We start from the raw sequence: 144179 nt of genomic DNA, 5'->3' as shown, positions 1-144179 counted from the left end.
GTATATCTAGAATGTGCATTGGTACAGTATATATACTGTTATATACATTGTATGTGTACAGGGAAGCGTCTATAGGAGGTGTATGTATAGGAGGTGTGTGGAGGGGATGTGTGTATATATGTACAATTACTAAAAAACCTAAGTTTTGGTAGACAGTGGTATATTGTTTTAGGTCATTTTAACCATTTATAAGAAAAGCCCTATAATCTAGAAATGTTTTGAAAGAATATTCAGAGGAGATATTTTTTATTAACCTCTCCAGGCTATTTCTAGAACTTATTTGAACTATTAGCTTTTGGTGTTTTTTTTTAAATTAAAGACATCAGTGTTGCTTTTGGAACTTTGCTAAAGTTCCTCCAAATACTATGTATAATAGAAAATTCAGCTAAGTGTTTTAACACATGCCCATGTCTATTTTTAATACCATTCTTACCAGTATTTCACTTAGCACCATATATTCTTCATGCAATTACTGTACTTTAGCACCATGGAGTCATACAAAATTCTTGCACTCATTTTCTCCTGACTGTCCCTCACCAAAACGGAATGCTCAGCACTAAAGGGAACACTGAACTGAATAGTAATTTTTACATCCACAGCATGGAGAAGGAGAAAATAAACATTTCTAGCAGCATGGGGGCCATCTTAGTGTCAGAGGGAGTGCTCTCCTATGTGAAACTAAACCTGCATCTGTCTTTGTGAGGCATTTAAAATTTTTACAAAAGGGTATACCTGAAAAGTTAGGCAGAAAGACTTTGTTTACCTGTATGCATTTTGAAGCCGTTACATCTCCTTTTTAAGCAGAGTTCTTTCTTCCTGAACCATCAGTCTTTGTCCAATATCACTGTTTTCTTTCTTTGACACTTATGCCTAGTGCTTTATTGTTGTTTGCAAGAGAAGCCTCTTAAACACACATTTTATCATCATCATAATCAAAACAAATTGTATACATTACCATAACTTAAATCCACTGCCTTTAATACTAATTCTTCATTCTTCCTTTATTTAGGATTTTGTTGGCGTTTTGCATGCTCAGGGTTTTTTTTTGCAAGGGTAATGATAAACATCCTGTGCCACCAGGGGAGGGGCTGCCTGAAGTTATTTGGCAATCCTGCGGATATGTGGCTCTAATTTAAAATCCATCCGAGAAAAATCCCTCTTTTTCACCCTTCAGTTTTATTTCTTTAAACAATACAGCAGAAATACAAGGATTTATAGTCAGCTTCAACATGATGGTTGGCTCTTGCTGCCGAATTAATGTTGGTAGCCTTTGAAGCATGTCAGTGACTGTGGCTATAACACGACCCTGAAGGTTTTCCACGGCAGAAAGAAAGGCATGCAGACTGAAAGTGTGGTGTTATTTTGAATTGACATTTTCACTTAGTTATTTTTAATGTCATAAATAAACAAATTTTTCAGTCATGATGAAATTTTCAGCACCAACTATACTGAAATCAAAGGTAATATCTTAGACTATTAATGCAAAGATCTGGGATCATATTTTACCAAGACTCAGGCTGTTTATGTCATTAGAAAAAATACAATTGCATAACAGAAGAAGGATAATTGCACATATAAATTTGCTTATAAATCTTAAAATCAGTCTTTGTTCGTTAATTATAACCGTTCCTCAGGCATAAAACTCCACTTGCTCCCTCATACTTAAATTACTTTACTGGCTGAGGTTTTTGGTATAGTGATGCAAAGTTTCCACGTAATAACTAAGATAAATAGAAATCCATTTTGTTTTGCTTTGGTAAATTGTCTTCTATTACTTTTTCATGAGGTTGTGTACATGCAAAAGGTATTTTTAATAGAATGACAAATGTAGGACCTCATCACGTGTACCATGATAACTGTTCTCCAACTTGTATCAGGCATTGAGGGTGATCAGAGCTTTACAGCTATGGGTGTATATAGAAAAAACAGTTGCTTTTTTTGTGAATTCTTATATCATTTGGAAGATACTTAACTGGCATCAGAGAGGAGAGCAGATATCCATTTATTCACAAACATTAAAAAATTTATTTTCTCCTCAACAACAAAAACCCAAACAAAACAAAAAAAAACCCAAAAACAAACAAACAAAAAGTGTTGGTTAGGTCCGTCCTATCCAAGCATACAAATAATTAGGATCTGAAAGGAAGGACACTGCAGACCAGTGAATTAATTCCTTTAGTGAGCTTAATGAGCTTTGAATTAGGTTCTGTGGTAATCAAAATGCAAATAGCACCACATATTTTGAGACATTCATTGTTTGAAAAAAAATTTGCAGTTGACTTTGTATTCAAAACTCCAGACTCCAATTTAGTCTGAAACTTGGTTGGGATAATTCAACAATTTTTCAGACCTATATGTTGTTTGTTCTAAAGGTGTGGGGTTTATATAAAATTTGCGTGTCTACATTAGCAAGTATTATGATGCAATAGATGAGCAGACTGAGGAGGTCAGAGCAAAAGCCTCTAGATCTACATCGTCACTAAAATGAAACCTAAATTGCACTAAAATGCAATGGGTACAACCATGACAGAATCCTAACTGGATCCCCTTTACAAACAATTGGAAAAGCTTATTTCAGAAGCCTTTACATCTTCCTTTTTTTTTTTTCATTTGGTAGAGCACTCTTCATAAATAAAAGGAACTAATTAAATTTTTATTATTTATTTTAATTTTATATTATTTACTAAGAAACTGAGAATTTTGAAGCTGGAACCAAATTTATTTTAAGATGAAAACTTCCAGTCTTGAGTCTTCTATGAAACTTATAACAAAAAGTATTGGTAATGAGAGAAGAAATGACCCCAGAACATATGTATGCATCAATTTGCTCCCAATCACCATTTACTTGGAACAGAGGCAACAGAAAAAGCAAACCAGGATTTTTTCAAGACTGAAAACCTGTATTACTCTCCATTTCTTCATACTTACTCTCACATTCGCATTTCTTCTTAAAATCTCTGATACTGACACTTTTATGTAGATATGATTTGCCTCCCCAATGACAATTTTTTCCTTATTTGCTTCAATCTGCTACAAATTGCCACCAATTACATCTCCCTTCCTGCTATACACACTAGTTTCCCTACATGTGCAAACTGCTCCTTTTATTAATATGTAAATTCAAACTCCTTATTTTCCTGTCAGCTTAGTATGACTGACTGGATTCTGTCCACAAGGTCTTTGGTACATTTCTCATCTTTGTCATTGCCTTAAGTGCAATTTAAACTCCCAAAGCCAACCCCTGACTTCCATTTTTTGGGGACCATAGCAGTTAGCTTTGGATGTAGGTCTTTGTTTGTCATGCAGTAGAGTTTAAGATGCTGTTTTACTGAACATTAGTTACAAAAGATGGCAAACTTTGGGATCATCACCTCCTCATATCCGTGTGAGACAGATTGGTACTGCAGTCTCTGGAAACAGAGCATGCTCTGTATTAATTACAGTAATTTCACAACTATAAGGCGCACCGGACTATAAGGCGCACACCCCCGGATTCGGCAAAATTCGCAACTTTGTAGATCAGATAAGGCGCACCGGTCTATAAGGCGCACTTTTTTTTTTGCAGTGAGGCCCCGCCCCCAGCTCACCCCGTGGGGTTGCTGGCCGAGGTCCCGCCTCAACCCGGCAGCCATTGGCCCCCGGGCCCGCCTGTACCCGGCAGGGGTGGTGCCGCGAGCCACCGAGCCACCCTGGACCCGGCAGCCATGGGCCCCCAGGACTGCTTCCACCTGGGAAGGGGGGTGCCGCGGCCCCCCTAGCCCGCATTCACACGGCAGCCATGGCTCCCCGGGACTGCCTGGACCCAGGAGCGGGGTTGCTGCCGGCCCCCTAGCCTGCCTTCATCCGGCAGCCATGGCTCCCCGGGACTGCCTGGAGCCAGGAGCGGGGTTGCTGCCGGCCCCCTAGCCTGCCTTCATCCGGCAGCCATGGCTCCCTGGGACTGCCTGGAGCCAGGAGCGGGGTTGCTGCCGGCCCCCTAGCCTGCCTTCATCCGGCAGCCATGGCTCCCTGGGACTGCCTGGAGCCAGGAGTGGGGTTGCTGCTGGCCCCCTAGCCTGCCTTCATCCGGCAGCCATGGCTCCCCGGGACTGCCTGGAGCCAGGAGCAGGGGTGCCGTGGCCCTCCTAGCCCACATTCACGCGGCAGCCATGGCTCCCCGGGACTGCCTGGAGCCAGGAGTGGGGTTGCTGCCGGCCCCCTAGCCTGCCTTCATCCGGCAGCCATGGGCTCCCGCGGCTGCCTGGAGGCAGGAGCGGGGTTGCCGTGGCCCTCCTAGCCCACATTCACACGGCAGCCATGGCTCCCCGGGACTGCCTGGACCCAGGAGCAGGGGTGCCGCGGGGCCCCCTAGCCCACCTTCATCTGGCAGCCGTGGGCTCCCGGGACTGCCTGGACCCGGGAAGGCGGGTGCTGCGGCCCCCCTAGCCCACATTCACCCGGCAGCCATGGGCTCCTGGGACTGCTTCCACCCGGGAAGGGGGGTGCCGCGGCCTCCCTAGCCCACATTCACCCGGCAGCCATGGGCTCCTGGGACTGCCTGGACCCGGGAAGGTGGGTGCCGCGGCCCCCCTAGCCCACATTCACCCGGCAGCCATGGGCTCCCGGGACTGCCTGGACCCGGGAAGGTGGGTGCCGCGGCCCCCCTTGCCCACATTCACCTGGCAGCCATGGGCTCCCGGGACTGCCTGGACCCGGGAAGGCGGGTGCCGCGGCCTCCCTAGCCCACATTCACCCGGCAGCCATGAGGCCCCAGGACTGCCTGGACCGGAGAGGGGCGGTGCCTCGGGCCCCCTGGCCCGCCTCCACCCGGCAGGGGCAGTGCCGCGGGCCTCCGGGCCCGCCCCCAGCCGGCTGCTGTGGCACTTCCGGCTCCCCCCACGGCTCTCAGCTCACACTTCCGGTTTGGCAAATTTCGCCGCTTTGTACATCAGATAAGGCGCACCGGACTATAAGGCGCACTTCCGGGTTCGAGGGAAAATTTTAGTCAAAAGGGTGCGCCTTATAGTCGTGAAATTACTGTATTTTAAAGTTACCATCCTTAAAGTCTTTAATGGTAGGGAAAGGACAGTCCTTTGTCTTCTTTTGAAGCCTTCACTTAAAAGCACTTTTTTCCCATGACAACCTTAGATAACAAGAGGAATGTGCCCTGTAAAGCCAAGTAGTTGCCCAAGCAGCTGCCACCACAGAGCAATAATGAGTTATTAAAATTCAGAACATCAGATGTGAGTGTCTCTAGTTACAGAATATCACAATCCTGGCTCATTGCCACCAGCCTGCGCTCAAGCTGTTTTCATTTTTGTTAACCAGTAAAAGAATAACAGGATGTTTGTTCCTTTTTGGTTGTTTTTTGTTTTGTTTTGTTTTGTTTTCCCCCAAGTGAGCAAGTCCTACCTGCAGGGCTGCATTGAGGTTAAGTGCATATGTACTGTTATTCTATAATTTGCAGAAAAGTGATCTGGTAATAAAAGATGGGAAAGAAGAAAAGACTGAGTAGTGCAGTGTTCACATGGATTAAAGGTTTACTTTGGCAAAGCTTGCAAGCACAACATGTACTTGCATTGCAGGTGTTTTCCCAAAGCATCTCAGCTGCCTAGACAAGATGTCATAGCAGCAACTCATGTGTGCTCTTTACTGCTGGAGCAGGGCAAACATTTTGCTTAACCACAAAACAACTCATAACAAAAAGAAAGAGAGATACAAAAAACCCATGATGCTGTAATCCCATTTGTTTTCAATTACATAAGCAATTATTGGGGCCAGGATTATTCAGATTTAGGCTGTCAGAGTTCATTCTGTTGCCACAGAAAACATAATACTAAATATAATAGTAAACATAATAATAAAAGCTCAAGTCCAAGGCAGAGGGAGATCCACAGTGTGCTCTGAGCTTTGAGCAAATAACTTTTCCCTTTCTGGATGACAGCAGAGCTCCTCCCTCTCTTCTCTTTCTTAGATCAGATCTGCATGCAGCATGACCTTCTGGGACTTCTTTTGGCCTGCTCTTGGACAGCATTCATATTGTTTGGGTCTGACTGACCACTGCAATAGCAATCATAAATAGAAAGATTAGCAAACAATGTGTAAAACTGAGTACAACATGGTAACTGTTACTGAGGTCTGTCATGCTCAAAATCCTTTAAAGCAAATTTGTGTGGAAATTTGCATTATTCTGGGAATACTATCTATAATCCCTAAAAGAATTATAAATGTACTGAGGTAGTGGAATGTAATAGAGTTGCTATATTTTAATTAAATTTAATTAATTACTTGTTTCTTGATCTGGAACCTGCAGAGTCAAACACGTGTCTCTGCTGTTGAATTGAGCTATTTGTAAATACCTGACACATGAATGATTTTTTTTTCTGAATCTATTCCAGGAATCACACCTATCAACAGTACATGCTTATGTGGGAAAGTTTTGTTTGATTAGTTGGTGAACTGGTTTAGTGATGCTGACACAGTTTATCAATTATTTGCAACTTGCAATCTAACGTAATCTAAAGCAGTTCTGCATGAGTAGTGAGATAACTATTTTAGAGATAGATAGATAGATAGATAGATAGATAGATAGATAGACAGATAGATAGATAGATAGATAGATAGATAGATAGATAGATAGATAGATAGATAGATAGATAGGTAGAGATTTTCACTGCTTAATATTTTAATTAATAAGAGTCTCCTGACAAGTGAGAGATGGTTTGGGGCATAACCTTTTATGAAACAATGTAGGAAGTCACAAAAATAGTTAATAACCAAGACTGAGAGACAGAATGCTTTTGTAGAAAGTTCAATGTCAACATTTTAAAGGATTTGGAATACTTTTATGTATTTTTATCATGTTGTGATCCACAAAGAATATACTAGGCAGTGGGAAATTAGTTACTATCACCGTCTTTACTCTTTAGGATGTGTTTAGCAAAGGTAACAAATGTATCCAAACCCTATAGAGAGCAACTTTAACACACAATCATAGCAGTTCATAGTATATGGTAGTTTATACTATGGGGTGGTGGGAAATTGCTGATATTTGATGAAGGATTTCATTTGCCCCATAGAATTCTAGTCTTGTAGAAATACAAACTCTGCCAGCAGCTGTGTGTTCCATCCTGTAAAAGGTCATGGAGACCTTCATCAGAGATGTACTCAGGGTTCTCAGCACAGGGGAGCTGAGATGAATCTAGTCAAGTAACACCTGCAGATCTTGATCAGGCTCTGTGCTTGCTGCAAAAAGTCTTTGAATGTTCCAGTCCTTTGTATTTATTGACTTAAAAATTTTTACAACTAATTAGTCCCTTAAGCTGCAATGGTATATGAAATGCTATCCCATGAAGTTGCCTACTGCATTCAGACAGTTAAGAGTCATTAGAGAAGATGATAGCAGTGCATGTGCTCATGTTATTAGAAACATCACGCCTTTAATGAATAATGTATGGCAGCCCTGTAGCAGTGTAAAATTTCATGTCATTACATGTTCAATGCATTACAAATAACACATCATTTATGTGTTAAGGGAAAAATAATTTTCAGCCCTTTAAATTCTGACTTGCAGTCTTAAAGAGGTCAAGTTTATATCTAAGAATAAATGAGACTGGAAATTCCTTCATTTACATATTGCAGCAATGTTTTGCATGTTTATGTGGAACTAGAACTCCGGTCTGTAACTCCTTTATTTAAGCAACAATTCAACAACACTATTCAAAGTGCTGCTTGTGCAAGATGAGTATGAAGAAAGGTGGATTCACAAGAAAGGGACTTGTAGGGCTGACTAGCTAGTGCAAATTTGTCTTGAAATTTGAGCATACAAAGGAAGGATGACACATAAGTACAGTTCACTTTTCAGTGACAAAAACCTCTATGCCAGGAAACTGTAATCAATTCTTCTGCAATATAATGGAGGGGCAGTAAACCATCCAGGAGGACAAGGCAGCTGTGGGAGCTCTTCTCATATGGAACAACTGAAGAGCTGCCAATGGAAAGACTATGAACAGTCATCAGCTTATCTGCTGCTGGGAAAATATCCTCTGTGCTTTGGCATCTTGCCCCCGAGGTTGCTGGACAAATGTGAGATGATTTATCATTAGAGTGAGGCTGTTGGCCAGATGGATAAGCCCCTACAAACCAAGCTCAGACTTTCTGATGTCTCCTACTTCTGCTTTCACGTGTCATAGAGCTATGTCTGGGACCTTGTCAAAGGATCCATTAATGGGAAATGGAACATGGAGATTGTAACTGGTACTTAGAGAGAAGCATGCAATGTCTAAATGCCCACTTTGACTCTGCACAGAATTGCAACACAGTACATGCAATATTTGCAAGGCCTTCTGTACTCTCGTGGACTTGATACCAAACAAATTGCTGTCTAATGTGCAAGAGTACTGGAGCCTTGAAGTATTGTTTTAAAACCTGGAAGTATTTTAGTGAAGTCTTGTATATTCTACTCAATACAAGGAACAAGAAAGTATTCTTATGGAGTGTCAATACAATATCATGCACATATATGTGTATAAGCATGCACATACATATGGAATTTGGGGAATTGCTTTAGGTTTCCCACTTATTTGTTCAGCTTAGCTTTCAAAGCAAGAAGGTGAAAATAAAATCAATCTTCCTCCCTTTTAAAGAAAGTACTTTGGAATCACACACATAAAGACACTCTTTATTTTTAAAGCTATATCCTGTTTGAAATGAGCATGAAAACCCCCTGTATTTTCTCTTTCCAGAAGGAAGAGTTGACACTGCTTGGTTTTCAGCCTATGATAAGGCTAGTATAAACCTGAGGCTTGAACTGCAATGCCACTAGTATGCTTTAATCTGCTGTGAAGCTATGCCATCCTGATGGATGGCTAGTAGTTTGGAATGAGACTTAATATACTATAACTTTCTCTAACATCAAGTGGCATCCCTCTTACATTATTGTATGGAAATACAACAGAAGTACATCAGTGGTTCTCACATCTGGTATCCTTCTACCTTGAGAGAAAGCAGGGACAGATTAGAGGAAGTACCATGTGGAGGAGGAGTGGTTCTCCCCTCCCTTGGAAAGAAAAGAGCTGGAGAGGGGACAGTCTTGCCCTTGAGGCCAGGGCTGACATCACTTCTGTGACAGCTCTGAGGTACTGTTTTCTTACAGATGGTCCTGCCTGTTCTGTCCACTGAAGGACAACGGGTTAAGACCAGGATTAAAGCCTCGTCTCTTCTGGGTGATTGCTAAACTGGGTGATTGCTAAACTGGGTGATTGCTAAACTGGATCGCTGCCACTCTCAGTGCAATTTAAGCAGTTTGGTGTTTGACATTCTGCTTCATCTTGAACTGCAAGTTTTCACAGTTTGTGTGCAATTAACTTATTTGAGAACAAGAATTTGCAAGTGAAATTAATTTTAATAGAAGGCACATTTGCAATGGGCATTGAGATTTCTGTGCATCCAGGCTCTGAGGCTGTTCCATCAGTATGAGTGATAAATGCTTTCTAATGGTAACACAAATTCAGGGGTCTGTGGGCATATTTCTTCTGGTATTCAAAATGGAGAGAAGTGTCCTTCTCTGTAATGGAAAACAAATAATGTGCCAACCCAATACTTAAAGTAATACAACCAAGGGGGAATGTCAGGCTTTTATACACAAAGCACTCAATCTGTAATTGCATGAGAAAACAAGGCACGTATCTCCACTTGGGTTTTTAGGATAAAAACCTCACTTTTTTGGGACCTTATCTTGGCACACCTAGGTGCTATTATTTTGACTGTTTTATAAAGAATTTTGGACCAAGACTGAAGTAAAATTTGAGCAAAATATTAAATTGGTTGGTATCCTTAATCAGTTTGATATTATAAGAAGACAACACATCTCCCACCAGGCATATGAACTTTTCTAAATGCCACAGAATTGTGCAACAGAATGAAAAAAACTCTAGAGATTGAAGTCTGAAGGAGATGAAAAAATTAAATATTTCCATCTGATTGTCCCATGAAAAAAAGTGAAATTTCATTGTTCGCACTACCAGTCACAGTATTTTTCTAAACTTTTAAAAATTGAGATAGTTATTTTAAATTTAGATCCAAAAATTTAGATTTGACCACTAATATTAAAATGCAGGTGCAGAGATCAGGCCTTCAAGCATTTAGCATCACTTCTGCACCAGACCACCACAACTGACATTTCTTAAAATTGTCAAGGTAGAGAAGTTTAGCTTCTATTCTGTGTGTTTGAAATATAATCAGAGATATTTGTTAGATTTTGGAATTTTTTTTACATTAATATTAAACCAAAGACTATCCATAATATTACCAGTGCTAAAGAGGAACAGTAGAGAGGATAGATTGCACATTCTGTCTTCTAATATCACTAAGCACTAAGAATAGCAAAGTGTACAGGCTCGGTGAAAATAAGTCAAATTTTTCTTGCATTTACCATAAAAAACTCTTAGAGGATGATGAAATCATGAAGAATAAAGAATATCCTTGGAAACTTGGAAACTGTAGACCTAGTAAGTTGTAGCTCATTACAGTTATTGTGAAGTTTTTGCCCTTACAGCAACCACAGACTTATTCAACACCCATCATATTTAACATGAACTGAAGTGTCTATTGCCTAATTTAACCCAAGATATCTTACCACAAATAAAACCATCCACAGGCCAGACAATGCTGGGACTCTGTGGGGTGTTAGAACTGCTGTAGGTCTCACTGCAAGACTAGACTTTACGTGGACAGACCTTTCCTTGGAGCATTTGAAGCAAATGCAGCTGCTACTGTAAAGGAGCAGAGAGAAAATAAAATATGGGAAATCAGATAAATTTTGGCACTTGTGAGTATGTATGATTTAGAGCTTCATATCACAAGCACTCAAGGAAAGTACAAGCTGTATTTTAGTATTGACTGCACTGAATTAATCAGAAAGCTCAATGTACTGAGAGTGGAGCACAGAGCAAGGGGAACAATGGTTCCTTGGTATCCCTTCTGCCTTCTCTAGTAACTTGGGTTACTTCTTGGTACGTCATTTCCAAGGGCATACCTCTGCATCCTAGCATTGGTGAACTTTAATGCTCAGTATATGAAGGCAATTTTCTAGAGATGACCAATTCTCTCATCCGTGACTGTTACTGCAACATTTTAAAAGTATGATCTAATATTTTCTGAAGCAGAGCTTTTGTTCATTTTACTTTGGTGGTAGTATCTTACAAGTTTGTAGAATAAACAAAAACTTCCTTATTTCTGGAAACTATTTTCAAGTTTGGAGGTAGGCCAAGAGAGGAAGGAATTCCATTTTCTGTGACATCCAAAGATATCTAGAAGTCTGTGTTTATATGAATATCTGTGGTCTCTATAAATGCAATTCTTTTCTATCAAAAAACTGGTAACTCCAGAATGGTCCTTGGTAAGACCCAGGGAGGGTTTAACAGTAAAAGAGATTCTCTGGAAAAGAGAATTTTTCTAACAGTGCAGGCCTTGTGTTTATCCAGTGCTGCATCGAGTGCAAAGAAATCTCCTTCTGTGTCTGTGTAGCTGGTGGGACAAGCTGTGTGCTAGTGGGGTCACAGGGAAACTGCCTTCCTCTTGTGCTAAAGGAAAATATTATCATTGAAACAAAGGAAAATAAAGGATTCTGTTGTTTCAGACTACCTTCACAGGCTCAGAGGAGGAAGATTTCATGGCTTGCCAAGAGGGATAAACCTTCACCTGAATGGGGAAATTGCATGGATCTCTCTAGCAAGGCAGAAGTTGCTGGAGGGTGGGTGGCTGCAGCAGAGAAAGAACTATGTTTCTGCATGCCACACAGTAGTACTGTGGGGTTTATCACTTGAAATAATCTGTACTGCAAGCTTTTGTCTTGATATTTCAAAAAGTGTTCACACTAATGTAACCATAGTGAACTAATCCAATTTATATTATCTTGGGCTGTGACTGAATCTGACCTCAGTGTGTTTTGCTTCCAAGTATGAAAGGCATAGGAATGACTTAAGTATACACAAGAGTTCTTGTGAATTAAATTTAAAATCAAAGAATCTGCTTCTACATAGTAACTTACATGCCTTGTTTTTTCAGGCATATGAATCATTTCTCATGTGTCATATAGTGAAAAATGTGGCTTGTAATTCTTGAAGCAAGATGTTTGTAATTATAAATACAAATTATATAATTGGGTTTTTTAATAAAGCTATTGTGAGCTATCAGAATATTTTCCATTTAGGAATGGCAACTGGATTACGTTTTACATTAGATATATATATATATATATGTGTGTGTGTGTGTATGTTTGTGTCCATGCATGTGTACATGTACATATATACAAAAGTACATAGCATTTTCAGACATCAAGACGCAGGTAGCTCTTTCTGAATCTCAAGAGCAGAATGTGTATCCTGAAAAGCAGATTTGAGAAGACAATGATTGGTACCTAGGCTTTATAAGGCTGGAAAACTGCACCAGCAGTACAATAGGTTAGAAAATAAATATCCATAAGGAACAAGTTCTCTAAACAATGGCAGCCGCTCTGTAGCCTTCTTAGTGACAGATAGGATAGCATGGATTTTCCACATACCACCCTGAAGATCAAATGATGATGGCTAATGAAACTAATCCTGTTTTCCCGGGAAAGTCTATGCCAGGACCATTCAATGCTACTGATACTCATGTCAGGAGAATCATGAAATAGAAAATAGCTATCTGAGAGCTTATGAAGTCTCACATGCTGCAGAAAGGCTTCTTTGGAGGCTGTCATGGCCCACTGGTATGGGGCATGATGTTCATTCTACGTCCTTCTCAGGCTGAACAAAGACTATGTGTCAAAGAACTCTTATGTTTTTATAATATAGTTGCCTTAGATTCAGCAGCCACTATCTAGGCACATAAGGTAAACAAGCCCTTAAATTTTAACACTTCTCAAAAGCAGTAGCTAATGTGCCCTTAGTTTTTACTGCATATTTTAATAAGCTGTCAATTCCCACAGCACAGTAATAGAAGATGTTGGCTAAGAAGCCACACAACACCACTTCTCAGAGGTTCTGGCATAAGCCACAACATTGCTTTTCAAAGGTACTGGAACAAATCACAACAACACTTCCAAAAACTCCCCATTCTAGCAACAAATTTCAGTATGGAGTCTGGTGTAGAATGTGATATCTGTTCTTTCTGCAGGCAAAGTAAGGAAGAACAGAAATAAGGACAGAAGAGAGAGATAGAGAACAAAGAATATCACCAGTCCTTAGATGCTGCCTTGGTTCTGCCATATAGATGGTCCAGAGCTGGGGTAAACAGTAAGAATGAAAGAGAAAGGAAAGAATAAGGGCACAAGTGTACTGTGTGAGTACTGAGGACTGTGATCCATTTCCTTTTGCATTTAACTTGGTCCATATCTGTTTTGGTTTAGTTTAGGTTTGTTAATTTTAATATATTTAATTTTTGTTGTGAGATAGGGTTAGGAGCAAAAAAAAACCCTTTTTCTAATGTTTTCTTACTTTACTAATACAATTCATAAAACAAACTAGTTTTTCTAATTAGTTTTCCAAGCTGTCAAACACTAAATCAACTTCCAATTAGTCTTATCAATTCACAAAAGAAGTTTTCATTAAAATAAACTTCTGAATATACCCTCCCCCAAGTTATCTTCAATACAAAACAAACACAATACCTCTTATGCAAACTAGATTTATCCTGCTGTTTTGTTTGCATGTGCGCAGACAGCCCCTTTGAGCCTTTCTCTAGGAAGTGAGGAGAGCGACAGGTGGGCTGAGCGTGAGTCCCAAGGTGGAGCAGGAAGTTGTATCAAAACAGGTCTGCCCCACTGCCTAGGGATCCTCCCTTCCAACCACACCTGTCCTGTCATAACAGAATGTTTGGAACAAAACATTCTTTTGGTGGTCCTTCACAGAGGCTGAAAGCGTGATAGGACATGATGAGCAAAAAAGGTTTAGTTAGGGTTTAGAACTCTTGAGCATGTTGAAAGATACCAGAAATCTCACAGGAAAGACATCTGCTGTGTCTCATTATCTTGAGCCACTCAAGAAACCCCAGGGGAGCTTCAGAGATTTGGCAAAAAGGGTTGATAAAATGCAGCAAGACACATTAGGATTGAAATGCAGGGCTTGGCTCTGGAGATAGGGAAAGGAATCACATAGAAAATACGTATCTTCAGATACACATCACTTCTCTCTCTGTCTAATGATTCGAATGGTCACTATCCTGGAAGTGGAACAGGATGTCAGCATAATGTTAGTTGCCTTTCCCTTTTTCTTGTGGGTGAAACATGAAGTTGTAAGTGGTTTGATTACTCTATTAGCAACAACTATTACAATCCACCAAAATGAGCTTCAATGTGAGCTACTGATTCCAGTAGTATGGGAGTTACAGGAGGATCCTAAAATGGTAGGCACCAAAAGGATTTAAATTCTCTTTCCAAGGGCAGAAACTCAGCTTGTATGCAGTATGTCCCTCTGAATAAATTACTATAAAATATGTTAAGATCAAGCCCTAATGCTGAAGTAATTTGATATCCTTTTCAACCATATTTTTGATAAAATTCTGTGTGTATTTTGGTAATCAAACTTTGTCTCCACACTGTTTAAGTGGGCCCAAGGAGAAATCAAAGCACACAAAATCTCAGGCTAAAGCAAATCCAGGGTAATAGTTCTGTTGCTAAAAAGTCAATCAGTTATCATTCTCTCCAAAATGGGAACAATATACAGGTGAGATGAAATTAGAGTTTAGATTTGCATTATCATTCATATTTTATTTTAAAAGTAATTTTTAAAGAATTTTTAAATCTGATTGTTTTGGGTAGTACGTTTAAACCTGTCTGTGCAGAATTGCCTGAAACAAATTACCATCTTACATTCCATATGTTCAGGTTTAATTAAATTATTTCAACAGCCATTAATCCCTTTGCAAGAAATCAAAAGAAAGCTAAGAAATGGAAAATATTTCTTCTTCTAGCACCGAGAAATAGCTTGACAAATTACCTTCAATTCCAAATTTAAAATACTAACAAAAGCATAAAACCATAAAAAGAAATATGATTTTGTTATACTTTCAGTAGATAACTTTTAACAAATTTGTGTTTGGTTCCTGTCGGTTTGTAGTAAGAAGTGAATTGGTATTATAGTCACAGCTTGACTGATCAAACAAGAAGGACTGGAAAAGTTCTTTGGCAAAGATCCATCTACAGAGGAACTTGGCCTGCTTACAGAAAAAACATACTACAGATATATAAATTACACAGGTTGGGATAGTGTTGGCCAAATCCATACTGGAGTCATGTGGGAAAGAAAGTCTAGGCACCATGTCAACTAAAATAATGCAAACTAGAAATTAGCTAAAAACACATTTGTACAAGTGTGCATAGAGAAGTTTCTAACCAGCCACATTAACTAGGTTGTTCAAATGGAACAATCAAAAAATTTAGCCATTTGGATTTATTGGTAAAGCTAACATACAATTTTAGTTATAATCACATAGGGTTTTTTAAAATAACCAATTAATTAAACCTACCAGAGAGGCAAAATCAGTCCACAATTTATTACAGAAAGTAACTTGCAGCCAAGGGTTAAATGTTGCAGTCTACATTTTCATTGCTGCAAACAAACTTATTTAAAAGAGAATCCAAATTCCTAATTATTAGCACACAAGACCAAATTAAAACAGAGTAATTTATTTGATAATTTTAACCAAGGACAGGTTTTTTTCCTGAGGAGAAAAAGTCAGAGTAGAAAAGGAACAATGCAGGATTGTTCAGTCATTCTTGGGAAAGATAAGGAGCTCTATCTAGAGCTACTATCATTTGTGGAAGGCAGGAGAAACTGAGGAACTAATATTGAGATGGGTTTTACGTACTACATAATAACATATAATAATATATTACATATAAATTCATAATACATTATCACTATGTTTCTGAGATTTGGATTTAACTTCCCTAATTGTATCCAATTTGGTGATAGTGGTGATTGTGGTGATTCTGGATATAGTCTGGCCACTGCAGATAATCAGGCCATGAGTGCTTTTTGGACCTATGTGCTCATCCCAAAGCAGAGTGCATATTTCAAGACATCTAAAGATAATGCCAAGGAAAAAAAATGCTCAGGTGATGACATGGACAAGAGAGTCAGTACTACTAAATCTTCTCAAAACTCCTGCAGGTCTTTCTATGGTCTGTGTTTGCCCAGAAAAATACTTACCTGGATAGTCAGAAGCTGGCTTGTGTTTGAATATTGCGAAAGAACTTTTTAAGGACAGTAAGGCTGAAACAACTTGGTCAGCCTCCAGTGTGCAACCACTGTAGGTGGGGGCTGTACCAACTTTAGCTGAATTACAAGATAGTTGTTTAGGAAGATTACAACTTTTCCAGGTCCCATCTGTTTGCTTTATTCTAGGTCAAAATTTCTTCCCCTGCCCTCAGCATGCAGGCACAAGAGTACATGTGAGACACTCAGACCTTTCTTCATGGTTTCACCTCTTGCCATCAGAGGTGATGCTGCTCACTGGTGCATCTTCTTTTCTCCAAGCCTCCCTTGTCACCTCCTTCTTTCCCAGGCAGCACTTTCTGTGTGTACCTCGTGTGCCCTTCCCAGCTAAGCCCTGCAAGTTACCCCTGCAAGCCCTTTCTGCTCTGGGACCTGGCACCCAGCAAGGGATGCAGAGCCAAGTGCTCAGCTGCAACATCTTCTCAATATGTAAAACATCTTCTATGGTATCTTTATCATTATATGACATCACAGTCCTTACACCTTTTGAAAGCATTCCCCCAGTGCTGGCAAGATGTCACTGTACACACTGAGTCTGCGACTCTGGATGTGGCTTGGATTTAGGTGGATGCAGATTATGACCAGCTCTGGACTCCACTCCAATTGCACTGCAAATACAAAATTTCTCATGGGTATCCATCCACCTTATCAATGACTGAGAGAGAGATGGTGACTCCTGATTCATGATCAGAATCTGAATTTTACCGTGAGCTACATATGCTTATATACCATTTTTAGGAAGGCTAGTAATTTTTTACTACATTCATTGGGTTAAACATCACACAGACAAACTTTACATTTCTACTTAGTTATATCTTCTTTCCTGTCACCAGTCTTGCTCCAATCTTCTTGTAATCTTCAAAGCTCTGTTTGCTCTTGCCAAGGCATCTTGCTTATCAATACATATCACATATCTGCATATATGAATTAAATCTACAGTACTATCAGCTACCATACACCTTTCAAAAACAACATGCTATCTGAAAAATTACTTCTTTTACTGTAATATAGTGGAGCAGGTGTTTATTTCTGAACCATTTTCCAGCTAAACTGCCCTCCACAACTAGAAATTTAACAGTTTACTTGTCTACATGACATTTTAATTGAGAGGTTTTACTAACCACCATAATGGATGCATCAAATTCTGACCTAAATTTTGGAAAAGAACTACAGTAACACCTGTTTTGAGTGGACAATGAATATACAAGGGGAAAAAAAGAGGGAATGTATGGATATGTATGTATAAGGCATGGCATTGTCTTTCAGAAGGCAGCAGAGAAACAGATACTTCCAGCGAACCAAGAGAACAGAGATAAACACCAGACACCTGCAGTTGGAAAAAAAAAACTATTACTTGTTTGTAGAATTATTGCAGAAAGTCTGCCCAAAAATGGTGATGCTGCCTACTTTGTACCATTGAACAGGATGAGCTGTGTTATTGTAACCAATGTATGAAATAGGCACTGTGTTGAAGAATATATAAAAGAGAATGTGCAGCCATAATAAAAGGCCATTTTACCTGTTGCTAAGTGTTGTTTTGTGTCCATCCCAATAGTGACAATGTGGTATAGATACTTCAGTTGTCATAATGTATGCTGAGACTAAGAAGGTTTTAGTGAAAAGTCAGACAAGAAACAAAGTATACTTAAAAAATACAGATGGTGCTTTACTAGGGAATTACCTAAAGAAGTGTGAATCTTTAGTGTTTAGTGTAGCATCCTTAAATGAAATATTTCTTCAACTGGAAATAAAACATTTGTGTGAAGGTGCTTTCAGTTGAAGACTGAAGTCAGTTGAGGTCTGAGAACCTAACTCACACAGTATTTTGAAGGGTTCAGTGCAAGAAATCTTAGATTTGGTTTTTCAAGTGCATGAATTTTCAAGATTAAGTCCAGGTCATTAAGTCAAACAGTTGCAAAATAAAAAAGCGCACAACTGGTAGATATCATTTTCCTGTTGGTTTTCTAGCCAGCTGTAACTCAACTCCCCTTCCAGTCTCCTCCTGCATGTGCCAGTCAGTGTGGCATTATCCAACCCAGCAGTATCACAGTATTTAGCAATTTTAACCACTGCCATTCATCCCCTGTTCGGCACTAGTTTTTCCATGTGCCCTGGTATCAAATGTTCCCCTGATGAGCAGCCACCATGAGTCATCCAGAGTTGTTGAATTGTGCTGGTTAGTTCCTGGGCTTTTCTCTTCTCATCAAAAGGAGCTCAACAAGAATGTGGGCCTTGCCATCCATCAGCCTTTTTGCTCACAGGAAGCAACACCATGTTATGAGGGTCAACCAGAGCACATAATTTCTTTCACAATTTACTCAAACTTAATTTCTGAGTTGTATCAGTCCTTGGCCTGTGGTGATTTGCTGGGAGGATATTCAAGAACATTTTTCTTTGATGGCTCATTTCCCTCCCGTTTATGTCTCTTTGCTGTATGTATGTGCACATATATAGTCATTTAGCTTAAATCGTTCTCATATGTTCCTATGAGCTCATACTGTATTTATAGAAAGTAACTATATTGCTTCTCTGGCTTTATTTTAATAGCCTTAATGCAGTGTCTTCCAATCAGTGTCATAAGACAGATATTTCTGGTTTTGTTTAGTTTATTTTTTAATTTGAAATCATCTGGCTCTAACAGGAAATTTCTGCTAACACACTGCAAAGTACAGTCCAATCAATACAATCACACTAATGTTTATTTATTTCTGTCCAAAATATCTTGGTTGAAATAGAATGGGCTCCATTCAGATTCTTCCACAACTGTAATAGAGTGGTTTAGTAATCCTAAACCAATGTGATCAAATAACATCCAAAGATTTTTCTCTTCTTCTGCCTTTAGTTTTCTGAGTTCCAACTCCACGACAAAAATTCTTGCTCTCAGTTCCAGAGCACATGTTTTTGCCATAATTTTATCCTGATTCTATTTGCAAATTATAAATTCTTCTTTATCCTCCTTATATTAATTGTCTTCTTGTTTTAGGGCACATCATATTTAGTTCATATCCTCTAGCTCTTTGTAGCAAAATCACTAATGAAAATGCTAAATTATGTTAGTTTCAGGAACAGCTCTGTAAAAACTCAGTAAGTTATCTAGTTGAAGATGGGTATTTGTATTTTCTTACAATACAAGCACTTGTGGACCTGATGTTGCATCTTAGCAACACTTAACAGTAATTTCATGATTATAAGCCACACCTGATTGTAAGCCACACGTCCGGGTGTTGGTAACATTTCGTTCTCTGTACATGTATAAGTCGCTTCGTTCGCAGCAAAGTAACCAATTTGTGACAATCACATGATTGCAGGTTTTACTGGCAGGTGCTCAATTCGCGAGCTCCACTCGGCACCGCGGCTCGCACTTTCAGGTTGGGAAATTTCAGAACTTTGTTCATATATTGGCTGCTCCTGAGTGCAAGCCACACTTCCGGGTTGGGACCAAAATTTTAGTCAAAATGGTGCGGCTTATAATCATGATATTACTGTATTTCTGGAAGGAGAGGTATTTATCTTGGATTATATAATGCTTGCTGAATACTTTACAGGTAAGATTTTTCCCCTAAAATCATTAATAAATATTTTCTTATGATAACAAGCAATAAAATTGCAATGAACAGGGGTTTGAGCAATTTGAGACTGCATGACTACATTGGAGTCATAAAGCAAGATTGACATAATTTACAAAAGTCATTTACAAAAATATTATTTGTAGTGGAAATCTGTCATCCTTGTAAGTTAGTTTAGGTCCTGCATTTTTTTCAGCTCTGTTTAATGCATACAAGGAGTTTATCATGATCATTAAAAATTCACTCTTTTGATAATTTCATTGGGTTTGAATTTCAGGACTTAGGTCAGCTGAAATTTCTAACTTATCTTAAAAGGTAAGGAGGAGAAATCAATGAGAATTTAATCTGCTTTCTGGACAGTGAAAGTGTGTTCTCTTCCACCTTTTCATACAGAACAAAAATGCACAGTAAAAAGAAAACAGTTTTAATGTCTTCCTTCACACAGTTTTAAGTTGGTCACCTAACTTATTATGTGTCACAGAAACAGATTTTGCCAAAACTGAACTGCATCATCTAACAAGAGAGGGGGAGTGGATGATGCACATCAATGATTTATTTTGTCTTTATAGAAAATTAATAAAACACAAGAAAATAAGGGGTTCTTTAGTTGACATAAGAAAATCATCATTGTACTTTAGAGTATTAAAGACATATGTCAGTCTAGCTAAGTGAGTCAATAAAGACCTAACTAAAAACTGAATTATTATGCCTACCTTTGAAGAAAACAGTAATATGTGAGCTACATATTTTGTCTGTTTCTGAAAGATGAGCTCTTCTTAGCAATCTTTTTTGTTCCAATTCACTATTTAAAGTTTGGCTGTTATTTTGTTTTCTGGGAAGTTACTATAACATTTGCATGAACTGTGTCATGTAAATTCAAAGATCTTGTCATGTGAAAGAAGAAGTTTTCTCCCATCCTTTGTGTTTGATTAATCTGTAGGTGCCTTGGATCAGCTGAGACCCGTGTGCACAACCAAGTCTGTTAGAGTCCAGTTACAGGGACCCTTCACAAAAAAGTTTCATGGATTGGAGGGCAGTTCAGAGTCACATGGAAACAGAAAGACCACGTCCCAAGTCTCCACATCATTAAGTGGTTTGTTGGTGCCTCAGGGAAGATTCTGGGATACAACAGCATCAGAGATACCCCTCCCAAGTCTCCACAGTCGAGTATATTATCTACTGCTGGCTACTGGTAGGCCCCTTGAAGGACTCACACCTAACAATTTAATGAACACTATTAATATAATCGAAAATTGTTATTAAGGTTAAGGTTTAAAGATTGAAGGTGATCTGTAGTAGATTGAAGTATCTGGCTGAAAAAATCTATTTAAAGCAATATACTAACAAGTTCTAATCACTTAAAAACCCAGCTTGAGCTAAGCAATCTGCACACAGACTACAGTTCTTACCCCATAGACATTCCTATATTGGAGAAGATATGTTCAGCCTGTCGACTGATGCCAGAAGCATCAATGGAGTCTCCCCTACCTTCTCCCCATTTTAAACTTACTTTTCTATTAATTTTTATGTTTAGGTGGAACTTGAGTGACCAGTCATACATCATGTTCATTGGGGTTGGTCGTACCTTGCAGGTGGGTAACATCTGTTTTGCATATGATGTGACCTTTAGGAATGCTGGTTGATGGTTCAACAGCAAGAAATCTTTTTCCTCCCTTATTTGACAGGTGCTTTGTGGCTTCTCAGGTACAAGGTATCACCCTGTACCCCCTTTTGCAAGAATTTCAGCAGAGAATTTCAACCTAGGTGTTTTCACTTCACGCCACCCTCCATTTAGGCCCTCTCAGCATGTACTATGTGTGGGAAGTCAGGCATGCTGATCACAGTGCATTCTGGGAGTAGCAACAGAAATTTCTCCTTAGAATTTTAAATAGAACTATGTCTGTAACATTCCACCCTGCTCTATCTTCCATTTTCATCCCTCCTTATCGTGTATGCTGACTGTAATTTTTGTAAATTTTTTTTCCTTTAATTTTACCCCTGTACATTGCTTTGAACCATCACTATAATATTTTCGTGATTGTCAAATAGTCATTACTGGCACCAAAAGATACATTTGTAAACCACAACATCTTTGTATTGCATTTTTTTAAACTTGTTAGATATTAGGAGGAAAATTTTTACTGTGAGGATGGCAACCCAATGAAACAAGCTGCCCAGAGAAGCTGTGGCTGACACATCCCAGGAAGTGCTCAAGGCCAAGCTGGACAGGGATCTGGTCTAGTGGAAGGTGTCCGTGCCTATGGCAGGGCAGCTGGAACTAGGTGATCTTTATGGTCCCTTCCAAACCAAACCATTCTGTGATTCTAAGATTTGTAGTGTTCCAAAACGTTATTAGAAAGCATTAGTCAAAGAATGAAATACAGTGTAGCAGTCTTATTGTAGAGATGTAAAAATAATTGATAGTTGAGTGAATTGATCTGGTTGCTCTACTCCTTAGTTTAAGGTGACACGTTATTTTTTTTATATGTTTTAAGATAACAGACTCTTCTTTTTGCTTTTAGCCTCCACTGGTTGCATGAAGAAAATTAACAAAGGAAAAATTAGCTCAATCACAAACTGGAAACATCAGAAACTCATAAGCAGATTTTTCCAGGTGTTCTATGGAATATCACAGAAGACCTAAACAAGGTATAAGAATGTCCCATTAATTCTGAGAACTGACAAAAACCAGTTTACCTTTGAAGGGTGACCTATTAGTAAACTTAGACAGTTTCTTGCTATGACTGAGGATTTAATAAAATCTTATTTCCTGTGAAATTCTTCATAAGACATTTTGAGGTGTCATTCTTTGACAGCTGTATCCTGTAAAAGCAGGCATGCAGTCAGGTAATGGAAAGGATTACACGCATCAGCCACCACAGCAGCCAAGGACTATCCTCAGGGATCCAAAATTCCCTTCTGAAGGTCCCTGAGAAGCTAGGTTTCAAGACTCCCGGAAATTATATTTTCCTCAAAGTCTAACTTGAGTTAAATCAAACTAAATTCAACTCTTTTTTAGCAAAGTGGCTCTTCCAGATGCTCAGTTGAGTAGTTATTCTTAAACCCGTTGCTAATGACCAAAGTGTGTTTGTAGTGTCTGGACCTCACCTGGGAAAAAATGGACATAGCATTGGGAAACTGCTCCTCTGGGGAGCCACAAATCCTTGTCTTGGGTTCAGTGAAAACACAATGAGGCTGAGCCACTCCAATGAAGCATTTCAGGTTCAATTTTTTTTAGATATTTTTGTCTGATTCTGTTCCTGTGTTCACATTTGTGTTTGAATTCTGAATCTAGTGTAGCACAATGCTATTCTTTATTTGAATTACAGTTACATCATAGAATGGCTTGGATTGGAAAGAGTTTTTATATGTTGTAGCGTATGAAAACGAGACTTAAAAGCTGATAGCAAAATTAATCTATTTATTGCAGAGTTAAGACAGTACTTACACACTTAGTCTGAGAATCTTTGTTCAGTCCTTTGCACGCAACCCGGATGCAGCCTGTAATAAATCCATAGGCCTGACAATTTGTTAGTTTCCTCAAGGTTTTCAGGCTTTGAAGAAACAGGATGCCTTCCCTGTTCTCAGATAGTCTGTAATCTGCTTTCTTTCATGCTTCCCAGGAATTTTCTGCAGTGCCAGGCTTTGTTGTTGTCTTTCATCTCCCCCTTTTGTTTTTAAAGGAGTCATAGATAAAGCTAAGGTAACCATGACTTGTTTTTGAGTGTTTTTAGCAGCTTTTATTATGTTAAAAAGGACAAGACAGAAGATTAAAAAGAACATCATTGCCAGACAACTCAGTCAAATGAAAACCCAAACTCGTAAATTCATCCCAGGAAACCAGTTTTTCCGATTTAGCCAAGAAAGATAATTTTTCAGATCTGCCAACACCTTTTGTTCTCACAGAGTTTGTAAAGTTCTGAGTTGATATTTTAATTGAGTGTAAAGTGACTATATTCTGTTGCAAGTATTTATCAAAGGCCCCTTGGAGGTCTTTTTTAACTGTCTTCCAATTCTATTCCGTGTCATTCCAAGGAAAAGGAGTGACACATGAGGAATTATGGATATGTTCCCAATCACAGCCCAGGGAGAGATGAGTTCTTTGGGCCTCAGCTCTCTTGTCTACCTATTTAAGAGCACTTTCCAAGGCATCTAATCTGGACATTATTTCTTTATCAATGTTTTCTTGTGTTTGTAATATTTTTGTGATATTAGTTAAATCTTGTCCCATGGTATGGGTAGTTTGAATTGAATTAGTTAAGGCAGTGACAGACACAGAGGCTGCGGTTAATATTATTATCGCAGAAACAATAGCAAAGATTAACCAACCCAAAAATTTGTGAACTAATTTCTTAGTCATTTGGATTTCTTCTTGGACTATTCAAGCCAATTGCAATAGACCATCCTGTTCTTCCCATGCTTAAGTAAGGTTTAGAGATACCCAAATTTCAGATTTTCTTTTAAACGGAAAAACAGAACAGTTACGCATATCTCCACTGGTTATACATGATTTTGAAACAAAAGAATCAGCAAAAAAAAAAAAATACAAACCATTTTTATATTTTATTAAGAAATCATCAGCTAAAGCAAAAACATACAGGTGTGAAGTAAGTCATTAGCAATTGTTCCTTTTGCAGTGTTCAAGTAGGAATTTTAGCATTCTTATCTAATTTTACTTGGTATATCCTATTGCCAAAAGCCGGTAACAACATTTTCCACAACAGCTTGTGCACATGGGACTGATTATTACCTAAATAATATTGAATTAATGATCCAGCCATTTCACCATCATGCCAATCAATACTGTAATTTGTCTTTTGAGATGGGAGAATTGTTACATTGGTCCCACTTTCTTTAATGATACCATGTGGTCCCCAATCAATTACCCTCCCATACTGTAAGAATTGTTGTTGTGGCCACTGTCCTATACATCATGTCCATTCCAAATGCCATATTTTGGAGATGGGTGTAAAATGACATTTCACGAATGAGGTAGAGTGGCATCCACAGACTTGTCGAAGGTAGACAGAATGGTTGGTCAATTCTCTTGTATTATCTGAGTGTGCATATATTAAATGCAATTGCATAGAAAAGTTAGCATAAGGTAAAAGTACTTTTTTGATCCTTTTTTGAAGAAGTACCTGTTTGATTCCACGTTAAGCATCCTGGTGGTAAATCAGTAACCAAAGCAGTGTTAATACTATACGTATCTACAATATCCTGATCCAGGGGAGGAGGCCAAGTTCCTCCTACCCATTCTGTTCCATTATTGCTGAGAGGAGGCTCTGGGTCCCACCAGGTCAGAGGCCAAAACAGCAGAGGTTGAATGATGTGGGCCCAGGAGATTCCCTCTTCTGTGATTTGATGTCAGTACAGCAGAAGAAAGATGGCAAGGGTGATTGTTGTTGTTCTTGTTGGGTTTGATATATTCTGCTGGAAGCCAATATGGTCCTGTAGGTAAAGAAACACAGCCATAGCCTCTTCAAGCTAACTGTGGAACTAGAACTTTCCCCGACCACTGTGTACATCCTTGTGGCATCAGGTGAACTCCTTTTCCTCCAACGGTCTTACCCAAAAGCCTTTTATGTGCAGTTAAATAATTTTCTAATTGAGAGATTAAAAATATTTAAAACATGCTCTTAAGGGAGCATGCCTATTGGATTTCCCCTCTTTTGTTTTTGTAGCATGTTTTTCAATGTGAAATATGCCCTTTTAACTATTGCTTTCCCTGTTGGGGAATGGGCAATACCTGTGACATATTTGATACCCTAAGTGTGGAAGAATTCTTGTGTTTTATGAGCTGTATATGCGGGTCCATTTTCTGGTTTTATCTGTTGAGGGACACCCATCATGCTGAAGGTTGAATCTATTTATTGCAGAGTTAAGACAGTACTTATACACTTAGTCTGAGAATCTTTGTTCAGTCCTTTGCACGCAACCCGATTGCAGGCTATAATAAATCCATCAACCTGACAATTTGTTAGTTTCCTCAAGGTTTTCTGGGTTTGGAGAAGCAGGATCCCTTTCCTTCTCCTCAGATAGTATGTAATCTACTTTCTCTCGTGCTTCCCAGGAATTTTGTGCAGTGTTTGCTGTTTCCTTTCAATAGGTCAGCTAGGCATGAGCAAGGACATCTTCAACTAGATCAGAGCCTCATCCAACTTGGCCTTGACATCCAGAAGAATCAACTATGTCCATAAGCTAAGACAACACTAGGGACAGTGTTTGTCCCAGAAACTAAACTCCATAAGGTGAGATTGTTGTAACATATGAAAAAGATTTATTTCATCTCATATATACCTCTTATACCTTGATATTTATAACCTAAATGTTTACATGAAGATGCAAGATCCAAGAACATAACACAAGCTGTGCTTGTTCAAAGACTTGTTCTATATCATGTTAAGAAGTACCCATCAGCTCTCAAAATAACACAGAAAATTACATGTCACACAAAATAAAGTGACTTATACATAGGTAGAGATAAAATCAAGGGTAGAGCCAGAAAAACATTGTCAGGAAAAGCAGAGAGATTCTTAACTTGTACTGTGTCTTGTCCTTGCCCTGAGGAGGCAGAACAGGCTTTCAAATTTTTCTATCCACAAACCTCTGCAAGGTCAAGTGAGGGACATAACCCCTCAGTAAATTAGAAGTTTGTATCAATATCAAAGGAGATAAAACCAATAATTTGTCCTATTTTGATTGTCTGGGAAAAAGTATAGTCTTTCAACACCAAAACCAGTAAGTATCGGTGGCAGTGTGAAAACATGCAAAACTATGGGACTGCAAGTTTTTTATTCCTGTAATAGAGAAGACAACTGTCTGTTTCAAAGTGGCGGGGGGAAGGAATTGATGCACATGGATGTAATCTGGGGAAATATTTCTCAGTAATCCAATCTAGAGCTAATTTTAAAACACCACCACCAAAAAACCCCTCACCACCAAGAAAAAAGGTTGTTGGTGGGTCATCATAGGATGCAGCAGTAAACATTTCCTTTCCTGTAGGGTCTCTGCTGAAGCATTGAGAGACACTGTAGGTGCTAAATCATGATCTTGTTTCAAAGAAGAATGAGGCTTAGCAGAACAATCTTTGTGCATATGGTGTTCAGTGAACTCAGCAGCAAAGATGATATGGGTAGAAGAGATAATACCATAACTTTCCAATTATTTTTTGCTTGTAGGATCCCAAGTGTCTCCCTGAGCAACAGGTATTTAGGCAGGCCTACACTCTAAGCTGAGCACACACATAAAGGTTAATGTGACACATGAAGAGACAAGACCCACCAGCAGAGAGACAGAGGGTTACTCTTGATGAATCTGAGTGAATCTCAGGTTTATTCGGGAGCATCAGTAAATATATCTTTACTCCCAAAAGCTTTTTTTGGTTATAGCTTACAGATGTGACCACAGTCCTACAATAAATCTGTCTTCTTGACATTTTCCATTGTTCTCTCCAAAGCCATAGTAAAAGACTGTGAAGAATGTGCACAAGGACTGTGCATCTATGTTGATGTAGAAGTAGAAACTCGTTTAGTTCTGTCTCAGGTAAAAGCTGTGTCAGCGAAACCTGTGCTGGTGCTGCTGGCGCTGCTGCCATCATTCTCTGGTTTTTTCCTTACACTAACACCTGTTAACCCCACAGATTAGGCTGCATTGAGTTCTTGATTTCATTTCACCACCTCCGCTTTTATCTTCTTTGCTATTAGCTCACTGCAGCAGTGAATGCAAAGATGAAAATGACAATGCACCTTCAGTCATTAATTGTATATAGTGATAAGTCTAAAAATTGGATAAAATTCTGGGGTTGTGAACTTCCTCATCCCTCAGATGAGATTGCACAAAAACGTATTACACTGCTAACATATTAATTACACAATTATGTATTAACCTGCTAACTTTGTAATATACTGTAATATACTGTAGAAAATTCAGCAATTAAAAAGGATTTTCTTATTTAGCAAAAGAAATTGGTATGTCTGTGCAATGAATGAAACAAAAAAGAGCAATATTGTTGCTCTTTATTTCATAATATAAAGAAGTTTGTGCTTATTTAAAGCACTTGCTTGGATATAAACCCTCAGAAAACTGACAGATCCATAGACAAAGAGATTATTTACAGGCAAAAATTCTATTTCATTCCGATTGGTAAACACAAATATAAAATAATTTTCCAGGTCCATTCAATACTGCCTCTTTAAATTTTAAAGAGCTTCTCATGTCAGACTTTCAAACGGAAGGAAATAGGCTGGATCAGCAAGTTTGCTGTACAGGCATTCTGTAACTATATATGGATTTAGAAAGAAACTTAAGCCATATGAAGCTTGAATAGTAATATTTCACAGCTAGGAATTAGCAAGAACTAATTGAGCTTCTTTCTATGAAATGACAGAACCAGAAACTAAGGAATTATTTGAGAGGAAACTGAATGTGAACCAGGTGCCCCAGTTGCCCCTTGTCCAGGTGCATGGGACTTGTCCTGCTCCCAAAATCCCAGCATTCTTAGCCCTACTAAAAAGAGCCCTAATTGGGAACAGCGCTTATTTTTCTGATCAGTTCTTCCCAGCACTGAAAATACATTTAAAAGTAACACTGAAAAAAAATCTGTTGGTTTCTACAAATGCTGAGGACTGTTTAGACATATAATTATTGTGGTCTTTAACTTACGGAAATTTGGCCTTTCTTCCTGGAATGGATTTGGCTAACGGTGCGTTCTTTCTGCCTTTTGTTCTTAAGAAGCAAATGTTTGTTTTTTTTATTATTGCCGAGTGAAATGGCAAGTACTATTAATATCGTAGTGCTGACGAGGAAAGCCTTTCCCAGTTTGCTGTTCTTTTTTTCTCTTTCTGTGGAAATTCCTGTTCTTTCCATAAACAGATGCAGACAGACTAAACATTTCCTGCAAAATACGGCAGTGAGCACAAAGTACCACTAGCAGGGTTATCTTGTTGATCAAAAGACGTATTTTATTGCATGTCTGCAAAATTTCACCAATATGAGTCGTTTTGTGTGAGGATGTTTGTCTGAAGCAAATTTTAAGTTGTGCTGCATAAATATGAAGTAGAAGGTTTTTTTTTACTCCCATCTCCCCAGTTACACCACGTAATGCCATTCTTTGCCCTGAGACTCACAGCTACTCTGTTGTAAATATGAGTTGCTGTGATGTTGCCCTGCCCTGCCCTGCCCTGCCCTGCCCTGCCCTGCCCTGCCCAGAGAGCAAAAGCCTTGTAGGAGATGAGGATGCTCTTTGGTGACCTGAACAAGGTGAAGGAACCTGCACACACCAAAATTGCTAGAATTTGTTAAGCCTAAGAAAAATAAGAGTTTGGGGATTTATATATTTGAAGGTTCTCTGAGCCTTCTGGATATTTGGCAGACTCACATTATCCTCAGCATTGCAAACACTGCATACCAAATCTTGGCGCAAAACTGAGTTTATGTCCCTGAAACAGCTGACCTTTGAAGCAAAAATGCTTTGCAATCCCTGACTAGTGGAAGCGGCCACCATAAAGCCAGAGACAGGGTGGGAAAACTAAGCATGAGCATTGCTCACTGTTTTGAGAAGAATTATATGACCTCAATCTGATACTTTTTGTTCATCTGCTTTGTGCTGAATGTTTACAGAAGCTCTGTCCTTCGTAGTTAATGATTTAAACACAAGATCATGTTGCTTAGAGATGTGTTTTCCCTGATAAGTATGGCAAATAGTCTAGTCATTATTCCTTCAGTTTATCCCCGCTTCCTATCCCAGAAGCACTGGAACTGTGAAACTGCTAGTATCTACCAGAGTTGGTCAAATATACGTATGACAATAACTGCAAGGAAAAAATGAAAGGAAATAGTAGTGCTGCCATAACCTTGTGTGTCTACAGGGAATTTCATTATGCAGCTAGAGATCTACAGCTTTATTTGCTGGTGTCATGATCCTGCTTGATAGAGGGTATGGTGTTCCTTATAAATCCTTGTCATGTTGAATGAACACACCAGTCCACGTAGAATTGTTTCAACTCTGGCAACTAGCCCACTACTTAGTCTCAAAAGCCTTGGCTCACAAGCCCTTAATTTTTACAATACATTTCAACAAGATCCCAATTCCTGCAAACAAACTTCTTATAGAATAACGGGTATAATATGATAGCCACACTTTTCCAACACAAAGCAAGATGGGAGAAAAATAAATGCAGAAGAGTGAGAAAGAGAAGAAAGAAAATCACCATGTCTTAGATCCTGTGTTGTTACTGCTGCATGGGTGGTCGAGATCTGGGGTAGTGAGACAAATAGAAAGAGAGGAAAAAAAGAAGGGGATTGATCTACTTCCTTTTATAGCTAACCTGGTGCATGCTTCTCATGTAAACTAGATTTTTCATGCCATTTGGCCCACAACAGCCATTTCAAGCTCTCCAGGAACTGAGTTGGGGTGGGGGGGAGTTGATGCAGGTGCAATGAGCATAAGTCTTAAGGCAGAAAAAAAGTTGGATCAGCATAGTGCTGCCCTTACTCTGGCGGACTTCTTGTCCAATCACAACTTTCCAGTCACAAATGTCAGTCAGAATGTTTGAGAAAAAATATTTTTACATGCTTATGCCTGTTCCTCCACATCTGGTCACATGAGCCTGAAGCTGTGGTACAGTAATTCAAAACATTGATTGGATGTAAGAAACATAAGAAAGAATTAATTGAGGAAATATAATAGTTTAAAGTTTAAACAAGATAAAGTAAGTAGTAGTTTCCTGAAAGAAAAACCCAAAGCAAACAAGCAAAACAAAATAATCAAACCCTAATGTACTGGAAAAAAATCCAAGAAAGTCCCTTCCACACATCATGCCATGGATGCTATGTGGAGTGAGTCATGCTGATCACACAGCAAGCTTGAATTGGAAAACCCAATTGCCCATGATCTTGGAATTCATGACAAACTGGTCTGAAGGTGAAAATTTAGGACTGTTGTCATCATCATCAGAAGAAAGAGATGACGTGTTGGGGAGGCCCCACCACATAATCAGCGACCAGAAAATGAATAGTGATGCACTTACTTCACTGGTGGTTCCTGACATATTGTAGGAATAGATAGAAAATGGAAAACTTCTATATGGAGACCTATGCAGTCAGTGACAGAAGCTTTTGAAGGACAAGGTGCATGAAGTCGGGTTGCAGATCTGAAAGCTGTACAGTTGGTTTTGGATATTGCTGAACAAGAGAAATATCCAGCACTTTACCTCTGCACTTACTCGTGGATGGTAGAAAATGTTCTTTGGGGTGTCTCCCACAGGAAACAGTCATCCACAAACTTCTCCAGTGTGAGTCCATCCCACAGGCAACAGTTCTCCACATACTGCTGTGATGTGGGTTACTATTCCATGGGGTGCAGTCCTTCAAGAACAGCCTACTCCAGTGCAGGTACCCCAAGGGGTCACAAGTCCTACCAGGAAGCCTGCTCCATTGTGGTAACCTCTCTCCACTGGTCTGCAGGTGCCTGCCAGGAGCCTGCTCCAGCACAGGTTTCCCAAAGGTTCAAAGCCCTCCTTTTGGCCTCCACCTGCTCTAGCATGGGCTTCTCCATCTCTTTGCCCTCCATTAGGCTGTGGGGGCACAGCAGCTCCACCATCATCTGCACCACAAGCCACAGGGGAACCTCAGGTCTGGCACCTGGAGCACCTTCTCCCCCTCCTTCCCCACTGACCTTGATGTCTGCATAGTTGTTCCTGTCATATATTCTCCATTCTTCTCTGGCTGCAGTTATATCCACAAAATAACTTTTTTAAAATTCTCTTAAATGCGAGAGAAATACTTCTTTTTACTTTATTCTTCTTAAATGTGTTATTACTGAGGTGTTATTACCATTTCTGATTGTCCCAGTCTTGGTCAGCAGCATGTCTGTCTTGGAGCTGACCAGCATTGACTCTGTTGGGCATGGAGGAAACTTTCAGCAGCTTCTGACAGAAGCCACCCCTGTAGCACCCCTGCTACCAAAGCCTGGTCATGCAAACTCAATACAGTGGGTAATGCAGAGGAATGCAGAAAAGCAATATGTACTCCAAGGAGATTTGATTTTTGGTTGACATCAATAATGTATGATACTGTTTGCTGAATGACACTGCCACTGTATGCCATAACTACCATGGACAATGAGTATGGACACCAATCATGAGCTTCTGATGCAGTTTGCAATCAGTTGATGCCACACCAGCGCTCCTGCCCTGGAAGGCATCTCAGATGGATAGAAACCACAGTGACAGATTAAATGAACTCAGCTGACATTTTGAAGGGATAACCATTGACTATAGAAGTGATACCCATACTAGTGCACATATCTATATAGATACACTCACGTATATCAACATATAAATATATAAATACATAAATACATACATATATTTATATTAAATGTATAAATATATACATATATAAATATATACATATATACATATATTTAGGTGGAAGACACAGGATCTGGGCATGACATAGATGGTATCTGGTTCCTCCAGAAAGCAGACTCAAGCAGCCCCTCCCCCAGCTGGTTCAGGAAAAGACTTCCTCGTAGAAAAGTGGAAAAAGCTGTTTATTTAACAGGCAAAGAACTACCAGCACCAAAAATGAACAATACTAAACAACCAAACCTCTTGCCACTCTGAAGACATGACAAATTCAGAAGAGTCCCTTTTGTGGGTTGCAGTCCCACTCACTCAGGCTGTTCTCAGTCCCTCTGGGGCTAGGAAATGCCAGACCAGGCCCTGGTGGGCCACAGGTGTGAGTTCCTGGGGCTCTTCTGGTTTTCAGTCCAGAGCAGGTTCAAACAGTTTCAAGGAAAAAAAAGAGTCCAGGGAACTTCTCTACCTCAGCTAGTCAAAAACTAACTACAAGCAAAGGAGAGCTCTCTCCTGCTGTCCACTGCAGACAACACAGTCAGTGAGAAGGATGCAGGCAAGCAAGTGCAGTCTCCGATAACAAACTCTCTGCTTTCTCTCTCCCCCTTCACAATCAGAACCTGTCTTAAAGCTGCAGAACTTAACATCCAGTATAAATGGAACAGGAGGTTTGGGATACAAGCATCATAGAGTCACCCTAGGACACACTGGGATGTTTTTGTTATTGCTGAGCAGTCAAGCTTTTTATCCCTCCCACCTTACCAGCAAGGAGGCTGGGGGCCACAAGAAGTTGTGAGGGGACGCAGCTGGTAAAGCTGGCCCCAACTGATGTGACAGATATTCCAGACCACTTAGTGTCATGCTCAGCACATAAAGCTGAAGCAAAAAGAATAAAGGGGGTCAGAGAGGACATATTTGGAGTGATAGTGTTTGTCTCCGCAAGACACTGTTACAGGAGATAAAACCTTACATTCCTGGAAAAGACTGAACACCTGCTTGCCCATGGGAAGTGGGAATTGAATTCCCTATTTTGCCTTGATTGTACATAGCTTTTGCTTTACCTATTAAACTGTTTTTACCTCAACCCAATAGTTTTCTCACTTTTTGTTTTCTGACTCTCACTCCATCTCACTGGAGGGGAAAGAGTGAAAAAAAGTTGTGTAGGGCTTAGCTACTGATTGGGGTTAAGCCATATCAATAGTTTAAGAACTAATATTATAATACTGATTTAAACTTGACAGACCTTGCCATAGACCTCTCATGGAGTGAGTAGTCATAGTACCACTGGTTTAGTTTTGTTCACATTTTTTTAAATGGACTTTTCCCTCAGCACTTCTGGTAATAACTAAGATTAAAATGGCTAAGATTATTCAAAGTCAATGAAACAAGTGCTAAAATTTTCATCACCAGGAACAAAACTGCTCCTCTCTGTTCTGTGTACTTTTAAAGGCTCCCTAGCTCCCACTCTGCTGAAACACATCTCCTGCAGAGTAAATCAGAACGGTTTGAAACCATCTCCATGTTCCTTGTACTGCTTAAGAGCAGGACGTGGCTGTGAAGAGTTTTGCTGGCCTCTGAAAAAATTCGAGGATTCAGTCAGCATGGTCCAACCTGTTGCCTTGACCACAGACAAACCTGAACCACTGCTTTTCTCCCAGAGGAGACAAGGAGCAGCTGCCTAAGTTGCAAATGCAAACAGGGCTGCTGAAGGCTTCCTCCTGTTCCACACCATGAAAGTAATGGCTTCAGACTGTCATGGGAGTACCTGGGCATTACTGCCAGTCCCAAGTGGCAAGTAGCCAGCTTCCAGGTTGGCACAAAGGCACAGGAGTCAGTGGGTAGGGAAAGAAGTTTGTGGTTAGAACATAAAACTCTAGTGAAATACAGGCCTGGGTCAGCTACCTACTGAGCTACAAAGTACTAAGGTTGTTGGCCTCCTAACTGGCACTGTAAGCCTGGAACTATACGCATATACATACACAGGCACAGACAGTCAGACACACAAGTATATGTAGAGATATATATATATATATATATATATATATACATACTCATACATACTCATACATATACATGTATGTAGATATAGACATACATAGAGATAGAGATAGAGATAGAGATAGAGATAGAGATAGAGATAGAGATAGAGATAGAGATAGAGATAGAGATAGAGATAGATATATTAGGGGAATGTTACCTTTAAAATAAGTATAAGTTAATGGTTTAAATATTTCATAGTGATGTCATGGTAGGAAGTTAAGTCCTATTTTCCTTCAGGTTTAAACTTAATGGAAAAGGTAAACAATATTTCTTCTGTACAGCTACGACTATCCCTCTAAGTGATGTGCTGCAGAGAGCAGCTGTATCCCTGCATGTGCTGTACATCCAGTGTACACCACCATGTAGCTGTGGTGCAGAAATCACAGTTTGCCTGTGGTTATGAGAAATTATGTTGCCATGATCCATTCCTAAATACGACCCACAAAAGTCAAAGTGTATACCTAAATAAGCCTCCTAAATAATGCTTGCAAAATCCAGTAAGGTAAAACATATCTTCTATGCAAGCATGGGAGTCTGAACTTACATCCAAGTGTGCCTTGGGATCCAGCAAAGCTTTCAGGAAGGAACTGATACTTTATTTTTCATGTTTGAGTGGTTCAAGTAGCAGCAACAGTGGATACCGGGTTTTTAGTTACTGACATTACTGAAAGGCAATATTTTGATTATGTTAAATAGTTGCCAGCCTCAGATGTCCAAGAATTTGAACTGTTGATCTTTTACATGGATTTTTTTTCCTGATGAAAAATATTTAGTTAACACTATCCATTACACAAATTTCAAAAATTCACTTTCCTGACACTTTCTCATTGATCTTTACTAATTTGCAACCACATCTGTCCATACTTGTCTTTATTACCTTTACAGTTATTGTGAGAAAATACTGTTTTCACTTCTTTCTAGCTTGTACTTGTTTCTATTTTTTATATTTGTTATATATATATATATATATATATTTGTTTCTGATACAGTCAGTTTCTAGTATTACATGTTTTTTAAACAGGTAAGACAGAAATTCTACAATTATTTTGTTGCTTACCCTTAAAGTGACTGGTATAGTTTCAGAAATATACAACAATTAGTGGGAAAAGGGCCTGAGATGCCTCAAAGGGACATGTGGTCAATTCATTTTCCCAACCTCCCCTCAGGAGATCATCCATGATGTTTGAAACTTGCTGGCTTACCTCACTAGTGGAGATGTCTGTACAGAAAACATCCACTTCCTGCCTTGTCTTCTGAAGACAGCATATGCTTTGCCTTGTGAATGTAACTAGCCCTGGTGAGTTTGGTAGAACAAAAACACAGTTAAATATAGACAGGGATGTTTTCTTCAGCTTTAATTTGTCTAAAAGCACAGATGGAAATGGACTCAAGCTGCACTAGAGCAGGGTTAGATTGGATACAGAAAATTTTTTCACCAAAAGGTTTGTCAACCACTGGAACAGGCTGCCCAGGGAACTGGGAGTCACCCACCATCCCTGGGGCTATTTGAAAAGCCATGTCAATGGCACTATATTGCCTGTTGAGATTTTCTCTCCCACTCTCTTTTTTTAAGATGCAGATGTCTTGATGGTTTCCATTGCCTTGGCTGATATACAGATGATGAGTGCTGAAGAACTCCTGTTTTGGGTTTGTTAGAGTGCCACAGAAACGTGCTGGCTGCTGCCAAAAGTTCTGATGGTTAAGGCTACATGCTTTCAAATTCCTTACCAGCTCTGACATATACCAGCTTTCTCCAAAGAGTGATCTTCAAGATCCTGAGTTGCTCCTAATCAAATCATACCACTAATTCTTTGAGAATGTTTGGTAATCAACATCATTAATAAATGCCATCACTTTTTCACACCTCATCAGAATCAAACCTCTGCTGAGAACTTGCATCAGAAGGATTCTTTGCTATGATGATTTTTTTCATGCAACAACTTTGTCCCAAGGCTATCCATTAAATACCAATAATTAGCTGGTGGTCAGAGAAAACAGTTACAAAGCACTATGCACTCTGTAATTTGATTTAAGAACTTCATTTTCTAAATAATCTACAATTAACAAAATGAACAATTTAGGAATTACAACTCATATCTGGAAATACCTAATGTTTCTGGAAAATAATGTTAACAGAAAATAATGTTTCCTGTATTATTCATTGTGCTAATTCACAGATTACTCACGGGGTCCCCAACGAAAAGAAAAGGAAAAGAGAAAAGGCTACTGTTTGCAAGTAATTTGCAAGGAAGCCAAGTGCAAGCAAGTTACAGTATAGAGCAAAGTATTTCCAAGATCCATGTTTGACATTGCCCCATCAAAAGCATGAGTGATGTACTCATTACTTTTAACAAGAGCTAGAGAGTGGTAGTTTGGAAAATGCAGTCCTTGGTATCTCCTTTCTGAGAGTATTAGTTAATAAAGTAATTAGTTTCTCCATTAATGCTGAACCATCATCAGACTCCTTATCCTTTTATTGTCACTGCAGCAGAAGCAATGGCAGCAAATGTCTAGATGCCATTCTCAGAGCCATGCTCACATTCTTGTCAGTGAATTAGGAGTAAAAAAGGATCAGCTCCTGCTATTCTCTCTGTGTCTGGCCACTACTGATTCCACCTGCAGATTTCATACTGGAAATATAGTTACACAGGGTGTTCCTTGGGAGAAAAGTAGGAGGGAAGGTGAGGCAACCCCGTAGTTGTAGACAGGCTCCCTTTGTTCTCGAGGCAGATTGAAGTTGTTCAGCCTGGAAAAGAGAAGGCTCTAGGACCTTAGAGCCCCTTCCACTGCCTAAAGGGGGCAACAAGAAAGATGGGGCCCTTACTTTTTAGCAAGTTCTGTTGTAATAGGACAAAAGATACTGGCTTTAAACTAAAAGAGGGTATGTTTAGAAGATATAAAGAAGAAATATTTGACAAGAGCAGTGAAAGACTGGCACAAGTTGCCCAGAGAGGTGGTGGATGCCTCATCCCCGAAAATACTAAAACCCAGTTTGGATGGAGCTCCATATAGTTGAAGATGTCCCTGCTCATTGCAGGGAGGTTGGATTAAAATGACCTTTACTACTGTGTGATAGACAGCACATGTTGCAGCCATTTAACCCACAGAGGTATACGCCGGGCTACTCTTGTGGAGAGGATAGGCTGTCCTGTCCTGCCTTCCAGATGCTACTTCTTTTTGAATATATCCTCTATAACTTCAAACAATTGTTACAGCATTGCTTTGGTTTTGCTGAACCTTTTTAGGGTTTTGAACAGAGAACTGTTTAAATGCCTCCAAAGTTGCTTGATATGAAATAAGCTTTTATTCTGTTACTAGAGAGAATCTGCTTTTCTGTGTGCTTCTGTGGGTTTGGGCATTGAGATCCTTTTGCATATTGACACTCAGGTATCACCTATCTAATCTTGAGGGAAACCCTTACAAATTTGCCAAGGTACTACAGCACTGCTGCCTCAGACTTTCCAGCACCCAGAAAAGACACTGCCTAGGGAAAGCTTGCACAGCTGGCACAGTCTCTGGGAGCATAAACCACAGTGGGACTAAAGAACCTAAACAAACTGATATGTTAGACCAAACATGATGTTCAGAGGCTGTGAGTGACACCAAATGGGATTTTCTCATCCAAGGCCACCAAGATGGAAGAGCTGTAGTATTTCCTAAAACTAAACTAAGTCCTAAGCCTAAACTAGCCCCCGAACTTTAAAGTCAATCAGAGGTCTTTGCTTCTTGACCATAAATGTGGAAGCAGGTAGGTCATGTTCCTGCAGTTTTGAAAAGCACCCCATACACTGTGGTTCCAAGTCAGGGCAAACAACCGTGTTGGGGTTCCTGGTCAAACTGCAGAGGTAAATTTCACCAGCATCCATTGCATCCTCTGTAGAAGGATCTGCAGACCCACAAGGAAGTAACCTTGAATGCCAAATCCTAAGCCATGCCATTCCAAATAAAACTCATAAATTGTACTGGGAGACACAAATTCCATATTGACATTCTGCACCAGCCTCAAGCATGGGAGAATAACACACTATTCAGGCTGCTGAATGAGTGCTCTGTGTGGACTGAGTCATTAAAAATCTGTGGAATAGTCAACCATGGCTGCACAAAAATAAATATACAGCTGACTGTAAGTAATTCCTTCAACTAGTTTTTCAAGCAGAATTTTATAAAAATGTTTGTTAAAGGGAATGTTGCTTTTTTGTTGGGGGTTTTTTGTGGCATTTTTTTGATTTTTTTTTTCAACACAGAGATTTTGGTATATTTGAATTGAAACCATATGTCTGGGTTTATGCTGCTCACATACAATGTCTGACTAGTTTTACGTTCAATACACTGTTAAACTAAATAAAAAACTGACTGAATGTGTTAGGATACAAAAAGGATATTTTTCAACTCCTAAAAAATAGGTCTGTCAATACAAGTGAATTTTAGTATAGAAGCATGGGGATATTTATTCTTTTAATGCTACAATTGGAAAGGTATGGCTGAGAGGAGATTAAACTAGGTAAATCCTAGTATTCTTCTTACATTTTCCATCTCATCTTACTTTTATCTGCACAGAGGATACTATTACATATATTTTGGTGTGGAGACATATTTAATAAAATTACAAGCAGTTGGTTAGCTTAAATAGGTAGGTTCTCCATTAAATTCACGAGCAAATACTTTAAAAGATTTGTGAGAAGAGGAAATTTGATGACTATACACACAGTATAAATGTGTCAGGCTCTAGCTTTTATTCAGGAATTCATGACTGATCTTAATATATAAGATTGCATGTATAAATAAGAAAATACCGTTCTTATAAAGGTGGTAAAACTGCAAATTCTTTAGTGTGTTTCAATTGTTGGGCAATTAGCCTAAAGAACAGACCTGGTGAAATCCAGCTTTCAGAAAATTTATGTTCTCAAGACCCTGCCTCAAATGAATACATTAGATCACAGGTCCTGAAAAACTGTAAAAATGGATTAATTTTGTTGGAGATGACATCAGCATTTCCTCACCAGACTGTTCTAGATTTCTTCCAAGGTTTTTATTTAAATTCTTTGCTACCCCTGCCTGAGAAGGACATGTCAGATTGTAAGCTTTCTCTATTTTGTGAGACAGAGAGAGAAGGAAAAAGAAACATTGGGGGTTTTAAATCTTATTTTATTCCTAACAGGTTAGATGGAAGGAGAGAGCATTTTTTATGAATAATTAGTGAACTATGTTTCTGTAACAACTGCAAAGTATGTGTTTCGACATGCAGCCTTTTCATGCTTACCGAGAACATTAAAAATAACAGAGAAAGGACTGAAAATCAAATCAACAGTTTAAAAGAATAATATACTGTCTCTGTAACAAACCATATTTAGAGTAATTGGAAAACTTCTTCATGTGCTGGCCAGCAAACATGTTTTTTAAGTGTTTTCATTTCCACTGAGGAAGTGTTATTATTTCCACTTCAGGAATCTTGCTGAAGAGATGCTAGCAATATTTCTTTTAGGATTCAAGGTTTTTCATCAACAGGCAGAAACTGCACTACTAAGTTACTAGTACATATTTATCCTGCTTCAACTCTCTTTTAACCTTTTCCCCTCTTAGGAAGCATCCAGAAGCATCACTTCACTTTATAAAAGTAGACTGAGCATAGCCTGTTTTCTACTTTAAGGAAATTATAATTCCATAAAGTAAACCAGCACCCACTACAAAGATGGACTGTGGTAAAATCTTTTTCCATACTTTTTTGCCAAGCCCAAGGTCATTTTGGTGTTGGCTAAAGCTGAAGGGGGTTCAATATTAATTGCAAACTCTTCTGAGACAAACAGTCTGACAGACCTTTTCCATTAGTTGTATTCACATTCAGCCTTATACCCAATCTTTCTATAGCTCATGTGTTTTTTGAATTTGGTTTTCTGTACTGCTTATCTAAGACAGACTCAGAGGATTCTGTGCCCAGACACAGATGTGGTTTCAGCCTGAAGTTTGTGAAGGAGTAAAGGATTATCAGAATCAGTTAGCTTAAATAAGCTAACAATAAAGTTGTTTTCTTTACAAATTTACATTTGAGATATCTGTTGGTCAGCTGTTCCAATTTTGAATTACATATGTCTTTTAGAAAAATTCAAAATTTCAGTGAAACCCCAGACATGCTTCTGGTCCTGGAATATTCAGTATGGTTTGTCCTTCAGCATACTGATCCTGAATTTCTGCTGTATTGCAAAGTTATACCGAATGAATACCAAATGCATTTTAAAAGTTTCATTTCCCATACCTTTCTTTTCACTCTACAGAATTTTTGTTATGTTCTTATGGCAATTTTCCCACAAAAAACCCTGGCATTATTCTTTCATGGACTATTGTATGCCCCAACCCCCTCCCCAACTTGATGCCATTTGAGCACTTAGCACTGCACACTATAATTAGAAATTACATACACATACTTACTAGTCTCATTTTTAAACAAGACTTTGTTTACACAAATCTTTATGTAAAGCCATAGTACAGTTTGTAGCAGGAAAACAGAAGCCAGTAGTCAGAAAACATTTATACTCTAAAGCCTGTGGGGCCTTTAGGACCATATAACATATTTCTATTCTCCAAATAAATGGCCATTTACATCTGAAATATTCTGATGTTGCAAATTTTACCATGATCTACAACAGAAATAGAAACTACATGTGAGCCAAAAACCGAAGATGAAGCATAGTTTGCAGAAGAAGATGTAAACAATTGTCACCTGAAATCCAGTGTTGAGTTGTGCATTTGCCATCAGTTTATAGGCAATTTCTGGGCTGGAGGCTGATTTTGGTGCTGCATAAGCAGGTTATGCAAAGTAAATTCTACAGTTCTTTGTATTACTTTAAACTAATGTTGTTCAGTGGAAAAACAGTGGCTTTTTTTTTTTTTTTTGACACAGCAGAGTCTATATCATGCCAAGTATTTATAAGACAACAGAACCAGTATACTGTTTTATTTTTGCTTCCTGTACTTTTTCTTCATTTATACAGAAGGAACTTTCAAATGCTTGAGCAGGCATGGAGGATAAAACACTGAAATCAACCAGTCTTTTGACAATGCCAGGATTTAAATGAGGGCCTTCATGGGAGCATGCCAAAAGCAAGATCTGTTTCTTGGATGCATCCCAAAAGCTCCCCAGATATCTGATGTCAAGCAACTATTCCTGTGGACTCCCAGCAGAAAATGCAACATTCAGCAGAAAAATGGCTTGTTCTCTTCCCTGGTTCTCTGCACACCCAGTTTCTGGTATTCCTGAGAAATTACCTTCTGTTTTCCTTCAGTTTTATTGCCCTCTGAACTTGCCAGAAATTACTTTACGAAGTTCTACACTGACTGGTTTTTATGTTGTTACTTCAGCCTTTGCTGTAGTGCTCCTGCTGCTTAACTGTGATGAAAATTTCAGACCCTTCAACTCAAGTCTTGATAGATAAAGGTAATTGTTACTTTCAGTGCATGTCTTTCAGGAAAAAATAACCTGATTTTCATTTGTATGCACATGGTTTCATGGACAGTTTAAGGGTATTCATATTAGATTACGGAATTGCAGTCTTAAGACTCTTGTCTTTTAGATGTAATTTTGGAATGAATAATGGCTACTCATTCACAGTCTTGTTCTGTCAGTGTGAGCCTTCATCTTTTCTACCGTTTGATGCTTTTCAGTTAAAACTTAGAATTCTGTTGCTTTGTAATCCTGATCCATAATAGCTATTGCCTTGTATCAGGTTGTTGTGTATCATCCATCAAATTCCAGTTTTTACCAAACTTACGCCCACTGAATCACTAAGGCTGCAGATCCTGAATTGTGAACTTTCATCAAAAGTAGACATTCCAAGCCAGCTTTCCATTGGGGTAAGACTATTTGGATATAAAATTTAAATTAAGCCTGGATAATGAGTGCCCGGATAATGTAATTTAAAGCAGCAGTGGCAGACAGCAGCTGCAGCAGGGAACAGTATACACCTTAGTCTCTAAATGTACAAAGAGACAATATTTACTAAGTTAGGGGGAGTTTTTTACCTTGTGTGGCACTGGTGAAATCATAACCATGCTCACAAAGCTATAGCTGGGTGATTTACAGTGAAGTACTTCCATGAGGAGACTTCAAAAGTGGAGTCCACTACAACCCAAGTACCAGCCAAATCAGCTGACTGCCAGAAATACCAGTTTGTGTCATTGGCAAAAAACAGGAATCCAAACAAAATATTAGGTGAAACAAGAGCATCCTGGGAATATAATTGTCTCGTTAAGCCCCTGTTGGCTAACATAGACCAAGGAGAAATTATTTAACTGTCAGTTATTTAACTGTCTCAGTTAAATAAGCTTTAAACATTTTATAGAAAGCTGAAGCACAGTAGCTTAGCCCAATCCAACCTATTTATATGAGTGTTTTGTGAACTTAATTACAAATTTATTATGTTTCCAAATTAGTGGAGTGCCTCTGTTGCAATAGTTTGTCTGGCCTGGCTTCACAACAGGAAGTTGCCTGGAAAGAGAAGCTGCTTAGACGCTGCAAATATTTCTCATCTTGAGGTGTCTGTGTTTGTGATCTCAAATGACTCCAGAACTTGCAGAGACTACTTTAAATCAATTCAGTAAGTGAAGGTTTCAGTTATTACTCTTGCTATCTCTGGTTAGTTTTTGTTGGTTGTCTGACTGGTTGGCTTATTTTTGTTTTTTGTCTCTTGGTGTTAGTATTATAACCATCTGCACTTACGTAAAGTACTTCAGTAGGCTCTGAAGTCAATACCCAGGCGCACTGATATCACAGGGTTATCATGAATTATTAAAGGCCACATGGAAGGGATGGCTTGCACTCAGTAGCTATGTGTCTTACATTAAAGGGCCTGGTTATGTTGTTAAGTCCAGCACTAAGCTCTCAGGTACCTACCAGACACATGGGAATAGCTGCCTCCCTAAATCCTCTCAAGAAACAATCAGCAAAGAAGGGAGCAGCTTTGTGGAGCTCAGTGCACTTGAAATTGAGATAAGCAGCTAGTTTCTACAGCAGTTATTTGCTTCGCATGTGCCCAGAGATATGATAATTTGTGATTACAGAATGAAGCTGATGTGAGGGAAGGGGCTCCAGACTGCATTTGAATGACAGGTGTCTAAAATGATGACAGTATAAGAAATTGTAGACCCAAAGGCCCCCGAGGCCCATAAATCTTTAATCTACAATGCCAGAATAAGTGAAAAAAGCAGAGGTACATCTCAAGTGTCCGGCTTATTTTCCCAACTAAATTAACTGTAAGTACCATAGTTATTTACAACATGCAGAAAGTGTCAAGATGATAGTTAAAGTATTGACTTACTTTATAAAAACAATATAAATACTGTTGTATGCAAATGTCCCACAAACAGCAGCAGGAGTTTTAACTCTGGATGACTGCAGGATTTGGTATAATCTTTGCTAGGTGGTGATTTTTCCATGAAAGAGGAAAAATTATGTGAAAGGAGTTGGTAACTCTATAGACCCTTTCTTTTTGTGATCTCACCTTCATTTAACAACTCAAAAATGGTAAAGACAGATTTCTAAAAGTTACATGCACAGTTCAACTGTGCCACAACTCTGCTACTAGAGTCACCCTAAATATTGTTTCATTAAAAAGAAATGCTTCTTACGAAGTCAGCCCTGTAGGATGCACTGTAATGGGATTTTCCTTGAACACATCAGACATTTTGTTTAGAACAAATTCTGTGTTTCATTTTCCCATCTTACGCTATCAAGGTTTATTGTTTTACACTTTATGTTTGATCCTTTTTTTTCCCATCAAAGGGTTTTTTTTTTGTTTTTTTTTTTTTTTTTAATCAATGACAAGCTATGTGGCCTCAGCAACTTTGAGAAGTCCCTCTGTCCCAGGCCCTGCTTTTGAGCTGCGTTACACAGCAGGCTGCTAGCAAAACAGCAATTTCTAACGGGAAGAAGAGCAGAGCTGAGTAACTGCAGGTTTAGGGGATTTTCTTTCTGACAGCCCGGCGGGGGCGATGCGGGGGCGGTGCTCCGAGGCCCTGTGGCCGGTGCCCGGAGCGGGGCGCGGCCCGGCCCGGCCCGGCCCTGCCCGGCATGGCGCGGCGCGGGGGCCGCTTCCCTCTCGGGGCTGACGGCTTTTAAGGGCGGCGTGGCGCAGCCAGCTCCAGAGCGCCGCCAGCTCTGCGGCCGTGCTGCTGGAGTCGGCCCGGATTCCTCGCATTGGAGCCCAGGACGGCAGCTGCGGCATCGGGGAGACCCATGCGGCACGGGCGGCCCTAGGCTGCCCGTGGGCCGCACCATGCCGGTCCCTCTACGCTTGGTGTGCCTGTTCGGGCTCTGCAGCCTCTGCCGCGGGTACTTCGAGGGGCCGCTGTACCCTGAAATGTCCAACGGGAGCCTGCACCACTACTTCGTCCCCGATGGGGACTACGAGGAGAATGACGACCCCGAGCGGTGCCAGCTGCTGTTCCGGGTGAGCGAGCAGCGGCGGTGCGGCGCGGCGGCGGCAGGCGGCGGGCTCAGCCTGCGAGAGGAGCTGACGGTGCTGGGGAGGCAGGTGGAGGACGCGGGCCGGGTGCTGGAAGGCATCGGCAGGAGCATCTCCTACGACCTGGATGGGGAGGAGAGCTACGGTGCCTACCTGCGTCGAGAGTCCGCCCAGATCAGCGACGCGTACTCCAGCTCGGACCGCTCGCTGAGCGAGCTGGAGGGCAAATTTCGTCAGGGGCAGGAGCAGGGCGGCCGGGAGGAGTCCCGCCTAGGCGACAGCTTCCTGGGGCTGCTGCTTCACGCCCGCACCCTGCTCCGCGAGACCCGCCACGTCTCCAGCGGGCTGCGCGACAAGTACGACCTGCTCGCCCTCACGGTCCGCAGCCACGGCGCCCGCCTCAGCCGCCTCAAGAATGATTATCTCCGCGCCTGAGGGGACTCCCCTGCCCGGCCCAGCTGAACCGGGACCCTCGCCGCCTTCACGAGACACCCAGCCCTACCGCCGGTCTCCCGGAAGGCACAGCCCTCACTCTCCGTGGAAGGAGCACCTCCTTGGACAAACCCTAGATTAAGTTGGAAAAATACCTCCGAGATCATCAAGTCCTACCTTTGACTGAATACCACCACGCCTACTAAACGATATTGAGAAGTGCCACATTAACTCATTTTTAAACACTTCCAGGGATAGTAACTCAAACAAAATACATTCTTCTTAATGGAAAAACCTTATTTATTTTACCTTCTAAACAAATAGCACAATTCTATAAATCAGGAGGTTCGAGGTATGTTTAAGTTAATATCCCATATTCAAAAATCTACCCTCTGTTATATCATTCATCTTTGGTTGCAAAATGAAGCAAGTTTTCTCATCTCTGATTCCCCGTTTGTTTTTGTATCACCCGTTCTGTTGTGGTTCACCTGCCATAAGTGTAGTTGAAGCTCCTTCCAGACACCTATGTAGCAAATACTTAAATTGCTTTTGTTGTTAGTCCTTCAGGGTGAAACTTCTGGCTCTCTATTAACTTCCTTTCTAATGATATGTATTACATGCTCGTTAAACGTTGTTCTACTACATAAAGCTGTGATTTTCATTTGTGTTTGGAAAGATGGGAACTATTCTGGCAGGATTTGTGCTTCCAGGCTTGCTTATCTGTGACTCTAAGCTATCAAACCCTAAAAAGCAGCCAAAAAGGTTTATGTCAGATCCTGAGCATGCTAGTGGAGATTTTTATAGAAAAATAGAATGAACCCTAGTGGTGACTGGAGTTTCGGATCTCAGATTTGTGAGCCAGGAGCCTGTTTCTAAAGTAGACAAAAAGGTTTTGTCTGTGCAAGCGCATTGACTTTCCTTGTTGGTGGCTTTGTACTTTTGCTAGCTAAATTATTCTTTTGCTAGCTAAGTTGTTAATAAAACTTTGTGGTCCTAGACAATAGCAAAAGTGGCTGATGGGAAGGAGAGTGGGGTTTATTTGGGTTTTTAGACTTATTGCTATTTAACTGGCAATTTGGGCTTTAGGTTACCGATACTGCAGGCATACCTGTTTGAATGAAGAGTTTATAGGTTGTTGTAATAAATATTTGAAAACAATGTTAAAGTACATTTTTGTTATTAGTTTCCAAGACACCCTTGATTTTAAAACATTCAGTTGAAATGTGTCCTTTCAGCAAAAATGTGAAAGTTTGTAGCCCCTGCCAAGTGAAAAAACTTGCTTTTAGTAAAAACAAATAAAATTTACAGATTCATGAGGTAAGCAAGTTTCATTAAAAGCATAACACAAAAGGGCTTGTAGGGCAGACTTCTTTGAGTTTTTAAGCCTTTTTAAGCACTCATGGAAGTGAAACTGATGTACTTTTGAGGTCTGTTCTTGTTAACCCTGCTCCCATTTAGTTATATTTCAGTCTGCAAACCATTCAGTGGATAAGTTACTCAGCAGTGGATCAACATAAGTCTGCTTGGACTAGGGTGCTGAAGGCACCAGGAAAGTCTCATGAAGGTAGATGCTTACAGAACCAGACAGCTCATTTTGCTGAAGGCAATGAAGTGTAGCCAAACTAGCAAGATACTTTAGATGTCACTTTGCATTTTTAAGTCCTCAATATCTTTGCTAAGAAAAAAAAGGAAACATTTTATTGATTGACTCTGGTGGAACCACTCAGTGTTACTTTTCTGTTCTTGAGTTAGAAAATATACGTCAAGTTCTAGCTCTTAAAAATTAATTTATTTGTGGCACTTTCCTTGCCTCTAGGGACAGATGGCACAACACAAGAGTGAACTGAGTCACTGAATCTTGTGTGCTCACTATCTTAGCAAAACATAATAGCAATTCTGGGCTGGACCAAGCTCCAGAAGTGCCTGGGACCAGTCTCCCCTGAAGATATCATGCAGTTCCATTTGTGTCCAGAGGCTTCTTAAAGAAAGCTTCAGTCTCTGTTTACCCACTTTGAGTCATTTGCTATAATATGAATTGTAAACATTAGTAAATAAACAAAAATGGCATGACCATGCTATTTTTTTAGGTATATCAGAACAGTATTCAAATCCTAATAGAAAAATAGTAGTAGTAGTAGTAGTAATGTAAAACACAGCTTCCTGAACATACTTTAAGCAGCGTGATGATTCTATTTGCAGTAGCAAATGTTTGGTCAAGCTGAAACTATTCCAATGTATACAGCATACCAAAAGAGTAAGTGTTTGCAGAATATTTACTTTTCAAAGCAGGAGATGTGTGGGTATTTACAGAATACCTCATTCCACTCAATGCCCTGTAAATTGTCATCTAGTGAAACAAGACTGTGATACTTTACAATCCACAGCAATGTATCATATGATAAATATGAATTCTTGATGCTTTATGTTTCAGTAAAATATAAAACTATTTTTATATTTGAAATATGACATCATTCTTATTTTGTTTAAGTAGCATTAATTTTGGAAGGCTTTAAATGGTCCTTTCATGGAGAAAATGAAGATATCTCAGTCTGGTTTATGTGTAAGTGCACACATTTAATAAAAATGGTCAATCTTATGTGGATTTGATGAAACCAATGCAAAAATATTTTAGGACATTTAAATCTACTGGAGTTTGATTTACATAATTTTGGCTAACCTAATCAAATGCTTATGTTAAATGAATAATTTTTGAGTCAGAGCTGATACATTAAATGGTTTTTATAGAGCTGCCTGCAAGAACTGAGTGCTTAGTGGTATTTAGCAGTTTAAAGTTCTAAATTCAATTTTTTTCCTTTAAAAACTGTGAAAACTATATTGCAATACTCTTTGCAATCTTATAAATGTCCTGCTTTTGCTTTTTATCTGATAAAACTTATATGTTTGGAAAGTATGAAGATGCCCTGGATCTGGATCTTCATACAGCCTATTTTAAATAGTAAAAGCCCTTTTATCATTGAAAATTTCTAATTATTTTTAAGCAGAGAGCTTTAAGGAGATTATTGTAGCAGCAATCATCCCATTATGTCCTTCTGTTATGTTAAAATATTGCATTGGTACTAGATTATTTTTTCTTTTTCAGAATGCAGAAGTTTGTGCTAAAATTGAGTGGATAGTGATTTTTTTTTGTTGTTGTTTTCTGATGATTTTCAAAACGTATTATTTCTGAATTTATTAAAGAGCTGATGGTACTGAAGAGCAAAAGACTATTTTGTGAAAAAAAGAAAACATGCTGCAGCTGGAACAGTCACAGAGAGCTTACTTAAGTTTTCTCATCAAGAGGAACAGATTGCCCAGAGAAGGTGTGGATGCTTCATCTTTGAAAGTTTTCAAGGCCAGGCTAGATGGAGCTCTGAGCAACCTGGTCTAGTGGAGGGTATCTCTACCCATGGCAGGTGAATTGGAATGATATTATCTTTATGGTTCCTTCCAATTCAAAGCATTCCATGACTAGAGTCAAAGCAAGGCACTAAGGGACTCATCTCCACTTTTCTCCAGGTAGCTCACTTTTGAAGGCAGTGCTCTGATGTGGTCATTCTCACATCCACTGATACACAGAACAGAAGAAGCTGAGAGCATGCACAAAGCTATTAACAGAAGCTTGAGATAGAAAAGTGTACTTTCCTTGTGCCAAGTTAATGGCTGAGAATTCAGAGGGGAGTGTGCAAACCGGATTTCAAAACTGCAGTTTCCGGTTCCAAATGTTGACTTACCCAGGACCATCCTCACAGAGAAGTCAAGTGAATCTTTCAAAACTTTGGTGAACCTTTAAAAAACTCTCTGTGTGCCAAGCTGGGGTGTATGAATTGACTGAAGCTGAATTGTTGCTCCTATAGGTTGTCATGTACTCAGATGCAGTTTGGCAAGACATAAACCTCATAAGCAAAAAATATACCTGGTTTAGTCACTAGAAACAACCTTGTGAGCTACAGAGCTCTGGTTGTAATCTTGTCTAGGAAATGTGTATTTTGTGGTGAAATTCTATTGGATGTGTCTATTACTGTAGGTGTAGCTGTTTATTTAGTTGGTCTTCATGTTGCTTTACCAGTTTCTTGCTCGTGCTTCTTGAATATCAACTTTGTGATGATTAAAGAAGTTTTCAACTTACACTGAAGTGTTGTGAGTGAAGTGCATTTCAGACACTATTCCTGAAGTAAGCCTGTGGATTCAAAGTCTGTAATTTTTCTTTTAAAACTTATTTTTACTTGCAGTTCATTGGGGAATTTGTTTTTTATTACCTAAAATTTTTTCTGGTGAGCCATTAGCACAAAATCGTTCAATTTGTGCATCTGGATTTCATTCCTATAATATGTGATACTGGCAAAAAAACCTGACTGTGCTACATGCTTCTTTAAAAAGCTGTTATGAATCTATGTGTTCATATGAACATATGTGTAAAAAAAGACTAAAACTACCTGTTTTATTTTCTTCATTGAATTGTCATCCTGCCTACAAAATCAATTTATAACTCAAAAAGGCAGAATTTAATGACTACTTCTGTAATAAGGAAAACATATGGTCTGCATAACCATTATATTTTTAATGATGTGGCTTGGACAGAGACATTCATGTCTATGTAGAGTCATTCCTCCTTGAAAACTACCTTATCTTGGGAGGGTACTGCTGGCAGTCTCCAACATACCATTAACATTCTTTCATAAGAAAATACAATGCCAAGAGTATCGTATTTTCTCAGATGACAACCTTCCTTAGAGTGTGTATACTCCTTGTAAGAACTTAGAAACCATCTGTATAGCAGTCCTTGTTTATGTCTAAACTTTCCTTTTTTGGGCAGGGAGGAGGAGGAACATTATTAGAGAAGGTTGATTCATTATCCAGTGAAGTGGATAATGTGAATATTGTGAAAGTACAATGACCAAAAAAGCTATGTACTTGCATTTTCCATACATTCTCCACTCTGCAAATTTTTCCCTGTGACAGGAGTTACCAACATAGAGTAGTTTTAGTGTTATAACAGAGATTTACTGTTATTAATACTAATAGTTTGGTGTTATATATTTGGTATGTAGTGTAAATACTATTATTTATACTAAAAATTTGGACACACTCCAAACTGCAAGATGGTTTTATCTGTCTACTTGTTATCTCTTCTCAAAAATAATATGACTATGATTTTCAGTTTAGTGTTGGGTTTTAATCCAGAGAAATTATTCAGTGGACTTTTAGTTTCTCAGCTGAATTTATCTAAGACTATGTTACGCCTTTTTTGGGGTAAGGATAAAGAATAATTTCCTTTACACTTTCTGTGTGAACAGCTTCTTGGTTAATGAAGAGCCATCAATTTTTCTTAGTAGCAGGCTTTGTCCTTTTTAATTAATGATTTTTTTTTCTAATTTAATGTAGTCCCTCTGAGATTTGTGTTAAAGTAATGCACTTTTTACTCAGGATTTGAACAGAGGTACAACAAAATGAAAGCTAATTCATAACAATCTGCATATAAATTAGGATGCTATCAGATTTGGGACTTTAAATGACATCTCATGTGCTCTCTAATTTCAGAACAGTAACCCTAGAAAAAAGAGTGAATGAACAAGAGGTAAACTTCACTTAATTTTTTTTGCCCTTATATGAGTGCAGAGGAATTACAGTAATTTCACGATTACAAGCTGCACTGAGTATAAGCCACATCTCCGGGTGTTGGCAAACATTTCGTTCTTTGTCCATACACAAGCCGCACCCAATTATAAGCTGCTCTGTTGTTCACAGCGAGGACCCGTGTGCAACAAAGTTGCCAAATAGTAACAGAATCGCGGGATGGCAGAGTTTACTGGCTCAGCTCCGGCCATGAGGACTCGGGGCTGCCGACAGGGCCAGGTGGCCCAGCTCGGTGCTGCCGCTCGGCGGGGCCGCTCGAGGCCAGCCACTGCTGGGCTCGCTCGCCCTGGCCTGGCGCTGCGCCGTGGTGGCAGGGGGGCATGGAGCCTGCCAGCACCCGCGGCAATGGTGGGAGGTGGGGGTGGAGCCCGCTGGCACCCACGGCGGTGGCAGGTGGGGACAGGAGTCCCCTGCCTCCCCCCGAGCCGCGGGGCCAGCAGGAGGGAGTCCCTGCCTCCCCCCGAGACGCGGGGCCAGCAGGAGGGAGCTCCCCTGCCTCCCTCCCTCCCCATGCTGGCTGCACGGAGCCCGCCTCCACCTGTAGTGCAACAGAGTAACCAATTTCTAACATTCGCGCAATGCCGGGTTTTACTGGCAGGTTACTTGACTTGGCACCTCGGTTTGTACTTCCAGGGTTGGAAATGTCAGAAAATTATTCACATATCACTGTAATCTGACCAAGTACATCGGGAATGAACTGAAGTTTACTGTGTGCTCATTTACCCTACAAACTAATTTTCAGCCAGGTCCAATTTTCATTTCTAACGCTTTAATTCTTTGTCAAATAGGTTTTTCAAAAAGTCAGGCATCCTCTTGTGCTGCTTATATATTGATTTGTAGCACCTATCCAAATCACTTTTCCATTGTGTCTAATTCTGCAACCACATGCAGGCTGCATGGTATTTATTCACTGACTTTAACAGTAATTCCTCTACATTTCTAAGCTACCTTTCGGTCTGCCCCATTCCCATGCACATATACTTCAGGTCTTCTCTAAGCTGCTGCTTTTATCTCCCTTAGCATGTGTGCAGAGCTCCAGCTCACAGAACCAGGAAAATATTGTTTATTGTTGGTTATGTCTGACTCCACTGGCAATACTGGTCTAGGTTGTAGTCTTTTACTGTCATATCAGGGTAGCAAGCAGAGTTTACTTCCGAAGATGTTTGCTCTTTATATGTTACCCTGTGACTTAAAATTTTGCAATGCCTGTTACCTAATTGCTGCCAAACTGGTATTTATGTGGCAATAACCTTCTGCAAAGTCATACGGAGACCTGTGGCATAACCCCCCACGGTACATCCCTGTATAAATGATGGTGTGAGAGTAAAGCCCAAAGAGAATTAGTGAACTGATCTTGCAGTGCAGGAGTAAGCAAAATGTTGAGACAGTAAAAAGAGACATAAATATGTTGTAGGTCAAGATTTTCATTATATATTCTGGTACGTCTCTTTTAAAATTCTTTCTTTTACAGAAACACAACAAATACAAGCAGAACATTAATGATTTAGATTTTGCTGTTATGTCATCTTAAAGGCAGTTAGGTTTTACTTCCACTTGGATAGGATCTTTTTCCACTTGTTTATTGTAGAACACTCTTTGTAAAAATAGAGATCCAGCCTTGCAAACACTTTGGAGCACTCCTATTACCCAATGAGACTTCTTACACCCTCATACTTATAATACTTCAGTATGTTCCCTTTTTGACTGGGGCAAAAAGAAATCTCGTTATATCTCGTAAAACTTTAGGAAGAAAAGTCCAAACTAAATTACTTTTGATTCTTTTTTCCAGCTTGACCAGAATTTATATGTATGCTTTATATATATATGTATATATATACATATATATTTATATATATGTAGCTTATGTTAATAACAGATTTCACTCATTAAAAGCCTATAATTATATTATTTAGACACTTGAACCAAATTGGTTCATTTTTTCTCCGTTTAATAAAAACAAAACAAATTATAAATGCATATAATATAAAATATTTTCTTTCACCCACTATGTACTTAAAAGAAAAAAAAGAAGAAATAGTAATTAAGAAACATAGTGTTAAGGTACTACGTTGCAAAGTCATCAACATAAGTCAGGAAGGTGAAATGTGGATTCTCAAGCAATAATCTACATTCAGCATAGGCAAAATATTCATCCTACTCTTTTCTAGGGATTACCACTTGGAGACTAATGACTGAGTCAAAGAATAAGGTAGGTACTTCATATAAAATACCTGCAGGAAAATAATTCTCTTTATTGTCTTTAGATAAAGACAACAAAGAGTTACAAAACCTCTGGAATAAATAAATAAAACCATTTATAAACAATATTTATGAAAGGAACCTAATTATCTGCCAGACATCCAGTCTATCAAACATTTAAAATAATCTAGAATATTCAAGCTCCTGTTTCAAATAATGTATTTAAATGGGGAGGCAGGAGGTACATAGTACAGTAATTTCACAACTATAAGGCACACCCTTTTGACTAAAATTTTACCCCAAACCCAGAAGTGCGCCTTATAGTCTGGTGCGCCTTATATGATCTACAAAGTTGCGACATCTGCCACCCTGGAAGTGAGAGCCACGAGGAGGGGCGGTGCCGCGGGAGCGCCGAGTAGCGATGGGGGGGCAGCTGCGGGCAGCCCCAGGCACAGGGAGCAGCCGGGCAGGAAGGCAGAGGGCGGCCCCAGGCACTGGGAGCAGTGCGGGCAGGAAGGCAGGGGGTGGCAGCAGGCGGCCCCGGGCACTGGAAGCAGCACGGGCAGGGAGGCGTTACTACTTCGTTACTTTGTTGTACGCGGCAGCCTGAGCCGAGGGGCCACAGCCAATAGGGGCTGGTGGGGCTGCGGCCAGCAGGGCCGCAACCATAAGGGCCTGACGGGGCCGCAGTGCTGGGGGCAGCGGGGCCGCAGGGCTGTGGCCAGCGGGGCCACAGCTGATAGGGACCGGCGGGACCACAGCCCGATAGGGGCCAGCGGGGCCACAGCTGATAGGGGCCGGCGGGGCCCCACTGCTGGGGGCAGCAGCACCACAGCTGATAGGGGCAGGCGCGGCCAGCGGGGCTGCGGCCAGCACGGGCCAGCGGGACCGCAGTACTGGGGGCAGCGGGGCCACACCTGATAGGGGCAGGCGGGGCCGCGGTGCACCAAGCCGAGCGAGGGACAGGCGGCAGGGCGGCTGGGCTGCCAAGCCGAGCAAGGGACAGGAGGCAGGACAGTGGCGCCGCCGAGCTGAGTGAGGGGCGGGCGGCAGGACTGCTCCGCGGAACCGCGAGGGGGAACAGCGTGGTGCCACAATGGAGCCGTGAGGCGGAATGGCACGGCAGGAGAACCGATCCGAGCGAGGAACGGGCAGCATGGCAGCGGCGCTGCCGAGCCGAGCAAGAGACAGGTGGCATGGCAGGAGCGCCGAGCCGAGTGAAGGATGGGCAGCATAGCGGCAGTGCCAGTCCAGTGAGGGACAGGCGACATGGGAGGAGCGCCGAGCGGAGCGAGGGAATGGCACCGTGGCAGCACAGAGCCGCAAGGGGGAGGTGGCCCCGCGGCTGCACTGAGCCGCGCCAGCCGGCACTGGGGGCGGGCGGGAATGCTGGGGCCCACTGCACAGGGAGGGCGCCTGGGGCTGCCTTTGAAAACCTATGCCGATCTGTGAAAATTGTTTCCAAATTGAGCCCCTGCCAGTAAACTCCATGATCGCGGGTTTCCATTACTAATTCGTTACTTTGCTGCACGCGGCACGGATCTTTGCGGCATAAAAAAAGGTGCGCCTTATAGACGGGTGTACCTTATCTGATCTACAAAGTTGCGAAATGTACCAGCTCCCGGGCAGTGCGCCTTATAGTCCGGTGCGCGTTATGGTTGTGAAATTACTGTAATTCTTACAAAGAATTATTTAACAAAACAGAAGAAAGTCATGAAAACCAAAAATGTATGTATTCCACAGAGAAAACCAAAGAAAGAAACAAGGCAAGAATATGAAAGCAAGCTGAAAAAATGGCTTTGGGGCCTAATTTGGAAGCAATTAATTACTACCACTCTTTCTCTTAAAAGGTAATGCAACCAACTCCATACATTACTAGAACTGTCTTGGCATGTGAGGGTTGTTTTTTATTGAAGATGTTAAATTATAATTACCAACACAAATACTTCCTTTCCTATTAGTTGCAATCTTTTAACTGCCAAGATATTTCTGAAGAGTCATTGAATATTTTCACTTTTTCCATGCATTTGTTCCCATCCAACTAGCCAACTTTCCATCTCTGAATGTTTTACTGTCTTTGAAAAATGCTAATTAGGCAAAATGTATGTTAAGGTTTTCCTTTTATTGGTTACACTGAAGCACCACAACTTTTCTGGATGCTTTGCAGACCACAATATGGCCACTGAGTGTCTCATGGAGCAGGTGCCCCTTGTACAGCTGAGAAAAGCTTTCCATGTGGAGACAAATAAAGGTTTTCCTTTTTCGTTCCCTCTTCTTTCATGAAAGTTGTGCCACCAGTTCATGCATACTGAAGAGGGTGGGGATTGTACTCCAATAAAAGCTAAAAATGTGAAGACGAACATGGGCCACCCCAGCTGAAAACGAAGTAGGTGCAATGTTCTGCCATTGCCCTCAACTACAGAAGTCATATTTCTCTCTGTTAGAATCTCCCTCCCTTCAACCACAAGAAACACACTGATCAAATAAATGTCATTAATATTTTTGCGTATATATCAGGCATGAAACAATGAGGGTATATTAGTGTTGTTTTAAAATTTGTTCCCAAGAAGCTCACTTGCCTGAAGCTTACTGCTCAGAAGACTTGTTTTTTAGCAGTAAAATCATCTCATGGAGTCATAGAATCAATTAGATTGGAAAAGACCTCTACCATCACTGAGTCAACTGTTAACCCAACACTGCTCAGTCATCCCCTAAGCTGTGTCCCTAAGCCAGATCTATATATGGTTTTTAAATATTGCCAGAGCTGGTGATTCCACTACTTCTCTTAGCATCCTTAGTCAATACTTGACTACATTTTTGGTGAAAAAAGGTTTTCATAATATCCAATCTAAACCTCCCCTAGCAGAATTTGAAGCCATTTTCTCTTGTCCTATTGCTTATAATATGGGAAACGAGACTGACCCTCAGCTAACTACAATCTCTTTCAGGTACTTTTAGAGAGTGAGACCGTCCCTCCCAGGTCTCCTGTTCTCCAGGCTGAGCCCCCTCCAGCTCCCTCCCTGATTGTCATCAGAGTTGTTCTTCAGACCCTCCACTAGCTCCATTCCCTTCTCTGGACATGCTTGAGCACCTCAATGTCTTTCATGTTATGAGAGACCCCAAACTAAACACAGGATTGGTGGTGTGGCCTCACCAGTGCAAAGTCTGGGGGGATGATCACTGCCCTGCTCCTGCTGGTCTAATACAAATCTGTCCCATTAATCTGGAGGGTGCAGAAAATAAGTGACTCCATCTGAATAAACAGGGATTTTTGTGCCACAGCACAGGCTCTATTTGACCATAGGCCTATTCAATCTTGTTGATAAAAGGCCATTTCTCTTTGGTGATGTTTACTGTAGATTACATCTGGTATTTAAAACCCCCAGTTGTTTTTTCCTTTCCACACACTACCACCACCACTACTCTCTTTCCGTCCGAGGAGCCTGAAGTTTTTGGGAAAGGTTTGTTACACACGAGAGAAGAAGCCACAGGAAATGAGCAGTTTTCTACCCTTCATTCCCAAATCCAGGCCTAATGCCTTCTAAAATCCATCTGTAACTGCAAAGTCAGCATGGCGATAATGAGGATAACAAAGACTTATTCTCCCGTGTGTTTCTCAGGTAATAAATGATGCATAAAAGATCCCCCTTAACTCAAAAAAGGGACAAATTCCCAGGGGAGCAGGCCTGGGCTGGCACAGCATGTACGAGGCATATTGACTGCTTTACTGGTGAAGTAGCAGCATCAGACAAGTGTTTTCCTGCAGACACTGTCACGCTGGAATACAAGGTGATGTAATCTAACCTTGCAGCCAAAGGCACTAGACGTGCTGTATTTAGGCAAGGGTAATGCCAGGGGTGGTTTCAACCAGAAAACAGCAAACTTTCTAACACAATTTGAAGCATTAGAAAGCAGGCATTCTTTATTCTCAGTGTGCTGTACACACTCAGAGGGTATCTCCCTAATCATCTATGTCATGAAACTATACAAGTTATTTATTCCATCATGATCATATACATTCATTACAATGTACTTCCTAGCTAATACACAAACACCACTTTTCCTAGAACTAATTTGCATGCATCCACCTCTTCCTGGGAGTCCTTTTGTGGTCCTACAGGGTCGTCTAAGGGGTCTCGGGTGGTCATACACACTGAGTGACCCCAGTGTTGCAGATGACTTTACCTTGAACTTGTCTTGTTGCTTCTTGTTACATGGCTTTTCCACAAAAGCTACTGTGTTCCTTATTATCTGCTTATCTACTGATTCCAGTTATGTTTAGCATCCTTTGTGTCTACTTTTACATTATTGTATCTATTTTGCTAGTTAGTCTTTAAGTTCTATTTAGCAACTTCAAAGGCAACTGAAAATATTGTCTGTCTGAAAACTGTCTATTGTCTGTCATGCTGTCAAGTCCCCCATTTTCTTGAGACATGTCTCTTTTAGGCAAGTCTCAATGCTTCATTTTCCAGCACAAAATGCTACAGCTACAACATTGAATCATAATTCAAGCAGGTACACACATTGCAATGATTACAATTACTGCCATAAATACATTTTGTAGCACTCTCCAATTTGGTAGCCATAAAGCAAGCCAATCCCACCAAGAAGTGGGACTCTTCGTGGTACTCTTTATTCTGCTCTTCAGCTGCTCTTCCTGTTGAGGTGATTCCTGACTGTTGGACTTCAAACCCATCATTTGATGTAAGTGCAACACTCCTGTCCTATAATGACACATATTCCTTCTTGGCTAGCAAGCAGATAATCTAACCATGCAGTTCTGTAGAGCCACCATTTGTATTTGTTGTAGCTCATAAGGATGTGCTATTTAATACTTAAATAGTATCATTTGCCACTTCTAATAATCTATTTAACTTGTTTATATAAACTCACAGGACAAGGCACATGGGGCATAGCGTGAACCATAATTTTTTGCTTTCTGAAATCAAGGGAGTGTATTGCAGATCATCCTGCATTCCCTGGATGGAAAATGTTCTCTTGGCCCTAACTCTTTCTGTGGATTTTGCTGAAGTACCCTAAGAGGAACAGGAACAGGGAACAGGAACCAAACCATCCTGTAAGAGGCATCCATTTATAGGCATTGTTTTTGCATACCCAATAGGTCCTGATACCATCTGATTTCCTATTTTGCACTATCATGCTACTGATGGAGTTAGAGCTTCTATATCTGATTCTTTTGTGTCCTCACTGCCATTAGACCAGGGACAGAGAGACTAGATGTTGTCTTGCATGGTGCCACTGAGAAAGAGAGGACTATGTGCCTGACAATCACCGGGCACACAGGTCCCTCTGGGAAGCTCGAGCACTGTAGTACAAGTAGTGACAAATTTAGTTGTGAAATGCTTTATTGAAATAGACCAGTGAAGACATGTTGGGTGGCCTCTGCAGAACTCAATCCACTTACCACTCCACTCATGCAAATCAGAAAAAATCCTCCTGAAAGGAGAAGCTTCTGGTCTGATGCTGTGTGTATGGGACACAAACTAGGCTTGCGGATCTATTCAGTTTGTGTATCTAAGTAAAAAACATATAGAAGGCATTTTGTAGCAAATATTTTTAGTCACTCTGAACTGAGTTTTCATTTTAACAGTGATGCTATGATATGAATAACTCAAGGAAAATAGCAAACAGCCTTTTTGTTGTTACAGGATTTCTCTTGGCAGGTGAGTAAACAAAAGTAATGCTTTACAGTAAAGACAGAAACAGAAGTCTAATGCAAATACTACAGTGTATTTAAATGGTAAATGCTTAACTTTACCACAAGGGAAATCTTTTTGCTATAGTAATTTTTATGCTTCCTCTTGCATAACCATCAAACTGAATAATACTGAAACTTGAGTGTCCAATTCTCTCCTAATTAACAGCAGTGGTAGGCAGTTGCAAAATTCATTCACTTCAATAAGTAGACATAAATGAAAGACCTGAATATGTTTGGAGCCATGAACCAGATAGATTCACATATTTTAAAAGCCACCTATATTGCAAAGCCACATATATTGCAAAGCATCCAGAAGAATTACTTCTTCTCCTGAAGTTGTCGAATGGTCCTGTTGCAGCCTGTGAAGGAGATCTTTCTCTCTCTGTGGGATGCAGTGGCTCTTTCAGATTCTGGCTCTTAGGACTGAAAATATTTCAATAGAGTAGCGTATGACTAACCATAGGTTTGTCTGATGACACCAAAAACTACAGTCTTGCGGAACAGCAACATCGCTGACAGCAGTCCAGGCTTTTTCTGTGTTGCAGTAAAGTCTACGGCTGGTACCCTTTGTGGTTCTCCCAGCAGTTTAGTGTTTAGTGAATTGTACATAGCTAAATGTGTCAGTAAATAAAGGCGTCAGTGAATCATAAAATTAATGCCATGAAAAGTAGTCTTGCTGAAGTGTAACATGGCATAACATCCATGTTGTTACTGAGTCACTGAGACTCTTTCTCTACTCAGTGGAGAGGAAAAAGAATTCAGTTTGTCTCCTCCTAAAGTAGGTTTCTCAAAAGGCTGGCTGAACTGTAATCCAAATATGCCTGTTATTTAGGAGCGTTGAGGCTGGTCTATCTGATGTTTGGGTGTATGTCAGGATGGTACATGTCTGAAGTTAGATGAGTTGAACACAGCTGTAAAAGCCTCTTTCATCCAAGCAAAGGTGAAGATTTCCTTTGGCTTACAGCCTTTCTCACAGTAACTTAAGTTACATGTATCTCACCTCAGCAGCTCACACATGTTTTATTATATGGTTTATTTTTTTGAATCTGGAAGATGCCTGTGAGGATTGTTTGAGTTTGTTTATTTTAGGTTAACGTTTTGTTCCAAAGTGTTTATGAAACCTGCTGTCACAGATTTAGAAGATATTCTGCTTGTGTTGCATTCCACTGCAGGGAACTGCAAGGCGTTCTTTTAAAACAGATGATCTAGCATTAAATTAATTCAAATGATAACACATTCTATCTGAGAACTACTAATTGTTAATGAAAAAAAAGTTTCCCTTCAAAAGAGGGCTAGAAAAGGAGGAAGGAAAATGGAAAAGGATAGGTAGGGGGAGAGAGAGGGGAGACAGAGAGAAAAAGAGGGCGTTACCGCTAGAGGGTCACCGAGTGCTGTCATAGCAGCAGAGGGTGTGTGTGCATGACTGTGTTGGCTTTGTACTGGGGTAATTTAGGAAGAGAGTACACACACATATTTACAGAGGCTTTTTTTAATGAGAACTTTTTCTGTGAGGTGATGGGACTAAATGGACTGACTGAAGTGTGTCTAGATGTAATTGTTAAGAAATGTGAGAAGTGGAAGAGAAAAGAAAGTGGTCTGAAAGTTATTCTGAATTTCTTTTTCTCTGTGTTATTAATAAAGTTTTTCTTTTTATCCTTTTAAGTTTTAAACCTACCTTGTTTATGCTCCTAATCCAATCTCATAACAAAAATTAGGTATATTAAAATTAGCAAACCTAAACTGAACTAAAACAACAACTTGTCAGGGAGCCTGCATGGCTCTTGGGGAAGCTCCACAGGCACAGCTCCCGCAGGGACGGGTGGCCGGACACGAGGTGAGTGGGGATGGGCAGGAGGTGCAGGACCCCAGACAGGATGGCAGCAATGGGCTGGATCAGAGTGATGTCTGAAAGATAGTCAGGAAATAAATCCCCACAGTCCAATATCTATAGAGCAGGTATTTGTTTATTGCACTGCTGGTGGTGAGGGGGATTTCTTTGCCTAACTCACCCACCTTTGTCAAGTGCTGTGGTGTATTTATACAATAAGTATTGCTTAGTGTTACTGTGTCAATAAGACATCATCATATATGTGCAGCAACTAATTTACGTAGTAAAATGGTCATTAGTTCTTTTTGCGGGTCATTGGGGATTTTGATAGAGGCTTCCAAGATCATCTTTGCATCTGAACTTTTCAACTTTGTCTTTGGAGCATGCATAGGTACGGTGTTCCTTGGTCTGTCTGGTCCTAACCAGCCTAAATTCTTTGTTTTGTGGCTAATTAGCTTTACATTTGCCAATTTCTCATTAATACTATACTTATCTATCACTAAAGCTATCTATCTTTATCACCAGGCGAGTTTTTTTCTTGTTTTTTCTATTCAGCATTAAGCAGCTAGTGAACCATATACTAGCCATTACATTGTATAGAAAGTTATTTATATCAGGTTATATAGGTATAAAAAGCTATGATTCATGTTATACTGATATCAGTTATACAGATATGTCAGGTTATATAGATATCTTATAACTCAAGTTATAGAAGCACCTTGTAACTTTGACCTAAGTTATATAGGTATCAGGAGGCAGCCAGAGGGTTGGATGCAGGTGGCTCAGGCAGGAACACAGGGATGAAGTGGGCAGGGCATCTGTCATGGACACAGGGAGGCAGGACGGGTGGTTGATGGGATGGGTAGGGCAGAACTCAGGATACACACAAGGCCGAGAGGTCAGCCAGTGTCCAACGAGAGCAAAGGAACATATGTGAGGATAAGCTAGGGCCAGCAAGGGCAGAAGAGCCAAAAGGCAGACTGGGGCCAGGGCAAGAAACAAAAAACAGGCTAGGGGCAGGGCTAGAAGCAGACCTCACGTGTCTAGAGCCAAAGCTAAAAACACAAGACTCAAAGGCCCCCACACTCAAAAAGCCTCAACTCAAAAAAGCCCCAAGAAGCCAAGATTCAAAAAGCCAAAGTGAAAAAACCCCCAGAGCTTCTGACGCGGTTACTTTTATGCCCCCTGGCTCCTTCCAAAGTCCACCTGCTGGCAGGACTATTAGCCAAGTCAACATTCCGCTGCGGTCCATTGGTGGAGACCTTTTGCTATCTCTTTGGAGAGCCTCTCTGGAGGGTACAGTGCCCTTGGTGTTCTCCTGCTGACTGCCTGTCCCATGTGAGACATGAAATGGTTGCCAGGTGAAGTCTCACCAAAAACAAGGCTTTCTCCCATCTTACCTGAGTTGCCTCCTGCAAGTGGCACGTCTCTGACAATCAGCATTGAGACAAATCAAATTGAAATTGGCTGTTCACAGCTTGATGCATTTTTTTGTGACCAAGTTACCTATTACCAGATGAACAAATACCAGTTAAGTGACATTTGTGATAGAAAGAATATATACTCACCTCAGTGCCATAAAAAGATGTGATTTTCTATTACCACTAGTGTATTTGTAGTCTCTTAGAAGCAAGTTTAGATTTCTTAATTGAATGGTAAAATAGGAGAGGTCTAGAAACCCTTTAAATCTGGCAAGCTTCAGATAGGGCTTCAGATTTAGTGATTAATCTTTCATTTGAGACATTCAAAAAATAAAGTATTAATATATTTTCCAGTCTCTTGTTTTGACATTTTGAAGAAAAGTATTTATAGAATATTCATATACAAAATCCAGGTAGTTATAACCACCATGCTTAAGTTAAACACTAAGCATATGGATAATACTAAAATTATTAGGCAATCCACTTACATAAGTGGACTACTGCATAGATGAATGTAATGAATGTATGAAATACATTGTGGAGAAACTTTGACATTAAATACTTACAGGTTGTCTTGGACTACAATACAGGATGTGATCAAAAGTATCTATTCTATCACCATCTGATGAGACCAGGTGGGGCAGTGATCCTTATCTCCATGGAGATATTCTGTTAAGGGGCCATCCATTGAAACCAGGTGGGGCATTGTTCTTTATCCTTTCACAACCCATCCTTCCTCCAGGGAGGTATCTTCTACTAATGGCCCATTGAGTCCCACTGCATGACTGGTAAAGTTACTTCATCCCATTGGGAGATGCTCCAGCCAGGGGGAAGAGCCAAGTCTTTCTTACCAAGATAAAAACTGAGATTTTGGGACACTAAGGCAGCCCTTTTTCCATCTGGACTCCAGAGGAAAACCGGACTTCTCCACATCATCACTGGACCTCTGGAGGGAAACTGCGCCTTGTACAGGACCACTGCTTCAATTGAACCACATCTATCACTGCAAGGGGACTGCAACCACCATTTAATGGGACTGCTACCAACACCCTGCCTGACGGAGTGTCAGGTTGTATTCTGACTTTGTCAGTGTTTGGGATTTGTGCTTTGTAGTACTGTATTTCTATTTTAATTTTCTTAGTAATTCCTAATTCCCATATCTTTGCCTGAGAGCCCCTTGATTTCAAAATTCAAATAATTTGGAGGGAGAGGGTTTACATTCTCCATTCTAAAGACAGGCTTCTGCCTTTCTCAGCAGACACCTGTTCTCCAAACTAGGACAGGGGTTTAATATGTATATCCAGACCTTTGGATTTCTCCTGCTTCCCCCATTTAGTAAGCTGGAGGAGCTTCCTGGCCTTAAAATTCTAAAGCAAACTCTGGTTCTCATGGTCTTGTCCTAAGCAGATACCTACAGGAGTACCTACTATATTTAATACACAGAGAAAAGCATCCCTGTCCCCAAAGAAACTGGGTGGTAGGTTCTGGGAAGAGTGCTTTGTTCTAGAATTCCTTACACATTGAAAGATAAGTGGAATAATTTGATCCAACCATTTCTGATCGCCAGATGCCGCAATGCGACTCATTAACATCATTTAAACTGTTAACCTTGAACAGGGAATTATCCTGAAACAAGCAGAGATGTAGCAAAAGTTTGTAGTGTGTTGAAATGATTTTTTTTTTAAACCCTAAAGCATAACACAGCTTTTCAGCCATACATAATAAAATTTTGTCTAAGAAAACTTAGGAGAACACTGCAGCCAGCCTTGCAATATAAATATTTTTACAGTTGAAAGGACAATTGCAGTATGGTAGAAATGTGCGCGCGCACACACACACACACACACACACACACACACACACACACACATATATTTATTTTTATACACATTCATATAAAATAAAATATATTAAATCTGAATATAAACACAGTTTTGGATAAAAGATGTTTTAGTCTGTATTGTATGCACTAAACTGGCTGTACTGCATTGCAAGTGAGGATTAGTAAATGACTGGGTTCCAATGGACTACTTAAACACAAGAAAGAAAAGGAAAACAGTATTCTACTTTGCTATATTCAATCAAATGAAATAAAAACAAATGGAGACCCGAGGGTCCTGCAACCTACTTCTAAAATGCAGCAAAGGAAATAAAAACAAATGGGGACCAAGGATCCTATTGCAAAGGAAAAATATTGAAAAACCATCTGATAACTCCAGTAGGCCTTTGTGAGTCAAAATAGTGAAGCCCGGGACATTTTTTTAGGTAGTTGAAAAATATTTGACATTGATAGAGTCTATTAAAATACATAGGTAATGACTTGTTGATTCAGGGAGCCTTTGCTGAATTTTTCTGAATAAGAAAAACATTAGACCAGAACTTTTCTAATTCTAAGATATGGATACACTGTCTTTCTGCAGTACAGTATGCAACTGGCTTTAAATAAAAGGGTGTATCTATAGAAAGTGGTCTGGCTGTGAAAGGAGAGAGGAATTCCCACAGAACTCTGTTGCTGTTGCTAAAGTCATGTCTACAAAGCTTTTCTTTGCAGGGAGGTGTGTTCTGTTTTCTATTGCATAGTATCCACAGCAGGGATTTTGGTGTATGTACTTTCATGCTTTCGGTTTTGAATATGGGTAGTAGTAGCTCCGGCTTTTGGTTTGTGGAATTTATTTTGAGGTGTCTTTTTGTGAGAGACTGAAATGTTATGGCTAAGGGCTTAAACAGTGTTATGAAGGATTTATTGCCCTTTATGACAAAACTGTGTAATGAAATTGTGACCACCAAAGCCCACCCCTTCCTGAATATGCCTCCTGATTGGAACTTTGGACTGTGAGTTAAGCCACCTATGGGAGCATGAGATACAATAATAGTGACACTATTGTCCAGTTACCTCAGGTCTAGGGAGAAGTTAACAAGGCTGAGGAAGAGGAACACATCCACAGGAAAGCTAGACCCAGCATCTGTCCTGAAAGTCCTCTCTGGCTGTGTTCAGGGTGGGGGAGGTCACAGCCCATAGACTCATTTGCTGAGGCCAGGTTTGCACACACTTACTCCAACCAAGGGGAGAGGAGGTTTTAGGGCTGTTGCATAATCTCTGCTCAAAAGAAATATCAACAAAAGACAGCCAAGATGATAGATCAAATTGAAGGGATTTTTTAATAGATGTGTCTCAGTACACCCTCTGTAAGGAACATATAATGAATATTCCTGAAGTCCGGGTAGTTGAAGGGAAGGGAGAATCAGGAAAACTAATCCACAAACACCAGAGGTTTATGTCCAAAAAGGAGACAGAGGAGTCCTTTTTACTTTATTCGAATAAAGGGAGAGGCCATGGGGCCTCAGATTCCCCTGGGATCTCTCAAATTTTTGAAGGAAGCAACCTCCTTTTTCTCCTATTTTCGCAGCCTCATTTCCCTCTCTCTTTCCCCATGGGCTGAGGTACTTGACAGATACAGACTTCTGATACCTGAGATTCCCCTTTAATGTATAACCCTTCCTTTTAATTTTTAATTTTTATAGAATTCACGGTTTTCCCTCATTGCTTCATTCATCTTTCAATATCCAATTTTATTTATCAGTAAACCTACATTTTGTTTGTAAAGGCAAACATCTTTTTCCATTCATCAATCAGTGGAATCCATCCCACTGTTCCTCTTATCTCTCAGTGCTAGTCTTATCTACCAGCAGATCCACAGCTTGTTTGCAGAGACAAATCTGACATTCCTCTCGGGAGAATCATTGTGACGCTGTCCTTTTGCTGTATTCATTTACTTCAGTGATAAGCTGCTCTTGGTGATGTTTTAGGAAATCCCTCTGACGTGCCTCTGACGTTTTCGATACAGAGCGCAGAAGGCAGAGGGCGGTGGATCACTCTGCTGAGGACTGGAGTGCCTGGAAGCCGAAGGAGCACTCAGCCTTGTAGCCGACCAGCAGCTCAGCATGAGCCCGGGGATACAGAAGGTTGAAGCTTTGGATGAGGGCCATTTGGTCTGCGTGCAGTGGGAGGATGGAAGTGAGAGCAACTACCCCTGTGTCTGGCTGAGGGACAATTGCCAGTGTCCCCTCTGCTTCCTGCCCTCCGCTGGAGCACGCAGGCTGCTCTTCGAGGACCTGGATGTGAACATCGTGGTGAAGCAGGTTGCTCTGGCAGATAGCAAAAAGGTATTTGCAGCAAATCGTCATCCACCTTCTCGTTGAAACTTGTCTGACAATGCTTATTAATCTAAAATCGAGACAATTCCACGTTATACTCTAATTGCAGTTTGTTTATTTGAAAACCTTGCCAGGTATTTTGCAAAAGCTTTTAGGAAGAATCACAGTTTGGGAAACTCAGATCTTTGCATCTTCATATGAAACTTTATAGTATGTTATGCAGAGGCTGCATAAACCCAAAACCCAAGCTTCAGCTTTTGTAATATAATTATGCTTTTAGAAATTCTACCGTATGTTTCATCACTAGTTGTTGAAAATACAGACATCTCTTGCACATTTAATTACACTTACACTTTTTACTCTCTTTATTCTTTAAGCAAATGGCTGAAAAAAGAAAATCTGAAAAACAAATGGCAAAGTGATGATGACCTTAATCCATAACAAAAATCAGCTTATTAGCAAATTTTCAATGTAAAATAACCTCCATCTTAGAGTGAGCACTCAGACCAAAGTTGAATCTAATAATCAGAATTGGACTAATCTCTGTATCCCTGTCTACTTATCCACATTAACATTTCTTCCTGAAAGATGGAAGGTTATTGAGCAAGAGAGGATAGGAGCTGCCCTCATTATGAATTTCAATCTTTCCTGATATATAAAAAGCCCAGTATATTATGTAGATTTTTTTATGTTTTATTAAAAGCAGTATGTAGCTCCTTGGGCAAGCTCATTTCATTTTATACATAAGGATGTTTTAAACATTGAATATGCAGCAGTCAATCCTAGGTCAGATGGGTCAGCCTTGCTGCAGGGACAGTTTGCAGAGCCTGTCTCATGTGTGAGTGTCTCAGCCACAGGGTGGGGGGTCTCTGGTGAGGAATTCTGGACTCCCGACTTGATTGCAGACAAAATTGATGCAATGTAAATTCATTATTTGATTAGGCATATTAGGAGTTGTCTGCTTCCACTTAGAAGCTGATGAAAGAGGGCTCTAGTACTAAAATTATACTGGTAGTGTTTTACTGTCATGTGAAAGAGCAGGATCATGTGAACTGGGAATTGATACTTACTTATCCGCCTTAAAAACTCAGTTGAAGGTCTGTGCTGGACTGAGCTCTCAGTTATGACAAGCAAAGCCATATGCTTTCTTTCCGTGTTTTTCCAGGAATTGAAAAACCCAACACTTTTTAAAAATTTATTTGATAGAGGGAAGACTTCAAAAATAGGAGACAGATTTCTCTCCTAGCACAAGGTCCTTGTCTGTCTCATTCGTTTTCTTTTCTCACGACCTGTCAGTGTTTTGGAAGATATTTTCACTCTTCTGAGTTGGGGTGAAGTGCTCTCCCCAGTGATATGTGTCAGTTTTTATAATTCCCTTCTTTATATTAAGCGCAGCTCCCACGGTGGAAATAGTCCACACAAGCCAACAAATTAGGTCATGGGATAAAATGAAAATGAGCATTTATAAAAAGTGTCAGAATTTGAATGGTGTTCAGGTTGGATTTTCATTTCTTGTTTACTATCATGCTTCAGGGAAAGTTTAACTCTGATATTCTTCATCTAAGTATTACAATTTCTGCCATTTCTAAGGGGTTTTGTTGTTTTAGATGATATTTTTCAAATATTTTTTGCTAAACTCATCTTTCCCTTTGTGTTGAAAGGTCTCTATTATATGGCCTGATGAACACACAAGTGAATATGAAGCAGAGTGGTTGAAAAAACGATGCTTCTCTGAAGAAGCCAGAGCTGTAATGCGAGCAGATTTGTTTTTACCAGGTAGGAATTGAATCTATGTCTGCTATGCTTGTGTCAAATGCAAGGGGTTTAACACTCCTGGTGTTAACAGTCCTGGTCTGAAGTGTCTGTGTGAGGACCAGGTGTACCCAGCTGAAGCAGTGGCAACAACCCTTGGTGTCCGGTGCCAGGCTGTGCATGCATGACAGGGACCCATGGTTATCTTTTCCCTCTTCTACCTTCTACACCTGAGAGAAGTGCAACCAATTGGGCTGAATTTACTTTCCTGAAAGCCTTTTCTTTCCAGAAAATGTTAGTAGGTCTCACAAATGAGCCATGGACATGAAAGTGTGAGAGTGTTGTTAAAAGTATTGGAATTTTTCTAAATTTTTATAAAAAGAAAGGTTATTTGAAATTACAAGGGAGTTACAACTGAAATATTTTTTCCTCTTCTCATGGCCTTCTTGTTAAAAAGTAACTGTGTAGCATAGCAGTGTGTAGTGTTGAAGTTCAGGTTGTGTTTGCTTTGCTTCCCCTGCACATTTGAGTGGTAGACTGTCTTTTGATCACAAAGTATTTTGTACAACTGTCTTTGTAACATTTACCGTGTACAAATCACTTACCCTTTTAAGTGAATAATTATAAGCCCACTAGGTTTGGCATGATGTATATTGTCGTTACTTGGACAGCCTTTCAGACTGAGCATGAAAGTGTGAAAGCTTGCAAGATGCCTGCAATTGCTCTTGACAGTGTTCCTATGAGATCTGCTGTTGCAGAAAGCTGTGCATCTGTATTCAGTGTTAAGACAGTATCTGTTAAAATAGGACATTACTGTATTTAAACTTTAATGATGAGAAATATTTCCATTCATTTCAGTGGATACTATAATAGGCTCTTCATAGTTCAGAATACAACTATTTTCCCCTGGTAATATAAAAAATTATATCCACTTTAATTTTGGAAAAAGTAAATGCTTTTGTTTACAATTTTGAAGGGTTTGGCATGCTTCCAGAGTGAATATGGTAAAGGTACATACCTGTTCAGGGAAACTAGACTTGATTTTTCAGAAGATAAGAACTTTTATTTGTGAAAATGAATATGCTACGAAAGCTAGCAGGATGTTTTGTAGCCTTTGAAAGGATCAATGTAAATTGAATATTGCTTTAGTTAATACCCAGACAAAATAATCTAGATCTCAAGTTGTGTTCCTTGGCAAAGGTATTAATTACAGAGATTTCAAGAATTCAGATGTTGTGCTACTTTTTTCACCTATTATGAAGTCTTACCTGGTTGTGATTTGCCTTCAGATGCATGCATTTGCACAGTGATTGCTCTTGGCATCTAAATCCAGTGCATGTTTTGGAAGCCAATTCTCTGCTCTGCCGTTGCTCTTCTCCATTGGAGCCATCTATATGAAAATATTCACCAAGGATCTGTTTCATTCTTTGGGCAATGCTTTTTCAAATTCTGTTTCACATGGTCTGTCTGAAGAAATTAAGTGTATAAACATTACACCAATTAATTGACTTTTTTAGTGGTGTCATGCAGCTCTTCCTCATATTCGCAGACAAGCCCTGGCTCATTATGATTGACGCCTTCTTGCAGTTTTCCTAGGTTTCAGTTGCAAAAAAAAGGCTGCAACCTGTGAGTTTGCTTGCTGGCTGTTTAAGATCTGTTTTTCATTGTGTTTTGTGGTAAGTTTAGATACACTTCCTTGTGGTGAGTGGAGATACACACTGAAAATTACATACCCTTATGTAGCTAATAGTATCCCAGCAGTGTAAAGTTACAGACAATAATATGAAATGCCAGCCGTGCATGTTGATTCAACAGAGAGAAATGCAAGCTCACTGGACTGCTGTAGTTAAAGGTTAACCTTCACTGCTGACCTTATCACAGCTGGGGCTAACTTTTTTTCTTTTGCAAGTGATTATTTACTTTTAGTGCCGCTTTTTTAAAAGATGTTTTTCCATCATAGTTTCTGATTCAAAAACCACAGATGTCAAACAGAAGAGTAGATCAGATTTTCTGTGTATGATGAAGTGACTATAAATAACTCTATGGCAGTATGTCAGGATTTCCCATTTAAAACACTGCCAGATCCTATCCATATAATACACAAAATCAAAATCTGCTGTTTCTGTATATAAAGGCTAATTTCAGCCCAGCTTACAAGATGCTCCCAAAAGAACAACAAAAGAGCCATATTCTACTTCTACAACGGTGGTGTCTCAAAGATACTCTCTTTTTTCTTTCTGTTTGCTTGGGTTCTACCCAGCAGATGTCACAGGAATTATTTACCACGTTTCTAATTCAGATCCTGGGTGTAGTAGACACTTGTGAGAGACACTAAGAAAGCCAGTATCCCATATTAATTGAATTTGCTGAGGCTCGTTTTCCAACATGCTGGGATACCACCAACAGGATGGGACTTGGGGGTTTGGGGAAGTGGGGGTGGAAATTAGATAACATCTAATATGATATTTTCCTGGTGGATGAAAGACAAGGTTCTGCAGAACTAGTCTGTAATGGTACTTAATATTTTTAACCTTAGGTTAGGTTAAGATTTTAACAGTAGTTTAAAGGTTTCAGATTATGATAGTTCTTTAAAATGTGATAATATGATGCTGGATGTATATATCCAGCTCTACAAATGTTTGAATCAGGAAGTTAACTGCATCAATGGTGTTTTCAGATTCTCTGCTAGGTCCTGAGAGATGATAATTTTGGGAGGATGAAGTTAAAAGTAGTTGTTTACTTTAAAAGTTTGGTAATTTGAATTTATCCTGCAGTAATAACTAATAAGAGTGTCATGACATGAGTTAGGCTGCCATATACATAACTCACAATTCACTTGACTTTCAACAAACATTAAAATAAATGCTGTAGACAAAATCATTTTAGATGAAGTAGTTTACTCTAGTGATGTCCAGACTTTCTTATATTACTCCAGAAGATTTTGATCAGCATTTTCCCAACTTGTGTAGTAAATGCTGGGTAATTCCTAGTACTGTGCATGCACACCATCTGCAGGTACTGAGCAAAAGGCATTTTCTCATTTTATGCAAACTCTGATGTAGTTAGAACTAATCTGGTAAGAAATTAGATTTTTGTTTTCTCTTTCTTCCCCCCCGCCCCCAAATTATTATTCTGAAATTATTGAAAGAGGCATTAATTCTTTCAAAATGTTTCATTCTACCCATTTTGAAAAGCACATAGATCTGGGGTTTTAGTAACATAAATTATCAATAAACACACAAAATAATTTTGCCAGACTTGCTTTTATCCTGTATGGGTTGTTCAGTTATATTTACAGAGGGCCCTGGACAGGTTGGATAGATGGGCTGAATCCAACAATATGAAGTTTAACAAAACAAATTGCTGGGTCCTGCACTTTGGCCACAACAACAGAGTAACTGGACATCAGCCAGGCAGAAAGGGACCTGAGGATACTGATTGGCAGCAGACTGAACATGAGCCAGCAGTGTACCCTGGTGACCAAGAAGGCCAATGGCATCCTGGCCTGGATCAGGAATGGTGTGGCCAGCAGGACCAGGGAGGTCATTCTTCCCCTGTACTCAGCACTGGTTAGGCCTTATCTTGAGTTCTGTGTACAACTCTGGGCCCCTCAGTTTAGGAAGGACTTTGAGATGCTGGAGGATGTCAAGAGGAGGGCAACGAGGCTGGTGAAGGATCTAGAACACAAGCCCTATGAAGAGCAGCTCAGTTGTTTAGCCTGGAGAAAAGGAAGATCAGGAATGACCGTATCACTCTCTACAACTCCCTGAAAGGAGCTTGTAGCCAGCCAAGTGCCAGTCTCTTCTCCCAAACAACCAGCAATAGAACAATAGGACACAGACTAAAGGTCCGCCAGGAAGGTTCAGGTTGGACGTCAGGAAGAATTTCTTCACAGAAAGGGTGATTGGGCACTGGAATGGGCTGCCCAGGGAGGTGGTGGAGTCACCATGCCTGGGGTGTTTAAGAAAGGCTGGAGGTGGCACTCAGTGCCATGGTCTAATTGACAAGGTGGTGTTAGGTCATAGATTGGACTTGATGACCACAAAGATCTTTCCCAGCCTAGCTGATTCTGTGATTTGAAAACATAAAGATTTTTAATTTGGCAACTGCAACTGTGCTGTGCAAGTGAGACCTAAGGCTGTCCAGACACTTAGAACTCATTCCTATTTTTCTTATCCCTTCAGCTTTCAGAGCAATATTTCTATGATAGTACAATGGAAATTTTATTTGCTGCCTTAGCAGTGGGAAGAAATTGTTCTATGATGACATAGTAAAACAATGAAAAGGTTGAGTGGGATCAGTTACCACCAGGAAATATTTCCAAAGAGTACCGGCCCCTTTGTGTTGTAATCCACTGTCCAAGATGCATTAAGAACGGTACATCCCTTGACTCCTGTGACCCCTGTAATACCTATGGTCTGACCCTATCCCCTATTAGCAGAATGCCAAACTCCCCCCGCCTCTTCCTGACCCTAGAAAAGACCCCTGTCCTTGGGAATCTTCCTTTTTTGCCTCCTGGACACGATGAAAAAATAAACCACAGAACCCCCAGAGAAAAAAGTTTTTGTATCTTTTGTATCTTTTACCCTAGTTCATGCTGATGTCTCAGGCTTTCCCTTCTAATGAACTAGCAGGGTGCGGGGTGAGCATCAGACATTTAGCACCTGTGCAGTTCTGATTTACTAAAATATAAGTATTGGTCTAGTACCGATACTCAACACTGACGGACAAAAAACTCTCTAACAATTTAAAGTTAGAAAGGGTATGTTTATTCAGCGCTGGGCAGCAGCGTGGGGTAGCCCCCTAATACGCACTGCGAAATTACAGATGGTCACAGAGTCTATTTATTGACAAAAGGTTTAAATAAATACATATTCATAATACCAGCCCCTCCCATCCCCTGCTTCCTATGGTAATTAGCTTGAATGGCTATTAAGCATGCGTGGTTGGCTTCTTGAATTAAGTCTGGGGTCGTTTTTGTGGGGAGGGGTCCTAAAAGGAGGAAGTAAGGCGAGTCTTCCTCGCCTTAAACTTTCGACCTTTTTCTATTAATGACAATACGAATGATTTCTGGGGATATTCCAGTTTTTCAAAGAATGAGTTTCTGGTTGCGGTTGTTCATGCTTCTTCAGGTCTGCTTACCAGTTTCATCTTTTCCCATTGTAAGCACACCTGAGCAAACATGAGATGACAGACGATCAATCAATTATTTAAGTTTAACTAAAATCTTAATTTTTCTAAGATTAGTGTTTCAGTTCAGTATACCTCCTTGATAGACTTTTCAGGCTGAAGAGATTTTGTGAATAAAAATGGGTAGAAAGTTCCTGTTGTTTGGTATATGTAAGAATAACATCCCATGGGAGGCAAACAGTTTTCTCAGGCTTTCAGACTGTCTTTTTAAAAAATACTTTTAAATGGAAGAATGTTACTATCTTTATACTACAAGATTTTTTTCCATTCTCTGAGTTGTGCTTTCCTGCCTCTTTTCAAAATAATTATGGTCCTGGTAATCTGTCAAACTGTAAATATCAGACAACATATTTGTTGTCCAATCTAGTTCCAAGGTATAAATGCTGCTTCTTTTAGTGCAGACCTATGACTTGTCTCTCACCTATTACTGTTGTGCTCACCTGGCTGTGATGGTCTCTGGGACCAGTCAGGAGAATTCCTTCACTGTTTTTTGTATAAATATGAATTGTTTAAAAGCACTTCATGTGTATGTAGACATAGATGTTAGATATTAGACCCCAGAACTACTGCATCTACTAGAAGAATCAAAATTGGCTCTAGTATATTTAAATTTAAAGCTCTAAGAGCTCTCTGAAAATAAAAACCCTAAATTATTAATATGTAAAGCATAAAGATTGAAAAGTCTGCAGGAAATTCTGTGCTAAAATTAATCATTTTCTTTGGGATATTTAGTATTAAATGGTGTGGTCACATTCATAATACCACTATATGCAAGGTTTCAACTTCTAGTGTGTTTACCACAGTGTTGCTGCAGAGTACATTTGCAAATGTCGAGGGGGAAAGGTTACTCCTGCAGTAGCTCAAAGACTAAGCTCTTGACTGCATCAACATGTCACTGAAGGGATGGAAACTTGGAGCCTTTCTTCTCTGAAATGTTAGGTAGGATTTATATGCATTCGTGGACCAACTTGCACCTTTAAAAAGACAGACAGACCTAAATTGTTAAGGATGCTGGATGCACTTGTTTCTGGAAGGGAATTTATATGAGAAAAGGGAAACTTTGAGGAAAAGAGTTTATGGCCTTGCAAGGCAGGATTGAACCATATTTACTCTGTAGCTTTCTTTGTTTTGTTGGAGTTTGGAGATTATTTTTGTTTGTTTGTTGGTGTTTTTAAAATGCAGAATGGTGAAACATAATGTCCTAGTTTGGAGGACAGGTGTCTGCTGAAAAAGGCAGGAACTTCTCTTTGAAATGGAGAATGTAAACCCCCTCCCTCCAAATTATTATAATTTTGAAATCAAACGGCTCTCAGGCAAAGATATGGTAATTAGGAATAACAGTTCTTTACTAGGGAAATTAAAATAGAAATACAGTACTACAAAGAAACAAACCCCTAATCCTGACAGAGTACAACCTGACACCCAGTCAGGCAGGGTGTTGGTAGCAGTCCCATTAAATGATGACTGCATCCTCTTGCAGTGACAGATGTGATTCAGTTGAAGCAGGGGTCTTGTAGAAGGTGCAGTTTCCTTCCGGAGGTCCAGTGGTGATGTGGAGGAATCCCATTTCCCTCTGGAGTCCAGGGGAGAAAGGGGCTACCTTAGTGTCCCAAAACCTCTGTTTTATCCTGGTAAGAAATGTTGGGCTCTTCCCCCTGGTTGGAGCAACTTCCAATGGGATGCAGTAATTTTATCAGTCCCACAGTGGGACTCAATGGCCATTAGCAGAAAATGACTCGCTGAAGGAAGGATGGGTTGTGAAAAGATAAAGAACAATGCCCTGCCTGGTTTCAATTGATGGCTCAATAGCAGAATATCTCCCATGGAGATAAGGATCACTGCCCCCACCCTCAACAGATGGTGATAGAATAGATACCTTTTATCACATCCTGTATTGTAGCCCAAGACACATTAAAAAAAAACCACCTCTTCAGTTTCAGTAGCTGTTTTGGGAGTATCAGTGTAGACTTCAGTGTCCTTGACACTTTCCAATTTCCACATTGTACAGTACCATTCAGTCAGCAGACAATGCTGTAGTATTATTCCCTAACACATTTCAGAGTCTGGCAAAGACTAAATTTCCAGAAAAATTATTTATCTTCAAGTTAAGTGATATGAGACACATTTTGAATTTAGCTTTTGTGTCCCTTTGGCTCCATAGCTTTTTGGATGTGAGGCCAGATGACAGTCACCAGTGCTGAAGGTCTGGCTGGGTGGAGGATGAAATTGGTTTTTGTTCCACAGATCAGCTGTAAGGGTTAACAGGTTTGTTATGCCAAAATCCAAGACAGTCCCAGACTGGTATGCTGCAAAACAACACATGCTCATCTTTTATAGTCGACCCGTGCTTCAAAGAAGCAGTAGTATGACTGACAAGCTGTTGAATTTTGTAACATGTTAACAAAATAAAATAAGTACAGACCTTGAGAAAAGTTATAATTTCACCTTGTTAAAATCCTTTTTGATACCACTCCATGGTCAGTTGCTTACTACTCCACTGTATTTAACTTATACATATTTTCACACACTTGAAAGATGGTGAAAAAAATAAAATATGTTTTCCCTTTTCTCTATTGTAAGTTAAGAAATTAAAATAGCCTTAAGTATGTTGTGTGAACTGCCGAGAATATCCTTTGAAAAACAGGGTAGGTAAATAACCATGTGAAAACTAACAGAACATTTTAAGTTTCTTTTTTTGCATCCTGACTTGCTAATAAATATTTTCCTAATCTTTCTTAAACAAGAAGTAGAATTTCAAGGAATACACCAATCGATTTTCCTTCACTTTGGAAAGTAAATACATGTACCTGGAATTGAACTGCAGCTGCTGGAGTCCCAGGCTTCCAAGAGTACATGGACTCTAGTGTCCTCTTGTTCAAATTCCCAATGCCTATTGTTCTTGCTAGAAGTTTCACCTGATATGGGATGACCCTTCTGCAGTAGGGCATGGCGTGTGGTTTAGGTTTTCAGATGGCTTTGGCTTCTGTTACAAACGGCTTTACAGAAACTATGTGACCTCCTGGTCCTATTCCTTGAAGGAGATGGTGACTTTGGTAGCTGTGACTGCTCCCCCTGATCCAAGTGAGGGCTTGGGGTGCCTCTGTAAAGTTCCAAGTGGGGGACCATTTGGCCTGAGAGATAACAGTCACATCTACTCTGGTATCTACAATACTAGTGAGTGTTATCTCTTGTCCCTGTAATGACAGGATGCATTTGCAAGTGGGACGTTTCTTAGAAATTGTTTGTACCCGTAATATTTGTGAGGTCCCCATAGAACTAGATCCTCCCACCCCCTCTTCGTGTTCTCCTGCAGTAAGTGTTGGATCATTTGAAAAGGGAATCAAATGTGCAATATGGGCTCCCTGAGAGACAGTATAGGGTGGAAAAGGAGTCCAAGCTATAATTTTAATTTCCCCAACAAAGTCTGAGTCTATAATTTCTGGAATAACCAAAAGCCTGAAAAGGACATTGCAGATCTCCCTATTAGTAGAGCACTTTTTCCAGGCTCCAGTGGTCCAAAAATTCCTGTAGGCAGCAAATGAATAAAAGAATCAAGTAAAGTTACTGTGTCTGAGGTTACCAGGTCCAGTCCAGTGCTGCCTGTACTTGCTGGGCAAAGACTTGTGGAACCCTTAGTTGGACATCTGCGAGGGCAGTATCTGCAAAGATGGCATGTGCGAAGGTATCATCTGTGGTGACGGCTGAGGCATTTGTGTCTGAGCACAGCTCTGGCCTGCACTGCGATTCCAGTTTCCCTGGATCGGGCAGCCTTCAGAATCCTACCTAGAGCGACAGTGCTTGGCGAAACGGCAACCTTTACAGCACTGTGCACACAAAGCAGAAGGTTTAGGTTTATCTCCTTTTGGAACTAAGTAGTCTTTTTTAAGGTGGCCAGGTTTGCTACAGTTAAAACAAACTCCCAGAATCCCAGAGGGAGTTTTGATGGCTGCAAAGGCCACAGCCATGGCTTCATATTAGTGTTCTATTGTCCCAATGCAGTTACACGCGTCAATCATTTCAATCGAGGTCAGATTTTGGTTTGTTAAGGACTTAAGTAGAATCTGTGTTTGTATTCTCAATAGCAAGTTTTAAAAGCAAAATTTCTCAAATGTGTGGGTTATCAATTTGACTCTCGAGCACTTGCTTAACTGCATATGTGGCTCTCTTGCTACTTGAGTGATGGATGTGAAAGCCTTTTGTAATTTCTGTGCATCAGGAATGCCAGCCGAGCTGCTTCTCAGGCCCCCTCAAGAGCCTCTCTTGGGCAGTCTCGGGCTTGGGCAGCAGGATTTATACATGACCCCATTCCCATAAGTTGTCTAGCTGTAAGGTTTGTTAGGTTTTGATTAGGATGACCCCTGAAAGATATAAGCACATTCTGCAGTCATTTTCCCACTCCTTTTCCCTTAAGGCGTATTGGGTAGGAGTTAACAATAGCTGAGCCAACCATCTTAAAACATGCAGTGTCATTATATGGGCAGCAAAAACAGAATCTAGCAAGCTTGCAAAGTACGGAGAGCCAATTCCATGCTCCGTGACTGTTCACCAGAACTCTTTGATCACTGAAAAGGACAATGACTCCCATCGGGCCGTTGTTCACTTTTGTGTTCCTGAGTGTATTACAGGAGCCATAATTCTTCCAGCAATGTCCAATTCCCCCTCCCTTAGTGGCTGTTGTTTTAAGCAAACCCAGTGGTCCTGTGGGTTGAGGGATAAAAGTTTGGCTCTTTGTCAGGGTCGATAAACCAGGGTCAAGGGGGTCCTCTTGCTTGTCTTCCTCACTGTCCTCTGGGGAGTAGCCAGCTGCAAATACCTCTACAGATTGCAGCAGACCTCTTTCCCTTTCATTCATGAGGGGGGCCCCTGGGCTGCAGCAAGGGGTAGGCTGTTTCTTTAGATTTTAAAGTGTGTTGAGGCTTTGCTGTGGAGGGAGGAGAGGTAATCCACTTTATCTTTAGCATGGGATTTTTTTTGGTCTATCGGGATTGAAAAAATGACCCGCCAAGAAGGAAGTATTTCTGCAGCTGCTTTGCTGGGAATCCCTTCATTGCCAAATCCCACAGTTTAACTCCCATCTTGTCCCACAGACCTATTGTAAAGACTGTGTCTCCCAGTAACTTAACAGTAACTTAACAGATGCCCATTTTAAAAAGATTTTTAAGTTATGGGAAGGCAAAGATTTGCCATGCTGCTGGAGCAGCTTAGTCATAAGTCCAAATACATCTCTTTCATGGTCAGACATCCCCTGACCTATATCGTCCCTCAGAGCACTCATCTTAATCCTGAAGGGCTAGTAAAACAGTGCACAACATAAAGGTGCCTGTATTATATCTAACAAAGAAATAAGATAGATTAAGAGTCAATGTAACTTACCACTGAATTGTCAATGGCGTACACAGAGTCCTTTCACTCAACCCTCAAGAGAATAACCACAAAGCAGGCATCCCAAACTTTGGGAAGAAGACCCCATACATTTCCAGGGAATATGCAGAAGACTTCTACATTGTGAATGTATGATGTAGCTTTTATAGTTTGTAAATTAGGGTGTCTGTCAGTCAGAAATTCCAACTATCTTTCCATATCTGCTTCCACAGCAAGATGTTTATTGTCACCTGGGAATGGTAATCCCATGGTGCCAAAATAACTCATTAACTCAAAACAAGCTGTCCTGATGGAGTTACTTCACCAGTTCGCAAATTTATGTGAGAGTTGTTGCGCCAGCTGACAAGCTCTTAAGGGCAGGGGACATGCCCTGCTGCACTCCAACAGGTCAATGTCCTCCATGTGTTGGAGACCCCAGAGCTGGATGCAGTACTCCAGGTGGGGTCTCTGCAGAGCAGAGAGGCAGAAAATGAATGATCATGAAAAGTGTTTCTTGGGTGTATATAGTAGGACCCACAACTGCTCTGTGGGTTAGAAAGGGTTAATGAATGAGGTTTGGTTTGAAAAGTATTCTCTGACCAAGGCGGTTGGCATGGAGACCAAGAAGAGAAGAGGGAGAAAAGAAGATAACCAGGGAAGAAACCCTGCAGCTAGGGAAAGTATTTTTAGAAAGGTCCTGGGAAAAATAGAGGTGGATAATTTTCCACCAATGATTGTTATGTTGATTTCTTGTAACCAGTGAAGAACGTGTAAACTGTGTAGAGAGCATGCTTTTGTAATAAATGGATTTGGCCTTCTGAAATGTAGTGTGTCTATGTGTATGTTGCGCTCACCTTTACAGTGACAGGCACAGGCAAGGGAAACTGAAACAGCTGGCCTTGGGTTTTGAGAAGCTTCTTCACAGAGCTCGGCATGGACTGGCATGGTCCCAAGCCATGAATTTGACCTCAAGTAACCCCCACAGGCTAATTAGTGGAGCTCAGGTAACCCCAACACAGTCCTGACCAACGAGTTTGACCTCAAGTGACCCCATAGGCTAAGTGGTTGACTTCAGAAGACCCCACCATTGTCCAAACTCTCAATTGACCTCAAATAACCCTGCAGGCTAATTGGTTGAACCCAGGTAGCACCATCATGGTCCCAAGTGATGAGTTTGAAGTCAAGTAACCCTGTGGGTTGACCTATGAGGGATGTCTCAGGGTGCTCCATGATCTTTCACCCTTGACAAGAAACTTTCAAAGCAATCACATTTTCAAATTTTCACTCTTGAGGCTTACCAGTACAGACAGAAAAATTAATACATACATTTCTGATGCACTGTTAACAAAAAATATTGCTTTCAAACTGTCCTTTTATTCAACTTCTGCCCTAAAATTTCAATATTGCAGTGTCTTGATGAATTTCTTCATGAGTTTGCTTGTCATCTGTGCAAACTCAGGGACCCCATTCGAGATGACTTTCAGGATTGAGGAATATTCACAAATACATAGAAACCACAAATACATAGAAATCCCACTAACTTCTTGCTTTGACTGTGTCCTGAGTTTTGATGCTAAAACAGCTAAGAATTTGTTTCTCTATTTCTTCCCTTTCAGAACGCCAGTACTGGGGCTCAGACCTTCAACTTCCCAAAATACCTTTTGAAGAAATCATGTCCAATGATGAAAGTGCGTACAAATGGTTGTGCATGCTAAAGAAAGTAGGAATTGTTCTACTGACAGGAGCTGCTACAAGGCAGGGAGAATTGATTAGACTTGGCCATCGGATTGGGTTCCTACGTCTCACATTTTATGGGTGAGTTTGTTCTATAATATCTTTGTTTTGCCAGTGTTGTAATCACCTCTAATGTTCTTCATCAAAGCTTGCTGTATCTATTTTGTGGATTAATACATTAAAACAAGGTGTATGATCTTTTATCTATATATTAGAAAAATTGGCATCAAGTTTATATACTGTACAAAAGAGTTGCTTTGCTGTCACAGGTAGGGATGTAAAGAAGAGCAGCAATAATATTAACTGATGAGAGAAGGAAAAGTGCCAGAAAGCAAGTGTTTTCGAATACAGGTAACAGTGAGATAGACTTGCTCATCTATACCGTGAAACAAAACCAAAAATCCCTAATCCATCCTGTTCTGAACAGAGGAAGTTATCTGTTCTGAAACTTTTACTTAGTTTGATTTTGAGTAATGGATATAGGTAAGACTTAAGATGATGGTATCGTGGCCCACATCATCAAGAAGATGGGTTGACTACCCATTTCCCTGCTTTCAACAGTGTATACTCTGGAAAGCTATAGCCAATCTCAACAAGTGGAGTTCAGCTTGAAGGAGCACAAGCAGGCACTTGTATCCTTTTCAAATGATGCCAAGAACTGGCAAACTGAAACTCTACCTCTGCAAGTGCCTACAAAATGAGCAGACAAATGATGATAGCAACTCACATCTTGCTAAGCTGAATCAGTGACCTCCATCTAAGAAGCTTATTTGTAGCTAACACGTATAATAATTTTCACCTCTGAAACAGAAGTTCATTTCTTACTGACATACAGTTCTAGGGTAGCTTTTACAAATGTAATAAAGTAATGACTTTGGGAAATTTCCCTACTATTTCACTGTAAGCCAAATACATGGCCTACAAAATGTGATAAATAAGAGGATAAACTTGGAATTGGAAAACTTACCAAATAAACATTAACCCTGAATTTTAAACTGAAATGTAACAGCAATGAATATAATTCTAACACATGAAAAAAAAAAACCTTTCTTCTTGTCTGGATGTCTGCTTGGGGTGACCTCCCTTAAAATGCCATTACTGTAAAAAGAAACATTCTCTTTATCAGCCATATAACAACATCAAGTTTCCACGTTTTTAAATTAACCTTTTTCTTTCCATTATGGAGATCCAACTGCATAAATGAAGTCTCCAGTCATACCACAATTTGCTTTTCCAACTTCTCATGCCCTAGACCTTTCGTTCCTCTTCTGTTCTGAAGCCTTGTCCAGTGCATGGTGTGGTGACCTTCCTTTGGGGCTCCAGCACTCTCATGAAAATAGCCAATCCATCAGTATCACCTGGAGATCTTCAGTGGCAGAAGAAGGACATGTGTCCCAGATCTCATACGTTTGAGACACAGACTTTTAATGAAGTATAAGACCAAATGATTCAAATGCGGCTTCAGTTCCTAGTCCTGTACTTTCACAGGACTAAGGATATAACAGCCTGGTTTTCAACTGATGAAGACTGAACCCATGTTGCTATCTAACGCCAAAAAATTGCTACACCTTCTTGGTGCCAATCTTCCTACTCTATTAAAAAGCCTGAACAATGGGCTTCTAAATCTGATTCTAATTATTAAACCATAAACCATTCCAGCCCACTTTGCTCTCCTTAAGGTCCAAGAGTCCTCCGACATACCCTTTCTACCTGTGCACCCAACTTGGCCAAGTTGATGCTTCAGCTCAGTTGAGACCTAGACAAAGTAAGGTTGATTTTTCCATATTCAGTGCTTAGCTCCCTATTAGCATCTTTGACTTCAAGTCAGTAACTTGGGCTTTGACCAAAGCTCTCTGTGGAAGGAAAGCTAGTGCGAAGCAGCTTCCTTCCCTTACAAATCCTGATAGCACAAAAGCAATGACTGCTTTTACAAAAGCTTATGATGACTCTATCAAGTGTTTCACTTCATAAATTTTATATATTTAATATAAATGAGAAAATTAAAATGTGTTAAATTGTTTTAAAACCATCAAGTGATGCCATAGCCTATTAAAAATGGAGCAAATCTAGCTGCCTTCAACACTAATTACAGGAATTATATAAAGGGGCTATTTTTTGGCTGTCAAACTGTGGAAGTGTGTTTGAAATTATCATGCTTGAGTACTGAGGTCATGTGATGATGAATATGTGCTGTTACTCAAGTAATATACTGATGAATATGTGCCATACCAAATAATAGAAACTATTTCTCCTAGACAATAAAACATGTTTGCAAATATTCAAGGGGGTTTTCCCTCTGGCAGTTGCCGAAATCTAATTTTAGCGTTTTGAATAATTCCTACACTAAATGCAACTCCTATAACAAAAGTATTTTTATACTGTATATAAATAATTTAATCTGTGTGTTCTTCAGCCTATTTTCTTTTTAAACTGTTATTAAGAAGTTAATATTAAAGCTAACTCACACCATCTGGAACATACTTGGTCTATAATATTCCACAAGGGAAAATGAGTTTCATAACTTCTTTTCAGTCACTTATGTGCATGCAATTATATGGACTCAGTATGGTAAATTATACTTTTCCAGACAAACATCTGGATCTACAACATGCATCTGCTGAGGACTGTTTTCAATCATGTGAACTTTGTGTAAACAAAATCTGTGATTCTTGGTCTCAAATTCTCCTACATGTTGTGTCCCTCAAACACATTTTGTCTGTGCAGCAACATAAGGTATATGTCTTTGTCATATAGCTGTGGCTTACTTTTTTCACTGCAGTTGTCAGAAAGGTTTTTTTACTGAATTGTGTCAAATTCAAAGACGGAAACTATGTAATAAAATAAACAGCTAGTTCTCAAAAAGGGTGTCATAGAAAGGGAAGACATTTCAAAGTCTTTCATCAAGACATTTTTCTCCAGGAGCAAGTCTTCAACTTACAGGAAAGATTCCCCTGTAAAGGATACTGTATATTTTCTAAGATTACAATAAAATAAATATTAAAAATAACATTAAAAATAACTTCCAGGGAAAGTTACAAATTTTTACAATTTTTATATTCATTGATAAGGTGCTCTATGTGGCAGAGGGAAAATGGAAAGTTGCTAAAAAGAAATGAGCCAGCTCCTACTTGCTTATTTCTGAAGCATCAGTTCTAAGATGATTTCTGACGGCAGAAGCGTCTTGGTTAGTGTCTTCAGCTGGCTTTTGCTTTCAGCAAAGTACCACCCCTGGAAAGCTGTTGCTCTTCTAGGTACTACCCTGGTGCCAGATGTCCCTTGACATACTGAAGTTTATCTAGAATGGCTGAAATAATCTGTTGGGGTGGAGGGACACTGCTAAATCCTTATTTCATTGTAATGTTACAATATTTTCATGTACAAAGATGAAATTACCTTGATGTTCTAACGTTTTCTCTTTTTCTTTTCATTATAAAGACCAACTTGGCAAGTGCAAGACAAAGCAGATGCTAACAATATAGCTTATACAACTGGGAGACTCTGTTTTCATACTGATTATCCTGTTCTGCAGCATCCACCTGGGGTAAGTTGAATTTACTGACTTTTTCACCCCACAAAAGGGCAAAGGGAAACATTCCTATAGTGTCAAATATGGTTAGTTATCAGTGGTTCTGAATTTTGTCTGAAAAGAGCAATGTAAAAAATACCGATATATTAATCTGCATATGATAATCTATATACACATGGGTATGCAATTTTTACAGCATGATGTAAATTTAGCACATCTCCCATGTATCCCATAATTTTAAAATTAAAGTCACAAAGTATTGAAAATATTTCCATAAGAGAAAACTTTAGGGTCCTCTATATGCCTTGAACACTGTTCTCATTATTTCACAAAAGTTAGGTGTCTAAATGCTGTAGTCAGGTTGTGACATTTTAGGACTCATCTCTTCAGCTCAGGGCGGGAACAGAGAAAGAAATACTATTAAGATGGTATATTCTGTTTTCTGTGAATTGGTATAAGATAGACGCTTATTTGCCCTTTCCTAACAGACAAAAAAAGAGGGTCTTTCTATAAAACTGGACAACCATAGAAAATATGTTTTCACCCAGTCCTTGTCGTTTCAAAGTGTAATCTACATAATTCACATAATTCCAGAGAACTGGAAAGTAGTATGAACAGGTACAAAGGAACACAGATAATCCTGAGAAGTTTGTACTATAAAACTTTCCCTTCTGTTGTTTCTGTATTTAAACAAAAAGCCAATGTGATTTGACCATAGGGAAGTACCAAATAGTTGACAATGAGAATATCTTTTTATCATTTATATGCTGTTTGTTGATGTGGAGCAAGAATGGAATAGGGCTTCATTAATAGAGTGCAGGTGTGAATTAGCTCACTGTCCTGTCTGTGCTAAAGCTCACACTCTGCTATGAAATATTAGAAAAAGAGCGTAACCTTTTTCATTCAAATATGCTTGTAGGAAATAAAACTATTAAAGTACATCAAAATGTTTTTGGACATTGTCCTGAATGTCCCATTTTCTTTATATATCTAGTTATTACACAATATTTGAATTCTTAAGTTGTATACATGCCACAATAACCCTCTGCAATGTTATACTCTGGGGATGGTGTGGCTGGACAGTGGCCAGGCAGAAAGGGACCTAGGAGCACTGATGGACAGCAAGCTGGACATGAGCCAGCAGCGTGCCCAGGTGGCCAAGAAGGCCAATGGCATCCTGGCCTGGATCAGGAATGGCATGACCAGCAGGAGCAGGGAGGTCATTGTCCCCCTGTATTTGGCACTGGTGAGGCCACACCTCGAGTACTGTGTCCAGTTCTGGGCCCCTCAGTTTAGGAAGGACATTGAGATGCTTGAGCACATCCTGAGGAGGCAATGAAGCTGGTGAGACACTTGGAGCACAAAACCCGTGAGGAACAACTGAGGGAGATGGGGTTGTTTAGACTGGAGAAAAGGAGACTCAGGGGTGACTTTATCACTCTCTACAGCTACCTGAAAGGTGGCTGTGGTCAGGTGGGGGTTGGTCTTTTTCTTCAGGCAGCAACTGACAGAATGAGAGGACACGGTCTCAAGCTGCACCAAGGGAAATATAGGTTGGATATTAGAAAAAAGTTTTTACTGAAAGAGTGATAAAATACTGGAATTTTCTGCCCAGGGAGGTGGTGGAGTCACCATACCTGGATGTGTTTAAAAAAAGACTGGATGTGGCACTCAGTGCCATGGTTTAGTTGAGGTGTTAGGGGATGGGTTGCACCTGATGATCTTGAAGGTCTCTCCCAACTTAGTGATTCTGTGTTTCTGTGATTCTGTGATTTATGACAAATATTTAGACATGTTCTTAAAGGATGATGATTAATTTCAGAATTGTCCCATTTAGGTAAAATCCCCTTAGGATTTACTAGGACCATAACATAAATTGCATTACTGCAGCCCTCCTTGGCTGGGCCAAGCTGTGCTTACCTTGAACAAGTCCAGCTGTGGCCACAAAAAAAAAGAATTTGTTGCCTTGTGCTCCCTTCAGTGGGCCCTTTGCCCTGCCCAAAGCTTCAGTTTCCCCCTTTATTACCATCATCAAGATCTGCAGAACCAACTGGTAAGGAAAACAAACCCTGTTCCAATCCTCTTTTCCATCCTGAGGTGGTTTTGGTTTGAGTTGAGTTTTGGGTAGATGAGTTGTTTGGCTTTTTGGTTTTGTTGTTTATTTGTTTGAACTTCTTGTGTTTGGGGAGCAGGTTTTTTGGGTTTTTTCGTTGTGGTTTTTTTTTTTGTTTGTTTCTTTTTGTTTTGTTTTGTTTTGTTTTTTGTTAGGGTTTTTGTTGTTGTTTAGGGTTTTTTGGTTTTGTGGTTTTTTGTTTGTTTTGTTTCGGTTCAGAATTTTTGGTGGGTTTGTTTGTTTTTTAGGGGTGGGCTTTGTGGGGTTTTTGGGTTGGTTGGGTTTTTTGTGGTTTTGTTTGTTCGCTTGTTTGTTTTGGTTGTTGTTGTTGTAGGTTTCTTTTGTTTGGTTTGGTTATTTTATTCTCCTAGTCATCTCAGAAATAATTCACCATCATGGAAGGGCCAAGTGACAAAGGTAACAACATTTGATATGACAAGTGTATTTTGTGTCATTCACAGGATGAGTAATTACAGTTTGTGGGATGTCTAAATCCTCAGGGAGTTTTACTTCTTGTGTCAACAGCTCAGATTTAGACCAGTACAACCTAGACCCCAGCTTAGGCTTTTTGCTCTATCTCACACCTTGGCAAATTAATTCTGAAGTGAAATGAACCTGTCTTAATGATACTTTGTCACAGAGACAGGCCTTCTCTCATAGCCACTTCTTCACTTCTATGAGTGGATAATTCACGCCAGGTTTTGTTTCTGCAGGACAAAGCTAATATACTTTGTTGAGATATGAAATGCATTTAAAATTATGTGACTGCCAAAAGAGAGACTCAAAGAAGAGAAGCAAGACCTACTTGTCACTGACTCACAGGTTGCAAGCATTAGAAGATATCCCAGATGGGATAGATTTATGAACATGATATTTTAATTTTCTGCCTTTGTGATACTGGTGGCAGTGTCGTGAAGCTGAAGTAAATGAGAACTCAGTCTGTCACTGGGGAAAGAAACCCCAAACAACTAGAAGAACCACAGATGTGAGAGAACTGATACTAATAAACTGTTAAATATGCAAGCTAATTATTTTTTAAAAAGAACTGTTAATTCATTCCAGGTTCAATTTCTTCATTGTATAAAACAAACAGCTGCAGGAGGTGAAAGTGAAGTTGTAGATGGATTTTATGTATGCAACAAGCTGAAGAAACAAAATCCTGAGTCATATCAGATCCTGTCTTCTACTGCTGTAGACTATGTTGATGTTGGGGTGGATTACTGTGATTTTGCTGTGCATGGTAAACAAAGGATTATAGAGTGAGTAGTTTCAACGCGTAAAAAGAAAATCCCTGTCATCTGGTAGAGTACATGCTGGTTGGAGGAGATCTGCTCCTGCCACCTTGTGGAAAAAGACTGGTTTAACTTGGTCTGAGGTTTCAGTGGGTTTTTTTGTTTGTTTGTTTGTTTGGGATCTTTAGTCATTTTTATTGGGGAATGTGTGGCTTGTTCTGTGAATTGTAGCACTTACTTGGTTTTGCCACACACAAACAAGAATGGTGATAGTTACAGTAACTCCTAGGCACAGGCACGAGTTAGCAACGGCCACATCTGTTACTAAATGCCAATCAGTGTACATATATATCATGCCAAGAAGAGGTCATAATTTGAAACATTTTGATTATGAATTATATACTATCAAAAGATGAAATGCAAATAATCATAGTATTTTGTGATTTTAAGAGTTTATGATTTATTAAAAAGAACTTTACAATTAAGGAGTGCATAATATAGATTTTTTTACCAAATTGAGTGTCTACACTTTCTCCTGATTATCCCTTTTCCTAGTTAAGCTCAATTAGAAAAATCCAATCTAATATCAATCTGAATTTTGCTATAGAAACATACTGATATTCCAGCAGAATTCAGTAATTGTTTAATAATTTTGAACTGTTTCAGTTACAATAGAATACATACATTTTTCTTTTTTCCTTTCCTTTTTTTTTCCTTTTCCTTTGTTTCACAGTACAGATTCCAAAGGCCAAGAAATTCGCATCAATTATAATAATGCAACAAGAGACACAGTGTTTGATATACCAGCTGAAAAAGTGAGGCCATTTTATGCAGCTCTAAAGGAATTTAATGATTTATTAAACAGTGCAGAACACAAGTTTACTTTCATGCTGAAACCAGGTCAGTAAGTTGCTTCTCCTCACAACAATTTTTCACATGTTTTTCTGACAGTCAAAATATTTGAACACTGCTAGCACTAGTACTGGGAGGAACTTTGAGTCTTTCTATTGTCTATTTTATTTCATAAATATTATGCATTCTTATATTCATCTCATAGATTTATTTTGCTGTTGTTACACTATAAAGAAGAAAAAATGGCAGGGGGAATAGTCTACCTATAGATCAGTTTAATGTATCTTTATACTAAATCCAAACTAGCATTTTATGCCACATGCCATATTGGAAATTGATGCACCAATAGCACCAAGATGGGAAATACTATGTGTGATATCATGTGTGGCCTTAATCTCTGTTCTTTTATTCCCCAGTATTAAAATAAAGATATTAAACTCTCAAGAGATATTTAAAAAGTAAATTCATTGGTGTATCTGACTGCCTCATATACTTCAGTATTTGTGTCTAAAATGTCTGTGAGGAAATTGATATCTCTCCATTGGAAACTCACAATAAAATAATGTGTAAGATCGCATTAATGGAAAAACAAAGTGCCTTATATTACATTAGTGGCATCCATTTTGTTGATTAATGCATTGAAATGGTGGTAGAGGGAATGGGGAGAAGATAAGAAAGACTGAGTTTATTTAATTCAAGATTTACCATAATGGTAGCACACAAGGGAGAAAAATTAAATTGGTGTTCTAGCATTAATTATGTTATTTCCTAACTTTCAATGTCTTGACTTTGTTCTCATTAAATTCTCTTAACAGGGATAGTATATATGTGTATAGTAGAAATAGTACTCAACTGATGAAATAAAAAGTATCCTAGTGGCTTTCACACTTTTCATTTATTTCACCTCTATGGATTTACTGTAGTTGTCTTTCTCCTCAAGGCTTAATTTTTCTCAGTATGGACTCCTCTACCACTCTGCTTTTAAACTCCTCATTATACAAAAAATGAAAGAAATGTCAAAGGGAACTGGCCTCTCTGGTTGAGAAAGTGTTGTTGCTATGTATGTCTATCTGGGCTCCTGAAAATTATTGCTCCCTAACTGTTCATATGAATCTACCTGTGTATTTTTTGAAGGTTATATATGCTAACTATAACATTCCAAATACTGACTTTTGTGCAATCTCTTTATAGGAGACATACTGACATTTGATAACTGGCGTGTGCTTCATGGTCGCCAAAGCTACCCATCATCAGGTTCAGAAGTGACACGTCACCTGGAAGGTGCCTATGCAGACTGGGATGTAGTCATGTCAAGGCTCCGGCTCCTTAGGAAAAGGGTCCTGAATAGGGACTGAGATTTCTACTAACTTGAAGGAGCAAAATGTTGATTATCTAACCTCAATGACAACAGTGATATTAAAAAAAAAAGAGTCTTGAGAAACTAACATCACTTTTGACAAGGGCTTGTTGTGGAACCAAGGTAATGGCTTTAAACTGGCAGAGGGTAGGTTTTGATTAGATATTAGGAAGACATTCTTTACTGTGAGGGTTCTGAGGTACTGCAACAGGTTGCTCAGAGAAGCTCTGACCGCTCAGTTCCTGGAAGTGTTCAAGGCCAGGTTGGGCCTGGAGCAACCTGGGATAGTGAAAGTTATCCTTGCAAATGGCAGAGGGGGGTGGAATGAGATGGTTTTTAAGGTCCCTTTCAACCCAAACCATTCTATGAGTCTATCATAAATATATTTTTGATCTCTTTAAGCTAAGAAATGTTTTGTTCATAACAATTTAAGACTAATCTGTGCCCTGTAAGTTTATGTGCTTTTTTAAAATCAGCATGCAAAGTGTCTTGAAGGATTATCACTTCACAGGACTGACTGGGGATGACAATGCCTTCCTTTGCCTCTACATATCTACCTACCCTCCCTAGAAACCTTGAAAAGTAAAATGAAAAAAGTGTTAGTAACTGAATTTTGTTATGAATGACACTTTCCTCTATTTTCAGAGAAGCATTCTTTATTGCATAAATCATAACTAAAATTCACTATCAAAATTTTTAAAACCACTGCTGTGGAGTTATTTTTAAACACACACCTTTCTAGGTAGGAGTCTGCTGTAATACATGATGTCATTGAATAGAGATTGTATTCTCTATATCCCACTGTACATGTTTTGACTATCACAAATAATTTTTCTTATATTTCCAAGTCCATAAGCTCAGAAACCATAAACTTACCAAAGAATGCATCATATTAGTGTTCCTCTGCATTAGGAAGATAAATCACCCTCAGTGTAGAGGTCATAGACAGGGTCAGAATTCCTATCAGATGCCATGTACAGACCTAAGATCCCTACAGCAGACTTTTGAGTAAAGTCAGGAGGAGGAATGCTGATGATGTTTGGTGGCTAGAAACTACAAAGCAGAAGTGGCTATTGACTTTGCATGTGACAGAAATGGAAGTCATGACCTCATGAAATAGTCTAATAAAGTTGGGGTTTAGGGGTAATTAAATCTTTCAGTGCCTCTTTTAATAATTAATTCTGGAAATGTGAGGAGAACATTGTATTGTCTTTGTTATAAAAGTGGGAAAAGCTGAGAAATATTAATACCTATATTCATGTATTCCAGCAGTGCTCTGCATTAAATGTGATATTTTCCATATAAAAATTGAGTGAATGCTGCAATTTATAACTATTGAGATACTACGTGATTTATACTAGTTATTAGGAGGGAAGTAGGAATACAAATTTTCCATTTGTATTCTGTACTTTTATGAACAATTTCATTCAAATTTCTTTTTATTAAAAATTTAAGGAACTGATTGCTGGTTTGGGCTTGTATCTAATGTCACAAATAACATCTTGCACACAGGTATGAAGTCATTATTGTTAGCTACAAATATTTGTAAATATTATTATGGATCCATTCAAATTTGTCCTGTATACAGTAAATTCAAGAATACAAGCCGCACTGAGTATAAGCCGCATCTCTGTGTGTTGGCAAGTATTTTGGTTTTTGTCCATAAATAAGCCGCACCTGAGTATAAGCCGCTCTGTCGTTTGCAGCGAGGGCCCGTGTGCAACAAAGTTGCCAAATAGTAACAGAACGACGGCAGAGTGGGGTTTACTGGCTCAGCTAAGGCTGTGCAGGCTCGGCCCGCTCGGGGCTGCCGACGGGGCCAGGTAGCCCAGCCCGGCGCTGCCACTCGGCGGGGCCACTGGGGGCCAGCCGCCGCTGCCACTGGGCTCAGTCACCACGGCCCAGCGCTGCCCTGTGGTGGCAGGCAGGGACGAAGCCCCCCTCCCCCGCTCTTGTGGTGGTGGGTGGGGACGGAGCCCCCCGCCGCCTCCCCGAGCCGCAGCAGTGGTGGCCCGGGTCCCCCGCTGGCTCCCCGAGCCGCGGCAGTGGCTGCCCGGGTCCCCCCCCTCCTCCCCGGGCTGTGGCAATGGCAGCGCGGGTCTCCGCCGGCTCCCCGAGCCGCAGCAGTGGCGGCGCGGGGCCCCGCTGCCTCCCCGAGCCGTGGCAATGGCGGCACGGGGCCCCCCCGCTCCTCCCCGGGCCACCGCAATGGCGGCACAGAGCCCCCCCGTCTCTCCCCCGGGCTGCGGTAGAGGAGGGAAGGAAAGAGCTCTCCCTCCTCTCTCCCCACCCCCCGTGCTGCCTGCAGGCAGCCAGGCTCCACCCGCGGTGCAACAGAGTAGCAATTTGTAACAACCGCAAAATGCTGACTTTGCAGCTGCTCAGCTCGGCACTCTGGCCGGCACTTCTGAGGTTGTAAATGTCAGAAAATTATTCACATATTAGCTGCTCCTGAGTATTAGCTGCATTTCCGGTTTAGGAGCAAAATCTTAGTCAAATTGGTGCGGCTTGTATTCGTGAAATTACTGTACTTAACATATAGTTAAAGTGTAACTAATCCCATAACTTTGAACAGAATGGAGAACAAATAATGGTAAAAACTGTTCATCAGTGGAAACACGAAGTCCTAATCTAATTCCTGTAATGCCTCCACGAGTACAATATCCAGTTAAAGTGGAAAAGGGTCAGACCACCCACACATACTGAATGCAAATCAAACTTAATTCTTGTGCCTGAAAACCCTCTGCTCAACTTCTAGAATCCAACAACTATCTATATCAGAGATTTTAATTCTAAATTCCTTTGCGTGATACTTTAGTCGTACTGGAAAAATAGAGTATTCCTGTAACTATCTGCGAAGTAGATCTTCTGATGACTATTGATACCTAAATAATAAAGGAAGCCCCAATTGTTTTTTTTTTCCTTTTCTTTTCCAAAACCATACAAAAATGACATTGCAAAGCTTGAAGATAGCTCTGGTTTCTAATGTAGCTGTAGTACAGATGCATGCTGGTCACCCAGCATGGGTACCTCAACCTTCGCAGACTAAAAGGCCCAATCATCTTTGCCATCTTATGGCAGCAAGAAAAGAATCAACTGGCAATAAGTGTTTGCAAGACAACACTGAAGAAGCTTTTGGGCTCTATCCAGAGGGTGGTAAAGGACATGATTTCACTCAGCTGTTGTAATCCAGAAGTCCTAATGCTGTGTTAGCTTTGTTCTAGCGTGTGACTATTTTTTGGCAACTGCAAAGTCTTAGAAAAAGCCTTTCCTCGTCTTTTGCATTTCCCCCATGCCATGTGGCAGTGGTTGTCTTGCAGGCATAACCCGAAAGAGAGGCAGTTCTGTGGATTGTATTTGCAGTGTCTCCTTGGCTGCATCACTGCCCTGCCCTCACATCAGCATTTCTTTGCCCAGAAGTGTGCAATCCACTAGATTCTGTAATTCTGGTTTCATGGTTCGGGAATGGTATTGTCCAACTTAGTACTCCTGCTAAAACCACATGCAGTTTCCACTTCCCTCTCCAACTGAAAAAACAGAAGTCAAAGACCACAGCTTGAGATGAGAACAATTTACTGAAAAAAAAAAAAGAAAATTACCATTTACAGCAACAATATTGACAAAAGGTATAAGAAGAGTAATTACTTAGATGGAAAACCCCTGACAATAAGCAAATACCAGACCGTTCTGTCCACCACATTTTCTCAACCTGAAGGAACTCCTTCTCCCTGTGATGCCTGGAAAGGCTGACCTGGAACAGAGACTAGACAGAGCAAAAGGAATCAAACAGGTATTCATTAAAAGGATATACCTTGGGCAGGGCTACACCCAAGTCAAATCCAAGATGGATACCAGTCACAAGTTTTTACATTTTTATAAGTTTTGGTTCATCTACATATCGGGGTCAATTACCCAACCACAGCCTCAGACGATGAACTCTCAACCCCCTGACTTGCCCCCCTTCCCTTAGCCATTGTTTATGGGTTTTGGGTACCAATTGTCCTTGATTCTCTAGTTAGGAAGGGATTGTTTTGTCTAACTACCCAGTGAAGAGAACTTAACTAATACCTAATCAGAAGTTTCAGAGTTACACATCAAGCAGTAGAGAATCTGAAAAATATAAAAACTGAAACCAAAGGCATATCCTGGAAGAAAGTGCCTTTTTCCTGTCCCCAGAATGACATGAGGTGATATAGAATAACCTCCCTCCCAACTACTGCAAAAAATAAGTATGTCCTGGGTGGAACCAGGAAACTATCCTACACATCTCTATTCATGCTCAAATCCTACACCTTCCAACTACCATACGCACATATATATAAATATACACTAGAACAGATATGATTTCCATAGTCAGTGGCCGTTCACCCAAGATGTCTTTTTTGTTTACTTAGTCCTTGACTGTGGGTTTTGAGCATCCCAGATGTTTTCCACATTAGCAGAGCTGGTGGGCTGTTCATTGGTTGCTACACTGGGAACAATTGGAACAAATGGTGAGCAGTCCATAGTCACTGCCCATGGCAGTTATGACATACAGTGGCAGTGTCATTCCACAACCAATATCATGTATGCAATTCAACATTACAGACTGTTCTCATTAAAAAATCAGACCCCCTTGAGATACACATCATGTTTTCTGTCGCTCTGCATTATCCACCAAGTGTACCCAGGTGCTTGAGCAAAAGCAATCCCACAGTTTTGTCTGTGCTTGAGGCAGGACTAATCCTACCTGTCTTCACTAACACATTTTTCATATGCACCGTGAAATCTTTGTCCTTTTCTTCAGTGTATGGAGATTTTGATTTGGCATGGCCACCTTGGTTGGTAGAGCTCCAGTGTAAACTAACCAAGTGGCCTTCACTAAATGTAGATCCCAATGTTTGAAGGTCCCACCACCCTGTGCTTTCAATGTGGTTTTTGACAGTCTGTTGTACTGTTCAATTTTCCCAGTGGCTGGTGCATGACAGGGAATATGATATACCCACTCAATACTGTGTTCTCTAGCCCAGTTGTCTTAAGACGCTGTATTGAAACTAGTCCTGTTTTCAATTCTTTCAGGGGTTCCATTTCACCACAGGACTTGCTTTTCAAGGCCCAGGATGGTGTTCTGAACAGTGGCATAAGGCATGGGATATTGTCTCCAGCCATCCAATGGCTGTTTCCACTAGTGTAAGCGTGTAGTGCTTGTCTTGGCAGCTTTGTGCTGATGTGATGCTATCAATCTGCCAGGCCTCCTCATAATTATATTTAGACTACCTCTCCCCATACCATAGGCACTTTTACCCGTTTGGCCTGCTTGATTGCAGCACATCTCAGAATCATGGATTACTTGGGAGATAGTGATCCCCACCTCAGTGACAAGTCCATCTGTATGTTGCATGTCGTCCCTGATGACCTGAGATGTCATGAGCCCACTGAGCCAGAAATAATTCTCCCTGGCTAGTCCAGATCCACCTGAGATACTTCAATCTTGGCAGCTCGATCCACCTGTCGCTGCAATGTTCTTCGTTAGCCCAGCACTTGTGTACATTTGCATCTACACTATGTACTTTTACAGCCAAGTTGTCTACCCAGGCATCATTGCCTTACCAGAAGTCAGCAGCCCAGATGGATTTGCTTGTTTACTGATTGGTCTCTTTCTATCAGTCTAGATGCTCATAGACAGAGCATTGGCTACCATCCATAAGTCAGTGTAGAGGTAGAGCGCTGGCTATTTCTCTCATTCAGCAATACTAAAGCCAGCTGGACTGCTTTCAGCTCTGTAACCTGACTTGATCCACATTATCCCTCCATAGCTTCTGTGACTTGCTCCATAGGACACCATATAGCAATTTTCTGTTTTCATTTTGTCCCTACAATACAGCAGAAACCCTCAGGGAAGAGAGCATGTTGCCTTTCATTTTCCGGTAGCTGAGTGTATGGGAGGATCTCCTCAGCAAGGGTCCCCTTTTTCTCCTCCTCCAATGATGATGATGATGATGAAGGTGATGATGATGATAATCTGAAATTCTCACCTTCAGGCCAGTTCATGAGTTCCAAGATCTCAGAGAGGTTGAGATTTCCAATTCAAGCTTGTGGTGCTATTTACTTACTCCGTAGATCATCAGTGGCATGATGTGTTAAAGGGACTTTTCCTTTGAACATCCAGCCCAGCACTGGCAGATGGAGTGCCAGGAGGAGCTGTGCTTCACTGCCAATCACATCTGAAGCAGCTTGAACCCCTTCATAAGCTGCCAGTATCTCTTTTTCAGTTAGTGTGTAACAAGCCTCAGATCCTTTGTGTCCCCAACTCCAGAACCTCAGGGTTCATCCTGGAGTCTCCCTGGGCACTTTTTCCCAGAGGCTCGAGGAAGACCCATTCTGCCCAGCTTCAGTGCAGAGCACATTTTTTACATCTTGTCCTGTCCTGACTGGCCCAAGGGCAACTGTATGAGCAATCTCCTGTTTAATTAGTTAAAAGGCTTGTTATTGTTCAGGACCCCACATGAAATAGTTTTTCTTCTGTGGCATGACAGAGAAGGCTTACAACCAGACTGTACTCTGGAATATGTATTCTCCAAAAAGCTACAGTGCCTAGGAAAGCCTATATTTGCTTTTTGCTGGTTAGTGGGGACACAGCTGCTATTTTGTTGGCCACATCTATTGGAATCTGACTGTATCCATCTTGCCATTTTACTCCTAAAAACTGGATTTCCTGGGCAGGCCCCTTGACCTTGCTTTGTTTTATGGCAAAACCAGCCTTCAGGGGGATCTGAATTATTTTCTCCCCTTTCTCAGAAACTTCCCCTGCTGTGTTGCTCCACATGGGGATGTTTTCAATGTATTGCAAGTGTTCTGCAGCCTCACCCTTTTCCAGTGCAGCCTGGATCAGTCCATGGCAGATAGTGGGGCTGTGTTGCCACCCCTGGGGCAGTCAGTTCCAGGTGTACTGCACGCCCCTCCAGGTGAAAGCAAACTGTGGCCTGCACTCTGCTGCCAGAGGAATGGAGAAAAATGCATTAGCAGCATCAACAGTGACTCCACTTTTCTTCCTTGAACTCCAGTTTGTACTGAAGTTCCAGCACGTCCAGCACAGCAGCACGCAGTGATGGTGTGACTTCATTCAGGCCACAACAATCTCCTGTCAGTCTCCATCCTCCACTGGACTTGGCCCCTGGCAATACAGGACTTTTAAAGCATAAGTGAGTCTTGCTCTGGCTCTCCAGTTCACAAAAAATCTCATGGTGGGAGTTACAGAGTCCCGGTTGGTGCAGTGTTGTCAACAGTGCACTGCTGTGGTAGCAATTGGTGCCTGTGGTTCTTCAACTCTCAACAATGCCACAGCAGAACGGCTCTCTGAGAGAACATGCAAGGTATTAATTCAGTTGCCTAATTTCCTCTGTCTACACAGCAGCTATCCCAAAAGCCCAGCAATGCCCTTCTAAATCCTTGGAATACCCTCTCCTCAGATAATCTATGCTAAGGATGCACAGGGCCTCTGAGCCAGTCACAACAGAGTGTTTTGCCATTCACTTCCAATCAGGATCACTTCAACTTCCAGTACAGGCAACTGTTGGGATCCCCCTGTCACCCTAGAAACAGAGATGGATTCTGCCCATATGTATCTTGATGGCTTCATGTGACATTGTTCCCACAGATGCCAACTAAATCCTTATGCTCTCATGGGTCTGAGTTGCCAGACCATGGGATCCACACAGTCTGATAGATCTGTTTTCCCTTTTTCCACCTGGCTGGAGGCAGGGTTTCTCTAGTTCTGGTCATAGTATTCATTGCTCACTTCTTGTAGATATGAACTGGGCATCCTTTTGAGAGGATAAGTAACATCAGCCCTTTCATTCTGTCTGAGGACCTGATGGCATGCCCCATGGAAACTGGAGCAGCATTTATTCTTGAAGGATTTCCTGCAGTGATTGTTCCTCCTCTCATCTCCTGTACCCATGCTGCTAGGGCAGAGGCAGGTTTTTCATCCCCTTTCTTCTCCATGGTCAGGCATGTAAATCCACAGGGTACCTCTTGGTGTGTACCCTCTCAAGCATGTTGGTCGCTTGAAGAGACTCTGGTCTATATTGGTAGGTGTCTTAGGTTACAATGTAAGATGTAAATGTGTATTCTATTGCCATCTGTGTAAACTCTTAAGATAAGAGGGGCAGTGCTCTTTATCCTCTCCAAGACTCATCCCTGGTAACTCCCTCTGGGGGCTATGTCCCCTAGTGGGCCATCAAGGTCTCCCAACATGACTTACAGAATTATATCATCCCATTGCTCTGCCCACAGGGAGGAACCAAGCATTCCTGGACATAATCTGAGGCCTGGAATACCACAGTAGCCTTACCTCTGCATTCACAGAGGACAAAAGCTACATAACCACCAATCGACCTTCAGAGAAAGACCCTTCCACAGAATCATCTCTTTACCAGAACTACATCTGTCACTTCAACAGGACTGCAGTCATGATTTAATCAGACTACTACCACCACACTGACCAGCAGTAGTCAGTGAATGTCAGACTGTATTCTGACTCCATCAGTTAAAGTCAGTGTTTTCTGCCTTTGTTTTAATTTTCCTTTTAAATTGTAGTTCTGACTTGGAATGTCCCGCTGCTTTGTTTTCAAACTAATACAGTGGGACATGGGACATTTCTTCTCTAGCGTGCTTGAGTCTTTCAAATCTGTCCATGGGCTTGGACAGTCTTTCTACAGTCAAGGTGCAGGTAGGAAGGACAAAAATTATCTTCATATTGCCAGAGTCAGCACTGTTTGTTCTCCTTTCATTCTCATCAATGCCAAAGAGCTGGTGTACAGCAATGGCATGCTCTGTACAAACTTCTGCAACAGGATTGTGTACACTGAACCTCATCTACAGGGGACTGCTCATCATTTGAGTCCCTACAGATTACCTCCAGCGCAGCTAATTGTCTCAGGCACTGGATGCCTTTCTTCATGACATTCCACCTGCTTGGGCATACTATCAGACCATCTTTGAGAGGATGCCTTTCCCTCACACTTGACAGGAGTCACCTCCAGAGGCTGTTTCTGTCTCCTTCCCAATCCTCTTGTCAATGCCTGCATCCCATGTCTCCCACTGGCTGTGCCCACCGTTCCCCACAGAGAGGGTCATGATGCAGAAAGGCGGCTGAGCTCGTGCCACAGCGCCCCCTGCCGGCGTGGGGGAATCATCGCACCTGCCCCGCCTGGCCGAGAGCCAGCAGCGCCCCTGCTGGCTGTGCCTGGAACTGCATCGAAGGGGAGAGAGCCTGCAGCAGAGAGAGGACTGGTACTTGTTGTAGCGCATATTTATTTTATTTTATTCAGTTTATTGTTATAATGGTTTGTTCCTATGTACCTCTATATTTTTGCCAGTTGGTTTATCCCCAAGTTGTATCCACCCCTGAAACTACCTTATTTGGCATTCCCCACCCCTTATCTATCATTGTAACCCTGCCCCTTGTTCTAGCGCCTTCCTTGCGCATCATTGTAACTCCACCCCTTGTTCCAGCACCTTCCTTGTCAGTCTTACCCTGGGCCAATCCCCAGTTGTTCCACCCCTTTGGAAATCCCCTATTACTCAATGCCCCATTGGCCCATGTCACCCTTTCTCCTCGCCCTGATCCCCTCATTGGTTGTAACCCTCTAACACCCTGCCCTCCACTCCTCCCCTAAGGATCCCTTATTGGTCAATTGTTTGTACCCACCCCCTGATCTGCCCCTGTATTTAATCCCGAGTGCAGCAGTTGTGAGGGCTCTTTGTTCTTGCGTCCTGCAACCTCCATGAACTGTTTGGAACCTCAAAAGCAGAGAGCCTTTCTTGCCTCTTTTACCCTATCCTAGACATGCACCACACTGAAGAGCTACTAGGTCTAGAGTAGTAGGTTCTGCCTCCAGGAAATGTCACCCTGGGACAGTTCCCCACACCTGGCACAGTGCCGATGTGCATCCTAAGAGCTAGACCGGACTCCAGTGGACACTGCCAGTTATTGGGTTTGTGGCTCTGTTTGTTGTTGCTGTTTTCTGTTGTCCTGTTTGTTCGCCTTGTTGTACATACATACACTAGTAAAGAACAGTTTTTTCCCATATCTTTCCCTGAAAGCCCTGTAATTTCAAAGTTAAAATAATCTGGAGGGAAGGGGGGGTCACATTTTCCATTCCAAGGGTGGTTTCCACCTTCCTTGGCAGACACCTGTCTTTCAAACTAAGACATGCTTCCTCTTCATCCCTTGCTAGGCGAACTGATTTGGTCATGGACCTCTTCTTCTGTATAGATGTGTGTGCTAGTTTGAGAGTAAACCAGTATGAGAAATGAACCTCATGCAGTTAACCTAAGAGAGATTTCAGGTCAGAGTTACAATTTAATAGAAAGATTAAAACACATGCAGTGATACAGCAAAACTGGTTTAAACCCAGAGTCAGATTACAACCTGGCACCATGTAGGTCAGGGTGGTGGTCGCAGTCCTGTCAAGAGGTGGTTACAGTCTGGTTGAAGTTATGGTTGCTGTTAAAAACAGTGGTCCTGTGGAAGTTCTGGTCGTCATCTGGATCCATAAAGTGATGCTGCTGGTGTCCCGAGTCCCCCATCATAAATACTCAGGTTCAGGTGGGAGTGCTCAGTACTTCCCCCATGGTGGGAGTTTCACAAAATTATATAATACTGTGGGTCCTTGCAGCTGCCCATTCCAGTGATGCCATTGAGTTCATTATGGCCCATTAGTACACATGACCCGCTCAGGAATGGTGTGATTGTGCTGGTGCTTCCTTCACTGGAGGGAGTTATCATGGCTGAGTCATTGGTGAAGAAACACTACCCATCCTTACTGGGTTTATCCCTTCTGTCTTACCTCATTTAACACCCAGCTTGGAGCCTGAAGTGTTGGGTGTGCATTGAGCAGCTTCTGCAAATGACCCATCATTAACAGTTTGTCAGAAATGAAGTATGGCGGAGAATACAGTTTGGCTACACCCACATAGTGCTAAACTTCTCCTGTAACTAGGACAGTGTGGCTGCTACCAGCATGGGCTCTTCCTCTGGTTCAGCTGCAGTTTTAAGTGGCTGCAGTGCTTGTTGCTCTGCTTTCCTCCTCCTCCCCCTGATGGTACTTCCTAGTATCAGGCACTGTCTGATAAATAGTAGCCAGGGTTCAGCAAAACTTCCTATCTCTCTGGACCCGCCACAGATTTTTTCCTTTACATATTTTATCTTTTTAATGTAATGCTATACTTGTTCCAGGTTGAACCTCCAAACCATTGGAGAAATTCTCCAAAAGCTGGCTCATTTTCTCCCACATTTCATGCCACTCAGGGCTATATGTCCTGAATAACATCCCTAGAAATCTAGACATGGTGTGGATCCCATGAAGAGATATGGCAGACTTAGGAACAAGAACATGCTTTCCTTAACATCCAAAGAGAATTCAAGTCTCAAAAGCTGTTGTAACAAGCTTGAAGGAAGAAAAGGGAGTAAAAGGCTGGGAGAAATTGTCCTCCCCTGTTTCCTCCACAGACTGGATATGATTATAAATGGACTCACAAAGGTAAGGGTAGGAGAGCAGCAGTGCATACACATCCCAAAATACCTTCATTGCCCTTGATATCATCATGTCATGAACTGATATTCTATAGTACAGCAAAGCAATCCTGATCTCTCTCCCTGCTTTTAAAAAAAGCGCCATGATGCACATAGTGCACATATGGAAAGATACAGGGGGTTAGGTGCCACAGCCACATGAACAGACCAAGCAACCTTGAGACCAATGGCACCAGACCTCATACAGCAAATACTTAGATCAAACTTGTTTCCAATCCATTCTGAGTAGATCTGTTTTTATCTCAACCCTTCATGACCCACATTGGACACCAATTAAGGCTGTTATGGTTTAGGAATAGTATTTTCTAATTTAGTACTCCTGCTAAAGTTACACATTGCTTCCCCTTTCCCCTCCAACTGGAGTCACAGAAGGCAAAGATCATGGGTTAAGGTAAGAACAATTTGTTGGAAAGAGCAAAGGTAAGAAAATGAACATTAACAGCGACAAGATTATTGACAAAATACACAGGAAAAAATGTTTACACAGAAAGCCCCCAACAGTAAACAAATACCAGACCTCTCTCTCCACCACATTTTCTTGACCAGAAGGAACCCAGTCCCCCCAGAATGAAGTCCCTTTTCCACACACCTGGTAATGAGATGAGGTGGTACTGAGTAATCTTCCTCCTAACTACTGCAAAAATAAACACTCTGTCCTGAGTAGAACCAAGATATCTTTATTTCTAATTATGTGCTTTACTTTTTTTTTTATTAATTATCATTCTTTTCATCATTATTACAGCAATTTCACGACTTTTGACTTCATTCAAGGGCACACCCTTTTGACTAAAATTTTGATCAAAACCCGGAAGTGCGCCTTATAATCCAGTGCACCTTATATATGGACAAAGTTTGGAAATCTGCCAACCCGGAAGTGTGAGCTGCGAGCCACAGCAGCCATGAGAGCTGCGGGAGACAAGCCATGAGCTGCAGCAGCCTCAGGAACCGAGTCATGAGCCACTCTGCGAGCCAAACCACATGCCATGCCGAACCGAACCGTGCCAGTCGGCGCCGGGGCGGGTGGGAGTGCTGGGGTCTGCAGCACAGGGAGGGTGCCTGGGGCTGCTTTTAAAGGCTATGCCGACCTGTGAAAAATGTTTACAAATGGAGCACCTGCCAGTAAACCCTGTGATTGTGTGATTCCATTACTAATTCGTTACTTTGTTGCGCGTGGATCCTCGCTGCAAAATAAAAGTGCGCCTTATAGTCCAGTGCGCCTTATAGTGGTGAAATTACTGTGATTATAAAAACATAATTTGTTTTTTTGCATAATGAATATCTACCATAGAATCATAGAATGGTTTACAATGGAAAGGACTTTGAAGATTACCGAGTTCCAACCCCCTTCCACTAAGTGAGATGGTTTCAAACCCTGTCCTATCTGGCCTTGAACACTTCCAGGGATGGCTGTTCCACTGATTCTCAAAGCAAAAATGGTCATCAGTGAAAAAGAGCAAAACACTGTCTCCCCTAGTGCACCTCACTCATGTCCAGATTTGCTTGGGACTTTCTTTTTCAGTCAGATTAATTATTTTTCAATAAGATGATAAAACAGGTGGGCAAACCCGTGTATCTCACATTCTGCTTTTGACTCCACCCACTGCGTGAAGAATTCCTTTCCTATTATTTGGGATTTAACCTGTGTAGATTTCCACTTGGTTGTTTGAATTTCTTTCCTCGGACTCAGCCTTTACCACCTCATAGCTGCAATGATACAAATATCAGCTGAAGCACAAAGCCATCTCCTTTGTACAGGAACTAAACCAGCACCCAATGTGCAGAACTGTCCCTGCAATCCGGGCAGAATGGGCCCTCAGCTGTCAGGTGTTAACTTGCTTTTATGGAAATTCAGAGGAAGTTTCTGGAAACATAATGAGATCAACATTTTGTGAGAGATACACTAAGGTCTGTTGAGAATGACTGGTAGGATTACAGCCTTTAGCTGTAAAGTGATCTTCCTGGTTTCGTAGTGGATGGGAGTGTACGCCTGACATAAATACTTATAATACTATCAGCAGTATCTCAGAAACTGAGACCCGTTGTTTAAAGTTTCACAAAATGCAAAATAGTTTCCTTACCAAGGACACAAGCCAGCAGAACATGAGCCCGCCCTTGAGTTGTTCTCAGACAACTCGTTACCCTGAAAGGAGAGAGTGAGGTGGTGGCTATTCCCCAAACGACCACCAGAGACCCTCTTGAGACCATTTCCCAAATTTTATGTACAGTAATTTCACAATTATAAGCCGCACCATTTTGACTAAAATTTTGCTCCCAAACTGGAAGCGCGGCTTACACTCAGGAGCGGCCAATACATGAACAAATTTTGGAAATTTCCCAACCCAGAAGTCCAAGCCCGCAGCAACCCCAAGCCGAACCGGAGCCTGCCCGGCCCTGGGCGACAGGGCAGCGGCAGTGAAGTGGCAGCTCTGCCCGGGCCCAGCGGGCGTGGCTGCGCTCCGCGGCCCCAGGAATCACATTGGCGACGCCCAGCCCCGGGAATCATGGCGGCACTCTGCGACCCCAGGAAGCACAGCGGCGCCGCCCAGCCCTGGGAAACATGGTGGCAGCAGCGACCGGGCATGCTGCTCCCCCACTTCCCGGCAGCAGCAGCCGGGCACGCTGCTCTCCTTCTTCCCAGCAGCACTGGCCGGGCACGCAGCTCTCCCTCTTCCCGGCGGCAGCGGCCAGGCATGCTGCACACCCGCTTCCTGGTGGCAACGGCCGGGCACGCTGAACCCCCACTTCCAGGTGGCAGCGGCAAGCGGGGCCAGAGCCGCTCCCTGGCAGCTGCCACAAGCGGGGCCAAGCCAGTAAACCCTGTGATCACCCGATTCTGTTACTAACTGGCAACTTTGTGAAAGTTGCAAGCGGATCCTCACTGCGAACGAAAGTGTGGCTAATAATCCAGTGCGGCTTATATATGGACAAAGACCTAAACGTTGCCAACACCCGGAGCTGTGGTTTATAATTAGGTGCGACTTGTAATCATGAAATTACTGTACATGACCAAATACAAGGTATATAGCTTTGTATATGTAAAAGATTTCTGAGAAGGTGAGAGAGAATACCAGATGAATATGGAGATGAATATGTATGGTTTGTATAGATAAATGACAACTTTGGAACATTGCGTGTGTGTATGTGTGTGTGTGTGTGTGTTTGTGTGTGTGTGGTAGGAGAAGTGATCCCCCATGCACCCAATGACAAAATAAAAGTAATGCCTGCTTTCTGAAATTACAGGGTTAGAAAGCTTTATTCTTCCTGATGTTGTGATAGCACACCAAGCTTGCTCAATGCCTCCTTCAGCCTATAGGTAGGAATATGGATTTCACCTTGAGAAAATTCTTGAGCGCAAATTATAGGGAGTTTGGCTTCATGAGTGGTGACACCATGCCTCTAAATTAATGTTTCATTTTGGAGCCCTGCAGCTCCTACACTTGGAGCTCTCTCAGCAATTTACTCTCTGCTCTTAAGGGAAAGGCATGTTACTGCTTACTCCCCAGAGGAATCAGATACAGTGCTAGCAACAGTGGAAAGCCTTTCATTCCATCATATTTGACTCAGGAGAGCATTCAGGAACAGCATGTTCCATGCGGATGAGACTGAATGAGCATGTGTCCAGGATCTTGTGTTCTCATTTGTCTGATTATGCTGGCTATGCCCTTGCTTCAACATCACTGTGAATGCTCACTTAGAGTATTTCCCCATATATGGCACAGGTCATAGCAGAGGTGCTGTGAGTGCATTCCATTTGCTCTGTGTTGTCCTCCTGTCCATGCAGCTGCACAAGACACACATGCAGATGTTTAAAGCACCATCCACATCTGTTGCGACCACCCCAACAGGGAGAAGAAACCCATGCTAGGCACTTAACTGCTTCTCATTAGAGGTGGATGTTGCTCTACTCTCAATGCCCTTGAGATGTGCAGAGTTCCAGGGTTGACTAAGGGATCTGATTTGCAGCCAAGATGTCCTGGAGATTAGATGGCAAACAGGAGTATGACTCTGCAACTACCTCCCCCTGTCAGATCAAATGTTTTATCTGAGTAAACACATTTTTATTTACCCATAGGTTTATTTATCCAGAATAAGGTAAAGAATCAATGATCCTTGAAAGCCTCCTTTTTCCTTCCAAGTATTTTCATTTAGCCCACATGGAATATAAATCTGAAAGTGTTTTGGACAGAGGCATAGCTCCAGTCAGCTTTTATGTGGCCAAGGAGCTGTATTCTATGTTTCCAGTGAGTGATTTTGACAATATTTTTAGGCTCTTGTCTAAGGAAAGACAGAAGTGTGATGAGCTCACATTTTCTGCTGCCATGTCCAGCCATCCTTGCTCATAAACGCATACCTTGCTGCTCCTCCTGTAAGGGGAAGTGCTGTCTCAAATAAGGTTGTTGAATATAAAAGGGGCATGAGCTCATGGATTCCTTTCTTTTCCAGGGTGTATTTATGACTATTAAAAATAAATAAATAAATAAATAAGGAAGGTCTAAAACAACAAGTACCTTCCTCTCACCACTCAAGATCCCTCACATGCCCTTGCCAACAGACTCAAGGACTTGAGCAACAATCACAACACTGTTCAATAAAGGGCAGGAGAAGCACCATAAAACATCACAGTATTAAGCATAGATATTAAACCAGGAATGAAAAATCCAGTCTTCAAAAGTAAACATTGCTGATACATCAGAGAGCTGGATCCAGAGGAGTTTGCATCTGTTCCTGTTCCTCTCTGGGTCAACACACCCTTTAGCATCAGGGTCCCAGCATAGCCCTGAAGCTGGCTAGATATATAAAAAAGTAGTCACTCAAACTTCCTTAGACTTCACTAATCCTAGTTATGATCATTGCAGGGAATATACACACAGTATATTTAGGCAATCCTGCAATACTTTCTGTTACTGTCTCAACAATGGATGTATCTATGAGAGGACATCACTCTTCTTTGGGACGTGGATGCTAGAGGACAAGCCCTTAGCTTAGCATTATTGAGACCAAATAAGGCAAAGATTCCTGTTTTTTTTCGAATTTTACTTCACCCAGTCTGACCAGACCAGGACTGATGGCACAGCATAATTTCACAAAAGGCCACCAATCTTCTGTTTGAACAAATTAACTGCAGGACTAGATTTCAAATGAGTAATGATGTCCAACACCACTTCGCTGGTTAAACATGACTATCCCAGCAGGTACGTACCTTTTTCTAATACTGTGTCAACAGGAGCTCATGTCTTCCAGCCTGCCACCCTGTCAATACACACAAGTGCACACAAGCATATGAGGCAATGTGGGCTTATAAAGTTTGAGAACATTAGTTTTCAACAGGAAAGTCAACAGGACTTACTTCTTAGACACTTCAATTACTTGAGTTGTGAGGAATTAACAGTTCTAACTTGTGTTTGAAAGCTGAAAACTTAAGTTCTAGCTGCAACCTGTAAACGTGAAATCAGCTTTCTTAGAGCATCCTGTGAAAAACATCCATGCTTAACAACTTTTAACACCTTTCCACTGAAACCAAATATAATTTGGATCAAAGTGGAAATTGTCTTTGGAAACCAATCTGAAGAAAGCAGAAAAAGATGTTTTTCTCTAATTAAGGGATTTCTTCCTCCCTTGAATTTCTAATAATATTATTTCTCTTCATATACATTTACGTGTGTTAGAAGTGTTCGTAATACTAGCCCTCAAGAAAAAGAAAGATATAAGTAATAATAGATTACTGAAAAAAAATTAAATAAAACTTTTCTTTTTCTGTGCTTATGTCTATACGACACTTATTATCTTTTATCAACTTTGCTAAGTTGTTTAAATCAAATGGAGGTTGACCAGTGCTTTTACTTAATATCTTTGGTAATTCTTTTATTTATCAAATAGATTACTGCATTTCCTAGAATAAATTTTTTTTTAAAGAAGTCTTTTTATGTTTGCTTGCTGAACTGAGCAAAGTACTTAAAGAAGTGTAAAATCAGTGACCTGACAAAATCAGAAAGGAATCAGGCCTCTTAGTGTACTCGAGAACTAATATACGTGAAAGGAACACTCTTAACATATATTATCTGACAGATATTTTAAGTGCAGTCCTCATGAGCAATGTATGCTTAAACAGAAAAACTCTGTGTACTTGGTTGTACAGAGGTGCCAAAGGAGACATGGGAAATGCTAAATAAATTCTATAAGTAATAAGTAAAAAGTAATAAATTTCTGCATTAAACCAGCCACAGTTACTAGGAGTCTCAAACCTCTTGCACCAGTTCCTGATCTCTCTCTTCCTTGGGCTGCCACCAAATAATGATGAACTCAGAAAACTCTTCCTGGAAAAGTAGCGTTTTCAGAGAAAATCTCCAGAGTGATTTAAAGTACCAATGACTTCTTTTACTTGTGCCAATTTTGTACGTGAAGCACAGTTTGATCTCTTTTCCAAAAGGAAACTGCTGTATCACCCAAACTTTACTGCTTACTTTAAAACTCAGGGTATTATCTTTTTATTTCAACAGCTTAATTTAAATGTTACATGTAACAAGGTGTGCTGGTTTTGCTGGGATAGAGTTAATTTTCTTTACAGTGGATGGTATGGAGCTGTGTTTTGGATTTGTCCTGAACACAGAGGTGTTTTCGTTATTGCTGAGCAGGGCTTATATAGACCCAAGACCTTCTCTGCTTCCTCTTCCTTCAGCAAGGCTGTTGGGAGCACATGGAGACACAGCCAGGACAGGTGACCCAAACTGACCAAAGGGATATTCCAGATCATGTGACATTATGCTCAGTGTATGAAGGCGGGGGAAGAGGGAGGAAGGTGGATGGCGATATTTGGGTTGATGATGTCTGTCTTCCCAAACCTTAACTGTGATGGGACCCTGCTCTCCTGGAGATGGCTGAACTCCTGCCTGCCCATGGGTAGCAGTGAATTAATTCCCAGTTTAGCTTTTCTTGTGTGCTTGGCTTTTGCTTTCCCTATTAAGCAGTTTTTATCTCAACCCACAAGTTTTCTGACTTTTTACCCTTCCCATTTTGTCCATGATCTTGCTGTTGGAGGAGTAAGCAAGTAGTTGCCTGGGGCTTGGCTGCTTACTGGGGTTAAACCACAGCAGAAGATAATGTTATCAAGGGCAACTGGAAAATCTGTGGTCTAGGCCATTATTTTTCCATCACAGAGTAGTCAAACTTGGGGTCAGGGCCAAAAGTAATCAGAGACAGAAGACCCATCAGCATCAGTAGTTTCTGAGGTTGAATATGTGAGGACTGAGCTTTAAATGGTTTAAAATATATATATATATGTATATATATATATAGCGCTTCTTAATTTTGGTTTAAAGATGCTAGCTTTCGGTGTCCCAGCTACTGACCCATACTGAGAATAGGCTGGGCACTAGGTGTATCACAGCAAGCTAAAAGATGAAACAAGAAAAAAGCCAGTGACTAGCAGACTAACAGCATGATCACGTGGGTGCATGTGGATCTGGGATACAGGAGCCATGGAGCTAGCTGTTTGCAAGTCCATCTTATGTAATGAACCCATGGATGGTTGTTTGTTCTACGACAACGTCAAAGTATTATGGAATTTTTGACATAAACATGACTGTTTGGCCCTGCTGCATGTATCTTGCAGTATCCCAGGGATACCAGGAGAAATATGCAGACTAGGAAAACCACTTCAATGAACAGAGGCATGGTGTCAGCTCTGTAGTAGTATTCAAGCCTTATGGTTTTAAAAGCTTCTTATTTGTTTATAAACTTTTTCTGAATTTGGAAAGCAGGGTGAATGGAGCATATTCCCATCCAATATTTCCATCCACCTCTTTATTGCAAACATGGAAATATGCTGCAGGACATTTCATGTACTACAAAGGACACTTTCATTTTATAAACTAGCAAATAACACCCTATTTTTTATGACCCACAAGTATGCCTGGGCTCATTGTGATAGCATGGTTTAAAAAACAAAACCCCAAACATAAACAACGCTGAAACCCCCAGCACTGCCACTTGCATAAAATCTCTCTGTGCAAGAGATGCACTCATTCAGACCCCACATTTCCCATTCTCAGCATCTCTGCCTGGTAAAAGCACTTAATCCCCTCTTTCTGCCACCAGCAAATACAACTGTACCAACAGACAGTTCATTAAGCTGGACATTTCAACTACTGTGACCTTCATCAACATAAGTTTGTGGGCAAGAATATCCTAATGTGCATCACCTTATATAAAGTAGCAATTGCCAAAGATTTCAGCTGATGTTTAGCTCTTTGTTGTGGGCTGTTGTGCACTTCAAGATAAGACACAGGAGTACTTACTAATAGCACCCTCTCTAAGTGGACGCCTCTCTAGGCTGAACTTGAACCGTGTATACCAATTACGGAACAATTATGGAAAATAAATTGATCCAACTCTATTTTATACCACTGGAGGGCATTCATTGCCCTTAGAAATACCCTGTGACTGTTTGCAAGCAGCAGAGCTGCTGCAAAATGGGACATGGTGAGTCTGCGTTGTTCTATTTTAAACCATACAATGTCAACATAACACGTTGTCACGGTCCGCACAACCTGAGCAGGGGTCGTGATGGTTCATTCGACCTCAGGGAGCAAAAGACTACAGCAAGAGACTAAGTTTTTGTTCAGCAACAAGCAGCAAAGCAGTTTACTGAGGGTCAACAATTCAGTTTTGGGGTAGTGGTAAGAGGGAGAGAGAGATAAAGATGATGAAGTAGAGAGAAAGAGAGAGACACAGAGAGAGACAGAGAGAGAGAGAGACTAGGGGGAATAGCTACCAACAGATGGGACGTCCTTGGATCATCCATCCATGTCTTCCATCCGTGGGGAGAAAGAAGTCTTGAAAGTCTCTTTAGAATGTAGTCATTTTATAGTCCATTTCAAGGCGAGGGGCCACTGGCCAAAAGGTGGGAAGATTTATGGACTATTGTGTGTGAGGCCTGTTGCTCAGGTGCAGAAAGTATGGTTCAGCCTGTACCTGCCTGAACGCAGTGCACTGTGACAGTACAGCACACACCTGAACACAGTCCCTTGGCAAGCATCCACCTTGGCCCGACCCAGCAGCTCCTGCCCAAAGTGAGTGCTAGGGGTCTCAGGGTCTCAGTCTCCGACGGTGATTAAGAGGCAGAATCAGGCAATCTTCAGACCGATCCTTACACACCCATACGTGCTTTCCAGCATTTCCCCCGTGGGAGCTCCCAAGGAAATCATGACTTCTCTGCACTAAGATATATGAGCTTGTATTTCGTCTGGGTGTCCAGCAGAACCTCGATGAAGTCAGGAGGTTTATACAGCAGCTTATCACAAGGCATTGGCTCAAGATCCTGGCAGAGGAGCAGAACTTAGCCCATGTCCTGGGAAGCTTTCGGCCAGTTCTTTGGGTCTTACATTTCTGAAGCTCTGGCCCAACAGCTGCACAATCCTACCACTCAATAAGTTGCTGTTCCCTTAGATGCAATCCAAGTCAAAAATGCTGTTGACTATCTGACATCACAGATTTTGTTAAGCAGGTGCAAGGAACTGCATTTTTCCAACTGGAGATAAACCTCTTTATAGATCACATCACAGATGAAACCAAGTGCTCCCAGAGCTGAGGAAGCGGCAGAAACTAGATTTCTGAGTTATTCAGGCCAGTGTCACCTCTCTGGGGAGTTATTTATTAAGGAAATATTTTCAGGCTCAGAGCAGAAAAGCTGATCCTTTAACATACCATTTAGCACAACAGAAACACTAGGTTCTGACATTGCCAAAAATTGAGAGTGTCCCTTCTCCAAGGATTTTGCTAGCAATACCAGGAGTTTCAGAAGAAAGCCTTTGCTTTCCAAGGTTTGTAAAAGGCTTCTGGTCTCCAGGATTAATATATTTTCAAGTTATTTCCCTAAGGGTGTGGAAAAGCCCTGCCTTGTCTGGGCAAAGGCATCTTTCATGAGTCTTTGTTGAGACAGCGTACTGCTCAATGTTCCCTCATGCTTTGTATTGAAGAACACTGGAAAATTATTAAATAACAGCCCTCTATAACAGTTTTCATTATCCTGCAAGAGTTTGCTATTACAGTGCTTCTTTCAATTGGACTTTTCTGCTTAATATATTGCAGGTGTTTAAAAAAAAAATAGTCCATGCTTAAATAAGTTCAGACTTGCAACTAAATTGTCAATTCAGAGCTTAAACCTAAGGTGCTATTTGGACTTCTGGAACCACTTCTATCTTTAGGTAACTTTAAAAGACATAGTAATCAGCAGTACAGGCCCTGATATGTATTGCTTATATGGTATAAAGCTATCATCAGAGCACAAGACTGTGTCTATGAGGTTACTACAGCATAGAACGACCTGTTCAGCACCTTTCAATAAAATTTGTAATATTTTAATCTGGGCAATAATAATTATGAATTGCAATTTTCATGTGTTAATTATTTATTAGAACTCTTCCATAAATTTAAATCATGTCTGCTCATACATCTGCATGTCTATATATACATACAGCATAAATATTTTTATATTTATCTCTGTATATTATCTGTTGGAAAAATTATCACACTGAGAAGAAAGAAACATGATGGAGTTTAAGTAAACTTTATTAAAATTTACAATGTTTCCTAGTTGGAACATAGTTAAACAACTGTTGGAATACAACAGAATTCCAGTGAAATTAATTGCTACAACCTTGTTTTTACAGTACATCAAAACTTCCTTGGCAATTAGTGTGCAAAATATGGACAACAGAACCATATATTTTCAGCAATAAGGTAGTAATTTCACGATTATAAGCCACACCATTTTGACTAAAGTTTTGGTCCAAACCCGGAAGTGCGGTTTGTACAGTAATTTCACGAATACAAGCCGCACCAATTTGACCAAAATTTTGGTGGAAACCCGGAAGTGCGGCTAATATTCCGGGGCGGCTAATCTATTAACAAAATTCTAAAAGCTGCCAACACGGAAGTGAGAGCCCGCGGCAGCCCCAAGCCAAGCTGGAGCCCGGCCGGCCCCGGCAGAGGTGGGAAAGCCTGGCAGAGGCGGGGCCAGCAGTGTCGGGGGCGGGCGGCAGAGCCTGAGCCAGCAGGGCGGGGGAGCCCGGGAGAACTGGGGCTAGCAGCGCAGGGGAGCATGGCAGAAGCAGGAAGGTCGGCGGGTGGGGCTGCCTGGCAGCGGGGGAAGCCCAGCAGAATCGGGGCCAGCAGCGTGGGGGAGCCCGGCGGTGCGGGGGCCTGCAGTGCCGGCCAGGGCGAGGAAACGCGGCGGCGGTGCAGACGGGAGGGGGCGGCCGGCGAGCCTGGTGGCGGCGGCGGCAGCCCTGCCGGCGGGGCGAGCGAAAGCGGCGCTCGCGAAAGCGCCGCTCGGCGAGCGAAAGCGCCGCCGCGAGCCGCGAACTGCGAGCCGCGAAAGCGCCGCCGCGAGCCGCGAGCCGCGAGCCGCGAGCCGCGAGCCGCGAAAGCGCCGCCGCGAGCCGCGAGCCGCGAAAGCGCCGCTGCGAGCCGCGAACCGCGAGCCGCGAGCCGCGAACCGCGAAAGCGCCGCCGCGAGCCGCGAGCCGCGAACCCCGAGCCGCGAGCCGCGAACCGCGAAAACGCCGCCGCGAGCCGCGAACCGCGAGCCGCGAAAGCCCCGCCGCGAGCCGCGAGCCGCGAAAGCGCCGCCGCGAGCCGCGAGCCGCGAGCCGCGAACCGCGAGCCGCGAGCCGCGAGCCGCGAACCGCGAGCCGCGAGCCGCGAGCCGCGAGCCGCGAGCCGCGAAAGCGCCGCCGCGAACCGCGAGCCGCGAAAGCGCCGCCGCGAACCGCGAGCCGCGAGCCGCGAACCGCGAGCCGCGAGCCGCGAGCCGCGAAAGCGCCGCCGCGAGCCGCGAACCGCGAGCCGCGAAAGCGCCGCGGGGCGGGCGCGGCGCGGGGCGGGCGCGGCGCTCGCGAGGCGCGGCGCGGGGCGAGCGAAAGCGGCAGCGGGGCGGACGGCGAGCCCGGCGGCGGCAGCCCTGCCAGCCGGGCGAGCGAACGCGGCAGCGGGGCGGTGCTGACGGGAGAGGGGGGCCAGCGAGCCCGGCGGCGGCGGCAGCACCACCCGGCCAGCCCCGCCGAGCCGTGGCGCTGAGCTGGGCCACCCGGCCCCGTCGGCAACCATGAGCGGGCCGAGCCTGCCTGGCCCCGCCCCGAGCCAGTAAAGCCCGCTATGCCGCGATCCTCTTACTAATTGGCCAATTTGTGAAAGCTGCGCACGGATTCTCGCGACGAACGAAAGTGCGGCTAATATTCGGGGTGCGGCTTATCTATTGACAAAGACAGCAACATTGTCGAGGCACCGGGGGTGCGGCTTATAATCCGTGCGGCTTGTATTCGTGAAACTACTGTAATCTGGAGCGGCCAATATATGAAAAAAGTTCTGAAATTCGCCAACCCGGAAGTACAAGACCGCAGCAGCCCCGAGCCAAGCCTACCTGGCCCCAGCGGGGCAGGTAGGGGCAAGCGAGCCTGGCAGTGGCGGTAGCGACGGCAGCGCTGGCCAGCCAGCCCCAAGCGGCAGCACCGAGCGGACCAAGCCCACCCGGCCCCGAACTGAGCAAGTAAACCCCATGATTCCACGATTCTGTTACTAATTGGCAACTTTGTGAAAGTTGCACACAGATCCTCCCTGCAAACTAAAGTGCGGCTTACAATCCGGTGCAGCTTATAGTTGTGAAATTACCGTAATTAAAATTGCTTCAATGTTTTTACTTAAAGTCTCTGAAGAAGTAATAATTACCTGATTCTTCCATCAAGTGTTTCTGGGATTAATATTTGGAGGAAAGGATTTCTTTAGTAAAAATAAATAAATAAATAAATAAATAAATAAATAAGTAAATAAATAAATAAATAAGTAAATAAATAAATAAATAAATAAATAAATAGATAAATGCCAGTCTCTAAATTCAAGAATATCAGTTTTTTCTCTTCTTGGTTTTCAAGATGAAATGTTTCAAGATTAATTTTTCTACACTGAAATTGGCTTATTTAAAGATGCAGTTTACTTTCTGAGACATTTTCTAACTCTAAGTTACTCATTCTAATCAGGTGATAAAAATGGAATAATAAAAAGGTTTTTTAAATGGAAAAGAAAAAAAGAAACCACAAAAAAAACCCAAACCAAAGAAAAAAACCACCACCACCACCTTTAAGAGGGTCTTTGCTTTGAAAGGGAGATATTGATATTGATATTGATATTGAAGTTCTTCACTAGCAGAAGCGTTACTTTTCATGTCTGGAAAAATTATATTGTGAACTGCTTTCTTAGTATATGGAGAGGCAAGAAACTGTCAAGGGATGCCCTCTGAAGTTTTTAACTGCAGCTAACATTCAGGTTCTTGTCTGAAAATTACTTGCACATCTTGATATGAGAATGTTTTGGCATTTTTTTTAAAGTGAAATGTAATTGAACTGTTCAGGAAAGTTTCCTGTCTGACCACTTGAGAGGCACTGTGACAGTCAGACCAGCAACACCTGAGCACCATTCCCAGTGGGCTCCAGTGAGCTGGTCACTGCCCCTCTTGACTGTCTGCACATCCCACACTCACACGGTCAGAATGTGGTTTCCCTACCAGCTCAACACCAGGTTTCCCATAGCAGAGTCTCAGAGGTCAGGCTCCTCAAAATAATTTAACTGTGTTGCAACAAATAACAGATCGAGCTGGGTGACTCCAACTAGAGAAAAGGAACGTTTTGTACCCTCACTGTCTAAGTGCTCAAAAGTCTGAGGCCAGGACCATCAGCTCCTGCCTTGTCTCTGCATGCCCTGATATAGAAGGACCCATAGACCAGCTGTGGGTTAGAGATGGTTAATAAATTAGGTTTGTTTTAAGAAGTATTCTCTAACCAAGGCTGTTGGCATAGAGACTAAGAAGAGGAGGAGAAAAAGAAGATAACTAGCAAAAAAACCCTACAGCTGTGGAAAGTATTTTTAGAGATATGGGAAGAATAGGGATGGAGAACTTTCCACCAGTGATTGTTATGTTGACTAATTGTGACCAATGATCAAAGTGTAAACTGTGTAGAAGATATAAAAGACAGTGCACTATTGTAATAAACAAATATCAGCCTTCTGAACACAGTTTTCCTTTTGTGTGCCATGCCTTATTCTACAGCGACACCCTGAGTGTCACCTGCCAGGAGCCACAGGTCCCTGGGCCCTTTGCTATGCAAAGGGTCAGCAGCTCATGGCCTCTTGTCTCGGGCTCCCAACAGCCGGAACTCAAACTGCAGCTGTCCTGCAACTGCACACCCAGCTGCCTGCACTAGATGTGTTCTTCAACAAAACTTAGTTAACACTATCCTTGCAATGTTTCACAGCACGGTACAAAGAGAAGTTCAGTCGCACTAGGTCTTTAATGTCCATTTTCAAACAAGAAAAACAACAGAAACACTTTGGCACATTTAATTAGGTCATGCCCAGGCAGAAGATAGCTCCTACAGGTAGCACTGAGAAATTATTTTTTTAATCATCCTTTAAAATCAAATCCCTCCTGATGTGTCATTCCAAAACATGACTATTTCCCATATCTCCATGCAATAGCCATGGGGACTCCCAGTGCTGCTTTTTCTCCTTATTTAATCTTCTGTTGTATTTTGCTACAGTTTGATAAATCTTTGACATTTTAAAAAGTGAGTGTTTCTCACAAGACTGACTGCCTTTATAAAGATTCTGCTTTCTATTTTTTCATATATACATGTAATAGTAATGGACAGTTGAAAAATTCCAGTCCTCTCTTGGTGAGTTTATTTAAAAGGGGCTTAAGGTACCCCTGAGGGGGCACAAATGAGAAGTAGACAAAAGTTCTCAGAAGATTAAAAAACAAACTTTACTGGTAAACTTCAAAACACCAGAAACTTGGCAAAATTTAAAGCAAACATTCAATCAAAATATTTCACACAGCACTGATTTAGCAAACTCTAACCCATCCTATCTTAAATAACCCAGATTTCAAGAAGATGAAATTAGGAGTCAAAAAAAAGAGAAAGAGAGAAAAAGAGAGAAAGAAGGAAAGGGAGAGAGAAAAAAGATACACCTGCCACCCTTGGATCCAGTGTGGTCTTAGCTGCCATAAAATTCAAGAGGAAGAGAGATGCAACCACTGTGTCTTTATGAAATGGTTTTATCTGCTCTGGTCTCCCGTAGCCACCCACCACCCCACTCTTCCCCGAGGTGAGGTTTCTGGTCTGATCGCCACTCTGGGGCTAAACTGGGCCTCCACTGGAGCATTGCTTCCTGTGTGCCAGTGCCTGACAGCTGCACTTGTGGCTCCAAAGGGGTTGGGGTGTGCGGCAGAGATCATTCCACCTTGGTGAAACTTTATCTGCCCCTGCTCTCAGTAATCTTTTTTTTCCAGTCTCTCTCAACTGAGGAAGTTGAAGAAAGTTTCTATAGCAGTTGCCTAGAACATATTAACCCTAAACCATAGAATCATAGAATGGTTTGTATTGGAAGGGACCTTAAAGATCATCTCTATCCAAACCCTCTGCCATGGCCAGGGACACTTTTCTCTAGATCAGATTGCTCAAAGCCCTGTGCAGCCTGGCCTAGAACACATCCAGGATTGAGACAGCCACAACTTCTCGAGGCAACTTGCCCCAGGGCCTCATCACCCTCACAGTGAAGAATTTCTTCCTGACATCTAATGTGAATCTGCTGTCTTTCAGTTTAGAGCCATTCCTAATTGCTCTGGTGCACCCAAGGAAGAGCAAAGGCTTTTGTATTTTGTCTGTCTCTGAAAATACCGTACAAGAACATATACATTCCCTTCTCCTGCCTTGTATATGCACATTATTTTCTGTACATAATACCATATAAAAACATTTTAAATATTTTATAACTCTGAAAGACAGCTGTCAGTGATACAATACCCTCCAGAGATTTGAATGCTGTATGCCTTAACAGTTAGAAACACCTTTAAAGTATTTATTTTCAACTGTCATAGAAACTGACACTCTGAATGGAACACAGTTCAATCTAATACAGCTGTTACCAAAAATGGCTAAAAACAAAATCTTCTTACACTAATGTAACACTGAGAAGCAGGAATTATTTATTTGGCCAGGTGCACAAGGGAATACCTCCTCAGAAGTATCATGCATGCTGAATACACAAAAAGCTCCTGTTTATATACTATAATTTGTACACAGATTTATAACTTTTCCCAGAAGAAACATACATATGATAATAATTTCCCCAAAGCCATTAGCACATGTTCCCTCTCCTCTCTACACGTGTTCTTCTGTCCTGGGGGTCTCTTTGGTGGTTCCTGGAGGTCAGTGACCCCAAAGTCATACCTGGCTGCCTGGTGAACTGATAAAAGTTGGCACAGCTGGGCTGGTTGTTTTCCAGTTCTTCTTACAAGAATAAGCATTGTGCAGTTCCATAAGCTAGTGGTTTTTGAAGAATAAGCATTGTATTAACTCACCAGAAGCAAAAACCTTTCATCTGGTAACACAGCAACTTGACCAAGTGCAATGACTTGTCAAACAATCTGGAACAAAATACTGACACTCTTCATTTAACTAAGGAAAGAAGTAACAGTTGCTGAAACAATTCATTCCTTTTGACTTGGAGGACAACATGCTACCTCAGAGATTTGGTTACAAGTGATAGGTGACATTACACCCTCATCTTCAAATTGAGGGAATTATCAAACCCCACCCAAAGAAATAAAAATCCAGAAATTAGTTCAGTGCTAAAAAAAAATCAAGAACACAAGCCCATCAACTTAGTCTCATTAAATCCTTACTACAGGTTTCCTGGGCATGTTTTTTCAGAGATAAACCTTAAATACATTTTTTCATTCATTTTCAGATAATATAAAAGGAACTTTTGATTAAGAAAAAAAATTAAACTTATTTGTATTCGATCCCTGTGGCTAATCATACAGGCAGTTTTAGCTATTTCCACAAACCTAACCAAGTTATTCTCACTATTGTCAGTTAGTTACAAAAATAAAAACATTCTGCAAAAGTTAGCATTACATAGTCTCAATTTAAATATTTTCTGAAAGCCTAAACTAAAATATATGTTTATCACACTAATACATATATAAGCTACACATGGCCAGGGCATTGGTCACAAAAGTTGACAAATTATACTATATCAAAAACAGTTAAAAAGTGATTACAGATTGTACTACATCTGAATAATTGTGATTAATAATAATTGGCAAAAGTTAGTACATAATAGCAAAAGCCAACATCTATATTGTAATTTATAACAATTTGAATAGGAATTTTCACTTCTTGTGGCTTTATTTTTTATTCAGATGTGACATGCAGAACTCTAAGTCTTGAACATATTGCTTTTTTTTTCCTCTAAGAAACAGATTTCATTAATCTTATGGTGTCTTACTACAGATTATTCTGACCAGACTCATGATTGTGTAGTAAATATATGAATGTCTGATTCAATGTCTGTATTTTCTTAACTTCTGTTTATTGTTTGGGTTTTTTTTGCCAATGGAAGGTGTAAGCAATCTCCCCAGTATCACTTTGGTCTTCATTTTATTCACCATCTATATTCCAAGTCAGAAATGGCTTCCTATATCCTTTTGCTAGCAATTTTTTCCTCTATTGCTATCCCTTTATTGTTTTAATTTTTGTCTGTGAGAGATCTCAAAACTCTTGCCAAAGGCAATTTGAGCCTGCTTTTGAATCAACTTTCTCTGCATTGCTATTGTTACTGGCAAAAATATTTGGTGGTGCATTCACATTGAAAAACTGCATGTACAGCACCATGCCATTGCTACAGCTGTATTCTAGGAGTTCTTGCTGTCAGTCCTTAAACAGCTTGGCTGAACTGAAGTCAGTCTGGATGAGACGTGACTGGAAGCCACCCAGTAAAAGCCAAGACCCATCAAAAGCCTGCTATCCACTTCTTAAAGGAATGAGCAGCCAGGGAATTAGGAGCAGGAGGAAGGGGAAAGGGAGTCCTGTCCTTCTCACACTCTGCAGAGGTAAAAACAGTAGGGATGGGTGGTTGTTCTGTCCCACTGAAGGCTTGTTCAAACCTGGATGTAAATTTAACCCAGGGAGAACTGGCATCTGAACTGGCCAGATTTGAGAAGAGGCATGTCTTCCCTGCAGAAGCAGCCAAGTATGTGAGATATAATTATAAGGTGATGGCAGGCTCTCAAGACTAGCTGGCCTCATTGGACTTGTAGTAAAGATAGCATAATTTTTGGTGTTTTTAGTGGATTTCCAACTGCACAATCTGACAGCAACAGCTCAGATCTGAATCTGGGAAGCTCCCTAACACTAAAACATTTCCAAACATTTTTCTCTCCACTGTTCACACACAGAAACATGCTATCAGTGAGAGTATGACAGTGATACTGCATGACTGTAATACCCAGTATGCAAGACACTCAACACTATGAGCCAGTTGGAAGGGATCTTAAAGACTCTGCCATGGGCAGGGACACCTCCAGATAGATGAGATTGCTCAAACCTCCATCCAGCTTGACCTTGAAGACTTCCAGGGATGGGACACTTGTCAATATATTGCTATATTGTGATACCTTCTTCTGTTAATGATTAAATACTTACCTGTCATTAAGACACACACTACTGCCTTCAACACTGTTCTTTTTCTTGTCGTTGCCAAGTGGAGTGCAGAGCCCAAAGCAATGGGAGCATTGAATGAGCCAAGCCTGGCTGAGCCCAGTCCAGCCAAACACCGTTGAGTGCAGCTAAGCCCAGCCAGGCACTGGCGCTGATCCCAGAGGGAGCTCCATGGAGTGGAGTGCGTGGTGTGGACAGTCCCGAAGCAGCATGGCACGCACAGACAAATCAATTTGGAGGATTTCTGTGTTATTGGTTTTCATTGTTTCAGGTTCAGGGAAGGGGAATGCTAGTTGTGGTAGCATCCTTCATTTTCTCCTTTGTCTCAGGAGGCCACATAGTGCTGGCTCCAGTAGCGTCCGCCCTTTTGTCTTTGTTTCAGTGGCCCTGCAGAGCTGTGTTGGAGTGGTGAACACCTTTTTGTATGAAAATCACCCTCTACTTTTGTATACATTTGTTGTTAATATTGTTGTTGTTTATTTTTTGTGTCATTGCTGTTTTCATGTAAATTGTTCGTGCCTCCCTAACTCAGAAGTTCTGTTTTTTGTCATTCTCTCAACAGAGGGGGATGGGGAAGGGAAGTGCTTGAGCAGAGTTTAATTTCCAGCTGAACTGAAACCACAACAAACATACAACTGCAAACACATGTAGGGGGTTTACTGATTTCCAATGAATCAACCTTTAACTTGTATTTTATATTTTGACATTTTTAGAGCAAAGTGTTCTTCAACTCAATTGCATTCTTGCAATAAAACTACTTCAATGTTTTTATAAACTTCAATGAAATTAGGAAATTGTGTGGTAGAAGTTAAGAAACACATTAGAGAAGGCAGAAATTAAAATTTACTTCTATAGAGAAATGTCAGGGTTAGCTTGCACTGAAAAAACTGCAGGGGTTTGGGTTGGGGGTTGGGGTGGTTTTTTTATTTTTTAACTTCTCTTCTGCTTTTTTAGTTATTATTTGTGTATGGACAATCACACTATGAAAAACCAGTGTCCATAAAAGAGACAGAGGAGTCCTGCAATTTTATTTGAATAGAGTGTACTGGGGAGTACCCCTATGGGGTTTCTCTAGATGTTTTGGAGGTCACAGCCTCCTTTTATCCTAAACTCCTGGATGGATGTTACCCTCTTCCTTTCCCCATTGGCTGAGGTACTGGAAGGGTACAACTTTCCTGAACCACCTACGACATATTCCCCCCTTGAACATGTAATTTTCCTCCAAAGTTCAGAAGTTCAGTTTATCTGGGTCCTGCAATAGGCTTTGTGTCCCATTGGACACAAAAAGGACCCATTTGTCCTATTTCCCTAAATTAGTTAAGGAGTTCAAGCTGTCTGGTCAAACTGTCTGAGTTCTGTAAAGACATTAAGACCCATTTCTCCTAAAGACCTTCACCCATTGAGCTGTTTCACATAATCACAGAGTGAACTAGGTTGGAAAAGATCTTCGAGATCATCAAGTCCAACCTATGATTTAACACATCTCCTCATCAACTAAACTATGGCACTGATTGCCATGTCCAGACCTTTTTTAAACACTTCTAGAGGCAGTGACTCTACCACCTCCTTGGTCAGGCAATTCCAGTGTCCATCACTCTTTCTGTGCAGAATTTTTTTCTGATGCCTAATCTAAACTTCCTCTGGTACAGCTTAAGACTGTGTCCTGTCATTCTGTCAGGGGTTGCATAGCAGAAGAGAGTGACCACCACCCAACTACAGTCTCCTTTCAGGGTGCTGTAGAGAGGGATAAGGTCTTCCTTGAGCTTCCTTTTTTACAGGCTGAACAATACCAGCTCCCTTAGTGACTTTTCACTGGGCTTGTGTTCCAAGCCCTTCACCAGCCTCGTTGCCTTCTCTGGATGCGCTCAAGCGTTTCGATGCCCTTCTTAAACTGTGGAGTCCAGAACTGGACACAGCACTCGAGGTGTGGCCTCACCAGTACCGAGTACAGGGGAAGAATGACCTCCCTGGTCCTGCTGGCCACACCATTCCTGATCCAGGCCAGGATGCCATTGGCCTTCTTGGCGACCAGGGCACGCTGCTGGCTCATGTTCAGTCGGCTGTCAGGTCCCTTTCTGCCTGGCTGGCTGTTGTCCACTCTGTCCTCAACCTGCAGCACTGCAGAGGGTTGTTGTGGCCAACGTGCAGGACTTGGAACTTGGACTTGTTTGTAAAGACATTAGTACCCATCTTTCCTATCAATTGGAAAGTCAGGTGCATGTTTTCTCTGCATTTTAAGAACTGGCCAAGCAAGACAATATTACAAATTTCTTTCTTTATCTCACTCAAAAATATCAAACTGAAAAATATAGGAAAGTTTCTAGGTCTAAATGTCCAGAACACCTGACTTGGATTAAAATCACGCTACTGAAGTTGGATTTCAACAGCAATTCTGAAGTCTGCTAATGTCTGTGTACCTACCAGCCTAGTCTCTGCAAGATGCAATATATTCGGTCTTGTACTCAGAAGTCTGGTCTTGGTTTTTGCTGCTGGCATATAATCCATACCAAAGTGTCAGATGAAGTTATAGATTGAAAGAAAATTCAGAAAGACTAAGGAGAAAATGCACTTATTTTATCTAAAGAAATATACCTCCAGTATTTTCACATAGCTCCATAATAAGCTTCCAATAGATCTCAAAACTGTCAGCCACTTCTAAATCTCATGTGCTCTTGTTTCCTCCTGCTAATGCAAGAGTAACCTGATAACCTGTGACTCATGTCACAGGACAGCTAGTCTGTAACTGGGCAAATAATTTGTCCATAAATAAGAAACTCAGTTCAGCTAGCCTGCTTCAATGAACAGGTCCCTAGGTGAACAAAGATAGGCTAGTTCAAACCTGCACAGGAACCCTCAGCCATCTCATTCAGCCCTAAATGCGGATGTGTTATTGGCTAAGGAGCTGAGTGGTGTTAAGACCTCAACCAATCCCATGTGTAAGCATGAGAAATTCAAACCCCCTATAAAAGGGGGCAGCTGTAAAAAACTCAGTGCTGTTTGTTTGACCCTCGGTGAATTCAAATCATCTCTGTCTCTGACCAGCAACCCCATTGTAACAACTTGTTTTGCAGAAAGCAACAAATACTGAGGTCTCGAAGGGTGGGAGAAGTAGGTTTACACAGCTGCCTTTTAGAGAAGGCCACAGGATAAGCTAATGTAGGGAGAGGAAGCATAGCCAGAAGTACTGATAAAGCAGAAGAGGGAGGAGAAGTGAACGTGAGTTGAAGATGAAAATTCATACTTGCTATCCAGGAAGAGAAAGAAGAAAGGAGATGAGGACTAAGAGATTAGGGGAGAAGAAAATAAAACAAACATCACCCACGTCCTCTGGACTGTGGAAGATGTTAACACTAGAAGAAAGAAGAAGAAAAGAAGGGAATGCTGTGGGTTTACATGTGTCACATATGCCAACTGCCAAAGCAAAACTAGAAAACTGTAAACTGACAAAGAGCTTAATTCCCTCCTCATTAATAGGCCAAAGCATTGGCATAAGAGCACACTTCTCATTTTCTTCTCAGTTATTTTATCAAAAAGAGGGCATGACTACAGCACCAAGTATAAATAAATCTAAATTCACTTACATACACCCTCCAACAGATTGCAAGTTCAAAACTGCAGAGTACCTTTTTTTTTTTTCCACTAAAAGTGACCTCTAATTGAAAATATTATTTTGTATGGCTAAAATTATTTTCTAGTGATGTATTCATCTAGGAAGGAATAAAATACGATCTCAAAAATAGTTAATTAGAAGGGCATGTTGCTATCAGAAGTTCTGGTTCCTTTTTACTCAAGTTTTATAGCCATACTGTATATCAGGAACATCAGGAACCACTTTTGTCAGTGAGCTACAGTTTGCTAAAATCCAGGCATTTTTGTAATTGACTCCCAAGGGTAAATCGCAAGAATATTAGTGTTTAATTAATAGACATTAATTTCATAACACAGGAATGCTGCAAGCATCATAATGTAGCACACAAGTAATTTAAATTGATGCCCCTGTTCTTCTTAGAGCTTGTTTAAAAAGCATTGTGGAAGCTCCCTACCCAAAGGGCACAGAAGTAATATAGTAATAGAGGAAAGTGATCAGGGACTCATAATACGGCAGACATAGCACATAGAAAGTGCTCCAGGTAAAATATTAGTGATGAATTTACACCCAGACAGATTTCTTTCTGAGAAAGTGCAGAGAGATTAATGTCTAGCAATAATTTTGGTAGTCAGTGAGGATAAATGCAACTCAAACTGTCTTAGGTTACAATGTAAGATGTAATCAAAAGTATATGTTCCATTACCATCTATGTAAGCCGTTAAAACAAGTGGGGCAGTTATCTCCTCCATGACTCAAGCCTGATAACTCCCTCTGGGGGCTATCTCTGCTAATGGGCTGTCGAGTGTCACTGCATGAGTCATAAAATTACATCATCCCTTTGTGAGATGCTCCACCCAGGGGGAAGAACCAAGCATTTCTACCTATATATAATCTGAAGTTTTGGGACACCAGAGTAGCCTTACCTGCTGGATTCCCAGAGGGCAAGAGCTACATAACCACCACTGGACTTTCAGAGGAAGACCAGACTTTACTACAGGATCACCACTTTAACAGAACCACACCCATGATTTAATCAGACTGCAACCACCACTCTGACCAACAGGGTGTTAGGTTGTAGTCTGGCTCTGTCAGTTTAAGCCAGTGTTTTCTGCCTTCATTTTAATTTTCCTATTAAGCTATAGTTCTGACTTGGAATCTCTCACTGGTTTGCTTTCAAACTAGTACACAAATGTATATTATTTTTTATTGAAAGAATGAAACAATATCAAGATTTATCCTTCTAATACTGGAATAGATCTGCTCATTTCCCCAACTGCATGCAATACACCAGTGATGGTTTTTAGCATCCCAAATGAGCCAAGTCTAAGCCTTATCTCAATATATAGAACAAATGAAACTGCCAAGTACCTGTGTGATCATTTTCACTTGCACTCTAACCTCAAGACAGACTTTTGTCTGTGGACAAGCAAAACAAGCACATCAACCCCAAAGGTCATATGTAGCCCTGCCAGCATTTAAAATAGAGGTTTACTTGCAAGACAAATCCTTTTCCAGACCAGAAACCAAATAAAACCTTGTAAATAAAGCACATGCATGTTCTGGGAGAAGACAGCAGCAAGATGTATAATTGGAACCAGTGGTAACTGTACAGATAATGCTGGAAAATATTTTTTAAAGTATTGTGCTAGAAAAAATACATAAGTGTTTAAAGAAGTTGGTGACCACAATGATGGGCACCATTTAAAAACTAGAATATAACACAACAGAGTGCATTTGGCTCTTTTCATAACCAAAAGCGTGTTTCTAATCACCAGCATGAAAGTCAAGTTAAACATTTCAAACCACATCACCAAAGACAATAAAACTCTATACGCTCATGTATCCTACCCAGCTGACTGTATCGTTGCTTTATGTGTACCTCGTCTACTGTCTTAGCAATTTTCTTACTTGTTACCAGCTCCTTTTGCTTCTTTGCTACTTTTATTGTAGCACTGTATTTTTAAAATCACTCAACAACTCACATTCAGATAACGGCTCAGATTCCTTAAAGGATTTTGTTCCCATTAGAGAACTCAATGAAACAGACAGCTGTGGAATGCTGAACACTGAACAGCTTCTGAAATATCTGGGGAGATTCAACTGGAAAACTCTGGATCTAACCAGCCTTCCTAAAGAAGAAGGTGTTAACAATTTCATGGTATCCCACCTTTTTTCTCTTTCATATAGCTGGAGAAGAGCATGATGAATACCAAGGGCTATCTCTACATGCCTGTTTGTTTTTCTCATTAACAAATCAGAGTATAATGGCTGTTAGACTCAGGAGAAGATGAAATACAAAGATCTGCTACCCAGTAGGTTGGTGTCTGCCTGCAAAGCAACTAATTCATATACCATTTACATCTTGCAAAATTAACATTCTTTGCTTTCAGTCTGCAGATGTAAACAATACCACGAAATTCAAATAGATGGCTGGCAAAGACTCATCTTGTTGGGTCTCATTAGTGAGGTCCACAAAACCAGTGCAAATGAGTCATAGGAAGACATTTTCAGTATTCAATCCTGTGATTTTCCACTAAAACCTGTGAGGAGACTGATTGATGAGGCCTCCAGAGTTCAGCCAGAAATTATTCCTGGTTCTTCCCCAAACTCCCTGTATGGTCTTGTCTAAGTGAGTTTATTCTTCCCTGCCTCAGCCCTCTGTCTAGCAGTAAAACACACCTTAAGTCTCTCTTGGCAAAAGAAAATCACTGCACTTAAGTAGGATTAATCAGCAAAATTAATTCAAAAGAGTGAGTGGTTAGTCAAGGTTAGGCCTGTTATTTTTTATAACAGTTCTTGGAGGTTATAATGGATCTCCAGCTGAGCATGAATAGACTCTGTAATTGGTTATGAAAGAAGCACCTCACTGGAACATTGATGGGAGTGAAGCCCATAGTCACACCGCAGACCTTCACCTGGTAGTGGTATCCCAGCTAGAGAACAGCATCTCACTTTGGGTGCATGTCAGGGAAGGCAAAGCACTAGGAAGACTTCTGAAAAAGGTGAGAGGGAGACCAGAATGACAGACACAGGAAGAGACTGAATTAACTGCTGTCATCTAGCCAGAAAGAAAAATGAGACAGAGGAAAGGAGAGCTAAAATAACAGTATTCAAAGCTGCTGCAAGATGCAGCAATCTGTCTTGTAGTATTTGTGGTGGCTGTGGAAAGAAACAAAGAGCTTCAACTGCAATAAGAGACATTTATATTACATGTGGATTTATATTAAATGTGAAAGAAGTTCTCTAGCAGGAAGTGGAGAAAACACTAGATTAAATCATTCTGGGAAGCTGGGAAGCCCATCCTTGGGGGCCTTAAAGAAGGATTTGGACAGACATCTTCCAAGAATAAAATAGGGGTACAGTAATTTCACGACTATAAGGCGCACCCTTTTGACTAAAATTTTCCCCCGAACCCGGAAGTGCGCCTTATAGTCCAGTGCTCCTTATATAATGGACAAAGTTGCCAAATTTGCCAAACCGGAAGTGTGAGCCACAATGGGGGGGCGGTGCCGCGGGAGCGCCAAGTCGCGAGGAGGGGCGTAGCTGGCGGCCATGGCCTGCAGGAGCCATGCGGGGAGGGACGGAGCTGCCACTGGCCTCGACCTGGGCATGGGCAGAACAAGAAGCCGGATGGTGCCACCCCAGGCACGGGGGAAACGAGAAGCTGGGTGGCCCCGGCCCGGATGCCGGGGGAACAAGAAGTGTGAGCCTGCAACAACCCCAAGCCGAGCAGAGCCTGCCTGGCAGTGGCATCAAGGCAGCAGCAGCGCAGCCCAGGCGGCCGCAGGAAAGCGCCGAGGTGGCAGAGCCCCTGCAGTTGCGGGAAAGCGGTGGCAGCAGTGGCGCAGCCCCTGCGGCCACGGGGAAGGAGTAAGAAGCAGCGATGCCACCGCCGACTGCAGGGAAGGGGCAAGAAGCGGCACCGCCACAGGGAAGCGGGGAGAAGCAGCGCAGCTGCGGGGAAGTGGGGACAAGCGGCGCAGCCTCGGGGAAGTGGGGAGAAGCCACGAGAAGCACCGCTGCTGCCGGTCGGGGGGAAGCTGTGACGCAGCGCTGCCACGCAGTGGGAGCCGGGAGTCGTGAGCTGTGCCAGCCGGCGCCGGGGGCGGATGGGAGTGCTGGGGCCCGCTGCACTGGGAGGGCGCCTGGGGCTGTGTTTAAAGGCTACACCAATCTTTGAAAAATGTTTGCAAATTGAGCACCTGCCAGTAAACTCCACGATCATGGGATTCCATTACTAATTTGTTACTTTGTTGCATGCCCCGCGGCTCCTCGCTGCCAAAAATAAGTGCGCCTTATAGTCTGGTGCGCCTTATATGATCTACAAAGTTGAGAAATTTGCCGACTCCCGTGGGGTGCGCCTTATAGTCCAGTGCATGTTATGGTTGCGAAATTACTGTAATTAATCTTGCCATGGGGCAGCACAATAAACTGATCTGTTGAAATCCATTCAGCTTGTGCTTCTGTGATAATATCTAAGCAGATGTTGTGGGTTAATACAGCACCTTTCCCAAGAGACCCCTTTTCTTTCTTGAGAGACAGGCGTTAGTATTTGTAACTGGTTTTATGATCACTGTGTTTCAAAACACACACTACCCAAACTACAGCTTAAATTTCAATAAAATGCCTGTTCTGTTTCTCTACTGAACTAGACAGTTATGAGCAACTGTTTCTTTTCCAGTGCTACATTCACAAAATCAAATCACACAGCTTGCACTGATGGTGAAAAAAGAGATAACTTACTGCTTTGCAGGTAAGGACGTAAAAAGAATAAAGAAAAAAAAATTAAATATAAATTACCTATCTAGTCTGCTTCTTAAAAAATGTAAAATAATTTAAAAAAAAGTAGGACACAAAGCTTCATCTTCTAATAATTTTTGCCTTAACCACAATGAATTTGAAAATGATAGGACTGTACTGCTGAATTAATTTTATTGTTGTCTCATGTGAGATTTATAATAAAAAAAGAAAAAGTAAAACTGCTAATTCCCAGGACTTCAATTACTGCTTAGAGTAATTTTATACATGCAGATCACACAGTCATCAGAATTGGTCACTTTAAAAGTCATGGCCAAAAATTAACCTCCTTGTTCAACCTGCTCATGATGTGTTTGCTCTCCTTCCAGCCTAATGTGCATGTAGAAGCACACTCCTAAATGAAGCAAAAATTGCTCCACAAAAAAGATTAATCATATCAATAATGGGAAAATTCAATGGCTGTATTACTTCCCCCTCGCAGATAGTACTGGTAGTTTCTGTTTAGTTCGGTGCTTCATTACTAAATTGACACCAAAGCCTCACTAGTAAATAATAACATTCAACCAATGTTTCTTTTGTTGTTGCCTCAGATACACTGTTACGCTTCAGACAAATCCTTGTGTCTAGTAGCAAAGGATAGTATTCACTTACATGACTGGTACAGCATGCCAGTATATACTAACAAAATATTAGAGCCCACCCACCTATGCTTTGCTGTAAATCTGATTTAAGAGAACCCCATCAGGTTTCAAAAATGTACACACCAGACAGATTTCCTAAGTAATGCAATTTGACACAGTGATCCATCACTGGATGAAAAATGGTATGTAAATAATGTACCAGCTACACAAATGTTTCCCAGATATTAAGCTAGTCTATGTATATTAAGCTACATTCCCACATAATGTAGAAAAGCTTATAAATTATTGTGTTTTTCTCATTAATATCAATATATTTTGTATTTTTAAGCTTGGCGATCAAATACATTATTAGTTCAGTTTTCTTTAAGAAAAATAATGTTTTTCCTATCCTAGAAGATGTAAAGAAGTCCCTCTGAAGTAGTATCTCATGTCATATTGAGTACAGTCGTAGCCTTATAATTTTTTTTTAAATGCTTGTCCACTAAGCCAATAAGGAACTGTTCACACATTGCTTTAAATCTTTATTATCTTCAGTTCCATTTAATTGTCTTAGATTGCAATACAAGATGTAACCAAAGTATGTATTCTATCACCATCTGTTAAAACCAGGTAGGGCAGTGTTCTTTATCTTTTCCAACACTGATCCTTCCCCCAGAGGGATATATTCTGTTAATGGGCCATTGAGTCCTACTACATGACTGGTAAAATTACATCACCCCTTTGGGAGATGCTTCACCCAGGGGGAGGAGCTTAGCATTTCCTACCTAGATAAAATCTGATCTGCCTTCCTTAGCAGACACCTGTCTTTCAAACCAAGACATTAATACACTAAAATTCAGAAGACCAATCACAATTAAATAGCAGTTTTAGACAATACTAAGAGGAGAGAACAGGTTAGATGTGTTTGGTCTGGTTGAGATGGAGTTGCTTTCCCCATAGCAGCCCTTTATAACTGAGCTTTGCATTGGTGTCTAGAAACTGGTTGACACAGCATCAGCACTGTCTCAACATTTCTCCCTTCCATCAAAGGGCTGGGGATGGGCAAGATCTTCAGAGGCGTCACAGCTGGGGCAGCTGACCCAAACTGACAAAAGGAATGTTCCACACCATATGACATCAGCTCAGATATAAAAGATATGAAAAGGGGGAGAAAGGAGCAAGCATTCATTGTTTACAGGGTTTGCTTTCCAGAGCCATAGCTATACATGTTGAAACCCTGCTTCCTGGGAAGTGTCTGAACATCTCTTGCTGATGGGAAATACAGAATAAAATCCTACTGTTTCCTCTTTGCTTGTGCACATACAACTTTTTGCTTTTCCTTTAGGAAACTGTCTTGTCTAAGCCTATGAGTTGTTTTCTATCTTCTCTCACATGTCCAGCTGAGAAAGAGGAGTAATAGAGTAGCTTGGTGAGCACATTGCATCCAGCCAAGGCGAACCCACCACATTAGGTAAGTTAATTATTTTTCATTCAGGCTAAATTACACCAAAACCTGAGGAAGACTTAGGAAGTCTCAAAACCCCTTGGGATTGTTCATCTATGGAAAAATAATAACATACCAGAAAACTGCACAAGAATGAAAATGGTGATTACTCTTACAGAGGAGTAAAAACACAGCAGCTGGAAATTTGCAGGCCTGACCAAAAAAAATAGTGGCACATACAATTAAATAATCTGTTTGTAAGCACTCGTAAGGAAAGAGCTTCATGAGTAGCAGTCAGTGTAGACTCATACTACGGGCAAATAATGTCAAACTACTCAGTTTCCATCTATGATACAGTATCAGGACTTTGGGATATGCAAAGGAGATAACTTTAGCAAAGTTTTTCATGTTTTCTTATAATCACACCCACGTCCTACATTAGAATGTAATGAGTCAGCTAAAAACTGGTAGGAAAAGACACTATTTGTCCTCATTTAAAGCAAATGGAAGCAAAGATTGTGCCATGGATTACCATGGGACTTTTACTGTGATGCTATGACCAGAAGTAAGTAGTCAAGAGTCACAAGAGTGGAAGAATGAGGTTATTAATTGATGAAAAACATGAAGATATAGAGGGACAACTGAGAAGTTGGAAAGTCATCTGTAAAGAAGAGAATACTCTTCCATTAGGACATTACTCCATTTAGGCTGGAGTAGAGCTAAATTTCTTTACAGTGGCTGGTATGGGGTTTTGTTTTGGATTTGTGCTGAACACAACATTGATAAAATAGAGATGTTTTTGCTATTGCTGAGCAGAGCGTATACAGAGCCTTCTCTGATTTTCGTATGGCCATGCTGGTAAAGAAGTTGGGGATGCGTGGGGAGGTGAGAGGAGACACACCCAGGACAGGTGACCCAAACTGACAGAAGTGCCATGTGACAACATGCTCAGTATAAGAAGTAGAGGGAAGAGGGAGGGAGATGCTCGGAGCAATAGCATTTGTCTTCCCAAATAACCATTACCTATGATGGGGCCCTGCTCTCCTTTGAGATGGTTGAACTCCTGCCTGCCCATGGATAGCAGTGAATTATTTCCTTGTTTTGTTCATGTGTGCAGCTTTTACTTTCCCAATTAGACTGTCTTTACCCCAACCCACAAGTTTTCTACCTTTCATCCTTCCCATTCTCTCCCTGATCCTGCTATTGAGATAGTGAGTGAGCAACTGCACAGGGCTGGGTTCCTGGTTGGGGTTAAACCACAACAAAAATTCAATAGGCCATTTTTTCTGTGGTGCAGTAACATTTTCCTGTTACAGGGGCAAAGCACCACAAAAAGCCTCCAGAAGATTAAAAAGCCTGGACATGAGCCTCCTGGATTTCTGGTGACAGCCCAAACTGCACTACCCTTCAAATATGCCCTACCTCAATTCTCCTCCACAATTATCTTCTAAAGAGACAGGTCTGGGTTGTCTTGACTCCACTGGCACATTTTGATGGCCGACTGTAAACCAGAGTGAGGTTTGCTGTAAGAAGCAAGCAAAATCTGTGACTAGTGAGTTAAACCAATTAACACTGGGGAGCACGCAGAAGGCATTAGCAATCTCCTTCAGTCATCTTTTAGGACAAACAGAGCTGGAAAAGGTGTTTTAAGGTGCCTTTCCCTCCAGCTGTGGACTATTCACCAACAAGGCCATTACTGGATTCCTGAGGTTTTAACACTGAGAACAGTGTCCTGGCTAGGAAGTGGGAATTGAGCCTCTAGCCATTCCACAAGCAGCAGAAGGAATGATAGCTGACTTCAGCAAACTAGCTCTGGGAAAAGGAAAGGGAAAAAAATAAATAAAAAAGGAAATCCAGAAATACAAAGAAGGCAGAATAGGAACCCTGAAAGTAGGAGACACAAGGAGAGAGCAGGGTAGGTAAGGACTGTGACCAGCAAGGTGATGCAAAATGAAAATGTACTGGTAAGACAAACAATGTGTTTTTATTAAAGCTGTTAATTCACTCTTCATGTCTCCTACTCAAGTCATCCATCACAACATAAACTTAATAGAGCTCAGAGTACAGCTGCTCACCACTGTGAATGAGACCTCTGTATATGGAGCAGCTCTGCTGTGGCAAGCTGGCATCCTTAAAGAGAAAAACCTCAGCTGCAAAAATAAACAACTGAGGTAACACAACCTTCCACCCCACACCTTTTCCCAAAAGATTTAACTCCTTCTTGCTTGTTAAGTAAGCTTAATATCTTTTCTTTTCTTAAAGCACAGACAACCAATATGGTATTGAAGCACTGAAACTGTTAGTGTATTTTACTGAATGGTAAAAAGCTTTTCTGAGGGGCAAATGTGGGCTCAAATTTTACTAATTTTTCATCCATATCAGAGAGGGCACAAGGTAAGCTCCAATTCCACTGTCAAATTTATCAAGCAAATATACACAGATGTAAAATGCTCTCACTGTCATAAAACTCCATATTTTTCAGTCCCTCCTACAGTCTTCTTAACACACGGCAGTTACGGCTTCGTGTACTTTGCTGCAACTCTTGCCTTAAAGTGATCAGCATATTTTCTGTGGTGTGTGGGACACTGTGAGACATAGGAAAAAGGTTTGATGGATTACACAGATGTAACATAGTTTTGTGGTTCACAGGTTCAGGTGATCAGATACTGGTACCTAAAAGGTGTCTCAATTTGATGTTTGTGGCAAGTGTTACTATTCCTTGCTTGAGCAGGAAACCAGCATTCAGAATGTGGTGAAGAAACTTTGATTTAGGAATTAAAATATTTTCAAACTAGATTTTTTTTTAATTAGAAAGGATGAAACATATTGTTCTGGTTTAGAGGACAGTATTGCCAGGAAAAAAGGCAGGAGCTTTTCTTAAAATGGAGAGTGAAAATCCCTTCCCCCCCCAGTTTACTATAATTTGGAAATTAAGGGCCTCTCAGGCAAAAAGTATGGGTTTAGGAATAACAGTTCTTTACTGATATATCTACAAGACAAACAAAAACAACATCAGCTATGAAAAATCAGTGACAAAACAGAACAAAATTCAGTCTCAGTCCTTTTTTTTCAGTCACAGACACTCTTCTCTTCCACACGGTCCCGGTGGAGCGGGGCGGCCTTCTCTTAGTCACAGAAGCTGCTGGAGCAGGCAGGCGAGGTGGAAGGGCAGTTCCCAGGTGGGAGAAGGGTGAAGGAAAAAACCCCGCTCACTGTTTGCGTCCCGGTTCTCAGCGCTGTTCTCAGAAGCAGGAAGCTTTAGCAGTGCCGGAGTGCAGGGGCAGGTCCCACCACAGAGAAAAAGAACCTCTTTCCTCCGCGTTCGGGCCGGCCAGTGCGAGTGGCCCCTTGCCAGGACAAAGCAATGCACGACCATCCACCTCCTCACCCCTCCCTTTTGTCTTCAGTAATTAAAAGCGAAGGGAGCTGCCCGGCCAGCTTCTTAGCATGATAATGGGAAAAATTTCTCCACCAAGGGAAAGACTAAAAACTCCCCCAACCCCCAACACATATCTACCTCCTATTTTGTACAAACCAGGGATATTCTATAAAATTCATTCTGAAGTTTAAAATTATTTAAACCTAAGGGTAGGTTTTAGAGATGTTTAGACAACAGTCTGCAGAAAATTTAACAATTGCTGAATCTAAATTTTGTCAGAACTGTCTAAATCAGTGCACAAGCATCTATTCTAAACTTTGACAGCATTACAACAAAAAGATACAGAAATTGTAATATATGATGTAAAGAAGAAAAAAATCACTAATAAAAAGTAAAAAAGGCTTCTGTAAGCTATGAGTATGACTGCCCTAGCAATAATATTTTATGGTACCTATTAAACATATAGTCCCAAATGTTAGATGCCGTCATTAGCAGTATGGTGGCTACCTCTGTAGATACGCATATCAAGATACAAATGTAAATTCTGAAGAAACACATATGTTGGCAGAAACAATACAGACTACCTTCCCAGACAGAATATTCATAGTGTTCTTCTTTAAGACCTGGAGCTCTTACAGAACAGGTAACTTGTGAAGTTACTCAATTTGTATGAAGCCATATAGTTACCTACTTCAGAGGGTGCTGCATAAGCCATTACTTTAGGCATCTACACAGGAAGTTTCAAAGTTGCAACACTATAGAAAGAAAAGAGGAAACCAGAGAAGACTTGCTGGAGTTCAAAATTACTAAAATTCTGGGAGTGGGATATTATTGAAAAAGATGAAATTCTGTCTCCACTTAAGTTTGGGGTAGTATAACAGGTGGCATGGCACTTAATCCTATCTGTAATTAGGAGGTTAGTTTTCTTACCTCCAAGAATCCTGGAGCAGATTGTTAACAAAAAACATGTTGGATCCAAATTAATTTGCAAACTCCAGTTAACTTTCTTGAGACTTATCTAGCATTGGGGCTTTCAATTCCTGTCATGTCACAGACCTTGCTTTGGCTAGTTTCAGTTCCATGAGCTTACATTACACTGGATGATTCCCTGATCCATTGCTAACTGATATTTTTCTCTATATTAAAGTCATATATTTCATCATATAGCAGAACACATTTCAACCTGAAAAGTATCCTCCCACAGATGGGCAACAAATTTACAGCAAATTCACTATTATAAGCCGCATCCTTTTGGCTAAAATTTTGGTCCCAACCCAGAAGTGTGGCTTGTAATCCGGAGCAGCCAATATATGGACGAAAGTCAGAAATTTGCCAACCCGGAAGTGCAAGCCATGAGTCGAGGCCCGAGGGCGGGTGGGAGCGGGCAGCCAAGGACAGCCCTGGCCAGCAGGAGCAACACAGGGAGGGCAGGAGCAGCTGGTCGCAGGAGCCCTGAGCCGCGAGCAACAGCAGCCCCGAGCCGAGCTGCCAGGGGGAGGCGGCCCCGCGGCAGCGCCAAGCCACAAGCGGGAGTGCCAAGCCAAGCCCGCACGGCCCCAAGACGAGCCAGTAAACCCCACGATCCCACGATTCTGTTACTAATTGGCAACTTTGTGAAAGTTGCACATGGATCCTCCCTGCAAACAAAAGTGCAGTTTATAATCCAGCGCGGCTTATATTTGGACAAAGAAGGAAAAGTTGCCAACACCCAGAAGTGCGACTTATAATCAGGTGCGGCTTATAATTGTGAAATTACTGTAGTTCTTCAGACTGAGTCTCATCTTGTAATAGCAATTTTTTATAAAACATCTCTCTTTGGGAGAAAGACATCTTCATCGGGAAGCTGGTTAGTGTTTGACAGGACAGAAAAATGCACATACTCTCCTGCAAGTGTTTATCCAATGTTTTAACACAAACTTAGTTTCTGTTTGTGGAAAATAGCACAACCAACTTATATGATTGCCAAGATCAGCTAATTGTCAAGATCAGCCAAGAACCACATTGCAAACACAGCTCTTAAGAGCTAAAGGAACTGACTGTGCCAAGTACAGATTTGGTATAAAGCCCACCAGATCCTACAAACACCTTTAACAATATGCTTTTTAGAGTCATATGAATGTGACCAATTGAAAACCTTCTGTACCTAAGTCACACTTGTTTAGGCACTTTGCTGCCTTGGGTTTTAGTTTTTATATTTTTCAGATTCTCTGCTGCTTGGTGTGTAACTCTGAAATTTCATATTATGTTCTCTTCACTGACAACAGAGACAAAACTATCCCTTACTAATTAGAGAATTAAGGACAACTGGTACCCAAAAAATATAAACAGCTAAGGGAAGGGGGCAAGCCACGGTTTGAGACTTCACGGCCTGGGGCTGTGGTTGGACAATTGATCCCAATATATAGATGAAACAAAACTTATAAAAGTATAAAAACTCATGTGTGGGATCCATCTTGGATTTGATTTGGGTGTAGTCCTGGTCGGACTCTTGCCCTGCCCAAGGTATATCTTTTAATAAATACCTATGTTACTCCTTTTGCTCTTTCTAGTCTCTGTTCCAGGTCATCCTTTCCAGGCATCACGGTACTGACCTTCAATGACCTTTATAGAACCTCTAAGTAACAGGAACAGGGACAGGAAAGCAAACACTTCAAGATACTGTTCCTTTATGAGAGATCATGTACTGGCAATTGAGAGACAGGGACATTCTGAGTTGTGATCAGAAGCCAAATGTATTAAGTATACAGGGGTTTTCATAGGGTTTTACTCACAGGGCACTTATATAGGGTTCTAATTTTGGTATCAGTTTCACATTGGTTTACACATTCTTCATGACATCACATCACCTGGTAAAAGTTTCACAACATGTTTCTTGGTTACTTCTTGCCCAGGGAGCACTTACAGTAATTTCACGACCATAAGGCGCACCAGACTATTAGGCGCACCCCCCAGAAGCCGGCACATTTCGCAACTTTGTAGATCAGATAAGGCGCACCGGACTATAAGGTGCACCTTTTTTTTGCAGCGAGGAGCCGCGCGGCGCGCAACAAAGTAACGAATTGCTGGTAGGTGCTCAATTTGCAAACATTTTTCAAAGATCGGTGCAGCCTTTAAATGCAGCCCCAGGCGCCCTCCCCATGCAGCAGGCCCCGACACTCCTGCCCGCCCCCGGCACTGGCTGGCATGGCTCACGGCACCCGGTTCCCACCACGCGGCCGCGCTGCGTCCCGGCTTCCCTGCAGCCGGTGGTGGCGGCGCTTCCCGTTGCTTCCCCGCGGCCGCACCGCTTCTCTCCACTTCCCTGGGGATGCGCCACTTTTCGCCGCCTTTCGGTGGCTGCGGGGCTTCCCCGCCGCCTCTTCTCGGCGGCCGCAAGGGGCTCCGCCAGCGCCGTAATTCGGCGGTCGCAAGGGGCTTCCCCACCGCCTCTTCTCGGTGGCCACAGGGGCTTCCCCGCCGCTGCTTCTTGGCAGCTGCAAGGGGCTCGGCTAGCGCCGGGATGCGGCAGCTGCAAGGATTTCCCCACCGCCGCTTCACTGCCGCCGCTTTTTGGCAGCCGCAAAGGGCTCCGGCGGTGCCGCGATTTGGCGGCCGCAGGGGCTCAGCTAGCACCGGGATGCGGTAGCTGCAGGGGCTTGCCCGCCGCCGCTTCTCCGCCGCCACTTTTCGGCAGCCACAGGGGCTTCGCCACCGCCACTTTTTGGCAGCCGCAGCGGCTTGGCTGGCACCGCCTTTTGGCAGCTGCAGGGGCTTCGCCGCCGCTGCTTCGATGCCACCGCCAGGTAGGCTCTGCTCGGGGTTGTTGCGGGCTCACACTTCTCGTTCCCTCCGCGCCCGGGCCAGGGTCGGCACCGCCTGGCTTCTTGTTCCGCCCGGGCCCAGGCCAGTGCTGGTTCCCTCCCTCCCCTCTTGGCTCCTGCCAGCTGTGGCCACCTGCTCCCGCCCCGCCTTGCGACTCGGCGCTCCCGCGGCACCGCCCCCCCATTGCAGCTCGCACTTCTGGTTTGGCAAATTTCGCAACTTTGTCCATCAGATAAGGCGCACCGGACTATAAGGCGCACTTCCGGTTTTGGGGAAAAAATTTAGTCAAAAGGGTGCGCCTTATAGTCGTGAAATTACTGTACCTTGTGTCTGTCTCTCCATGGTTCCTGCTTGATAAGGTTTAAGATATCAGGCCCCTCTGTCAGTTCCATTGTACTCTCTGTTCCATTCCCCATATCTCTCCCTTTTTAAATTAAAAATGCTATCTTAAGTGACTTGTCTATTAATTTTTGCACACATTGTAAAATTCAAGAAATAACCATAACAATACATAATGTAAAGCCTAATACATAGAAGCCTATTCTAATGAAATTTTTTATCCATCTACTAAGCATCACCAGAGGGTGAAGTCACAAATCTTCAGAGGTCAGTGTCAGGCCTGGATGGCAATTAAGTAGTTTTTCAATTCTCTGGGCCTCATTCCTTTTGAAAGTGATCAGTATTTGCTCAGACAAGCCAATAGTTCAGTATTTCGGAACTGTTGGTGATATAACACATGCATACCCTTCTCCATAGGTTAGTGAATGAGTTAGGCTTTGTCATTGTACACTCAATTAAAGATCTTTACAGAGAAACTTCTGGAAATTGTCTCTGCACACGTAAATTTTCAAAGCACCATTGTTTTGCCAGGGATTAATTTTTATTTGATTTCATTTTAAATTTTTTAGCATTTTATCTTATCTTATTTAAACATTCTTGAGGGGCCATATTCCCCCTCCTTTTGTTTTTTAACAGCATGTGTGTCTCTTATTATTGAACATGAAGGCAACATAAAAAGCAAAATAACGTGGCAAAAACTAATAAACTCACACATAGCAAAAATAAATTAGATAATACAGGTGATTAATAATACACAAAAGATAGAATGGTGATTTAAAACAATGCATTATCAATTCTCTAAATACTGTACCATCACTCAGAGTCTGTAGTAATTGACAAGCTTCATTTTAGAGTGGGAGTTTGGAGATCCATTCCTGGGTAAGAATTTTGAAATTCAATCCAAAAAGAGTTCCAGCTATTAGAGGTTCAAATTCAGCAACTCAGAATGACTTCAGTATAATTTTGGTGCAGAAAACACCTAGGTTTTTGGCATACCTCCTGATCAGGTAAGGCTGGGACTTGGGCAGGGTCCAGGCCTTAACTGGAAGTGTCTCCATAATATATTCTAAAAACCTCTCAGTAATAGTCGTTAGGAAGGTTTCTTAAAATGATACCTGTCTTGTAGATAGCTATACAAAAATATATTAAAGTTTGTTAAGCAGTTTGCTTTGTCATTTATCTTCAGTTAAATAATCAATGGTACCATAGACCAATAGCAAATAGGTAAAATAATAATATCTTATGGATAATGCCTGTTATAAAAAGTCAGTGAATTCACATCATGAGATTAACAATATAATCAAGATTATTAAAATATCAGTAGTAACTGTCTTAAGAAATTGAGACAGTTAAATCTCAATTTATGAATATATTATATTATATTAAAGCAAAAAAAAGTAAAAAAGCACTAAATAGCTTAACTAATCAGTTCAATCTATATCTACAACAAAATAACTATATCTTATAGTTAAATGAACAGATTTTAACATAACTTAGCTCCATACAAACTTCATATTACTTATTTATATATCAAAAGAATTACATCTTCTAATTCAGACATATTTTAACAGAACATAATACTAATTCCACTGAAACATTACTTAGATAAAATAAAAGATACACCTAAGAGAACTTAAAGTTAACATTACTGAATTGATATTAATAGCACTTAACAGAACTTAAAGTAATAGAACTTAAATTGAATAACACTTAAATTTAATTTTACTTAATCTTACTAGTACTTAATCTTAACAGAAATTAACTTAACAGTACTTAACCTTACAAAAAATTCATTTTTACTCTATCATTACAAAAAAATTACTCATACAGTAGTTAAACATACAAGTAAACACTGCATTGAGATAATGGCAACATTAATTTACTGTAGGAATTAAACTGCTGCAGCTTCTTTAAGAATGCTTGTACGATAGGTTTGAGTTTGGTCTAATAAAAGTAATGGGATATAAATATTGAAGGCTAAAACAACGAGTTTTGCACAAGTAACTTTGTTAGGTTAGTGACTGATCCTTGCATACGAACAGTTACAAAGTTAAGGGTTTCATTTACTCTAAAAAGTAAGCTACTGTTTACTGTATTTCTGGTCCTTTGATATACTTAAACATGGCAAGGAAGAATAGTTACACTTGAATTAAAATTAAAAATTAAAATTTAAAAAAATTAAAATTTAAAAAAATTAAAATTCAAAAAAATTAAAATTAACTGTACTGAAAGTTTCCCAATAAAAAACTTGCTGAAACTATGGAGTAAAAGGCAAGTACTGGTAATACAAACTGTTTGACTGAGGCAAGGTGTCCCTCGGGGCCATTGATCTGTATCAAATGGTGCCTTTGATAGCTGAGGCTGCTTCCCCCAGTACCTGAAAGCACCTGGGACACTTCAGCAAGGGCCCATTGTGGGGGCAATTTAGTTTGGGAGGTAACAGTAACTCAGCCCCCGTGTCTATGAGACTGACAAGTGGTATGTTTTGTCCTTTTAATGTCAGGGCATGTGGGGCATTGTTCTAATATAGGTTGTACCCAACACTTGGGGTGTTCCCATAGATCCAAACCCCCTTTTCAAGTTAGGTCTGTGAGAGGTAAGCTCATGGTTTGGGGAAGTAAAATCAATTGAGCTATTTGAGTTCCTTTGGGGGCAGTGCAAGGTGATAGAAGTATCCAGGCCATGATCATAATCTCATTATGAGAGTCAGAGTCTATAGGCCCAGGGAGAACAAAGAGTCCCATCAAAGAGGTGGTTTGTGGGGTTATTTCTCTGATGCTCTAGGCAAAATTTGTCAGGTTGTGGTTGCTTTCTTTAAAAAGACAAGCAGCTAATTGTTCCTATAAAGTTGTTTATTACAAAGGCACATGAGTCTCAAAAGGCAAAGAGTCACAGGTGCTAAAGTCCATGCTAAGTTTTGGTATAAAGTCCCAGATAGAAGCAGAAACTGCTCCTGAGGGTCTCAGCAGGGTTGCAGTGACAGCTCCTATCTTCTTTGGGCAGTGATGATGGTGGTGAGAGAGCAGGAGCAAAAGCAAAAGGTAAAGCAAAGCAGAAAAGGGAAGAAGCCAATCTCTCCCCAGTGCAGAGATTCTTATACATAAACTTCCCAACAAAGACGTAAACTCAAACCTACTTGAACTCCTTAACCTATTAGAATTCTAGTTTCTTAGCACGCCAGGTTATGTATAACCTATGCATATGCTCTATCTTGTTCTATCTGAAAAATGTAAACTATATTCTTACTATAGTTTTATTATGTCTAAAACTATGTTCTTGGAGTCTCCACAGAAACACTAGCATCTAGGACTATGCTTTTCAACCTTCACTAGAACTCGTACTTCTACTCTGGCTTCTGAGATCTGTTACTCACTAAAAGCATTTAAAGCTTATCCTTACTTACTTACTTAATTATTTTAAAACTTAAACTTACACCTCTACTTTATGTGTTGGTTACTTAACAGACTTCAATCAATCCAAAGGTTTTAATTCAATCCCCGCACTCTGATTTCTCTCTGAATTCTTCAGAGAGACTCTTGCCTTACAGACTCCAACAGTGGATGACCAACCTGAAAGCAACACATGCATATGCTGCCCTGCTGGTCCAAAAACTCCTGTGGGAAGCAAGTGAACAGATGAATCAAGGGATGTGACTGTGCCGGAGGTTGCCAGGTCCAGTCCAGCACTCCCTGGTGCAGCAGGCTGTAGATCAGTGACGCTTTGGCAGCTGGGCTGGGGCTGGCTGCAGTCCACTCTGGTTTGCAAGCTCCACAAATTTCACAAGCAAAGCTTCTAACCCCCTTTTCACACTGAGCATCAAAAATTACATGCTGAGTTTAGGCTAATAAGAAGTTCTCCAGTCCCTTTAAATCATGAGGGGTCATAAGAGGAGTTGACAACGTAGACTGTAAAAAATTTGCAAAGCAGAGAGATCCCAGCCCCTACAGTATTCTGTAGCTGTGGAGCATAGTTCCTTCATTTCTAAATAAGTGAGGGGCTCCCACCGTGGGGTATTTCCCATGGCACTGAAAACATGACTGGCACGATTTTTTTTTGCTGCAATATCAAAATCCCCCTCCTTCAGAGCCTTTTTCTTTAATCACACCCAGTTTTCATGGGGGTCAAGGGGGAATAGGTCAGCTTAGCACCTGGATCTGTCGGTCTGGGGTCAAAGGCAACCCCCTCTACCTCACTGCCAGAGTCAAAGTCATCAATACAGGATGCAAAGGACCGTGAGACAGGATGCATTCCCCTCCTTTGTCTGGGCAGAGGAGGAGTTGATAGCTGTGGTTACTCTCCAGTATCAGGGGTGCCAGTTTCAAGTGGGCAGGGAGAGTCAGAGGAGGGCAGGGGGCTGGCAGCATCCACAGAGGATACAGCCTGAGACTGCTCTTGCTTTTTTAATGTCTCAAAAATCACCCTCCAGGACTGGAGCATATGCATTGCTGGCTCATGTCCTGTGGTAGCTAAATCATAGTGCTTAACCCTCACATTATCCCAAACAGCAGTTGTAAAAATAGAGGAGGCAGTGTTGTCAGGACACTTAGCAGCCACTCATTTTAGAATTAATTTCAAGTCCAGCTTTGGCAAGAATTTGCCATGCTTTGTAAGTAAAGCAAGCATATGTTCAAAAACACCTCTCTCTTCTTTTGAAGTATTTTTTCCCAAGTTCCCCCGGCTCACTTCCTTCTCCATGGAGAGATTGTTCTGGGCCCACTCTTGGTTTTCTCACCAGCACTTCAGTTCCACGGGGCTACCAATTATCAGTGATTGAGAGACAGGGACATTCTGAATTGTGATCAGAAGCCAAATGTATTAAGTATATAGGGGTTTTCATAGGATTTTACTTGCAGGGTACTTATATAGGGTTCTATTTTTGGTATCAGTTTCCCATTGGTTTACACATTCTTCATGTCATCACATCACCTGGTAAAAGTTTCACAACATGTTTCTTGGTTACTTCTTGCCCAGGGAGCACTTACCTTGTGTCTGTCTCTCCCATGGTTCCTGCTTGATAAGGTTTAAGATATCAGGTCCCTTTATCAGTTCCATTACACTCTCTGTTCCATTCCCCATAATTATGGGTAGATTCAAAATTCCCCTGCAATTGGGGAACAAGAATCAAAACTAAACAACATAATAATGGATGTAGAGGGTGAGTTGGAAGGGACAAGAGGCAGAGCAACCAGAAAGAAAGAGGATGACAAGGACTGAAAATGAAGGAATATAGATGAAGGTTGGAAGGGAATGCCACTGATGTGATGATTTCACAGGCAGGTGGCAGGGGCAAGGGATTTTTTTACCCATTGGAAAACAAAAGGAAATAGGCAGGTCAGAAAGGAAGCAGAGGTATCTGACAGGAATTGCTTTAGCAAGCATTTCCCCCTCCCACTCTCACCATTCTGCAGAACCACAATTTACTTTAACCAAAAAGGTTTTTTATATGTTCTTCTTGGGATCTGATCAAAGTATTGTCTCCTTAGTCAATACATTTCTTAAAGTCCCCCAATGTGCATAAAATATTCCCCTTTGCTATAATTCAAATGTCCTAGAATCTCTTCAAGCTGTGATCTCCTCAGTTAGGATAAACAATGTTTGGCTGATGAAAATCCCCAGAAACATACCAGGAGATTGAAAGAGAGACATTGTACAGTAATTTCACGAATACAAGCCGCAGCAATTTGACAAAAATTTTGGTGGAAACCTGGAAGTGCGGTTAATAGTCGGGGGCGGCTAATATGTGAATAATTTTCTGACATTTACAACCCCAGACGTGCCAGCCAGAGTGCCGAGCCAAGCACCTGCCAGTAAAAGCCGGCATTTCACAATTGTTACAGTGTTACCGTGTTGCCCTGGCTCCCTGCAGGCAGCACAGGGGGTGGGGAGAGAGGTGGGAGAGCTCTCTTCTTCCCTCCTCTGCCACAGCCCAGGGGAGGAGGCGGGGTGCTTTGTCCACGCCTGCCGCCGGCGCCACGGGAGCGGGAAAGCTCCATCCCCGCCCGCCGCCGCTGCTGTAGGAGCGGGGGAAGCTCTGTCCCTGCCTGCCACCGCAGGGCAGCGCCGACCCGGGGTGACCGAGCCCAGTGGCAGCGGCGGCCGGCCCCGAGCGGCAGCACCGGGCTGGGCCACCTGGCCCCGTCAGCGGCCCCTAGCGGGCCGAGCCTGCACAGTCTTAGCTCAGCCAGTAAACCCCGCCCTCCCGCGTTTCTGTTACTAATTGCATGCGGGTCCTCGCTGCGAACGACAGAGCGGCTTATATTCGGGTGCGGCTTATTTATGGACAAAAACCGAAATATTTGCCAACACCCAGAGATGCGGCTTATACTCAGTGCGGCTTGTATTCGTGAATTTACTGTACTTTTGCAGAGGGCACTCCTCCCTGTAAATTGCTGTTCTGTTAGCATCCCACCATGCCATTAGGAGACAAGACTCCAATACTAGCCATAGCTGTCTTAGGGCCTGTCTACAATGCAGCCTATTTGCTAAGACATCACTACACCAATATAACTATGCCCTTTCTACTGCTCAACTACTATAAATCCCTTGAAACTTTACATTACATACCACAGAAGTTACAAAGACCCCTGCAATCTTCCACAGAAGTGAACAGTTTAACAGGACTGTCTTTGCCCCACTATAGACATTGCAAATGTCATAATCACAGAATCAGTAAAGTTGGATAAGACCTCCAAGATCATCATCAAGTCAACCTTCAATATCTTCCTACACAGTTTCCTCAGAGTGCAAGGCATTTTCATCCACTTGAAGGCCAGAACTACTTAGGTGGACTAATTGATCAGTCACCATTTTCCACTCTCAGAGACTGGTGGCTTCAAAGGTGTCACCTGTAATACCTGCTTTTAAAGCTCTTTTCCAAATAAATATGTGGTCATATTTTTTAGGCTCTTTTTCTGTAGCAAGTTAAAACATTACAGACTCTGACACCTACCTC

General features: G+C 41.3%; 2 protein-coding genes and 1 long non-coding RNA gene across 11 annotated transcripts; 2 read left to right on the top strand and 1 right to left on the bottom strand.

Moving 5' to 3' along the window:
* Positions 1 to 24444: 24444 nt before the first annotated feature.
* On the bottom strand, positions 24445 to 41168 carry LOC116997411. The gene is made up of 3 exons (XR_004418181.1): positions 40922 to 41168; positions 35409 to 35500; positions 24445 to 25255 (listed from the first exon to the last, which is right to left on the bottom strand). It is a non-coding gene; the product is annotated as an uncharacterized LOC116997411 (long non-coding RNA).
* On the top strand, positions 38235 to 89358 carry BBOX1 (gamma-butyrobetaine hydroxylase 1). 9 transcript variants are annotated; one of them, XM_033062059.1, is made up of 12 exons: positions 38241 to 38329; positions 41193 to 41448; positions 41560 to 41635; positions 41925 to 42051; positions 42631 to 42794; positions 65739 to 66057; positions 67710 to 67824; positions 79968 to 80166; positions 83521 to 83626; positions 86787 to 86983; positions 87690 to 87856; positions 89000 to 89358. In XM_033062059.1, exons 6-12 carry the CDS (start codon positions 65836 to 65838, stop codon positions 89161 to 89163), a joined length of 1170 nt encoding a protein of 389 aa, XP_032917950.1. In that variant the 5' UTR covers positions 38241 to 38329; positions 41193 to 41448; positions 41560 to 41635; positions 41925 to 42051; positions 42631 to 42794; positions 65739 to 65835; the 3' UTR covers positions 89164 to 89358. The 9 variants fall into 9 exon arrangements, with proteins under 9 accessions (XP_032917952.1, XP_032917950.1, XP_032917949.1 ...); XM_033062058.1 differs by lacking the exon at positions 41925 to 42051; XM_033062056.1 differs by having other exon boundaries at positions 41193 to 41635.
* On the top strand, positions 44259 to 49219 carry FIBIN (fin bud initiation factor homolog). The gene has a single exon (XM_033062066.1). It carries the CDS (start codon positions 44472 to 44474, stop codon positions 45093 to 45095), a length of 624 nt encoding a protein of 207 aa, XP_032917957.1. The 5' UTR covers positions 44259 to 44471; the 3' UTR covers positions 45096 to 49219.
* Positions 89359 to 144179: the final 54821 nt, after the last annotated feature.

The sequence above is a fragment of the Catharus ustulatus genome, chromosome 6 (assembly GCF_009819885.2).
Source record: "Catharus ustulatus isolate bCatUst1 chromosome 6, bCatUst1.pri.v2, whole genome shotgun sequence".
NCBI classification, from domain to species: Eukaryota; Metazoa; Chordata; class Aves; order Passeriformes; family Turdidae; genus Catharus; species Catharus ustulatus.
The sequence above is the reverse complement of the archived record's forward strand: the minus strand, read 5'-3'. Positions and strand labels throughout refer to the sequence as shown.

What these genes read in the sequence shown, in the direction of transcription:
- BBOX1 (XM_033062061.1), top strand. Translation starts at nt 65,836, where the DNA reads ATGAGCCCGGGGATACAGAAGGTTGAAGCTTTGGATGAGGGCCATTTG. An exon ending in GGTAAACAAAGGATTATAGA is followed by an intron (nt 86,984 to 87,689) that starts GTGAGTAGTTTC and finishes TTTGTTTCACAG; the next exon opens with TACAGATTCCAAAGGCCAAG. An exon ending in TACTTTCATGCTGAAACCAG is followed by an intron (nt 87,857 to 88,999) that starts GTCAGTAAGTTG and finishes ATCTCTTTATAG; the next exon opens with GAGACATACTGACATTTGAT.
- FIBIN (XM_033062066.1), top strand. Translation starts at nt 44,472, where the DNA reads ATGCCGGTCCCTCTACGCTTGGTGTGCCTGTTCGGGCTCTGCAGCCTC.